The sequence below is a fragment of the Bubalus kerabau genome, chromosome 1 (assembly GCF_029407905.1).
Source record: "Bubalus kerabau isolate K-KA32 ecotype Philippines breed swamp buffalo chromosome 1, PCC_UOA_SB_1v2, whole genome shotgun sequence".
NCBI classification, from domain to species: Eukaryota; Metazoa; Chordata; class Mammalia; order Artiodactyla; family Bovidae; genus Bubalus; species Bubalus kerabau.
The window spans coordinates 234,832,996-234,954,891 of NC_073624.1; the positions used below are offsets into that span (position 1 = coordinate 234,832,996).

Here is a 121,896-nt window from a genome sequence, read left to right on the forward strand (position 1 = left end):
TTCCAGTAGTCATGTATGGATATAAGAGTTGGACCATAAATAAGGCTGAGCACGGAAGAACTGATGTTTTCAAAGTGTGGTGCTGAAGACCTTTGAGAGTCCCTTGGACAGCAAGGAGATCAAACCAGTCAATCCTAAAGGAAATCAACCCTGAATATTTACTGGAAGGATGGATGCTGAAGCTGAAGCTCCAGTACTTTGGCCATTGATGTAAAGAGCTGAGTCATTGGAAAAGACCCTGATGCTGGGAAAGACTGAAGGCAAAAGGCAAAGAGGGTGGCAGAGGATAAGATAGTTATATAGCATCACCGACTCAATGGACATGAATCTGAGCAAACTCCGGGAGACAGTGAAGGACAGGGGAGCCTGGCTTGCTGCAGTCCATGGGGTCCCAGAGAGTTGGACATGACTTAGCGACTGAACACCACCACCAACAATAGGATGCAGTAAACCACACAACTCAATCTATTTTTGCTTCTGCCAAACTTATTGAGCCTGAACCTAATCTGGTCTTTAGAGCTGGCTTCAGTTTAGAAGAATTTCAAACTGGGGATAGAGGAACACCGTTATATAACCCACAGAGAAACAATGACAAGTCCAGAATGTGGGACAGTTTATAAGACAACTGATGAGATCTTAAAAGTCAATGTTGTGAAAACAAAACAAAAGCAAATACACTGGAAGAGGAGTTCTAGATTCCAAGAGACCCTGCTGCTGCTAAGTCGCTTCAGTCGTGTCCAACTCTGTGCGACCCCATAGACGGCAGCTCACCAGGCTCCCCATCCCTGGGATTCTCCAGGCAAGAACACTGGAGTGGGTTGCCATTTCCTTCTCCAATGCATGAAAGTGAAAAGTGAAAGTGAAGTCGCTCAGTCGTGTCCGACTCTTCACGACCCCATGGACTGCAGCCCTCCAGGCGCCTCCATCTATGGGATTTTCCAGGCAAGAGTACTGGAGTGGGGTGCCATTGCCTTCTCCAACCAAGAGACCCTAGAGCCTAGCAAGTACTTGTAAGATGTGATTCTTGACTATATCCTGGTTCTTTTATTTTTTTAAGCTATAAAGACTGTATTTTTGGACAATGGGCGAAATCCGACTATGAACTGGGTGTTAGATGATATAAGGAAATTATTAGTTTTGTGAGGTATGGTAAGTGTATTGTGGTTATGGAGAGTATTTTTTGGAAATGCCTGCTGAGTGTTTAGGGCTGAAGTGTTAGAATATCTCTGAGAAGGCAATGGCACCCCACTCCAGTACTCTTGCCTGGAAAATCCCATGGACAGAGGAGCCATATCTGCAGTTAACTTTAAACTGGTTCAGCCAGAAATTTAACATATGGTAAGATGAAGCAATAGAGAAGGAAATAGCAACCCATTCCAATATTCTTGTCTGGGAAATACCATGGACAGAGGAGCCTGGCAGACTACAATCCATGAAGCTGCACAAGAGTCAGACACGACCGAGCAACTAAACAACAAAAATGAAGTAAATATGGTAAAATGTTGACAGTTGTTGAATTTATGTGATTATGTGTAGGTATTCAGATGATAATTCTTCCTACTTTCCTGTATGTTTCAACATTTTCATAGTAAAAAGTTTTTTTGTTTTTGTCTTTTTGTTTGTTTGTTTGTTTTTTGTTTTTTTGTTTTAAATTTTATTTTATTTTTAAACTTTACATAATTGTATTAGTTTTGCCAAATATCAAAATGAATCCGCCACAGGTATACATGTGTTCCCCATCCTGAACCCTCCTCCCTCCTCCCTCCCCATTCCATCCCTCTGGGTCGTCCCAGTGCACCAGCCCCAAGCATCCAGTATCGTGCATCGAACCTGGACTGGCAACTCGTTTCATACATGATATTTTACATGTTTCAATGCCATTCTCCCAAATCTTCCCACCCTCTCCCTCTCTCTCAGAGTCCTGTTTTTGTCTTTTAAAAATATTCCTTCTCCAGGGCTCCCACAGAAGGTATGGGGCCTTTATTAAAGAACAAATCACAATATATGGGGGTGAGGTATGCCAGTGAGTCCTGCCAATCAGATCATAGGTTACAAACTCTTGGCATCCAAAGTCTGGATTAACAGTATTCCTCAAGCGCCAAGTTCATAATGAATAATAAACATTTGTTGAATGAGGACTTTACTCTTGCTGCAGTGCATGACTCAACAGTAAACTTCATCTTGGGAACCGCTAGAGTGAAAATGATAATGACAGACTTTTGCCAAGAGGTTCCCAGGCGCCAGGCTCGATGCTGAGCCCCTAACGCGCGTCATCTCACGTGATTGTCACAACAGTCGGAAAATTACTGATCCCATTTTTACACATGAATAAACTGATATACAGAAAGGCGAAGAAACTTGCCTCCAAGATCACTCAGTTAAGAATGGCAGAAGCGTGTGGTTCTGATCACCACACACTGTTGCCCTGTCCCTCTGGCACCGTCCTTTTGACACAGGTAATTACATAGGTACCTGTTTTAGCACCGACATCTGCTGAACTCGGAACCCTTCAAAGGCAGAAGAAAGAAAACATGTTCACACAAAAACTTATATACAAATATTAAAAGCAGCATTATTCAGAATAGTCAAAAGAGTGAAAATAGCCCATACGTCCATCAACTTGATAAATAGATAAACAAAATGTGGTCTGAATAGACACTGGAATATTATTCATCCCTAAAAGGGATGAAGTACTGATACCATCTACAACATGCATGAACCTTGAAAACATTTCACTAAGCAAAAGAAGCCCATCTCCAAAGATCACATATTATTTCATTCCACGAAAATGAAATGTCCAGAATAAACAAATGCATAGAAAGTAGATTAGTGGTTGATTAGTGCTAAGGAGGCAGAAGGGGATTGGGAGGTGAAGGTTGCACACTGCTAATATATCAAAAACAATCAAATTTACAGTTTAAATGGGTGAATTGTATTGTGTAAGAATTATATCTCAATAAAGCTGAAAAAAAAGAAGAGGAAGTATCTTATGCACCAATGAATCTGCCAAGCTAGTTGAATGAAAAAAATGAATGAATGGCTGTTTCCCTTGCAGTGGACAAAAATCTACCATATTTATGAAGTCTAAAGTTAATTTTCTTGACAGCCTTACAGAGATGCTCACTCTTAGCTTCCAAGAACCCATTAATAAACTAATAAGAAACCTGATAATTCAATAAATAATTCCTGAGGTTGCCAGTGCTACTCCAGGAAAAAAAAGAGAAATGCACGGATGATTTCTTTCAGATACAAACTGTGGGACTGCAGAGCAAGGAGCCGCCAGGATGTTCTGTCTGAGATGGGCCCCTGGAGATCTTGCTGTGATCTGTTTCCACTTGGCAAACCTTGATTATCTGGGCTCATCTGACTGTTCCTGTGTTTTGTTTTGTTTTGTTTTCCCTCCTAGCCCTGGTCATTCAGAAGGACAGTCGTAAATAAAAGCTCCAGGATAAAATACCTCATGAAGTTCTGTGGAAATGATTGGGAAAGATCCAAACACTTCAGTGGGCGTCAACTGGCAGGGAAGGTGCTTGTTCAAAATGCTGATGCCTGGCCTCATCCTTGGAGATTCAGATTCAGTGTGACCAGGGTGGGGCCATGGAAACTGCATTTTAAATACAGCATCTGCAGTGTCCTTGATACAGGGTATGCTTGGTCATATGAGAAACACTGACCTAATAAAACATAGACAGAGGAAATAAAGTGTGTATATTATCTCAGGCAGAAAAGTGGGTTTGCTTAGGGATCTTAGAGATCATGGGATTTAGACATTTTCATGCTCTGCCCCTGGAACTCCTTAGGATTCCATGGAGCACTTGGAGGGGCTCTTGGGCTGGTGAAGGTACAGAGGCGTAGATGTGTCTACCTCAGCACATGCCCCCTTTAAAAGCTGTATTGAAATTTTTTTTCTAAACTAAGATATTGGGTTCTACAGTTGTGCTCTGTCCCACATATGCAAGTGGAAAAACTGAGGAGTAGAGAGGAAAGCATCTTCCCAGGGAGGTGGAGTGACACCATGCTGATGGCAGAACCGGAGCTGATACCAGGCTTTCGCTTCCCGCCCCGGGCCCTTCTCACTAGGGAATGCCAGTTTGGACACATCCTTTCTTTTCAGGATGGCTTTCCCTCTCTGCCTCCAGCAAATCCCATACAAAGACAGTGGGGCCCAGACTAGGGTAGGAGGAATGAGGCATCCTGCCTCCGGCATACAACTTAGGGTGGTGCCCCAAAAGTCAGAAATCAAGACAAATAACATTTTGCCAAAAAATTCATGATGAACAAAATACCAAAATTTTAAATAAAAGTAGAATCAGTAGTGGAGAAGGAAATGGCAACCCACTCCAGTATTCTTGCCTGGAGAATTCCAGGGACAGAGGAGACTGGTGGGCTGCCATCTATGGGATCTCACAGAGTCGGACACGACTGAATCAGTAGTTCTGATTTTGCCTTTTGCCCCCAAGCTCCAGTATGGCTCTCTACAGCACTATTACTCGTCATGCTTTTATTTAAAATTTTGGTGTCTTGTTCATCATGGATTTTTTTGGCGTTAATTTTTATTTTTAAAATGTTGCATTCAAGTATTATTTATCTAGGTTGCTAAGTTTTTTGGTGCTTCCCTTAACGTGGTGCCTGAGGCAGGTGCCTCACTTGCTTCACCCTAACCTGGGCCCTACAGATCAGGTCTTTTGGCAGATAGCTGAGTAAAGGTCCATTGTCCTCTGGGGATCCCTCCAGATCCTATCACTTTATTTGTCTGATGGAATTGATGTTTGTTCGGTCTCACTGTGACATTGCCCTTGTCACTTAACCTGCAGAGAGGTTTGTAATCTGCAGGGGATATTTGTTTTGCTGACTCAGCAACACCTTCCTCTGCTCTGGCAACAGCAGCTCTTAAGTCCCTGGGTACCTTCCTTCCCCTTCTCTGAAGCTGATTCAGCACACTGGCCTAGAGGTGGGCATGTGACTCAACTCTGCCAATCAGAGCCTTGCACTCCCTGACCCCAATGATTGGTTCAGGAATGATCATGTGATTCAGTTACAGCCAATTAGAATCAATTCTGGGGGTCTGCTCTGAACTTCGGGCAAGGGAGCTGCGAGGTAACTGAGAAGAGAGGATGTAAAGCCCCTCGGGGAACCTCTCTGAGACAATGAAGACTGCAGTGTGGATAGCAGCAGATAGAGACAAGGAAGAAACATCGTGATGATGTTGCTCGAGCTCCTGGACCCAGCTGTGCACAAGGCAGCTCTCCACCCTGGATTTAGGGGAACTGTGGGCCACCTTTCGCCCAAGTCAGTTTGAGTAGTGTCTCTGTCCAGAGTAGTATTTCTGTCACATAGATGATCCACTCCTTCCTCCCTGCAGTCTGACCTGGTTGCCCCGGGAGATGACATAGAGAAGCCCAGCACCAGACTTCCATCCTGAAGATCTTCATCAGGTGGCGGTGTCCTTTATCCAAGGGCAGCCTTAGAAGGCAGAGGATCGGCAGGAACAACAACTCTCCTAACATCACTGAGCACTAGTGATGGTGTCAGGTCCTGTAGTAAGTATTTGCACATCAATATATTCATTTTTTCCTATAACAACTCTATGAAGTCGATTCCATTATTAACTCCAGGTAGAAATCCAGTTCATCCACCCCCAGGGCAAATGTCCCAAATCACTAGCTAGAGGCAAAGGGAAGGCCCCGGTTAACCAGCAGGTGAGCATACTTCCCATCGTTTGTGTTGCTTTTGTAAATGGACAGACATTGTAGGCGACAGACTCTTTGTAAGAACAGCTGAACCTGGACATTAGCAAATCCCTTTCCCCACACTTTCCGGTAATACTGTTGGCATCTTAAACTAAAAAACCTTAGGCTAGCTTCCTTTGACCTGGTAGTGAAGCTCAGTGCCTCAAGCAGCACAGGCCTTGGAAACCAGCAACCCTTATGAGGAAGGATCTAAAGAATGGCTATCAGTTCAGTTCAGTCGCTCAGTCGTGTCCGACTCTTTGCGACCCCATGAATCACAGCACGCCAGGCCTCCCTGTCCATCACCAACTCCCGGAGTTCGCGCAAACTCACCTCCATCGAGTCAGTGATGCCATCCAGCCATCCTATCCTCTGTCGTCCCCTTCTCCCCCTGCCCCCGATCCCTCCCAGCATCAGAGTCTTTTCCAATGAGTCAACTCTTCGAGTGAGGTGGCCAAAGTACTGGAGTTTCAGCTTTAGCATCATTCCTTCCAAAGAAATCCCAGGGCTGATCTCCTTCAGAATGGACTGGTTGGATCTCCTTGCAGTCCAAGGGACTCTCAAGAGTCTTCTCCAACACCACAGTTCAAAAGCATCAATTCTTCGGTGCTCAGCCTTCTTCACAGTCCAACTCTCACATCCGTACATGACCACTGGAAAAACCATAGCCTTGACTAGACAGACCTTTGTTGGCAAAGGAATGTCTCTGCTTTTGAATATGCTATCTAGGTTGGTCATAACTTTTATTCCAAGGAGTAAGCGTCTTTTAATTTCATGGCTGCAGTCACCATCTGTAGTGATTTTGGAGCCCCCAAAAATAAAGTCTGACACTGTTTCCACTGTTTCCCCATCTATTTCCCATGAAGTGATGGGACCAGATGCCATGATCTTCGTTTTCTGAATGTTGAGTTTTAAGTCAACTTTTTCACTGTATAACTGGATCACTTTGCTGTACACCTGGAACTAACACAACATTGTAAATCAACTATACTCCAGTAAAATAAAATAAAAAATTAGCAGGTGGGTCGACTCACTGACTGTGGCCATCTTTGCTCTTTTATTCATTCAACAAAGATTTATTGAGTGCCAGCTCTATGCCAGATCTCATTCTAAGCACAGAGGATACAAGTAGTGAATGAAACTGGGGGAAGTCCCTACCTCCAGGGAGCTGCCAGTCTTATCAGGGAGGCACGTATGAGACAAATAATTGTGCATGCAATTATTACAAGTATGGTAAACACTGAGAAGGAAAAGTTCAGGCTGTTAATGTGAATGTGAAACAGAAGCCTCTTAAATCCGTTAGTAGACTAAGCAATTTTATTCACTGGATAGGTGTTTTGGGACTGACTGCCAGTGATAGGCACCATGTTTGGTACTGAGTGCTGGGAAGGGTGGGCAACAAGGCTCAGCCCACAAGGATCCCGCCATGCACAACAAATACAGCATCTGACCGGCTGTCCCTCCCACCTGCAGACTGTGAGCTGCTGCAGGTTTACAGCTTTGAAAGCCGCTTGAAAGAACAATGCCACTCCTGCTTCCACAGGTAAATATATTTGGCTTGTTCCATTGGCCTCATGTTGGTCTTACCATGTCTTTCTCTGATCCCCTGTGGCTTTTGCTCTCTAGGGTTGGAAAAATCAGGACAGATGGTCATTGAGCTTACTGAGAATGTTTTATTGTGCTTTGTAAATATAGGCTGAAAAACACATGAATTCACTGGGAAAAGAAGGCATCAGGAAAGGGAAAGAACTTGGGGTTGAAATTCGCTGGGCCCCATGGCTCCAGCCTGCTGGAGATAGGAGCTTGGCTTTGAGGACAGGCCTTTGGTGATATTTCTGGCTGTCTGACCCCACGAGTACAAGTGGAGTGTGTCGCCCAGCTCGTCATGGGGAACTTTCTGGATGGCTTTATTATTCAGAGCATATGGTGCTTTGGCTCCAGTCATCGGAGACAGTCTGTGATTCTGCAGAGCTGGGAATGGGGCTCTTAGCAGCAAAGGTGAGTGTGTGGGTGGTTTTAGATATAGGAGTTTTGGCTCAGTCATTCTTACAGTCAGCCTCCCTGCAAAGTAGCCAGAATCACTTGGGTCCCAGGGCCCTGATCCAGGCCTGAAATGTGACAGTGTGGGGAAAAACGGGAAGGGAATGGCCTCTGACTGTATCCCTCCTGGATGAGAGCACTTAGAGGGTGGGGAATGCTGTTGATTTTTTAAAAATTAATTAGCTAATTTAATTTTGGCTTGCTGGGTGTTCATTGTGGTCCGTGGGCTTCTCTAGTTGTGATGTGTGGACTCAGTAGTGGCATGTGGGATCTTAGTTCCTTGACTAGGGATTGAACCCAGGCCCCTGCGTTGGGAGTGCAGAGTTTTATCCATTGCTCCACCAGGGAAGTCCCCACAGTTGATTCTTTTCTGTAGCTCCCAAGTCTCACACCCTGGGAAAGTGTCTTGCATCTCATATACTGAGGGCTTGCTATTTGCTAGGCATTCATTCATTTAATCTTTACCACAACCCCATGAGGTAAGTTCTGTCGTTATTCTCATTTTATAGGTAGCTGAGGCTCGGGGTAGTAGAGCAGGACCCACACAGATGATAGAGCTGTGCTACCCTGTCATGTCTCAGCATGGCCCTCAGAGAGCAGTCAGCAGAGTGAGTGAGTGGTTAGGATTCCCTTACATGTGAGTACTTGGGGAGGGGCCTGAAGTAGGAAGCAGCCAACTCCTGGGACAAGCCTTCAGCTTGGTACAGAGCCTTTACCATCCCAGCATTAACTATTTTGAGAATAACATAGACTGTAGCATTTTGTCCCATTGCTAAGGCTGTACTTTATATCAATAATAATACAAGTACATAACCAATCCATTGAGGTCTTATTTCTTTTCAGTCACTGAGTCAAGGGCTTTTGGTGTATCATTTTATTTAATCATCACATCAATCCATGAATAGGTATTACTATCCTTCTGAGAAAAGAGACATTAAATAAGTTGGGCAAGGTCATAGCTAGTGATTTACAGAGTTATGATTCCACTTAAGGATGTGTGGCTTCGAGATTTTATTTCTTGAGCATCAGAGACCTGGCTCAATTCCTAGTTCCTCCATGAACCAACTGTGTGCCCTTGGCAAGTCGGTTCACTTTTCTGGACCTCAATTTCCACATCTGTGAAATGGGTAGGTTGGGCTAGATGATGTGTTAGGCCCCCTCCAGCTCTGATATCTAGACTTTGAACCCTTTGAGGGATATCACTCCTGAAGCCTGAGCACTTAGCAGAAAGCCTGGCCCAGAGTGGGCCCAGGTCAACATCTGTTGAGCTAAGTCTTTCCTGATGTGCCCCAGCTCCTAGCTCCACAAGTAGTCACCATTCCCAAATCTGTGTATTTCATAGTATTTCATAAAGATGTTTGCAGAAGGGGATTTTGGGCAAGTCAAGTCATTCTTCTTAATCATTTTCTTATCTATTAAAAAAGGGCAGCAGAGATTGACTATACTCTTACCATAGCAGTTTTCTTTCTGTTCTCCAAACACACCTGCTCAGAGCTTTTGCATTTGTAGTTCCCTGTGCCTGGAACACTCTCATCCAGCTCTTACAATGATTGGTTCCTTGTCATTACTCAAGTCTCACCTTTAATATCACCTCCTCAGAGAGAGCCTCTCTGACCACATAATCTACAATAGCCATAGCCATTACTTGGTCATATCAGCTTATTTCCTTTCTTCAGGGGACTGTTACCTATTTGATCTCTTGTTTAGGTCTAGCTCCCCTCTTTCCAGAGTCTAGCTCCCCCCCTTGAACCTAAACAAGTAAACAGATCAAATATGTAACAGTCCCCTGCTTACCTGGTGGCTCAGTGGTAAAGAATCCACCTGCAATGCAGGAGACCTGGGTTCGATCCCTGCATCAAGAAGATCCCCTGGGGTAGTAAATGGTGACCTGCTCCAATATTCTTTGCCTGGGGAAACCCCATGGACAGAGGAGCCTGGAGGGCTACATGGGGTCACAAGAGTTGGACATGACTTAGCAACTAAGCCACCATCACCACCCCACTTTCTAGAATGTGAGCTCAATAGGTGTAGAATCCTTAACTTTCAGGTTTACTGATGTATCCCTAGACCCTGAGACAGGCTGGCAGGCACATATAGCTGCTGAATAGTAATACCTATTGAGTGCGTGAATTCCTGGTAAGTGAACAGATAGCCTAGAGAGTCTCCAAAGTCCTTTTTAGCCCTAAATCCAAGGATATACAACACAGTGAATGTAAACTCACATGCAAGCATGCCTGTACCATTTTACAGATGTGGAAACTGAGGCAGTGAGTGACTTGCCAGCGGTTTCATGGAGAGGACGGTAGGTGGTGTGGTCTAGAGCTGGGGTCCCCAACCTCTGGGATCTAAAGCCTGATGATCTGAGGTGGAGCTGATGTAATAATAATAATAGAAATAAAGTGCACTATATATGTAATGCACTTGAAATATCCCAAAGCCATCCCCTACCTCTATCCTGATTGGTGGAAAAATTGTCTTCCATGAAACTGATCCCTGGTGCCACAAAGGTTGGGGACCATTGGTCTAGAGCACTGTGTGTGTGTGTATGTGTGTTCTCAGTCGCTCAGTTGTGTCCAACTCTTTGCAACCCCATGGAATGTAACTCGGTCCCGCCAGGCCCCTCAGTTCATGGGATTCTCCAGGCAAGAATACTGGAATAGGTTGCCATTCCCTCCTCCAGGGGATCTTTATGACCCAGGGATCAAACTCACAACCATGTGGGAATTCAAAAGCAGGGGATTCAGGTTTGGGTACTCACACCTTCCTACTCTGTCAACCTTCCTTACAAGATCCAGGTGAACTGAACAAGCCATTTACCTCTCCCAGCGCAGTTTTTCTGTCTGAAGGAGAAAGGCGTACTGTTAACTCTGGTCAAGGGTGACTGTGAAATAACGAAGTTTCCTAAACTGAACAGCATTAAGCATTCTGCAGAATGTTGGGCCTCTGTTTACTCCCAGGTTATTCTCAGAGTTGTGGGTGGGAGAGGGGAAGGGAGCCTAGGACCAGGGCTGTGGAGGAGGGGTGAGCTGGCGGGTTGGCACAATTTGTTTACTTCTGGGTCTGCCCCTAGCCTTGCAGCCTTCACCTGCTCAGGTAAAGAGGTAGGGGGAGCCTTGCTCAGCCAATGAACTCCTTTGTTCTCTTAAAGGCACCGAGCAGCTGGCACGAAAACCAGCCCTGCGACCTGAAGAGATCCCGGGGTGGATGCCAGGAAGCAGCTGTGGGGCTGGATGTAGCAAACCCCTCCATGGCGACCCCGTGACCTCATGTCCCGGAGGGTGCTTGCTTCAGGGCGGCCTCCTCCACCTTACCCAGAGCCGGCTTTCCAGGAGGCACCCACGCCTAGCTGCCCTGGCAGGTGCCCAGGGAGGAAAGAGCGTGGCCTTGGCAGCTGCCCGCCAGGAAGGAGCCCACAGGTGCCAGGGAGAAGCCATTTCCTTGCCTCCTTCAGCAGCCCTGGTGAGTCCTGATGCTCTGACCTTCTCGATCCTCAGCACAGAAGGGTATGGTAGAAAGATGCCTCTCCCGTGGGGCAGAAACCGTGGGTGCTAGCCCCAGTCCTGCTGGGTGACCTTGAGTGAGTCACTCCAGCTCTCTGAACCTCACCTGTACCATCTGGGCAAACGCGCTCCCACTCCCACGTCAGCTTGCCCCCTTGATTACTTTCCCCCGTCACACGCCTTGTTTTGAAAGATTTTTGTCTGCCAAGCTGCGCCTGTTATATAATAAGTCGTTAATTGGTTTTTCCCCTTGTGTGTTAATTGGGGCCCTATCACAGCCGATCAGTGTTTTCTGGTCAGCAAGACCAAACCCTGGCAGTGCCACTGAGCTGATGTAAGTTGAACTATGGCAAAGAAATGTGGTGTTTTAGTCTGTCTGTGAGATCTTATCTAGAGCCAATATTGATTTTCATCTGGCCTCTTGAAATAGGAGAAAGAGGGCACGGTGAGTAATTCCAGAGAATGGGGACCCTAGCTGGGGAGCCCCTAAATCTAGCATGCATGGTGTGTGGGGGTACCAGGTAGAAACACTGCCTTCACACCCCAGGCCCAGCTTTGATCCCTGCTATGCTGCCTCCCACATGGAATGCATTCTTGAAAGTGGGATCCTTTGGCCTGAAAACTTCCTGTGTGGGGTTGGGCTGTTCCCAGGTGTCCCCGCACTGGGTTCATTTCCCTGCTCTGACTGAGATTGGACAGCCCTAGGTTAGGGAGCCAAGGTCACCCTCAGGCCTTTGATGGGGGATTGCCAGGGGAATGGTGTTGGGAACAAGTTAGCGTGAGCACTGGGCCTGGAAGCCAGGACAGTATACCATGAACTCAGCTTGTGCTGGGAATCAGACCAGGCTAATCTGCACTGATTGGCTTTGTGACCTCAGGCTAGTTGCCTAACCTTTTTGAACCTCAGTTTTCCCAGTTGTAAGATGGTGATTGTAATCTTGACAATGCTCACCTACCAGGATTAGGGCCAAATAATATTGTGTATTTCACAGAAGCTTAGATTCTAGTCTTTAAAATGCATCCAGAATTCAGAAATTAAAAGAACCACAAACATGCTTTTTAGAATTGATATAACAGGTTATGGATGTTTTGTAAAATGTGACGTCCATGATAAAGAATTGTTTCAATGATGAGGGAATTTTGATTGCTTGCTATTCAAGTCCTTTTTCTTTTGAAAGCACCATTTATTGGGACTTTTTGAAAAGTAGACTCATAAACAGAAAGCAGGGGGAAACAGCTCATTGAGTAATGGTATTTTCTAATGATTCCTGGAACTGAAACCCAGGCCTGGAATGTGGCCCTCACATGGGAAGCAGTGTAATGCGTGGTTAGAGCATGCACTTTGCAGTTAGACAATGTTGGGTTCAAATGCAGACCCAGAGACTTACTGATGACCTTGGGTATAAATCGTTATGCGTTTCTGTGCTTCTATCTCTTCTAAATTCTAAAACAGAGTGGGGGGAATGTCACAAGTCCTGGCTGATGTTGTTCTTGAGGGGGGTTTAATGTAGGACAAGGACTCAGCACCCACATACATGTTCCACTAGACCTGCCCAGATCCAGAGGGCTCCTGATCCTTGGAGATTCAAGTGGACAAGATACACTGATTCAGGGCAAGACACCACAGCCAGATCCCCACCAGGGGCTCTGATCACCCTTGTCACCTTCTGCAGCAGCAGGAGGCTCTGGAGAGATGCTGGATGAGTAAGTGTGTGGAACCAGTGAATTCCCCCGAATGCATGGGGCTGCTGCTGCTACTTGCTCTGGGGGTCCAGCCAAGGTCCTGGCCCCTTCTGTTTGGTTACTGTTCTCCTTGTCCCGAGACTTCCTGCTAAGCAAATCAGTCATAGAGAGTGAAGTTTAGGGGTCATGACAGTGTCTCCCCTCCCAGCGAGGCTGTGGGAGAGTGAGGTGGAGTGAGAGCTGGAACAAAAGCTCTGCAAGAAAGAGAGGGGCAGCCCTTCTTGTTCAGTTGAGCAGGTGGTATGTGAGAGTGTGCACGTGTGTGCACACGAGCTAACACAGTTCAAGTAGAGGGGCTTGCCTGGTGGCTCAGTGGTGGAGATTCCACCTGTCAGTGCAGGAGACATGGGTTCAATCTCTGATCGCGAGGATTCCACATGCCGTAGAGCAACTGACCCTGTGCGCCACAACCATTGAGCCTGTGCTCTAGAGCCGAGGAGCTGAAACTACTGAGCCCAAACACCACAACTACTGAAGCCTGAGCACCCTAGAGCCCGCGCTTCACAAGGACGACCACTGCAGTGAGAAGCCACACACAATGAACCCTAGAGCCCGTGCTTCACAAGAACGACCACTGCAGTGAGAAGCCCACACACAGTGAAGAGTAGCCCCTGCTCACCACAACTAGAGAAAAGCCCACACAGCAGTGAAGACCAAGCATAGCCAAACATAAATAAATAAAATTATTTTTTAAAATTCATGTTGAAAAATTCTGAGTGTGAAGGCCCCCGAGAGGTCATGTCAGCCAGCCCCCTGCTTGGGGCAGGAGTCTCTTCTAACCAACACAAGAGGTTGCAGCTGCACTCCAGGGAAGCCTCCTAAACACCTCTCCTTGGTAACCAGCCATGGCATCTAAAAATCCTCCCCAGGGTGTGCTCGGGCTGTGTGTGTGCATGTTTGAGGGCCTTGGATATCTGAATTAGAGTTCCATGAACACTGAGCACTCAAACCTTGCAGAAAAATAAGTTTGAGGTTGAAGTGACGGGGGTGCAGTGGGGGGTTGAAGTTTTCTGCAGTCACCAGGAAGCTTAGAGGCACTTTGGAAGAGCTACATTTGTGGGGTGCCTATTGTGATCTAACGATTATGCTAGGTGTTTTATTACCACATTTAATCCTTACAGTAGAGTGTTTTATTATTCCCATTTCACAGATGAGAACACTGAGGCTCAGAGAGGTTACAGATCTTGAGTAAGATTGCTCAGCTAACAAGTGGCAGAATTGTGACTCAGATCTTTGTACCACTGCATCAAGAGCCTGGCCTCTTAGCTGTTCTACCAGTAGTTGCAAATCAGGCCAAATACTGAAGTTCCCAGGTACATTTTGTTTGGCTTACACAGTGTTTTGTTGTAACATTTTAAAAATTTAGATGGCAACATTTGAAAATGCAGCTATTTAACGTAAGAATCTAGACTCTGATTTCCCAGAAGGAAGACGTGGCACTGTGTCCACGTTCTCATATGCCAGCAATCAACTAGCCCTGCTTATCAGCCTCTGCCTTTAAACAGGGCCTGTGACTTCTAGTTTGCCACCACTCCCTACTCCTTCCGCTCAGTCCACTGTCTTGTTTCTGACCAGCCCGGCCCTACAGGCCTGTGGAGACCTCGGTTGTGGTCCTAGCACTTGATCTGGCTGTGGCTTTAAGGAAGTAATGGCACCTACCTGGGCTATGGCTGTAATCTGAGCGAGGTAACACTCTGAAATAACATCCTAAGTGGCTTTCTGTGCTGCTCGGGGCAGGGGGGGAAGCCCTAACTCTCTGGCACATCCACATCTTGGTGGCCTGGCTCAGTCTGTGTGCCTTACACCAAGGGTGGCTGGTGTTATTTGCTCTTTGTCACCATCATTCCACTGTACTCTGTCTGATGCTCCTAATAACACAGGACATTTGGAAACAGGTAGGGCCTGGTGGCACCAAGCCCAGTGTGATGCCCATTCCTAATACTTTGATCAAAGGGTCTGACTTCCATGTGCCTGTTTCTCTGTTTTAAGAAGCCAGATTGAGATTTCAAAGTCTGAATATCTTTTTCTGACCTTATTTTTGCTATAGGATGTGCAAGAGAACATCTATAGCCCAGGTGAGAATGTATTCTCTTTTTCTGTTACAACACACAAACAGTCACGTAAAGGTCAAAAATAGCTATGCTTTGTAGGTCTTCGCATCTATCTAGTGTCTTGTTCAGATTTCTCTTTTTAAAAATATTCATTCATTCATTTGGCTATACCCGGTCTTAGTTGCAGCATGAGAACTCTTAGCTGTGGCATGTGGGATATAGTTCCCTGACCAAGGATTGAACATGGGCCCCCTGCATTGGGAGTGTGGAGTCTTCGCCACTGGACCACTAGGGACATTCCTTGCTTGGATTTCTGAGATCAGATCTTTAGAGCTATGGAATAGTAGAGATGGAAATGTGCAGATCATCTAGCCCAGTAATAGCAAATATATTTTACTTCATTGCAAATTCCTATCAATCAGTAGAGCACTTGAAAAGGCTTCTGAAGCTACATATGAGCATGGAATGATCATACACTGAGATCTGTCAGCAGTATCTACTGTGGGCATGCTGAGGGGCTGTCGCAGTACTTATGCCAGAAATCATACAGATATGAAAACTGGGCTGGGAACAGGAGATCAAAGTGTGAAAGCGTTAGTCACTCAGTCATATCCGACTCTTTGTGACACCATGGACGGTAGCCCACCTAGGCTCCTCGGTCCATGAGATTTTCCAGGCAAGAATACTGGATGGGTTGCTATTTGCTTCTCCGGGGGATCTTCCCGACCCAGGGATTGAACCCAGTCTCTTGCATTGCAAGCAGATTCTTTACCATCTGAGCCAACAGGGCAACCCAGGAAGGGGAGATGACGTGCCCAAAATCACTCAGCAAGACAAGACTCAGGTCCAGAAGCAGGATCTTTCTTAGCCTGGAAGCCACCTACTATATTAGCTCAGAGAAGAAACCTGAGAGGAAGGGAAGATGATAGAAGCAAGCCAAGGACCCTGGAGTCCCGGCTCCCCCAAGAAGTCTGGCTGGGGTTGGGGCTAAGGAATTCAGTTCTGCCCCACTAGACTGAGCCCTGCCTGATGACCTGTTGGCTTCTGCTCCACTTCTCAGAGTCCCCTTGCTTATGCCCCAGTTTCCTGTCTCATTTTCCTCTGGCTCAGAGAGTGCACGTTGTCTCCTGGGATCACAGGTCCTACATGCCCTCTTTTGACAATAAGCTCCCCAGCCCCCTCTGTTCTGGTAGAGAAGTCCTAGGACAGGGGTTCTTAACCTTACTGATTCCATGGATTCCTCTGGCAATCTGGTGAAGCCTACAGATCCCTTCTCAGAATGTTTTGAAATGCATAAAGTAAAATACATAGGACTATGAAGGAAGCCAGTCATACTGGAATATAGTTATCAAGATATTTTTGAATTGTTTATGATATAATATGTACTTTATTAATACATTTAAAATGAAACTGAGCATTAGATACAATAACTATTGTAATTTTAGACTAATGATGAGCAGAATTGAAGTTTTGAATGATCTATAACCACTGTAATGTGATACAATAATATCTGTGACTTCTCTTGGTGACACAATCACAGGAACCATCAGTATTCTTGTGGCCATTGCCTACATTCAAATGGACCAAAGTATTTAACTTGAATTAGAGTTTAGTGAAAATAAAGATGGAAGTTTTCCTATCCAAGCTCAGAGACATCTGAATTCCATCTGTGCTCCCAGGCTAAGACTCCTTTGCTCTGTTCTAGGGAGTCTGCTAGTCCCATGGTTTGTACACTGTGGGCCATGGAACCCTGGAGACCCAGGGAATGTCACAGAGGCTGCCACAGCGTAGGGCAAAAGCAGGACCATCGGCCAACCGGACAAAGAACTCTGAATCCACCACCTCTGCCTTGCCTGATCAGATTTCTTATTTGAATTCACTTTGGTGGTTCATATGAGATCCTTTAAAAAAAAAAAAAAGTAGGGGGGATTTATCTGATCCTGTCAGCATGTCACAAACCTTCACTTGGCCCCATCTACCTCTTCTTGTGACAGGAAGCAAAGCCAGGGCCGAGCGCAGTGAAGGGTGCTGGAGGCACACAGCGTCTGGTGGCAGGGCTGGGGCCGTGGAGCCTGAAGGGGTGGAGGGAAGCAGCTGGGCGGGGTGAGCTTCCTGCTACCTCTGCCTGCAAACCACTTCAGAGAAGCAGTCGGCTGTGGCCACGAGTCAGGAGACCTGAATTCAGGGTCCTCTATCTGACACAACCTCGAGTTTCTCGGAGATAGTTATACATTCATTTTGAAAGGACAAAATGAGAAAAAAAATGTTTCAATTAAGTATAGTTGCTGTCCAATGTTATAAATGCTACAGGTGTACAAGATAGTGATTCACAGTTTTTAAAGGTTATACTCTGTTTATAGTTATCGTAAAGTATTGGCTGTATCCCCTGTGTTGTACAGCATATGCATGCTCAGTCATTCAGTTGTGTCTGACTGTTTGCAACCCCCCTAGGCTCCTCTGTCCATGGGATTTCCCAGGCAAGAATACTAGGGAGGGTTGCCATTTCCTCCTCCAAGGGATCGTCCCAACTCAGGGATCAAACCTACGTCTCCTGAGGTTCCTGCATTAGCAGGCCCTCAGCCACTGAGCCACCTGGGAAGCCCCCTGTACAGTGTGTCTTTGTAGCGTATTTTATACCTAAGAGTTTGTACCTCCTACCCATCTACCCATTTCCCTCTCCCCACTGGTACCCGCTGGTTTGTTCTCTATGTCTGAGAGTCTGCTTCTTTTTTGTTATATTCACTAGTTTGTTGTATTTTTCAGATTCCACATATAAGTGGATATCATATAGCATTTGCAAAATGAGAAAGTTTTTGTTATTAATTTTTATTGCAGTATAGTTGCTTTACAATGTTATTTTCTGCTGTACAGCAAAGTGAATCAGCTGTACATATGCATATATCCCCTCTTTTGGGGTTTTCTCCTCACTTAGGTCACCACAGAGCACTGAGCAGTGTATGTATGTCAATCCCAAGTTGTCAGTTCATCCCACCCTCTCTTCCGTCCTTGATATCCAAAGTTTTTTCTCTATGTTTATGTCTCTGTTTCTGCTTTGCAGATAAGTTCATTTGTATAATTTTTCTAGATTCCACATGTAAGTGATATTATATGATAGTTGTTTTTCTCTTTCTGACTTCATTCTGTATGACATTCTCTAGGTCCATCCACGTCTCTGCAAATAGCACAATTTCATTCCTTTTTATGGCTGAGTAATAGTCCAAAAATGTGACCATTTTAAGAACATAAAGAACTATTAAAGAGATTTTAATATATTTATCTCTAAGCCTGAGACCTTTTTTTCAACTCTCCCTTAGGGTCTTTCTCCCAATTCCAACACTCTTTCCCCAAGACAGTACAATCCCAGCCACCTAGTCACCTCATCTGTCAGTTGACTTCTTCAATTCCTCCCTTTGCTGTCCTGTGTCGTGCCCTCTGACCTGCATTTCTGTAACACCCCCTGCCCCACCTCCCCGCCGCAGTCCCTCTCTCTGTTCCAGCTTGCCTTTCACGGAGCCCAGACACGTTCTGACCATACGGTCAGATCTGACCATGTCCTTCTGCTTCAAGGCCTGTGATATCTCTTCACTGCACACAAGGCCAAGTCCTGCCTCCAGAGCATGGCAATCCAGACTCCTCAGGATCTGCCTGCAGCCTCCGTGCATCCTCCCTTTTCCAGCATCCCTACCTCCTCCTGCTGGGGGGGCTGCTGCTCTGTCATTGCGGTCTTCCCTGCCATCTGCATGAGCCCAGATGATAGTGCAATCCCTGGGAGCTGTGGGAATATGAAAGAATTCGGGAAACCAGAGGCTACCATGGTGGGCAGGTACTGCAGAACATGCAGAGGACTCTGGGGCATTCTGCTGGTAGGGGTAGGGGCAGGTGTGGCTCTGTCCAGGAAAACAGGTTATTTCCAGAAAGCAGCCAGCAACGGTGCAGAGAGTTGAGAGCACACTGCCCAGGCAGGGAGAGTCAACCATTCGCTATGCTTATCTGAACCAGAGGCAAGAACCAGGTCACCAGGAACAGAATGCAGCTAAGATTAATAGAGTCTCTGATTCTTAGAAGGTCAGAGCTAGGAGGGACCATGAGGATGTTTCCTCTAGTCTAAGTCCTTTCTGCTTCAAACAGAACGGTTAGCCCTGGAGAAGGGGAATGGCTTGCCCAGGGTCACAAGAGTTTGAGGCAGAGCCCTGACTGGAGCTGCTGTCTGATTTTCTTCCCAGTCTCCATGTCCTGGGCTCTGGCCTCTGAACTCCTACCAGGAGACTGAATAACTGGCCCAGGACTGATTTTCCAACAGTGGCTTAATGTGTCACTTCTAGGCAGTGCGGTGCTGGCTCTTAGCAGGGGTTGTCAACACTTTAACCCAAAGGTCCCCAGAGACAGGTTACCTTATTATACACATTGGCTCACTTTAATCTTGTCAACAGCACTATCTCGAGTATCTCCTATTATTATCATTGCCACTTTACCAGATGAGAAGCCTAAAGCTCCAAAAGTTCATGGAACTTTTCCAAGGCCACACAGTTGGTAAGTGGCTGAGTGGGATTTAAACTCAGGTCTACTTGACCCCCAAGCCCATGAGGCTCTTGACCGTTCTTATTGTAGCCCAATATGGCAGAGTGGGGAAAACTACGTTCTGGTTCTCGATTCAAGCCCCCAGTAGGCCAATGGCTTCTTAATGGACTTTAGTCAGGGAACCCTTGGGCAAGTCTTCTCTGGGCCCAATATCTAGATTTATAGAAAGGAAATTCTGTCTACAGTTGTTTTAAATTTATTTTATTATTATTGACTTCTGGCTGCTCTGGGTCTTTGTTGCTGCACACAGGCTTTCTCTAGTTGTGGTGAGCAGAGGCTTCTTTTTGTTGCAGTGCACGGGCTTCTCACTGCAGTGGCTTCTCTTGCTCTGGAGCACAGGCTTTAGGGTGTGCGGGCTTCAGTACTTGTGGGTCATGGGCTTAGTTGCCCTGTGGCATGTGGAATCTTCCCAGACCAGCGATCAAACCCATGTCCTCTGCCTTGGCAGGCAGATTCTTAACCACTCGACCACCGGGGAAGTCCCTGCCTACAGTTTAAAATTATAATATTGAAAGCAACTTACAAACTGTTATCCATTTATTCAATTAGTGTCTATTAAGAACTTAAAGCAAGTGAGGACTTGGCACTACAGAGAAGAATAAGGCATGCTTCCAACCCACTGAGACCTATAACATAAATGTTGGGTGAACAAGGGTCTTTTATTTCTAATAATTATGGTAGCTTATTGAGGATCCACCCTCCTACTTGGAATGATTAAAATAGCTGAACAAAACAAATATGTGTATGTATGTGTATTTGAAGGCATTAGAGAACTGCCAAAACAAGAATGACCTGAGAGGCAGTGATTCCAAAGGTAAGGGAGATGCCACTATTCAGCTGCCACTTTGCCCTTTACTACGCTGTTTCTCAGGAGATGGCTAAGAATCTGAGTGGAGCATCTGGAATTGTTATGAAGCTGGGGTATATAAACTGGATTTCAGGATCTACCAAGGAGCAATGTCCCTAATAAACACTCCAGGCTTTCAATTGTAACCCCCAAAGGGCAGTGGCCTAAGAGTTGAAGTGAGTTAGAAATTGACCAGCCCCAGCAAAACTGAAGACTAACATCTAATCAATTAAATCCTTTATATGACGGAAGTTTAAATGCCTCCAAGAAACAAAAGTAAAATCTCTCTGAAGGAAGATAATACTATCAAAGACCTCAAATTTTCCTATAATTTTTAAAATATGCAATTTAAGCATTCAATCACAATTTACTTGATGTCTCATCAGACAAGACCAAGTGGCTAAAAACCAAGAAAAAATAACAGACAATCAAAATAGTCCCACAGAAGATCCACATGTTGGCATTATAAGTCATGGACTTTAAAACATGTGATTAATATGTTTAAGACATTATATGACAAGATGGAGAATTTCAGCAGAGAATTAGACTCTATCAAGGAGAATTAAATGGAAATTCTTGTTTTCTTTTTCGCCACACTACGTGTGGGATCTTAGTTCCCTGACCAGGGTTTTAACTTGTGGAAGCACAGTCTTAATCAGTAGTCCACCAGCGAAGTCCTAGAAATGGAAACTCTAAGCCTGAAATACAGTAACTAAAATTAAGAACTTAAAAGATGGATGTGAGTTTACTGTACAGCTAAGTACAGCTAAAGATGAAATTAGTGAACTGAAAAACAGGTCAGTAGAAAATATCCAAACTATAGCACATGTAATACAAAAAAGAGATGTGGAACGTGGTGAGGATGTCTAAATGTGAATAATTGAAGTGCCATAGGGAGGCAGAAGAGGAGGAGGAGAAAGAAGAAAGGGAAGGAAAGAGGAGGGAACTTACCCTCTGAAAGTTGCTGAAAATGTGCCTTCTCAGTCACCAGAAAATCTATTCATAGAGAAATGTCTCACTAGAGACACTTTACTACAAAATCACTTGACAAAGATTCCTGGAGAAGCTGCTGGCTGCTGTGACCTGCAGGAGCCTGATGCAGGAGAAGCTGTCTTCTAGAGGAGCTGAGCATGGGAGACCCACATGCAGTGAAGGAGCCTGATGAGCCTTCACACTGAAACGAGGAAGCAAAAAACCTTTGTTACTTTAATGTCTCTCAAGTTCCCTCTGTTGACAAAATTGAGCACCCTGCCAGCTGGCAAAAGAAAAGGATATTTAAAGGGCCCAGATCCATTTTCCTAGAGCAGACAAAAAGGATGAAAGGCCATTTGGACTATCCCGTGTCCGTCAGTCTCCATGACTACAAGTGCATGAGTGAAATTAGATGAGACTAGCAGCACTATTGAACTGAATCCAGCCCAAATTACTAACTCTTAGAATTATGGCCAGAAAAATGTAGTGGTCTTTAAGCCCCAAGTTGTTTTATTTTTACTTTGTTTATTTACTTATTTATTATTTTCCGCTGTGTTGGGTCTTCATTGCTTTGCTTAGGAATGCTCTAGATGTGGCGAGCGGGAGCGCCCCTTCAGGGTAGTTGCCAGGCTTCTCATTGTGGGGGCTTCTCCTGTTGCAGAGCGCAGGCTCTAGGCACGTGGGCTTCAGTCGCTGCAGCGCACAGGCTTAGTTCCTCTGTAGCATGTGGAATCTTCCCCAACCAGCAGTGGAACCTGTGGCCCCTGCACTGGCAGGCAGATTCTTTTTTTTTACCCTTTAGCCATGGACTTTATTGTTTGAATATTTGCAGCTATTATTCTATACACAAATGTTAATTTCGTACAAAACTCTGTATTCCATATTGCTGGGTCCCTTCACTCTCCATTTTATGCCACATTTCCATCAAGAACTATTTCCCCAAATCACAATCTGCCTGATTGTGTGTTGTTGTTGTTCAGTTGCTAAGTTGTGTCCAACTCTGCGATGCCATAGACTGTAGTCCACCAGGCTCATCTGTCCATGAGATTTCCCAGGCAAGAATACTGGAGTGGGTTGCCATTTCCTTCTCCTGGCAGGCAGATTCTTTTGAGATAGTTTCTTCATGCAAAATACTGTAATTCCAGTGTCACAAACAATCTTGATCGTTTTCCAATTCCCACTCTTGAGTCTTTGTGCTGTTCCCTCTGCCCAAAGTGACATTCTTGGCCCTGTCTGTCTAATGAATGTGTTTTCCTGCAACTACTTAATTAATGTTTTACTGACTTATAGCACATATGTAGACAATTACACAAGTACACAAGTCAGAGATGCACAGTTTGATACATTTTCGCCCAGTGCTTATACTTTATAAACTCTAATCAGATGCCCCCCTATGTTTCCTTACAATCACGAGCTGTGTAAACACTGTTCTATGTCTTATACCAGGGCAAGTTTTTCCCTGGTTTTGACTTTATGTCAATAGATCATACGGCGTGTTCTCTTTTGTGTTTGACTTTTTTTGCTCAACATTATATTTGTGAGATTCACTCACATTGCTTTGTGTAATTATAGTTTATTTTCATCACTGTTTTGTTTTCAATTTTGTGAATATACTACAGTTTATTTATCCATTTTATTGATGGATATTTGGGTTGTTTCCAATTTGGCCTATTACAAATATGTACTGCTGGCATTTGCCTTTTGGTGAACATGTGTATGCATGTGCTTCTTATTTATTTATTTATTTTAGCTGTGTTGGGTCTTAGTTGTGGCATGGAGGACCTTCATTGTGGCGTGCAGGATCTCTGGCAATGCACGGGCTCCTGAGCACGTGGGCTCAGTAGCAGCGGCACGCCTGGCCCTCTAGTTGGTGTGCCGGCTTAGTTGCCCCCTGGCATATGAGATCTTAGTTCCTCAACCAGGAATCAAACCCCTGTCCCCTGCATTAGAAGGCAGATTCTTCACCACTGGACCACTGAGGGAGACTCACGTATGTGCTTCTGGTTTGTTATTCTTAGGAGTAGAATTATTGGGTTATGAAGCATTCTCATACTACATTAAAACTTAAATAAAATCAAAATATAAAATGGCATGCAGGGCTTCCCTGGTTGGTTTGGTGGTAAAGAATCCGCCTACCAATGCAAGAGACACAGGTTTGATCTGTGGTCCAGGAAGATCCCACCTGATACTGAGTAACTAAGTCTACGCGCCGTGACTACTGAGCCCGGCACTAGAGCTGCAGCCACTGAGCCCATGTGCCTCAACTACTGAAACTCCCTCACCTAGAGCCCATGCTTCAAAATGAGAGAAGCTACGGCAATGAGAAGCCCACCCACTGCAACTAGAGAGAAGCCCCCGCCCACCCCAACTAGAGGAAAGGTCCATGCAGCAATGAAGACCCAGCACAGCCAAAAATAAATGAAAAAGTTTTAAATGCCATGCATAGATTAGCAACCATGTGGAAAGAGGAAAAAAGCACCTATGCATAGAGTAAACAGATATCAGAAAAGAAAAATAAAATGTTGACATGGTTTACAAAGGAAATAGGGTGATTTTTTTCCTGTTGACATACCGTCACAGTAATCGTGTAATAACCATGTATTCTTTTACAATCAAAAGAAACATTTAATCGTATTGCTTTCCAAAGTCTGACTGAAATGCCACCTCCTTCTAGGTAGCCTTCCAAGGAGCATAGCCAGGTGACCATAGCCAGCCAATGTCTTGCTTCATGTTTACACTTCTGAGGAAAAACCACACTGCAGCAGGAGCACAACGCCTTACCTAGAGAAGGTTCTCAAAATGTGTGATTCTTTCTCTATAGGCATGTAAATTTCAGCAGCAGCTCGCATTTCTCAAAAAGCATACCCCAGTTTTCCGGTAAGCAAGGCAGGGATATGAACCCAGATTACTATGTCTGTTTTCACCTTAAAAGCACTTGATGCTGAAAGGGTTAAGCAATAGGTCCATTATCATTCAGCAAATCATTGGCAGAGGCATTCTAAACAGGTCATTCAAGAAAGAGAAGTCTAGTGCAAAACATATAATCCACCAAATATATTTTGAGCAGAGCAAAGAGCAGAGGAGGAGATTAGTAAAAAAGCATTTGGAAACCTCAGCTTTGTATTACTAACTGTGTAACTTTGAGCAAGTTAATTTACTTCTCTGAATTTCAGTTCCCTGTCTGCCACACTGGAGGGATGATGGTGGACTAATTTACAGGATGACCAAGGGTTCAACTTTGATTAGGTGGTGGTGGCTGCTGGAATTGCTACGTTGAGAAAGATTCTGAGGACAAAGCCAGGCTTAGTGGGGAAGAATGTTATAACTGATTAATTACTTCTGCCATGAACAGGGGATTTGAAATGAGTATTATGAATATTAGAAATGTGTTTTTCCTGTACCTATTGCTCTTCAAGATCCTTTCTAGCCCTATGTTTGGAGTCCCCAGGCTTAGATCTATTCGTGTGTTTGGTGGGCATAATGTTCATCCCATAAGCAATTCTCTTAATTCCAAAGGGGAAGGAATTTTAATTATCTTCTGAAACTATAGACTTTGTCTCCAGCAATGTATGTGATATATATTTAAATAATCTGTAAGACTCTCAGAGATCCTTAGAGATGAAAATGTCTGGGTACAAGGTGTTAATTATATAATTGTAATCATTCTTTTGAGATAAATCATATTTGGCCACCTTTCCTGTCCACACAGTACCCTCCCCTCTGGTTGAAGTTGGTCCCAGGAATTGAGCGTGTATTTTGATTGGTCGTAGTGGGCAGCGGAGTCAGTTTATAGGTGAAGAAGGGGAATGTCCTGGGTACGATACCAGAGTTCCAGACCAGAGTCTGGCTCATTCATTACTCTGTCTGGACTCAGCTGGAATGTTACATGCTTAGGATTTCTGTAGGGAGCTTGACCTTTGCTTTATCTTTGAAAGAAATATCCTATAACGATTGGGAAAGGTATTGTTTAAACAATTTAAGTAACACAGAAATTATATGTTTGTGGCTGACAAAGGCACTTATAAACTGGACGACAGATAAGCACATCCTGCGGGCCTAGCAGAACAGTCAGGCTGTCAATAACACAGGCTTTGAAATCAGACTGCTGTGAGTCGGAGTGTAGCTCCAACATTTATAAATGAATTTGCACCAGCCACTTAGCCTCTGTTTTCTCATATGTAGAATGGGCTCCATAATAATACCTACTTCAGAGGGTTATTCGGAGAAGGCAATGGCAACCCACTCCAGTACTCTTGCCTGGAGATCCCGTGGATGGAGGAGCCTGGAGGGCTGCAGTCCATGGGGTCGCTGAGGGTCAGACACGACTGAGTGACTTCACTTTTCACTTTCCTGCATTGGAGAAGGAAATGGCAATCCACTCCAGTGTTCTTGCCTGGAGAATCCTAGGGACGGGGGAGCCTGGTGGGCTGCCGTCTGTGGGGTCACACAGAGTCAGACACGACTGAAGTGACTTAGCAGCAGAGGGTTATTGTATGACATAACTCATAAAAAGCAGAAGTGTCTGGCACGGATTAAGCCTGCCCTATACAGGAAGTATTACTATTAATATTATGTTTTAAATTAGGACTTCTTTGGCTATCCAGTGGTTAAGACTCTGGCACTTCCAATGCAGAGGGTGTAGGCTTGATTCCTGGTCGGGTAACTAAGATCCCACATGTGGCATGGTGCAGCAAAAAAAAAAAAAAATTATTAGCAGTGATTTCTAATTAAATATGAAATAAAACTCAAAAATGCAAATTTAGCTTCTATAAGCTTTGTAGACATCAAGACAGGGGCTGGAATGGGGTGGAGTTTTTTTATTGTTGTTTTAATACTAACAGAATGCTCATTAAAGAAAAGTTAGAAAATTATATGGTTGGCCAATTATACAGGTTGGCCAAAAGAACAAATCAGTACTCAGAAATACCCATGATAAATACCCTGTTTATCTTTTGGTGTATATCCTCATGATGGTGATACACATATATTAGAACAAAAAGGACACTTGGCACAGGCAACGTCACACTGAGCAAGCTGTTTAGAGCCAGCTGTTTTTCAGTGAGTAAAGGGAGGTCTATGGGCAAATGTACTGGGTTTTTGTTTGTCTGTTTTTTTTTTTTTTTTTTTCTTACTGCTTAAAAGGCACCTAACATAACATTTTCCACTTCAAAATTATACAGCTCAATAGTGTTAAGTGTATTTACATTGTTGTAAAACAGATCTCTGGAGCTTTTCATCTTGCAAATCTACCCACTAAACAGCTCCCCTTACCCCTTCCCCCAGCCCCTGGCAACACCATTCTGTCTTGTTTCTGGGGTTTGACTGTTTCAGCTGCCCCACATAAGTGGAATCATAGCATATCTGTTGTTTTCTGACTGGCTTATTTCATCTAGCATAAAGTCCTCAAGTTGCATTCATGTTGTAGCATGTGGCAGAGTTCCCTTCCATTTTAAGGCTTGATAATATTCCACTGTATGTTTGTATGAACCGTATTTGTTTATCCTTTTCTTCACTGATTGATTTTGGGGTTGTTTCTACCTCTTGGCTATTAATAACGCTGCTATGAATATGGGTATGGATATAGCTCTTCAAGACCCTGCTTTCCATTGCTTTGGATATATACCCAAAAGTGGAATTGCTGGATCATATAATAGATATATTTTTAATTTTTTGAAGAAGCTACATACTGTTTTCCATAGTATAATAGCTGCACTACTTTCCATTCTCATCCACAGTGTACAAGGGTTCTGATTTCTCCACATCCACTCCAACATTTATTTTCTTTTTCTTTTTCAATAGTAGCTATCCTAAAGGGTACAAGGTGAACATATGTATTATTTTAATACAATTTTAGGCAGAATGTTTAAAATTCTCAAAAGAGCAAATTTTGATACCGAGAAATGTGGAATCTTCATTTTTATGTATAAATGACTAACAACCTTTCTGAAACTTATAGACTCTTATCAGACATACTCTGCTTTGTGGATGGGCTTCCCATCACTCCAAATTTTAGGATGTTTACTTATCAAAGGACAATTACTAGCTCTGTAATGTTGCAGCAGGTCAGCCCTTGGTACTTGTATTCTTCTTCTCAAAAACCAAGCTACTTCCCACTGTCTGTCTCTTTGATCTCCTCCAAGCCTTTAATCTCCTCCTCCTTTTCTGGTTCCCACCCCTGCCCTCTCCTCTTAAATGAGGTGTTCTCCATTGTTCCAACTTCCCAACCTGTTTCAACCCCTTCCCCTCAGCCCTTCCCAGCCAGGCCCTGAAATATCCCCTGCTTCACTCTCACGCTGGTGGGTCCTGGGAACCCTCAGGTCCTTGTCTCTGGCTTTCGACCCTTGGTTAACCTGCTCCAGGAAGCTGCTCAGAGGGGGTCTGTGTGTGTGTGTGTGTGTGTATGTGTATCTAAGGTGAGATACCACAAGCTGCCATTCCCTTGGCAGATGTGGTTCCCACATACGCGTCTCACCACATTGAATGTCACCCTATTGTAGAGACACATTCTTTTTTTTCTCACATCCTGACCCCTACATGCCAGCTAGCATCTAACCTGAACCCTCTGAACAGTCGGTTGTTAAAATGCCCAAAGAAACCGTGCTGACTCCTATGTGCTATTAATACCTTCCTGGGAAAGACTAGAGATCTCTTCAAGAAAATTAGAGATACCAAGGGGATATTTCATGCAAAGATGGGCTCGATAAAGGACAGAAATAGTATGGACCTAACAGAAGCAGAAGATATTAAGAAGAGGTGGCAAGAATACACAGAAGAACTGTACAAAAAAGATCTTCATGACTCAGATAATCACAATGGTGTGATCATTCATCTAGAGCCAGACATCCTGGAATGTGAATTCAAGTGGGCCTTAGAAAGCATCACTATGAACAAAGCTAGTGGAGGTGATGGAATTCCAGTTGAACTATTTCAAATCCTGAAAGATGATGCTGTGAAAGTGCTACACTCAATATGCCAATAAATTTGGAAAACTCAGCAGTGGCCACAGGACTGGAAAAGGTCAGTATTCATTCCAATCCCAAAGAAAGGCAATGCCAAAGAATGTTCAAACTACCGCACAATTGCACTCATCTCCCACGCTAGTAAAGTAATGCTCAAAATTCTCCAAGCCAGGCTTCAGCAATACGTGAACCATGAACTTGCAGATGTTCAAGCTGGTTTTAGAAAAGGCAGAGGAACCAGAGATCAAATTGCCAACATCTGCTGGATCATGGAAAAAGCAAGAGAGTTCCAAAAAGCATCTACTTCTGCTTTATTGACTATGCCAAAGCCTTTGACTGTGTGGATCACAAGAAACTGTGGAAAATTCTGAAAGAGATGGGAATACCAGACCACCTGACCTGCCTCTTGAGAAATCTGTATGCAGGTCAGGAAGCAACAGTTAGAACTGGACATGGAACAGACTGGTTCCAGATAGGAAGGGAGTATGTCAAGGCTGTATATTGTCACCCTGCTTATTTAACTTATATGCAGAGTACATCATGAGAAACACTGGGCTGGAAGAAACTCAAGCTGGAATCAAGATTGCTGGGAGAAATATCAATAACCTGAGATATGCAGATGACACCACCCTTATGGCAGAAAGTGAAGAGGAACTCAAAAGCCTCTTGATGAAAGTGAAAGAGGAGAGTGAAAAAGTTGGCTTAAAGCTCAACATTCAGAAAACGAAGATCATGGCATCTGGTCCCATCACTTCATGGGAAACAGATGGGGAAACAGTGGAAACAGTGTCAGACTTTATTTTTTTGGGCTCCAAAATCACTGCAGATGGTGACTGCAGCCATGAAATTAAAAGACGCTTACTCCTTGGAAGGAAAGTTATGACCAACCTAGATAGCATATTCAAAAGCAGAGACATTACTTTGCCAACAAAGGTTCGTCTAGTCAAGGCTCTGGTTTTTCCTGTGGTCATGTATGGATGTGAGAGTTGGACTGTGAAGAAGGCTGAGCACGGAAGAATTGATGCTTTTGAACTGTGGTGTTGGAGAAGACTCTTGAGAGTCCCTTGGACTGCAAGGAGATCCAACCAGTCCATTCTGAAGGAGATCAGCCCTGGAATTTCTTTCGAGGGAATGATTCTGAAGCTGAAACTCCAGTACTTTGGCCACGTCATGCGAAGAGTTGACTCATTGGAAAAGACTCTGATGCTGGGAGGGATCGGGGGCAGGAGGAGAAGGGGATGACAGAGGATGAGATGGCTGGATGGCATCACTGACTTGATGGACGTGAGTCTGAGTGAACTCCGGGAGTTGGTGATGGACAGGGAGGCCTGGTGTGCTGCGATTCATGGGGTTGTGAAGAATCAGACATGACTGAGCAACTGGACTGAACTGAAGGCTTTTCTTGAGCCCGTTATATTATATATTATTTTTGCCATAAATGCTGATGAAATGGGACCCTGCCATACAATTTTCTTTCTTTTTTTAATTGTGTTAAATTTACAATACGCTGTACAGATTTTTTCTTTTCTTTTTACTGTTCAGATTTTAAACGTATGATTCAATGGCTTTGAGAAACATGAACCCCTGTGAATTACAAGATTCTGATACACAGTCAGCTAATTTAGAGAAATTGCAGGGGTCCACAGAACTGTTGGAAAGAGCGTAGAGTTTGGAGTCAAGAGACCTGGTTTCAAGCCTTTGGCATTAACCAGCTGTGTGACTTTGGGCTGCTGTCCTCGCCTCTCTAGGCCTGGCTTCTCTCCCGTACAACGAGGAGGCTGTCTCTCGGTCCACATGACACAGCAGGTATTGGTCAAAGGTCACAGAAGACTCCTGAGAGTATGCAGAGCTACTGTTTCCTGCTGTTATTTGCAAAGTGAATGCACCTCACCTGGATCCTGCCAGTCAAATTGCTGAAGAAGAGAAAGTGAAGAAATAATAATTATATAATAACAAAAAACAAAGATGGCAGAAATCAGCCAAGCCAATCTCTGCATCTTGTAGGAATGTACCAAGTGCTTGTAAGTAAACCCTTCTCAAATTTGTTTGCTCTGGTACATTAATAAAAGAAGATTCTGAGGGGATTAGTGTCAAATTCACAACAAGTACCCAAAACACACTGTTTGCCAGATAGGCTGAGTTTAGCTCTTTTGAAGCTACGTGCCTTGCTGAAAAAGGAAAGGGCTTCTGACAACTTAAGAGAAGTGCTGTCACTTTTAGATAGCACGTGTCACTTTTCAAAACCTTCTTGTCTATTTCTCATTTGTTCTATATGGGTTCTGTGACAAGAAAGCAGGACAGAGACTATTCCCTCACCTTTCTTCAGATGAGGATCCCGAGGCCCGGAAGGCTGACGTGAAATGTTCTCATAGCCACCAGCAAACACACCCCTCTGATTTCTCAGCCTGTGTCTTTGGGCTGTGCCCCACCGTCTCTTCTGCAGACAAATCAACCAGCCCAGAGAACAGAGTCCAAGAAGAACTAAAAACTCTAATAACAACAAGAAGAACATTCATAGGTGGCAGTTAACAGTTACAGACAATTTATTGCCTTCCCATTAGATATTAACACTTGTGATTTTCCCAACAGCCCATTGAGGGTTCTCTCTGTTTAACAGAAGAGGAGGTGGATGCACCGAGAGGGCTCCTGGTTTGCTCGGGCTCACAAAGCAAGGAGGTTGTGGAGCTGAGACTCTGCCCAGGCTTCCTGGCTCAGAGCCCTAGCCCTTGGCACCTGTGCTATATTGCCTCCTGTTTCACTGTGCTGCTGAGGAAAAAGCTTTCTAAACAGAGCTGTTCATTGACAAGATGCACAGCTCTGAGAGCAGTGAGGCCCCTATTCTGGGCACTTCCAGTGGAATCAAGGTGATGGTGATCATTACTGAGCAGTGTTTACGGCAGGTAGGGTTGAGGCAGAGGACTGGTGGGTTGTCCTGGAAGGTCCCTTCCTACCAGAGAGTGTAGGATTTGATGAAATCTCTCACAGATCCCAGTCTTTCAGTTCATGACATTGACAAGTCCTCCTGGCTCTCGAGCTCTTGGATTGAACATCCTCTCCCAGCCTGTCCTGCCTGCCAACCATCCCCTCCTCGTGGGCACTGGGATCAGTGAGCTGTGAGAACAGGTGGCTATGCGTGGATCATCCTGGAAATTTGACAGCATGGTCTTCAGCTGAGGGACTAGGGAGGAGGGACAGCAGAACAGTAAATTATAGGGTGTCCACCGCCTGATTAAATCAGTGCCTGTGTCTAGCACTATGGAGATGCTGCATGCCAGGCTCCCTCCTGGGCCCAAGGCCCAGATGTCAGTCACAGAACCACAGTCAGAGTGCCAAGCGCTCTCTGCAGTCCCTCATCCAGCCCCTGCATTTCACATGTGGGGATACTGAAGCCCAGAGAGGGGAAGCAACTTGCCAGAGACCACACAGCATTCCTTCAACAAAATACTAAGGGTCTACTATGCCACAGACTGTGCTTGGGAACACTAAGGATGAACAAAATAGCCACCAGCTCCAGGCTCACAGAGTTTACACATTAGTGGAGGAAATGGGAAAAAGCAGGTACACACGTAAAATCAGAGATTGTGATCTGTGTCATGAAGAACATGAAGTACTGCAGCCAAGCTGATCAAAGGCAGTCTCTCTGGGAGAGGGCCATTTCAGCTGAGGCTTGAAGCGTAAGCGCATGCTGTTTGTGTGTCTGTGCGGCGGGGATGTGTTCCCAGCAGTGCCCCCAGGCAGGGATGAGCTCCCCGTGTTGGAGGTGCTGGCACAGGGCAAGGGCAGGGGAGAGGAGCAGAAAGGGGAAGTCTGAGGTGGATGGAGTCTGGAGCACATGGTGTCTTGTGGGCCGAGATGAGAGGCCAGGAGTTCGTTTTCATCGCACTATGAAGCCATGGGAGAGCTTATGCATGACACGCTATAACATTTCCTGCTTTTCCCAATGCGGGGGCTCCCTGGGAGCCCTATCACCCTGGAGGCTTGCAGAAAACCCACCAGGCAATGCTATCAGTGCAAAGTGAACCTGGCTATTCCTTGTCTTTAGTGATCACTACACATTCTATCTGCATTAGGTAATTAGGAAGTAAGTGAAGTGAAGGAAGGAAGTGAAAGTCGCTCAGTCGTGTCTGACTCTTTGCAACCCCATGGACTGTAGTCCATGGAATTCTCCAGGCCAGAATACTGGAGTGGGTATTCTTTCCCTTCTCCAGGGGATCTTCCCAGCCCAGGGATCGAACCCAAGTCTCCTGCATTGGAGGCGGATTCTTTACCAGCTGAGCCACAAGGGAAGCCCAGGTAATTAGGCCACTCACGTTATTTGCAGTTCCCTGTTTTGTTCGTGTGTCACAGATCCAGCGAGTCAGGTGCTACGGGACGTGGTGAGGATCGGCAGACCTCTCTGATGCAGTGAATGTCACTGGGACAGGAAGTTGGGCAGCTTTACTAGTTTACCACAGCCTTTCCCCACCTCATTCCTACAGCTAGCACTCATCTTCTTTGCCATAGAGGTGTGAAATGTTAGAAATTGCTATCAAGACTGCTCAGATGTAAAGAGATTTAGTTCCAGATGGCCATGGTTAGACAGGCAGAGTTCATACTTTGGTGATCACACCTCCTTCCTGTTGCCTTGTGCAGTGTGGAGTCTTTAGGGATGATGACACAGATCAGTAATCCAATCAACAGATGTTGACAGTGTGACCTCCTGAGTCACATGACCTCGTCTGAGATAAAAGGGCACTCATTTCTTCACTCTTCTCAACCAAGGAAAAGGCCTGAGGAAGTCTTGGCAGGAAAACTCATAAACCTCCCTGAAGGTCACAAAATGCCAAATTAATCTGCCTTACCCGCTACCCTCCCTTTTAATCTAGATATTTCCCACATTTCAATTTTAAGTCCTAACTCAAGTACAGCCACCTCCAAGAAGTCTTCCCTGACCACCTTTTCCCTGTGCCTCTGGTCTGTGCTCTTCTCTTCCTCCCCTTGGACTCTTAAACGTGTCTTCACCACGTGCTTAGTGACTGGTGTGGTATCAGCCTGTGTAGGGATCTAAATGCAGGTCATTGGCTGGGAGGAGCAAGCACCAGAGAAGGCTAGGGCCTGAGGCCCACTAGTATGTGTTGGGCCCATCTAATCACAGTTCAACTCAATTAAAAAAAAAAGTACTGTGGAGGCCAAAAAAAACCATGTCTGTGGGCTGAAATTGGCCAGAGGGCTAGCAGCTTCCAGCAGCTAGAATATTATCTGGAGGAGAAGGCATTGCATTTAGAATCTTTAGAAGTCCTGGAGCTGCCCCCAACTAGCAGCCTGAGTCCAGATAAATACCTAATCTTCAGTTTCCTTATCTATACATTAGGGTAACACTGTCTCTGCTTTCTTCATGAGATTTGAAGAATGGTTGCCTTGACTCTATGCCAGTGACCACCATCCTTTTTACAATAATAGTAGACATTTATTCAGCAGTTACATTTGTCAGGTACTGTTCTAAGCACAAGTGTTAACTCACTTAGTCCCCACAGTAACCCTAAGAGGGGGGTGCTGTTATCTCTATTTTACAGATGAGAAAACTGAGGCAAAAACAGGTGAAAGAACATGCAGGTGGGTGCAGAGCTGGGACTATAACACCCTTACACAAATACTGGTTCATTTAATGTTCTCTGAATTTTATGAGGCAAGTATTTCACTTTTCACCATTCTATAGCTGGAGACACTGAAGCTCAGAGAAGTGAAGTAACTTGCCTGGTATCGCACAGCTTGAAAGTGGGCAAACCTGAGCCTGAATGCAACTCTGACCCTTCTGTGCCAGAGGTGAAGGACAGGCAAGTGATCTGTGAAGAGAGCAGTGTGCTGATGTAGTGTTCTGCCCCAGGACAGAAAACATGTATTGCCCTTTCTTGTTTTGACTCCAGTCCCTAGCTCAGGGCCCTTCTGTCCTGGATCATGCTGTCAGAAAAATTGCTTTCTGCCTTCACTGTGACTGCTGGTTTCCACTTGTCCCCATGAACTTGGATGTTTCTTGACCCTGGAGTATTTAAACATAGTTACCTTCCTTTGGCTATGGGAGTTTTGCATTTTTGACATGTGCCATCTCTCTTTCCTGTGGTGTGGTGCATGAGAATGGGATGGGAGAGACTGAAGTTCTGATGTTTATTCTGCTGTCCCAGCATCCTGGAGCAAGTCATTGAACTTCTGTGGAGCTCAGGGGACAATCACATCTGTCCTCTCTCCACGAAAGCCCTTTCAGAAACGCAGTGTGGTACAAATAAGACGGTGGACTGCTGAGAGGTAAGGCATACCAAAGGTGCTCAATAGATGACCCTCACTGACTGTGTGAAGGGGATTTGCAATGATGTGCAGACAATGCTGATAATACAGTGTTAAAAAAAAATAAAGCTGTGGAATGTGCAGTATAGTCTCAGCTATGTAAAAATACAGGAGAAGGCAATGGCACCCCACTCCAGTACTCTTGCCTGGAAAATCCCATGGACGGAGGAGCCTGGAAGGCTGCAGTCCATGGGGTTGCTGAGGGTCAGACACGACTGAGTGACTTCACTTTCACTTTTCACTTTCATGCATTGGAGAAGGAAATGGCAACCCACTCCAGTGTTGTTACCTGGAGAATCCCAGGGATGGGGAAGCCCGGTGGGCTGCCGTCTGTGGGGTCGCACAGTTGGACATGACTGAAGTGACTTAGCAGCAGCAGCATGTAAAATACAAACAGAAAAGAGACTAGAAGAAATATACCAGCTTGCCTGTGATTGCCTCTGGATTATGCGCTTATATGTGGGCTCTGCTTTGCTAGACTTAAATTTTTTTTCTATTTGCAAAAGTTAGCCCATTTTGTATTATATTTTATCATTTAAAAGTATATATGTAATTTATATGTTTTATAAATAATCAATTTATTATATACACTATAAAGTATATATACTAAATAATTTATATATATACTTATGTATAAATAAATATATAAAATTTAGTACCTGGCCCTTGACAATGTTGCTCTAGTTACCAGAACATTGAAGTGATAAGGTGTGATCTTGCATCCATTCATTCATTCATTCCCTTGTCCAGAAAACACACGGAGGGCTTGCTGTGTAAAGGCAGCAGTGATGATTACTATAAACAACACTAAGAAGAATGGGGTATAATCCTTGCCCTCAAGAAATATATTATAATCTAGATAGAGGATAAGGCATATTGATCACTAGCCATAATTGAAGATAGAAAGTACTAAATATTTTACAGAAATTGTCACTAGGTGTTAACAGTGGGGGAGAAATCTATTCTAGCTATGGAGATTAAATTTTTGTAAAGAAGTTGTCATTTTGTGCTGAGCCTTGAAGGACCAGTAGAACTCTGGGTATGTGGAAATGGAAAGGCATCATTGGCAGTAATAAAAATAGTGAAAGGTAATATTTACTTAGCACATACTATGTGCCAGGCATTGTACTTTTAAACTACACACATTCTCCCATTTAAGACTCACAGAAGTTCTATGAAGAAAGTAGTATTATCATCTCCAATTGACAGATGGGGAGACTGAGGCTTAGAGAGATGAAAGTTATTCTCCTGAAGTCATGAGATGGTCAAGCTGGGATTCACACTCAGGACCTCACTGTGAACAGCTTTGTCACAGAGAAGGTACATGAATTGAGGCAGGAAAGCATGGGGCCCACAGGGAATTAGATAGCTTTTTGAAGACATGGATCTTGTGTGTCTTGCTCACCTTTCCGTGTCCAGGGTCTGGACAGTAATTGGCACACTGCAGATGGCTTAGTAAATATTGGTTGAATGAAAGGATAAAAGAAAGTGAGTAGTCGACTGCTGGTGGCATGTAGGCTGTGTGGCTGAAAGCGGTAGGACAGGCAGGCATGTGCACGCCAAGATTTTAAGCAGAGGCAGGGCCCATCGATCAGGGAACCAGAGAATTGGCTCAGGCAGCATGGCAGGCTCCATGGCAGGGAGGAGAACAGTTAGTTGGTGGGGAAGCCCCGCAGGAGACCACTTGAGAAAGTTCAGGAACACCAGGGAGAGGAGTGGGAATGGAGGAAGAAGCTGTGTAGGTAGGATAGATTAGAAAGAGGCCATGGGATGCTGCCTATCTCTTAGCTCAGAGTGGGGAATGCATTAAAAGAAAGACCTTTACAAATCTATTCTCCATCTTTTACTAACCTCATTGGGTGGCCTGGGCAGCCTCTGAGCCTACTTCCTCATCTGTAAAATGGGGGTGATCATACTTACAGAATCCCTGAGGGTTAGCCATGTTATTATGGGAACAGTCGGACTTCCCAGGTGACTCAGTGGCAGAGAATCTGCCTGCAATGCAGGAGATGCAGGTTTGATCCCTAGGTCGGGAAGATCCCTTGGAGGAGGAAATGGGAACCCACTCCAGTATTCTTGCCTGGAGAATTCCATGGTCAGAGGAGCCTGCTGGGCTACAGTCCATGGGGTTGCAAAGAATCAGACACGACTGAGAGACTGAATACGCAGGCATGGGAACAGGGAACAGTCAGTACTTCTGACTTCTCCTTATCCCCCTTACATTGTAACTATTGCTGTTTCCATCTAGTTGACAAGAGGAAATCTAGGCTGAGCCTCCTCTCATGAACTGAAGTAAACTTCTTGGCATATGCCAGAAGGTCCAAGAGTCTTCAGGTTTGGGAAAAAATTCCGTAGCTAATACTGTCTGGCCAATGCCCCTCCCTTGCTAACTCCACCTACTCTTCCATGTTGGTATGAAGAGGCCTCAAGCCTAGGAGTCCCTGGTATCAGAAGAAGATAAGTGATAAAGCCCAAGTTCTTTCAGAAACAAAAGGCCCTCTGGAAAATCAAACTCAAAGAGGAATAAAGTGGAATATCCAAGCCCAGATAAAGGAACCACCTGTCTTTTACCTATGTTCCCCTCCAAAAAATAGTTTCAGGGAACTTGTATCTTTCTTCCTACCCATGAGCCTGATGCAGGTATTATGCTTCCCATTTTGTGAACAGAGAAATGGAAGCCCAGGAAGGCTCAGGAGGCTGCTCCAATTCATTCAGCAAAGCTGGGGATGGGCCCAGGTTATAAACCAAGTCTGCTGTCTCTAGTCCCTGCTTCAGCCTCCCGTCTCTTAGGAAGCTGTCAGCACCAGGAAGCAAACAAGCACATAATTATAAATAGGTATTTGGACCCACTTTATTATTTTAAATTTTTAAAGTTTGATTTTCTCTCTCTGTGTCTGTGCGTTTTAAGACTATGATGTGTTCAAACCATGGGCAAAGCACAAGTTAGTCTGATCCTTATTGCTTTCTGCCTAAAGCATATCTTGTTTAATTTCTTTTTTTTTTTTTTTTTTTGCCTGAGATCACTTATTGCTTAACTACTTGGTTCCTCCAATTAGAGTTTACCTTTTGGAGAGACAGGGTTCAGCTTTTTTTAGTATCTTCCCCAGTCCAATGTATTTGATGAGTGCTCCACAAATAGCCATCAATATGGCAATGGAGAGAAGAGAAGCAGCCTTACAGTGTAGTGCGGGGGATAAAAACAGGCCTGGGGAATTAGCTGCTGCCTGAGACCCTAAGCAGCCAGCTGACTTTCTTTTTCTGAACTTCAATTGCTTCCGTTTGTAAATGAAGATAGTAGCTTCATGACCTAGCCTGGTGCCTGGCACATAGTAGGAACACAGTAGGTATTTGTGGGAAAAGCTAGTATCTAACTCATTAGGTTATTGTGAGGATGAAATGAGATAAAGTATGTCAAGTATTAATATTTCTCATAGAACCTAGCATATAGTAGTTACTTAATAAAAGTAGCTACTCTGAACTATTTGATCAATAGTATTTAAAACTGAATACATGCATATAGAATGCCATAGTAGGTCAGGAATCTAAAAAAACACAAAAACTCCTGAATTCAAATTGCAATTCCATCATTTCCAATAGAAAAAGCTACTGCATTTAGAAGATTCAGGTATGAGACCTGACTCTGCCATGGACTAGCTGTGTGACTTTGGTTAAGTAACCTGACTTCTCTGAACTTCAGTTTCTTGAAAAACAAGGGAACTGACTAATCATTAAGATTCCTTTTTCCAATTTAATAGCCTCAGTGTAAGATGTGGTCTCATGCCAGTTACCTTGTCTTATCTTCCTTTTGTGGTCCCAGTTTGCTCATCTGGAAAATGGCCTATGGGTGTTAGGAGCCCCTCTCTGGGGCAGAGCAGGCCTAGGGGTGCAGATCTCAGTGCTGCTCCAGCCTCCACATAGGGCCTGGTGCTGCTTGTTCAGCTCAGACTGATGCTAGGTAACATGAACAAGTTACTTGTCCACACAGAGCCCTTCTCTCTTCACAAAGCATACCCTCTACCTCCAACTATAGGAATATAGAAAAGAATGACCAACAAGGACCATTATGTCCTCTTTTAAAAAGTTCAGAGAGTCTAATGTGAATCCTCTTCAGAAAATAAATATAATTAATTAAAAAATAAAAAATAGTGCATGCTAGTGACAGTGTACAATAATTTACTTTCTGATTAAGGGTATATATAATGTAACAACAAAGAATCTGTTTTAATTCATCAAGATCCCTTTAATCATTTAATCATTATCTTCTTTGTATCTCTTTTGAAGCACTGGCCTCAGTCTCTATAATTTACATAGCACTTTGACTGACGTTGTCTCACTTGTCTCCTCACAAAAGCTGAGAGGTTAGAAGCAAGTCAAGCATAATTTACCCCCATTTGTCTACCAGGGAAGAGGGGTCCAGTGAAGTGCTGAAAGCTGGCCAAGGTGTGGACACCACGTTATGGAAGAGTTGGGACCACACATCAGATTGCCTGGTTGTCCCCACCAGCACCTCTCCCCAGTGGTCCTGGTTACAGCCCTACAACTAGCCTCACCCCTTGGGGGCAGTTTCAAAAGGCTGATTTTCAATAAGCCTTCTCTGTCCAGCAGGTCATGTGTTCTAATTCTTTTGGAGATGGCTCACACTCTTGGCTGTTATGTCTTGAGCAGGTGATATCATAGCCAGCCAGAGGCCAGGACTCCTCCAAGTGAAGTGTGGGACCACAAGCACCAAAAGGGTTCTTGCTAGACACGCAGTTTCTTGGTCCAATCCCAGACATGCCTGATTCCAAATACTTTGGAATCTGCATTCAAGGTTTTCCCTCATCATACAAACTAAAGTAACTGATCTAGTGACCTATTAACATAGTAGTTACTGTCTTCATAGATATGAGACAAGCTCTTGTTCATAAGTTTGTTTTACTGTCTCTTTCTCCACCTTAGAATGCAAATTCCATGAGGTCCTTGTAAGCCTTTTTTCCAAGCTTTGTTCCTAGAAACCCCGCACAGTAAATATTTAATTGAATATGCACTAAAATTTGAAACCACTGTCTTCATTTTACAATAGGGAAACTGAGACCCAACTAATGCAGAGTTGGTAAGGGGCAGGACCAGGGTCAGGATAAAATCTCAGATCTCCAGAGTTCTAATTCGGCGTTGGTTCGTTTCCGCCCCAAGCAATTCTTATAAAAACTTAAGTCCATTTGAGGGGGTGGGGGGAGACATTTCTCGCCCATAAATACTCGGTTTCAGGGCTTGGCCGGGTTGGGGGCTGTTGGTAATTTCCTGCTCACTTCCTAGATGCCCGATGCCCCCAAGGGTTAAAGACCCGTCTTCTAGGCCAGGTGTCGAACTCAACTCGGGACAGTGACCCGGCCAGGGCTGCCTGGGAGGAGCCGTGCACAGTCCGCGGAGGTGAGGCCGGCTCACCCAAGGTCACCCAGGCGGGGCCTGGAGGGGCCAGGCCTATGGGACGCAAGTGAGGCGACAGCACCCCCACCCCATCATCCTGTAAGCTCAGGATGATATTAATGGTTCTTTCCCCAGATTCTGGAGCACCCAACCTAAAGAGCGCGAGCAGGCCCCGCCGGCCGCGTGGCGCGGTCCCATGTGCTCCACCTGCGGACGCTCTCACGCGCTGGCTCTTTAAGACACTTCCCCCCCTTTATACCACCCGGTCTCTCCTACCGGGCTCGCTGACCGGCCCCCCTTCCGAATTGCATCAGGCACGTGCTCGCCCCCGTCCGGTTTGAGTACCCCTCACCCACCAGCCCCGGAGGTGCGCCGAGGAATTGGAGGCCAGGGGCGGGGCCAGGGGCGGGGCCGCAAGGCCCTGCGCGCGCGCTCCCGCCGCCTTCGCCCGCCCGTCGCCCAGGGCCAGCCCCGGCGGGCGCGCCCCCGTCGCGCCGTCCCCTCCCCTTGCCCGCTGCGTCGCGAGGCGCGCGCCCGCCCGCCGCCTGCCGCGGATCGCGTGGTCAGCTCGGCTCGCCGCGCCTCTCCCCCGTCCGTCCATATTGCTGCAGCCCCCGTGCCGGGAAGCCCGGGCCACCCCGGGGGCGGGGGGGAGGGAGGGACGGGACGAGAAGCCTGCCAGGCTCGGGGTGGGGGTTCCTTGCGAGGAACGGGCGGGGGGGGACGCGCGCCGAGGAGGCCTGGACCGCAGAGTGGGGGGCCTTCCTCCCCCCCCCCCCCGCCCCGCCAGCGGGCCTTGGATCTACGGCGGCTGCATCCGACCGGGAGGGGGGGCCGCGCCTAGCGTGAACCCCGACCCTTCTCCGCCGGGACTGGGGCCCAGCGCCCCGGAGGAGGGCGTCGCGGGCTCTCTGAGAGCCAAGTTCGAGGCGGGGGAGGCAGCCTCGGGCGCGCCCGGCTTCTCCGGGGGGGCGGGCGCGCAGATGGCCACTCAGGTGGAGCCGCTACTGCCGGGGGGCGCCCCGCTCTTGCAGGCCGAAGATCACGGGGGTCTGGTGAGGAAGAAGCCGCTGCCGCCGCCCGAGGGCAAGGGCGAGCCCGGGGCGAACGACGTCGGAGGCGGAGAGCCGGACGGCGGCACCCGAAGACCTCGGCCGCCCTGCGCCAAGCAGCACAGGGAAGGCACCGGGCAGCTGGAGCGCGAGAGCCCGCGGCCGCCGCAGCCGCCCGGCGCCGAGGGCCTGGCCGTCAGCGACGGGGAGGAGGGCGGCGGCGGCGAGCCGGGCGCTGGCGGAGGAGCTGCTGGAGTCGCGGGCGCCGGGCGCCGAGACTTCGTGGAGGCCCCTCCGCCCAAGGTGAACCCGTGGACTAAGAACGCGCTGCCGCCGGTCCTGGCCACCGTGAACGGACAGTCTCCTCCAGGTGGGTTTCTGTTTGGTATTCCGGGACCGGGGGCCTCTTCCGGGGACATAGGCGTCCCCTCCCCCAGCGGCCTCCAGGGCCCGGGGGTCCGCCACTGGTCGTGGTGACTCGGGGTTTTTGTTTTTTTTTTTTTCCATTATCTCCTGGCTAATTCAGGTCGCCGTGCCCTGCCCCCCCCCCCCCCCCCCCCAGCACACTCGGGAACCTGCCCCTGCCGGAGGGCCCGGCCTCCGGGAGGCTACGGCCACCGCCTGGGCCGCAGCGGTTAGTGGGCAACGGCGTGGTCCCGGCCTATCTCGCGGGGAGAGGGGTGGGCGCTGGTTTCGGTGAAAGGGCCGTCTCCCCCACTACCGCGTGTCGGTGTGAGAGACGGTTTCTTGCCTGAACCTTCCTTGGGAAGCCCCCTCCACCCCCCCGCCCCGTGTTCGTTTTGGTAGCGTTGCTATCGTCCCCGTGTTGTAAATGTTTAATGAGTGTATGTCATAGGCAGCAAAACGCCCGGCGATGAGTGCATACCGACCACACGGATTCGGGATTTAAAAGTTAACAAGTTTGTTCTCGAGTAGATGGTGTTAGGCGGTAGAATGGCCGTGGGCGACGGCTCGAGGGGTCGGTTACGGGGAGAATGGGGAGAAGAGGAAACCCAACGTGTCATTGAATTCGGTGCTTTCCCTCGCCTGATCCCGGGGACCTTCCGCCTTGAGAGGGAGCCGGATGGCGAGTGTGCGGGGCGTCCAGTGAGGGGAAATGTGAGGCTAGTAAGGGGGCTTGCAGCGACGCGAGGGGCGTGTGGCGGCGGGGGAGGGAGTGGCCGGGCCAGGCCGGACGGGCGGGTGACAGTTGGGCGCCATGCGCCGCGCCGCCGGCCCGCGGGCTGCTCGCGGCCGCTCGGCCTGGGCGTTCGGCGGTCGCCGCGGCGCTCGGGGCGGAAGGCGGGTGCGGGCGGCGCGGCCGGGAGTGTGCGTGTGCGCGGGTGTGAGTGCGCGTCCCCCCTTCCCGGCATTCCTCCGCAGCCGGGACAACGTGGTGCCTCCCCGCGCGGTTGGCGGCATGTGACCGCCGAGCGGCGCGCCCTCCCTCTCACTCCTCGACTTCTTTGGGTCCTTTCGGACCCGGCCCCTCGGGGGAGGTGGGTGTGCGGGAAGTCCCAGCGGAGCCTTGTTAGTGGGGGAAGGAGGGTAAGGAATATGGAGTCTCCGCTGGGCCTTCCTTTGCCGAAAATAGATCGTCGCCTTTGGTGGGGGGCGCGCCCGCCCTGCTCCCTTTGCCGGGCCGTAGAGACACCCTGGGGCTGGATTCTTGGGTTCAGGATCTTCTTGCAGTGAGCCGGTATTAAAACCCAATTGGAGCTACTACGATGGCCTGTGGCCATAGCCCTACGGCTTTTTCAGAACTCCTCCCCTTCTGCTTGAGACTGACTGGTTTAACCCATCAAAATGGGGAAAGTTGAAAGGGCAGCTTAATGCTTTCATATTCAAGGGAATAGAATCCCTCGTAGTCCCAGGGAAACCAGAACACCGAATTCTGAAAATGGCATGTTGTAATTTTTATTTCTTTTAAAGATTGCTTCATTTGGGGGAGGGGACCTTTGGCGTTTACTAATAGTACCTCAAACCGTGTTCTCTTCCTTTTGCCCTCCTCCCCTTCCCCCCCTTTTCCTTCCAGAACCCTCTTATGCAAAGGGCAGTGCTGAAATCTCCATTTTCTTGCAAATCTCTCCTGATCCACCCACGGAGGGAGGAAAAGCAATTTGAAGATACTCTTTGGTCCTTCCCCCCTCTTTAAACTCAGAGGGGTATAATCATCCGCAGGAGAGAGCACTCCTCAGAAGTTTAAATGGGGCTACTCTCTCTGGCTGCTGCTGCTCTGCTAATGGTGAACCTGCCTTGTGGGTTTTAAATCAGCCATGACATCAGGTGGTGTTGGATGCCTGAGCTGGCATTTTGTGCAAGTCTAGGGGCCCTTGGTAGGGTGCGTCACCGGGGTTATTGATCGTGGGAAGAAGACAGCTTGGCTGGCATCTCGCCTTTACCTCTGAGTAGAAAAGCCAACTTGCTTTAAGTGCCCAAAGCAAAATTCTAAGTCCGGTAGACTTCCTCTGTTCTTGTTAGGCAAGAAAGTGTCTTGTCTGCTCATTAGTTTTGAACCTTCAGAATAGTTGTCGACAGACAAACTCTGAATTAATCCAGTAGCTTCTCTGTTTAAGCCTGTTGTTAGGGCTTGAATGCTTTTTGAAGGAGAATTTTGTGGTCAGGGTAGATAGTGGCCCTTTCTTTGAAATTTACATGGATCACTAGCCCTTTTCCAGCCCTGATTTTATCTGGATAAGTTTAAATGTGACACCAGTGGAGTGGCAGTGTGGTCTTGGGAAATTTTGTGTTCTGTGATGCATATGTTTTTGGTGCCTCCTAAGTAAGCCAAAAGCTTTCCAAAGCTTGCTGCAAACGCCTATTTTTAGCTTCCCTTTTGGCTCAGATGCTAGTATTTTAGTTAAGAGACACACGCAGTAACTAGTAATAAAAATGTTTTGTGATATCCCCCCTTTCTTGCGGGGTTCTCTGTTCTGGTTTAAGTGTCTGTCTTAGTGGTTTTAAGTTTTGGGATTTGCATTTTGGCTTTTTGTATTTCTCTCCCCTAGAATGTTTTGAAAACATTAAAATTTCTTTTCCTTATCCTAGCCACAAATTTTAAGTATGAGAGAGGCAGGATGTCTCATTTACAAGAAGAAATGAGGGACTTCCGTGATGGTTAAGACTCCCCACTCTCAGTGGAGGGGGCCCAGGTTCAATCCCTGGTCAGGGAACTAGATCCCATGCGCTGCAGTGAAGATCCTGTGTGCGGCAACTAAGACCTAGCACAGCCAATTTTTTTTTTTTTTTTTTTTAATGAAGAAGATAGCAAAGGTTCTGCTGTCAAAACTGCTTGGGTTTGAATGCCAGCTGCTTAGCTGTGCTTCATTGGACAAGATAATTTAACCATTCTGTGCCTCAGCCTCCTTATTATATTCTAGAAATAAAATTATTTATCTGCCTCAAGGGAGCATTGTGAGCATTCACTGTGATGGTATTTAGTCAAGTATTTAGTCTGGTGCCTGGCATGTGTTTGCTGTTATACTGTGTCTGGGAGACTGAAACTTTGGGATTTCCTGGGACTTGTTCTGGGTCTCCGTTTTCTCCACCTGTAAAATTGAGGGGGTTGGAGAATGGTGTATTTTCCTTTTGTGGTATTTTATCAGTACTCCCTGAAATATATGGGATCTGTCTCCTTAAAAGTAGACCTTTGCTTCTCCACAGACATGAAGGACATAGTATGGATAATCTTAAAGGTTGATGATTCAAACAATTGCCTACTTTTACTTTGGAATGTGTTACAACGAATGTTTTTAACATACGTTTTAATTTATCTGCCTTTTGTAAAAATTAGCTTTTGGCAGAGTATACATGTGCTCTTTAGGGCTGTGGGCAAAGGCGAGTCTAACTGAACTAAACATTTGCTGTGTTAAAAGCTTTTTAAAAATCGCTGTGACTGGTATACATGTAGTAAGTAGAGACTTGAGAGTGCATTATCCCCACAAACTTCCAGCACCCCTAGCAGGGAATAAGTGGGTGGATTGTGTGATACTTCTAACTTTGTGTGGTAAGAAAATGAACCATTGCTGTGATCTTTTTCTTTATTTCTCTTTAAAGGAGAGTTGGGGTCAGGGTCTGAGACTTGCATGTTTATATTCTGGGTATCATTTTTTTTTTTCCTGTGTCCCTTTGAAGTACAGCTAACTGGTGGCATGAAATAAAAAAGGATTATAATCCCAGCTAACCCATGGCAACCCCAGGAATCTTGTGCCACACTGAACTGGCCCCAAATAAACCTCCACTCCCAGTCTCCATTTCCTTCCTGCGTTTGGGCCCTTTCCCATCTTCTTCACCCACCAGTCCCACAACTGGCGTACTAGGTGGGGCATTGACGGGGATCTAGGGTATCAGTCAGTCTTCACTACATGAAGACCTAATGGTGTCAGAGCAACTTCAGACCCTGGCTCCTTCCTTCCCCACCACTAGAAGTGGACTGGATGGAATTAAACAGTCTGTAATTTTGAATCCCAACTTTGTTCCTAACTTCCTGTGCAGTCTTGGGTAAATAACTCAGCCTCTCTAAGCCATTGTTCCTTCATCCTCAAAATGGGAATAGTTAATAGTAACTGATTCATAAATATTTAGTGTGATATTTAGCTTAATGTCAAGTATAGAGCATCTAATAAGTGCTAGCTGTAATAAATCATCACCATTATTAGGGGTGTTCATTTTACATGTAATTCTGCTTGTGTCCAACTTTGTGGACATTAGCAACCCCCAAACTCTCTCTGAGCTGGTGTTTCTTCATTTGTAAAATAAGGGAATTGGAATAGGTCTAAATGTCTTTAGTATTTTTAGTATCAAAAGCACTTTTTCTCTGATAAACCCCTTCCCCACAAAAGAAACCAAAGTAGAGCTTTTTGATTTGTTTTTAATTGAGATATACTTGGTTTATAATATTTATGTAATTTTCAGGTATATAGCAGTGATTCACAATTTTTACAAAGCAGAGCTTTTTATATGTGTATGTTTATATCTGCCATTGTAGTTAAGATTTTCAGTTTTGAATCCAAGTTCTGTGAAGGCTAGAGAGGCACTTTTCTGGCTTTAGGAACCTAAGCCAGTTGCTTGGAGGTGTATATCAAAGCAGCCTGTGTAGCAGCCAGGCATTAGGTGCCTTACAGTAAATGTGATAACAGAAAGTACACAGTGCTGTATGTAAAAATTGTGTCTGCCAAATAAAAATTGAACCCACATCTAACAGAATCATAGATCTATGAGGATAGAAGAATACATTAATGGGCCATGAGGTAGCAGTTATTCAGTTTTTGAATGTGAAAAACTACAGGACAGATTATTTTGTTAGTAAATAAGTGGCGTTAAAAAAATAGAGCAAGGACTTCCCTGGTGGCGCAGTGGATAAGACTCCCATCTGCCAATGCAGGGGACACGGGTTCAATCACTGGTCCAGGAAGAGTCCACTACCATGGAGCAACTGAGCCCGTGTGCTCCAACTACTGAAGCCTGTGTGTCATAGAGCCTGGGCTCTGCAGCGAGAGACGCCTGCGCACCGCAGCTAGGGAGTAGCCACTGCTCGCCGAGACTAGAGAAAGGCCACTTGGAGCAACGGAGACATAGCACAGCCATAAATAAATAAATGAATAAAACGAAACTAGTGAATGTAACAGAAATGGACTCACAGAGAACAAACTAGTGGTTACCAGTGGGGAGAGGGGAGGAGGGAAGGGCACCGTGGAGATAGGGGATTAAGAGGTACACAGTTAAGAGATACAAACTATTATGTACAAAATAAGCTACAAGGATGTGTTGTACAAACACGGGGTATAGCCAATATTTTATAATAACCATAATGGAGTTGTTTAGTTGTATTGGAGAAGGAAATGGCAACCCACTCCAGTGTTCTTGCCTGGAGAATCCCAGGGACAGAGGAGCCTAGTGGGCTGCCATCTCTGGGGTCGCACAGAGTTGGACACGACTGATGTGACTTAGCAGCAGCAGTTGCTAAGTAGTGTATGACTCTGTGTGACCCCGTGGACTGTAGTCCACTAGACTCCTTCTGGCCATAGGGTTTCCCAGGCAAGAATACTAGAGTGGGTTGCCGTTTCCTTCTCCAGGGGATTTTCCTGAACCAGGGACCAAACCCACGTCTCCTGCATTGGGAAGTGGGTTCTTTCCCACTGAGCCACCAGGGAAGCCATAAATGGAGTATAACTTCTAAAAATCATGACTCACTATATTCTTCACCTACAACGTATATATAATAATATATATATATTATTGTACATCAGCTTCAATTAAAAAGTAAATAAGCATTTTTAAAAGAGGGAACTGTTATGGATGAAGAGTTGAGACATCAGTCAAATGCCTTGTGTGGATCATATTTGAATCCTGATTCAAACAGGTTATATAAGAAGAAATTTTGAAAGTGTAGATATTAGGAAATTTATTTGTCAAGTGTAATAAGGGCATTATGGTTATTTTTATTTGTTTTAAACTCCATAGCTGGTTATATTGTACACCTTTTGGTGAAGGACTGTTATGTTAGCCTTTATAAATGAGGGCCTAAAGCTCTTTTCCTATAGTTCAGACCACTTTCTGCTCTTGTAAAGAAAGCACACAATCAGGACACCCTCTGAAGGGGAGAAGGGAAGGAGGCCTTCCCCAGGAACCTGTCCCTTGTTCTGGGCAGGGTGTTTGAGTTTTACACTCACTGGGAGATAACGCCTGCTGGGGAGGGAGAGATGCTTTGGAGGTGGTTTGGGGCCCTGGGCAGGTAGGGGGTGGTCTCTTTAGTTCTGAACTCTGAACCTCCCTAGGGGGTGGAATCTCTTGGCTGACCCACTGCCTCTCTGCAGTGGGACCTAGGTTAGAGTAAGCATTTTAGAGCTGTTACTCGGCACTCTTTCCCTCCCAGAGGAAGGGAGAAGAGGTGAAGCAGTGGACCCGAAAACACAAAAACCTCTTTAACATGGAGGGCTTGGCAGATGGGACTGCCCCTGTTTGCAAAATCCAAGACAACCTCAAAGCGGGTGATTAGGGTATTGGGGCCTCCAGAGGGCTCCCAAACCTCCCTCGCTGGTCCGGAGTGATCTAAGGGAGTAGCCAGGAGAGGACAGCCTTACTTGCTGCTAAGTCACTTCAGTCGTGTCCGACTCTGTGCGACCCCATAGACGGCAGCCCACCAAGCTCCCCCGTCCCTGGGATTCTCCAGGCAAGAACACTGGTGTGGGTTGCCATTTCCTTCTCCAGTGCATGAAAGTGAAAAGTGAAAGTGAAGTCGCTCAGTCGTGTCCTACCCTCAGTGACCCCATGGACTGCAGCCTTCCAGGCTCCTCCATCCATGGGATTCTCCAGGCAAGAGTACTGGAGTGGGGTGCCATTGCCTTCTCTGGCCTTCCTTGCTAGAGGTTCATAAAAGAAAATAAATTTTGATACCTGGCTAATAGAAGGACAGGAAACAGGGTGAAGGGGCAAAGGGGTAGGTGATGGGATTTCAATCAGATTGTGCTGTTTCTCTTGTTCACAGAACGGGACTAACCCCTATGCTGAGGTGGTTCCAAGGATCAAATTGATACCTCCTTATGGGGTATCCCAGTTCACGACTTGAAATGTCCCATACAGATGTAAGTGGTTTAGATTCCAGAAGATGCATTCCAAAGCCAGGTTCAATTGACCCTTGAACAATATGGGTTCATGCTGCATGGATCCACTTACACGTAGATTTTTTTTGGTAAATACTCTAGTCCTACGGTCTCTGCTGTTGCAGAACCGCAGATGAGAGCAGCAGCAGATACCTGGCACAGCCTATAAACTTATAAGTGGATTTTTCACTGAGCTAGAGGTTGGTGCCCTAACCCCTGCGTTGTTTGGGGATCAACTGAGTATGTGTCAATAGTTTGTGGTAATTACCCATTCTGAGGGGTTATCCATGCCTTTGCTAAATGAAGATTGATAATTTGGAGTTATCCTAGGGTGTCTCCGGAGAAGGCAATGGCACCCCACTCTAGTACTCTTGACTGGAAAATCCTGTGGATGGAGGAACCTGGTGGGCTGCAGTCCATGGGGTTGCGACTGAGCGACGTCACTTTCACTTTTCACTTTCATGCATTGGAGAAGGAAATGGCAATCCACTCCAGTGTTCTTACCTGGAGAATCCAAGGGATGGGGGAGCCTGGTGGGCTGCCATCTGTGGGGTCGCACAGAGTCGGACACTGAAGTGAGTTAGCAGCAGCAGCAGCAGCAGGGTGTCTCCATGAGGGATTTTCCCAGAATCAGAGGTACAGTCTTGATGGGCTCTTTACCTCTGGCTGCATCTTTGGACTGACAAAGTCTTAGGTGTGAAAAGTAAGGAATCTGGGCTTTTATAATGAACTTTGTAAAACTGTCCACATAAATCTGACGTACAGTGAGAAACTTCACCTACTTTAGTTTGAGGTGTTACTGGTAAACCCAGTTGGAGCCTCTGTCTGAGGCCTGGTGTTCAGGGAACTTGGTATAATCCTCCACATTTGATGTGGTAACCACCTTCCCCTCTGGACATACATTCCAGCAACTCCAGATAGCCTTCTCTTTTCCTTGCCTTTAAATGAAGTTCCAAGCGTTTCAGAGGAACTGAATTCAGTCCCATAGTCGCCGGGAGCCATCTCGATACATGGTCCACCTGAACCCTGTATGGTTTTAGTCTCCCTTTGACATACTAGCTTATTGAAACTCTTGATAACCCCAAGATAAGTAATGGTGATATTGCAGTTATCCTTTGTTAATCTTCTCAGCAGACACTTTTTTTTTAACCCTGCTTCACAGATGAGGAAAGTGAGCCTCAGCAGAGGTTAATAAGTAACTGTCCCCATTGCTCAGACTAAAAACCTTGGGGTCATTCTTACCACCTCTTTTTCTGTCGCCTTATATCTAGTTTACCAGGACATCCTTTTGGCTTCTAAAAACTGTGACCAAAGGTAAACAGGTAACTGAAGTGGGGCTAAAAATACCGCCTCCTGAGCAGATGACAGAGGATAATTGCAATATCACTATTACTTACTTTGGGGTTATCAGGAATTTCAGTGAGCTAGTGTATGTGGAGAGGAGACCAGAACAGGTCAACTGTGACCAAAGGTGAACATTTTTACCACCTCCTCGGCTGCCAGCCTGGTCCACGTACCACTGCTTCTCAGCTGGAAGGTTGCGGAGCCTCTACCTGGTGTCGTGTCACTCCTGCTTTAAGTCCTCTCACAGCTTCTATGCTATGCTATGCTATGCTAAGTCACTTCAGTTGTGTCTGACTCTGTGTGACCCCATAGACGGTAGCCCACCAGGCTCCCCCGTCCCTGGGATTCTCCAGGCAAGAACACTGGAGTGGGTTGCCATTTCCTTCTCCAGTGCATGAAAGTGAAAAGTGAAAGTGAGGTTGCTCAGTCGTGCCTGACTCTTAGCGACCCCATGGACTGCAGCCTACCAGGTTCCTCCATCCATGGGATTTTCCAGGCAAGAGTACAGGAGTGGGGTGCCATTGCCTTCTCTGCACGGCTTCTATAGTGGAGTGAAAATTCAGAGTCCTTAGAGTGTCTTCTTAAGCTGACTCCCCAGACTTCCCCTTGCCCCGACCCTGAGCTCTGACTCCATCTTTCACCACTTTCCCCCTCCAACAACGTGACTCTTTGCTTTTCCTGGAGCATGTTGTGCTTCAGGGCTTGTATTCTTCAGTGCTGTTCCCCCAGATAGCCACGTGGACCACGCCCTCAGTTTCTTTCGGTTCCTGTTCCATTCCCTGGGATGGAGAGGCCTACCCCTACCACCCTGTATTAACTGGCAAACTGCATGCACCTTATGCTGTATCTCATCCCTCTTACCCTGCTTCAGTTTTCTTTTTAGTTTTTATCACTGTTGGATAAGGGTCTTTGGTATTTGACCACTGCTTTATTTCCAACACCTAAACATGCCTGGCACAGAGTAGGCAGCTCAGTGAAGGTTTAATTAGTGAATGAATGGATGAATCTCATACTTTTAGCAGCATCATTCATATTTTGAGTCTGGTGCAGAGGATACCATAGTGAATAATAAAAGTTGTGTTGACAGCACACACATTCTCGATGCAGTATGGAAGATACTGTGTGAGACTGTGGGATTCTTTGGGAGTGCAGCAGGGGGCACCCAGTTCAGTCCAGGTCAGAGTAATTGTTCTGGAGGAGGCAGTGGCTAAACTGAAATGGGAAGGACAGGTGAGAGTTATCTGAGAAAAGACCTGAAAAAAGGACTCATTCTTGGTTGAGGAAAGGCCGAGAGGTTCAGGGAACTGAGTAGCTCCTCGTGGCTGTGGTATAAATTCGATTTTAACTGGAGGGCAGTGGAGAGCTTTAGAAGATTTTAAGTGAGGGTCAGATTTTTGTTTTTGAAAGTTTGCTTTGGCCACGTGGGAGAACCTCTTAGGTTAAGAATAGGTGATTTGGGGTTTCCTGTCTCATCCTGTGGGGCAAGGTTCCCAGATTAGAAGGGAGCAGACTTCTGAGACATTGCTGAAGTATAGGTGTAGGACAGTTACCGGTTGTCATCCTTCAAGGATGGGGAGCAACTCCAGCGTATGGGATTTCTCTGACCTTTCAGAAGGCCAGCTTAGTTGGAATGCAGTTGCTGGTGACTGGCCCAGGCTGAGTCCACACTTGAGCCAAGAGCCCTATCTTGCTTGCACTACTGCAGCTGTTTAGGCGGGAAGAGGAGGCGGTGGCCCTGGAAGTAGTGGCGGAGGGACAGGCTTCCATACAGGAGTCCCCACCTCCACCTGGGAAAAGACCTATGTAGGGGACTTCCTAGATTCCACAGCTAGACTGTCTGCCACCAGCCTCTGTGCAGCTTGGCTTGGTGGGCTTTGCCACACATAGCTACGGGCACAAGGTTTTCTTCCCATCAGAGCCACCTCCTTTCAGCTGAATTCGAGCCGTTTTTACACCTGAGCTAACAGTGGGTTTACGTAGGCAATCTGAGTTTCTGAGAACAGTGGGCTTTTGAGAGCCAGGCTTACCCTGACTTGTGGCCAGTTATCAACTCTGTTCCTAATGCTCTGCACAAAGGGGCTTAGATGTCCTTATCTCCCTTTTAGAGGAGGAGTATTTACAGCTGGAAGGGACCCTGGAGGTCCTTGAATCTAACTAAACCATTCGTTTACAGGTTAGGTACTTCCGGCCCAGAAAGGAAATAGAGTTGCTCAAGGTCACAGTCAGTTCAGAGTAGGGCTGAGACTTGAACCCAAGTCTCTTTGCTCCTATTCCGGTTTTGTTTTCACTCCTCTGGAGGAAGAAGTAGAGCGCTGACTTTGTAGTTACCCAGTTTGAGTTAAGCCCAATCACCTACCGAGTGAGTGCCCTCGGATAGATCGGTAACTTCTGGCTTCAGCAAATGGAGTTATAACTGGAGTACCTGCGTCCTAGGATCACAGAGTGTGCACCAGGTGAAGGCGAGTGCTCGGCTGAAGCCTGACAAATAACAAGTGATGACTGCTCTAAGAGTGTTGACGGTTCCTCTTTTGAGGTCTTGAATTTGACCCAGGTCTTCAATTTGCTAACAGAGGTCAAATGCTAAGTCTTCTGTCTTCCTGGGTCCTGTCTCCCCCTCATCCCTGCTGCTTGTCCTGGGGATACACAGGAAGGCAGCCCATATCGCTTAGAGCCAGCCCTTCCTACCTGCCCTAGGCTGGTACACAACTTCATAGTGGAGGGGAATTTAAGGAGTCCCTGGGGGCTATAATCCTGCCATGAGAAGCCCACGTTGTGGCACTTGGGAGTGCCCTAGTGGTAGAGTGTTGGTGAGAGGACAGCTCAGGTGCTTTGCAGTGAAACCCTCCCGCTCCATCTTTGGTATCTTTCTGCAGCTTTGGATTTGTTTGAGGGAGTGGAAGTCTCTTTGCTTTTCCTGTTCTTTATATATCTTTACCGTGATAGTGGCTCAGACGGTAAAGCGTCTGTCTACAGTGTGGGAGACCCGGGTTCAATCCCTGGGTCGGGAAGATCCTCTGGAGAAGGAAACGGCAATCCACTCCAGTACTATTGCCTGGAAAATCCCATGGACAGAGGAGCCTTGTAGGCTACAGTCCATGGGGTCGCAAAGAGTCGGACATAACTGAGCGACTTCACTTACTTACTTACTTACAGTGATATGAGGGAGAGAGGCCAATTATGTGGGTGGAATAACCTAGTTTGGGTTCTGTCCGCAGTGGAGCTGAGTGTAGGGGGCAGAGTTTGGCCCTGGTGAGAGCCCCTTTGGCCATGGTGAGAGCCCTCTGGATGCTACTTCTGGGGAGTGGGAGCGAGACAGGAAATTAGGAACACACGGAGGCGGCTGCTTACTGTGACGCATGCCCCTTACTGTGAAGAGGGGATGGTTGAGAGACTAGGATAGTTTTTCCCAGACCATCAAAGCTTGGGGTGGGTGGCAGTGCGGTTGTTCTAAAGTACAGCATTTGAACAGACCTGCTTCAAGTGGCCCTACAGGTAAAGCTCTGATGGCAGGTGGGAGGTGGAGGGTCAGTAGGTTTTGACTCTGGTCAAGTAGTAACTTTCAGCAGTGCCCTCAATGGATTCAGCTGCTGCTGTAGGTCCTGGGTTCCCTGTCATGGGGATAGAACTTAAAGAGTTTGGATGGCAGTTTGCTGTAGGGTTCTGCAGCTGTAAATTGGCAAAGTACTTTTCTAGATTGATTCATTCTGAAAATTTTTGAGCACTTGTTAGGTGTCAGGCTCCAGAATTCAGGGGTAAACAAGACACAAAAGCCATGATGGGACTTTTGTCTTGAAAGGTAGAAGTTACACGTGTTTATTCACTCTGCTTACCACCTCATATCCAGTTCAGCCTCCTAACAGAGTTTGATTACCCTTCCATTTAAAAACAATTTAAGCATCTGTGTTTTAAAATCAAGAAAATGTATCTGGAAACCTAGAGATTTTTTGGTTTTTCTTTTGAAACTTAAACTCTGAATATACCCCCCCCAAAAAAAAATAAATGAATTGTCTACTTTAAATGAGTCAATAGCATGGAATGTGAATTATATCAATAAAACTGTTAAGGAAAAAAATGAGAAGACCTGGCCACACTGAACCTCTGTTCCTTTATGACGCACACATCCAGCGGCAGGATCTAGCTTCCTTTAGTCTAGGTCACCTGTGTGAGGCCTGTGGGCTCAGACTCTGTGTATTTTATCATACAAGGGAGAGGGGACAGCAGTCTGTCCAACCCACAAGCTGAGGCATATGCTTATTGGAGAATCAGAGAGGAGAGGGAAGAGTTCACAGGCAGGAATTGCAGTCCTGGAGGGGGTCTTCTTATCCACCTTTCTGAGGAAGAGTGGATATGATGGGAGACAGGACACTCTGGGCATTTTGGCCTGAGGGCTCAGGGCAGAAAGAGAAAGCTTTCTGAATGCTGAAGAGTGGGCTTGCCAAGGAAACATGGTTATGTTAGGCCCCGTTGAGACTTCACTCCCTTTCCAGCATCTTTGAAATGGGTGTAGCATCCTTGGTAACATTCTCCAAGGCCCCTTCTAGCTCAGATACTCTTTGGGTATGAGAGCAGCTAAGGCAGATGTTACTGCCTGGCTAGAGGCCTTGTGCCTGCCTATTCATGATCCTACTCTTTGGGCAGTGAAACTAAAGCTCACAGGAGCACTGAATTCACTCTGGGGCAACTGACACTGAAAAGAAGCTTCTCTGCGGCAGTGGTGGGTGTGAGCCCTGTAGGATAGGGCAGGAGAATTGGGGACCAGCTTTCTAGTCCCAGAGGTTTGACTCATGCGCTGAGGCACCTTGGGCAGCTGACTGAACCTCTTTGGACTTCCTTTCCCTTTTCTGTAAATGAAAGCGGTCTAGCCAAAAGACTTTTCAAAGTCCTTTCCCACAGGATTAAGTTCTGTGTATCAAACTGGAGGTTAGGTCTCTGGTTTGAGAAAGATTTTATCTGATGGGGATTGCTTTCCCCCACATGATTGGACCAGCTTTAGAGTGTCATCCCCAAGATCTTGCCCAGGGCTGTGGGATTCTTCTGCTTAGGCATTCATTCTGCCCTAGGCTCTTGGGGAGTTCTGGGCCAGGGGGAGTGCCCCCATCAGTGTGCACACAGTGGTGGCCCATCCTTGGCAGGAATGTTGTTGAGAAGATCCTGACGTCCTGAACCTGGTTAGATGGGGCAGTTGCTAAGACTCCCCTTCTGGCCTTGAGGCTGAGCCTGGTGGAGGCCACAGTGCAAGTATCAACCAGTTCAGTGAGACAGTAAACCAGCCCATCTCCAGAGATTGTCTTTTTTTATTTAGTGTGTATGTGTGCGTGTGTGACACAATTAGCAGACATTTTACGGTAAGCAGGTGTGATTTTGAGAATCACATTAGACTGTGATTTCCTCCCGTAGATATTTGGTAAGTTTTGACTCTCAGATTGTATATGTCTTCCTCACATACAGTGCCATTTCACTGTCATATGCCTGTCCACAACCTTTACTCTGGAATTATGTCCTGGCAGATCAGACAAGCATCATATGCCGCTCATTTGCCACAGAGGGTTTCAGATATCCCGTTTTAATTCGTGGCCCACCCTGGGGGCCTCCGGGCTTTCCTCAGAATATGAGCTCCTGCTCCACTTTCACCTGTTGCTCAGCACTGGGGCACCACTGGCCCCTGAAAAGGGTGGGGGGAATCCCGGAAAGGATACCTGGGAAGGGAGGCCCCTTCCTGGGGGAAGGGAACACCTGGATGCTGTTCCCCCTTTAATTTGGGGAAGTCAGGGGGGCCTGCCAAGGTGCATGGGCTAGAGGGGTGGATAGGGAAAGAGATTGTCTCTTTTTAAAAGAATTTTAAAGAGGTTTATTTGAGCCCAAATTGACACTGTAGCCTGGAACTGTTAACTGTTTTGAGGGGAGGGAGGTTTTGGCAACTAGGCATGCAGGATCTTAGTTCCCTGACCAGGGATTGAACCCATGCCTTCTGCAGTGAAAGCACAGAGACCTAACCACTAGACCACCTGGAAAGTCCCCTCAGGAGAGTCTCTTGAGTATTCAGAGTAGTCATGCTTATCTAGAGAAGCGCTGGGACTTGAGCCTAACCTTTGTTTGTCTGGAAAGAACTAATTTGGCTGCCACCAAAGTGAAAATCACTCATTTAACACATTTATCTCAGGAACCCAAGTGTTAGACCTTGGCAATATTGATGGGAAGAAGACAGAAGAGGCCTGCACTCATAGTTGACATGCTAGTGGAGTGACACCGTAAGCCAGCAGGGTAGTTCTGGTTATCTGTTAATGCCTCACAAATCACCCCAAAGCTTGGTAGCCTAAAAAAACAGCCCTGGAGAGACTTCCCTGGTGGTCCAGTGACTAAGACTCTGCACTCCCATTTTAGGGGACCCAGGTTCAATCCCTGGTCAGGAAACTAGATCCCATATGCTGCAACTGAGAGTTTGCATGCTGCAATTTAAGATTCCACATGCTGCAAGGAAAATCAAGAGATCCTGTGTGCTGCAACCGAGACCCAGCGCACCCAAATAAATAAAAAACAAAACAAAAAACAGCCCTGGATCCTGGTGTGCGTGTGACCTTGTGTGCCTCCTCCAAGAGTGGAGATTCTGTTTCCCCCAGCCTTGTGGAATTTCTGAGCTCAAAGCCTGCTGGCCTTCAAAGCCGGATTCTCTGTGGGCTCCTTCTGTCATTGCTGGACTCCCAGGCTGCGAAACCTGACGTGGGGCTCAGAACTTTCACTCTTGTGACAGAACTTCTGTGGTATAATAATTATCCAGTTTGTGGGTCACCCACCTGGCAGGTATGGGATTTGATTTTATCTCGATCACACCCTTCCTGCCATCTCCTTGTGGCTTCTTTGTCTTTGGATGTAGAGTATCTTGTTTTGGTAGGTTCTAGCAGTGACATTGTACAGGAGACAGGGATCAAGACCATCCGCATGGAAAAGAAATGCAAAAAAGCAAAATGGCTGTCTGAGGAGGCCTTAAAAATAGCTGTGAAAAGAAGAGAAGCGAAAAGCAAAGGTGAAAAGGAAGGATAAAAGCATCTGAATGCAGAGTTCCAAAGAATAGCAAGGAGAGCTAAGAAAGCCTTCCTCAGCGATCAGTGCACGTAAATAGAGGAAAACAACAGAATGGGAAAGACTAGAGATCTCTTCAAGAAAATTAGAGATACCAAGGGAACATTTTATGCAAAGATGGGCTCAATTAAGGACAGAAATGGTATGGACCTAACAGAAGCAGAAGATATTAAGAGGTGGCAAGAATACACAGAAGAACTGTACAAAAAAGATCTTCACAACCCAGATAATCACGATGGTGTGATCACTGACCTAGAGCCAGACATCCTGGAATGTGAAGTCAAGTGGACCTTAGGAAGCATCACTACGAACAAAGCTAGTAGAGGTGATGGAATTCCAGTTGAGCTGTTTCAAATCCTGAAAGAAAATGCTGTGAAAGCGCTGCACTCAATATGTCAGCAAATTTGGAAAACTCAGCAGTGGCCACAGGACTGGAAAAGGTCAGTTTTCATTCCAATCCCAAAGAAAGGCAATGCCAAAGAATGCTCAAACCACCGCACAATTGCACTCATCTCACACGCTAGTAAAGTAATGCTCAAAATTCTCCAAGCCAGGCTTCAGCAATACATGAACCGTGAACTTGCAGATGTTCAATTTGGTTTTAGAAAGGGCAGAGGAACCAGAGATCAAATTGCCAACATCTACTGGATCATGGAAAAAGCAAGAGCGTTCCAGAAAAACATTGATTTCTGCTTTATTGACTTGTGCAAAATTCTGAAAGAGATGGAAATACCAGACCACCTGACCTGCCTCTTGAGAAACCTATATGCAGGTCAGGAAGCAACAGTTAGAACTGGACATGGAACAACAGACTGGTTCCAAATAGAGAAAGGAGTACGTCAAGGCTGTATATTGTCACCCTGCTTATTTAACTTATATGCAGAGTACATCATGAGAAATGCTGGGCTGGAAGAAGCACAAGCTGGAATCACGATTGCCAGGAGAAATATCAATAACCTCAGATATGCAGATGACACCCTTATGGCAGAAAGTGAAGAGGAACTCAAAAGCCTCTTGATGAAAGCTCAACATTCAGAAAACGAAGATCATGGCATCTGGTCCCATCACCTCATGGCAAATAGATGGGGAAACAGTGGAAACAGTGAGAGACCTTATTTTTGGGGGCTCCAAAATTACTGCAGATGGTGATTGCGGCCATGAAATTAAAAGACGCTTACTCCTTGGAAGGAAAGTTATGACCAACCTAGATAGCATATTCAAAAGCAGAGACATTAGTTTGCCAACAAAGGTCTGTCTAGTCAAGGCTGTGGTTTTTCCACTAGTCATGTATGGTTGTGAGAGTTGGACTGTGAAGAAGGCTGAGCGCCGAAGAATTGATGCTTTTGAACTGTGGTGTTGGAGAAGAATCTTGAGAGTCCCTTGGACTGCAAGGAGATCCAACCAGTCCATCCTAAAGGAGATCAGTCCTGGGTGTTCATTGGAAGGAATGATGCTGAAGCTGAAACTCCAGTACTTTCGCTACCTCATGCGAAGAGCTAACTCATTGGAAAAGACTCTGATGCTGGGAGGGATTGGGGGCAGGAGGAGAAGGGGATGACAGAGGATGAGATGGCTGGATGGCATCACCGACTTGATGGACATGAGTTTGGATAAACTCCGGGAGTTGGTGATGGACAGGGAGGCCTGGTGTGCTGCGATTCATGGGGTCACAAAGAGTCGGACATGACTCAGTGACTGAACTGAACTGAACTGAGCAGGTTTTTTGTGTTGTTGATGGTTGTTAAGGATTTGGTTGAGATTTTGGTGTTTTCTAAGAAGATGTCTCCACTGGAAGATTAACTAACCTGTCACACTATTTATTTCTTTGATGGTGGTTGGACTGCACGTCACAGGCCTGCAGGGCCTCTGTTGTCCAGCTTCAAGACCTAAGAAAGAGCCTGGAGTCAGCAACAGTAGTTGGTGGTTTAATGGATGGAGGGAGCTTTCATGTCTGAAGCAAGATCCTGGAGCCACACCTCACCGTGTGGTGGATGACATGGCAGGGCACACGGGCATCTTCACTGGGGTGGGCGGGGGGAATAGGGAAGCTACTAGTTATACCAAGAACAGCCCTTGTATTCAGTGATTTCATGGGATAGGAGTTGAACATGGCTTGCCCAGACGATTCTTCTTTTCTACATGACAGTGATAGAGGTGGCAGGTCCTGGTCTGCAGGGCCCACCGGAGCTTCACTCAACGTGTTTGCAACCTTGACACGGTGATTGGAAGGCTGCGTTCATCTGGAGCTGGAGTGCCTTCAGGTGTCCTCTCCACCACTGTGATTTCCAAGCAGTAGGACTTAGTATCCATACATAGTGGCTTGGGGCTCTCAGAGAGTGTTCCAGGAGACAGGAAGTAGATGCACTCGGTCTTCTAAGGTCCTGGGCCTGAGCACTGATACAGTATCACTGTTGTCATACCGTGTTGGTAGAAGTCACAGATCCTCTGAGAAGGAAGGGGAGGGGACGCGGGCCCTGCTTTTCAATGGGAGGAATGTCCGTTGGCTGCCATCTCTATTGCTACTTGGCAGCTTCTGATAGTGGTGAGTGCTGTTAAAGGAACAGTAACTAAGAAAGAAGGATTTGGGATTGTGTGGGTGAGGGTAGCTTCAATCAAGGTGTCAGCGAATACCTCTAAGGGTGGGCCAAGGTGGGATTGATAAGGACCTGCTGATGAGGAATAGCAGGTGCTAGGTGGGGATGAGTTTAGTGTTCTCCAAGGAACTGACCTGAGAAGCTTTTGGAGGCCAGCTTAGGAAGTTTGGGTGCTGTTCCGAAAGCAAAGAAGGAGGTGGCAGGAGCTGATTTCTCCATTCTGTGGAGAGTGGATTGGGGTTGGGGCAGAAAGGCCAAGTTAGAAGCAGGGAAACCCCTGGAGAAACTGCTGCAGTTATCCAGAAAAGAGATGGAAAGGAAGAGATGATGGCATAGTGCCTTGGGCCATTTGACTCACTTAATGTCCTGTCCTTGCCTCCTCCAGACTAGGTCAGTTTAAGAGCAAGTTTTCTGATTGCTATTTCTTATTTCCTCCTCTTTTCTCATACTGTCCAGGAGTCTCTTGGCCCCAGAGCCAGGAGGAGTGTGAGTGTTTTCCAACTTCCCTGCCCTGTCCCAGGCCTCATCCTTGAGGGGAAGGGGGAGTCGCATGGGCTCAGGCATGGTAAGGCCTGGAGATGGGGAATGAGCTCGATGTGGTCTCTCTTTGTCACAGTTTTTTGTTCCTGACTTGTCGGAAACTAGAGTGGCTTTTTTATTTCAGGTAAGAACTTCAGTTGTGGGGTCAGAGTGAACTGACAGAGCTGAAAGTCTAGAGATTTCTGTTCTGATTTCAGCCTGGCTCTCACATTTCTCCTGGCTGGACCTTCGACTCTCACAACTTGTATGGAGGGATTGGATCCCGTGCTCATGAATGCATTGTCCATCCTTTGCTGATGTGCCTTTGTCTTGCCCTTGGGCTTAGCCGGGGGTCCTCAAACCTACCTCAGGGGTAGCTTGCCTTGTTGAAGACACATGCCCCAGGGAACCAGGCCAGATTGTCCAGAGCTTCCACTTCTCTCGTGATGAACAAAGACCTCACACACATCTTATTCATTGTCTTGGTTAGTATTCACATTCCCGTGGGATCTTCCTACAGTCCTGATCCTGTTTTACAGACCAGAAAACCATGGTTCAGAGAGGTTCAGGAATTTGCTCAAGGCTGCATTGTAGTTTGTTAGTAGTGGGATTCCAGCCCATGGCAGACTGAATCCAGACTTCTGCCTTACTTACCATCTGGGTTTGCATTCTCCTGGACCACAGAAATATACATACTTCACCTGAAAAAAACTTTGTGGGAGAGAGAGGACCCACACAGATCTTCAGAGAGCAGGAATCTCTGCAGGCCCTGGTGGCCCAGCCTGGAGTTCCCAGCTTTGCCCGCCCTGGCCCCCCTCAGTGGGTATGAGCCAGGCCCTGGAACTTCTGATTCTGCTGGGGAGCCCTGGCCCCTCTTCCTTCAAGAGATGTTCTTCTTCAGCTCTGTCAGGCCACGTGCAGCCTGCTGGAAAGAGCCCTGCTGACCTTGTGGTTTCTGGGCATGGCCTCCCAGCCAGTGGGAGGGGTGGGGACCACTCTCTGTGGGCATTGGGAAGCTCTCAGGCTCTGGGTTATCAAAAGGGATGGGAAATACTATTATGTGTTGAGTCTTTTAACTTCTTTTGAAGGGGAAATCTTTTCAGCTTATTCAAGCAGCACCAGTTCATTGTAGGAAGATGTCAAAATGTGTTTCAGCGAAAATAAATCCCTTCATAATCTGTTCCACCAACCGCCATAAATACTACTAAGCAACGATACCTTTTTAGATCAGTTGCTGCCTAATAAATACAGTGTAAGCCATATATGTAACTAAAAACTTTCTAATAACCATATTTTTAAAAAGAAAGATAGGTGAAACCAACTTAATATAACCCAGCCAAGATAATCACAATATTTTCGTTTCAGCATATAATCAGTATAAAAATTATTCTTTATACTGTCTTTGAAATCTGGTATATCTTTTATACTTTTACTTAAAGTGCTTACTTCTCAGTTCAGACTGGCTACAGGTGTTTAGTGTCCACATGTGGCTAATGATTACTGTATTTGACAGCATATTTCTAGATTTTTTCTTGAGTCACACAGTAGTATATTTTGTATGTATTATACATGCACATACCTTTTTAAAAAATAGGGCTATAAAATTTTGTGAGCCAAAATTTTTCCCCAACTTAGAAACAGAGGCTTTCAAAGGCACTTAGGACCCTCAAAGCAGGCTTGGTAAGGAGGGTCACGTCTCTCTAGTGAGGAAGGTTAAGGACCTGGCCAGTACTTCATTACTGCCAGAGCAGGTGCACATGCTCTGGTTCTCTGCTGGAGCCCCTGCTCTCCCACTGCCCCTGCAGGCACCTAGAGTTGATCTGTACCCTGTGTGTGAGTGCATGCACACCACTCTTTTGCTGAGGGAAGCAGGCCCACACAGGGGAAGCTACTGACCAAGGCTGTTGTACAGGGTGCAGCATTTAAAACCCAACACTCCCGATGCCCAGGTCAGTGCTCTTTCCATCACACTCAGCTGGCTTCCAACAGCTTTCTGCTTAGGTTTGCAACTAGCCAGAGCACAAAGCGTGGTCAGAGGTAAGAGGTGGGCAGAGCCCTCCACTTGGGTTTGTCCTGGGATGCCCACGAAGCCCACAGCACATCCCCAGTGGAGGCTGACCAGCAATGGGACAAAAACCAGCAGGGCCAGAGTGAGTGCAGAAGGGAACATGAATGGATTGGCCTGGGTGAGGTCAGGACTTAGAAATCTCTAAATAATTGGTTTGTCGAACAGTGCTGTTGCCCTAGTGCAGGGCCAGTTTCACACCAGACCACTTTTGTGGCAAGAACCTCATTTCTTAGCAGGTCTGAGGTTTGTAGGAGCCTGGCTTCATTTTTTTTTTTTTTCTTCATCCCCCACACCCAAATCTTTGCCTCAGATTTTCAGCCTGTAAAACGGGGCTGCATTCTAGGCATATCACTAGCCTGCTTCTGTCCACCCCTTGCCTCGTCATAGGAGGGCTGGGATGAGCAGCAGCCCGTGGGTTGGGTTTCAGATAAAAGTGGTCAGATTTCTGATGATTGGGGTTTTGAAGGCTAGGTGGATTCAGGATATCCAGTCTTCCTATCCTGTTACTGTAGCACCCAGCAGCCCCGAGCCAGGCCTCCAAAGGCTGGGAGGGGTCTGCTTCAGGTACCAGGAGTTAGCAGGTTTGTACTCCTCTGGGAGCTCTGAGGAGCTGAGGTGGGACACTGTCCAAGGTGGACTGCGAGAGCTGAAGATTCTAAGCCACCATCCTTGATTACTCCTGGGGTGTAGTCTTACTCATCAAGTCCTTGGTTGGAACAGTTGGTACTGCCTTTGGTTAGACCTTAAAACTTTACGAAACACTTTATTCTTATCTCACAGAGCCCTTGAGGTGGGTGGTAATTGGCCCCCTTTTATGGAGAAATTCCTTCTCTATAGGGTCATGGAGATGAAGGGAATTGCCCAGGGTCAGAATTAAAAACTGGCAGAGCTAGTCCTCCCACCCTTTTAAAGCACAACAAATAAGGAAAAAATCCAGGAGAGTAAAAAAAAAGATAAGCATCAGTCTATTATTAAGTAAGATATTGCAAGGGAGATATTTAGCACAGTGACAGTCATACTTAAGGGCTCGATAGTATTATAGCTCCATAACCATTTGTGGAAGGATACTTGACTTTATCGAATTGCCCTGGGCATAGCAGTTTGTCTGCTGAGCAGGAGAAAGGAGTGTGAGGGCAGTCTGGAAATGCTAGACTCCTGGCTGGGAGTGGAGAGGCTGCTGAAGTCCTCTGTTGGCTGCAGTTGGGCTTCCAGTTGCTCTGGCATGTTCTCTGCCATTCCAGGTCTTCCCTGTCCCAGCCCCTGACTTGTTTCATCACTGCCTTTGCCTCTGTGAGGTGGCAGCTCTTTGGAGATCCTAAACTTGAGGAAGGTCAGAGTGCAGTTTGGCTTTGGAAGCCATGCTGAGGTCATCTGTTAACCAAAGTCTCCTGGGTGGCACCAGAGGAATCAGGATGCTTGTGCTGGTTCTGTCTTCTGCCTTGTTTCTTCAAGGGTAGAGACATGCGAGGCCCTTCAAGTGGTTAGTGCTGTCGGAGTGGAGGTTAGAAGAGGACTACACCTGGAAGTATGCTCCCCAAGATGACCTAGTGCAGATGCTCTGACTCGGTCCTCCAGACACAAGCCTTTAGCTTTCTTCCCTACACTGGGCCAGCTGTTAATAGACCCTGAGCCCTGAGAAGGCCAGGGAAAACCTGCCCAAATGGAGGAGGTATTGCTTAGAAATGCTCTCAATTTCCTAAAACCAGCCCCCACCTCCACGCCTGCCCCCCCGCCCCCGCGTGGAAGCCCCACCTTACTCTTCAAGACAGAGCTTAAAACATGGTTCTTGGAGGGATGAGGGGGGCGCTAAGAAACATCTAGTATTAAGTACCTAATAGGCTCACCAGTGGAGAAGGCAATGGCACCCCACTCCAGTACTCTTGCCTGGAAAATCCCATGGATGGAGAAGCCTGGTGGGCTTGTGGTGCATGGGGTCGCTAGGAGTCGGACATGACTGAGCGACTTCACTTTCACTTTTCAGTTTCATGCATTGGAGAAGGAAATGGCAACCCACTCCAGTGTTCTTGCCTGGAGAATCCCAGGGACGGGGGAGCCTGGTGGGCTGTCGTCTATGGGGTTGCACAGAGTTGGACACGACTGAAGTGACTTAGCAGCAGCAGGCTCACCAGTGAGTGAGATGGGGTAGAAAAATTTGTCAGTAGTCTTACCAGAGATACCTAAACTTCCAAATAATAGCTAACACATCACTCCAGCACTCTTGCCTGGAAAATCCCATGGACAGAGGAGCCTGGAAAGCTGTAGTCTATGGGGTCGCTGACGGTCAGACACGACTGAGCGACTTCACTTTTACTTTTCACTTTCCTGCATTGGAGAAGGAAATGGCAACCCACTCCAGTGTTCTTGCCTGGAGAATCCCAGGGATGGTGGAGCCTGGTGGGCTGCCGTCTCTGGGGTCGCACAGAGTCGGACACGACTGAAGCGACTTAGCAGCAGCAGCAACAACGAAGACTTACATGCTTCCCCAAGTACTTAAAAAATAGCAACTCATTTAATCCTCAGAATCCCAGTAGGTTAGAAACTGTTTCCATTTACAGAAATCCAGAGTCACTTAGATGGGAGTGGCAGAGCTGGAACTCGAGCCCAGGCTCATTCTTAACCATTGCACTGTCCCGCTGCTGGAGGGGGGCATCTGGGCTGACCTTGGGGATGGAGCAGCCCAGTGAGCTTTTCCCAGAGGTATCCATTCTGTAATTCTCACTTGTGATTCTGCAGTTTGTTTTTCCTGAGCCTTTAATCTCTGAAAGAGACCAGATCTAAGGGTTGCAGGTCTTAACCTGGGCTGAGGACAGAGTGGTCCCTGGAGGGAAAGTGCATTGACTCCGCCACCACCCATGTCAGCTCTCATGTCAGTCATCAGTTCTTGGGCTGGGTCCTTGTCAGTCTTACCCACTTCTGTATCCACAATATGTAGTATGGGCTGAATGGTGGTTGAGATGAAGAGCATTTTTCACTGGTTACCAAACTGGAATTATAAATACGTTTGTGACTGCTGTCCCTTCTCCTGCTCACAACAGACATTGCTAATTGATCACAGGCTTTTCCTGAGACTGTCTACTAAGGTTCCTCAGTACAGCATCCCAAGCAGTTTAGATCAACCAGTTGCAGGTAGAGTTCAGATTAAGGCTTTATATAAACTGAGCCCTCAGAGGATAGGGACTTGTTTACCGTTACCTCTGTAGTGCCTGGCACACAAAACCCCTCATGTCATTGGTCACGTTTCATAATAGAGTGGCAGGAGCCCAGGGCTGACATCTTTAAAAACAAATTGATGTTCTTGGAACAAACCAGGCAACTCACTGAGTCTCAGTTCTGTCTTATTGTGTCATCTGGGGAGAACCATGTCCACCTTTCCTACCTCAAACTGATATTGTGAGAGTTAGATGCAGTGATGGATGAGGGAGACCTTATGAACCGATTAGTCACGAAGGATACAGAAAGGGTAATTTACCTGAATGGGTAGCTTATGCTTTCTTCAGCTCTCCTCTGTGCCCTGAAGCAGGGTCTACATAAAACCTCTGCTTTTCTACTTCCCTTTCTGTCTCTCTAGTCTGTCTTTTGTCCTGTGGGATCTCTGCAGTTTCCTCCGTCCTCCCCTTTCTCATCTGCTGGAGGAAGCAGAATTCTCCTGGGCTTGGTGTAGCCAGAGTCCAGGCCTTTGGGTTACAGGTCGCCCTAGAGCGTCACCTTCGCAATAAAGAGTGCTCTGATTCCTGGCTTTGCTTTGCCCCTGTCCCCTGTCCTAAATGGCATTATCCTTGCCTGGCAGGTGAGCTAATAGGTTCAGAGAAGTGGATTCTGGTGCTGATGGCTTTAGTCCCTTTAGGGTCTGCTTGAGCTGGAGCCCTTTGGGATCTCAACCAAGTATCTGTCTCTGGCGGTACTGAGAGACCTAGGGTAGCTGGGCTTTCAGTTTCAGATCCTTGGTGTCAGCTCCCTTCTCACTGTGTGACCTTTGGAGCGACCCAGCCTCCAATAAAACTGGAATAGCTTCACCCTTGGGAGGATTAGAAAATGCACAATAGACCTATAGCAGGAGGCCTGAGGTAAATGCTTAGTAAGTGGTAGCCATTATTATTTAATGGATCCAAACCTCAGGACACTGGGTGAGCAAACAGCAAGGTTTAGAGGGAGAATGGAAGCTGTAAGAGAGAGGCAGACAGGTCCCTTCAGAGCCTTCATTTCTCCTTGTAGCACAGCCATAGGTGGGAGCTCATTGTGAAACAACCTTGAGCTCAACCTAAACTGACTTTTGTGAACGCAAGTCTGTCAAGACACTTGGCTCACTTGTGGCTTCTTGGCTTGACCAGTCTTGGTTCCTGATGCTGGAGGTTGGATGGTGGGAAAGAGTGGATGGGTTCCTTGATGCATCTCTCTTCTGACTGCTCTCTGTATGTAATTAAAACTTGCTCCTGCTCTTCTGAGCTGGTTAATTCCTGTCTGCATTTCCAGTCCATAAGTGTGAGACCATGGATTGACACTTGGAGACCAGAGGTCCCTTCCTGCCAGTCTCAATCATTGGCGGCTCAGTTCTCAAATACTAATTGGCATCAGCATTGCACAGGAAACTTGTTAAAAATGCAGATGCCCATGCTTTGCCTTTCTCTGCAAACTGCTTTTTGGAGCTTGGGGGAAGTCAGGAATCTGCGCTTAACCCAGGTCCCCCACATTCTCAGGTGTTCTTAGCTTATGGAAGTGGTGTTTCAGTCCTGCTAGCTCAGGGTCCCTGTTCCCACAGTCATGAGGGTGAGGGGTTTGTATACAGCCTTCTGCTCAGGGACTCCAGAAGAGTGGGACGTCAAGTGGGAAGAAGGAGACTTCAGGTCCATTTCCACCAGAATAGTTCTGCAGTGTATTTTTCTTTTTTAGACATTATTCAATATTTAATACAATATAAAAAGAAAACATTGAATAAGAACCCATGTACCCACTACCTTTCTTAAGAAGCACACCCTGATTCTAAAATGGTGTGGTTTAGTTACTCAATCATATTCGACTCTTTGTGACCCCATGGACTTCATCCTGCCAGGCTTCTTTGTCCATGGGGTTTTCTAGACAAGAATACTGGAGTAGGTTGCCATTTCCTTCTCCAGGAGGTCTTTCCGACCCAGGGATCGAACCCAGGTCTTCTGCATTGCAGGCGGTCTCCTACATTGCAGGCAGATTCTTTACCAACTGAGCCACCAGGGAAGCCCAGTCAGTTCTAAAATACTAATACTAAAAAATCTCCCTGGCCTCGAAAGCAAAAATAAACAAATGGGGCCTAATCAAACTTAAGAGCTTTTTGCACAAGAGGAAATCATAAACAAGACAACCTGTGGAATGGGAGAAAATATTTGTAAACAGTGCAACTTGCAAGGGGTTAATTTCCAAAATATTCAGACAGCTCATACAGCTTAATATCAAAAAAGAAACAACCCAGTCAAAAAAGTGGGCACAAGACCTGAATAGGCATTTGTTCAGAGAAGATACACAGATGGCCAATCGGCACATGAAGAGATGCTCAGCATCACTAATTATTAGAGAAATGCCGATCAAAACTACAATGAGGTATCACGTCACACCAGTTAGAATGGCCATCTTCAAAAAGTCTACAAATAATAAATGCTGGAGACGGTATGGAGGAAAGGGACACCCTCCTACACTGTTGGTGGTAATGTAAACTGGTACAGCCACCACAGGAAAACAATATGAAGGTTCTTAAAAAACTAAAAATAGAGCTACCGTATAATACAATTATCCCACTCTGGGGCACAGAGCTGGACAAAACTATAATTCAAAAAGATACACATTAACCTCCCCCCTTACCCCCCCGCCGCCCAGTGTTCATAGCAGCACTATAATAGCCAAGACATGGAAGCAACCTGAAGTGTCCATTGACAGATGAATGGATAAAGATGGTACATATATACAGTGAAAGAGTAATCAACCATAAAAAATGAAATACTGCCTTTTGTAGCAGCATAGATGGACCTAGAGATTATCATACTAAAGTAAGACAGAAAGACTAGTATTATATCACTTTTGTAAAATCTAAATAAATACAAATGAATTTACTTACAAAACTGAAACAACCTCACAGATACCGAAAGCAAACTTGGGGGAAGGAGAGAGATAAAGTAGGAGTATAAGATTAACACACTGCTATACATAAAATGAGGAGAAGGCAATGGCACCCCACTCCAGTACTCTTGCCTGGAAAATCCCATGGACGGAGGAGCCTGGTAGGCTGCAGTCCATGGGGTCACTAGGAGTTGGACACGACTGAGTGACCTCACTTTCACTTTTCTCTTTGATGCACTGGAGAAGGAAATGGCAGCCCACTCCAGTGTTCTTGCCTGGAGAATCCCAGGGATGGGGGAGCCTGATGGGCTACCGTCTCTGGGGTCGCACAGAGTCAGGCACGACTGAAGCGACTTAGCAGCAGCAGCAGCATACATAAAATGTGATTCCCAAGGTGGCTCAGACAGCGGTTAAGAATCTGCCTGCAATGCAGGAGATCCAGGTTTGATCCCTGGGTCCTGGGTCAGGAAGATCCCCTGGAGAAGGGAATGGCAAACCCACTACAGTATTCTTACCTGGAGAATCCCATGGACAGAGAAGCCTAGTGAGCTACAGTCCATGGGGTCACAGATTCAGACACAACTGAAGTGACTTAGCATGTATGAAATAGGTAAGCAAATAAGAATTACTGTATTGTATAGCATACGGAATTATTTTTGATATCTTGTAATAACATAATGGAAAATAATCTGAAAATATATATATATAACTGAATCACTTTGCTGTACATGTGAAACTTTAACACAGTATTGTAAATCAACTATGCTTCGTAAAAAATTTTTTAAATACTAAATGCAATTTTGTGGTTCTGAGTCAGCCCTGTCAGAGTTAGAAAGTGAAACTCATTTGGTCTATAACTTCAGGTATGTCCAGAGAAAACCTACCTTAGAATTACTAAGCAGATTCCTGGTTCCACTGTTCCTGAGCAAGAATCTCTGGAGAGTGGGACCCAGGATTCTGTATTTTGACAAGCTCCTCGGGAATTAATTTTTTTGCATTCTGAAATCTTACGGCCCAAGTCATTTGTAGCAGTGGTGTCAGGTGGATTGTACCCTTGGAAAACTGGCTTCGTCTAAGGTTGTGGTTAGGGTGATCAGTGAGTGTGAGGATAGAATTAAAAGGTGTCAGGAGTGCAGATGACTGGATCCTCACACCCCAAGCATAGTCCTTAGTAGAGAAACTGAAGCCGCCCAGAGGGGAATTCTCCCAGGCCCTAAGGACAAGGGCTGCAGTGCTGGGGCCAGGGCCGGTCAGTCTCCCGACCACCAGGCCCCTGCCCTGGACACGTGGCTCACTGTTGTGGGGCATGGCAGTGGTTCTTTTCTACTGTGGCCAGATTCCGCTGTTAAAAAGACACGATCTCTAGTTAAATTTGATTTTCAGATAAGCAGCAAATAAGTTTTTTAGTATGCTGCTGCTAAGTCGCTTCAGTCGAGTCTGACTCTGTGCGACCCCAGAGACGGCAGCCCACCAGGCTCCGCTGTCCCTGGGATTCTCCAGGCAAGAACACTGGAGTGGGTTGCCATTTCCTTCTCCAGTGCATGAAAGTGAAAAGTGAAAGTGAAGTTGCTCGGTCGTGTCCAACTCTTAGCGACCCCATGGACTGCAGCCCACCAGGCTCCTCTGTCCATGGGATTTTCCAGGCAAGAGTACTGGAGTGCCATGCCATTGCCTTCTCTGTGTCCCAAATATTGCATGGGACATAATTAATCTAAAAATTTACTGTTATTTACCTGAAATTTGCTAAATCTGGCAAATTGTTATCTTTTTAAAAAGATTTTTATTAAAGCACCAGATTCAGTAATTGACTCATTTTCTTAAATAATTATTTTTAATAATTAAAAAAATGCATTTAAAGATGCATTTATGGTAGTTTTCTGTTTACCTCTGCCCTTATTTTAAGCTGTTAATCCTGTGAGCTGGCAGCCACCATGAACCCCTTTCACCGTTTCAGAAAATGAGAGGTTAAGTCTTACTCTAGGATCTTCCATGCAGGTGCTTTTCTGCTTCCTGAAGAACCTGCCTGCTTGGGTTTCATTCCTCTGTGGCCCTGTTAATGCCTATCAGGTTACAAGCCGCATGAGAAATTGCTCAGATAAGACCATCTCCCCTGGCTTTATGAGTTCCTTATTTTGATGACAGCTGGTGGTTAGAGCATTCTTAGGTTTACGTGGACTCCCAAGTCCGGGATAGCTGCTCTGTCCTGCCTCTTAGCCCAGGGGCCTACTTGGTTGGGTAGATGGATAATGTAGGGGGTCACGTCTCCTCTATATTTGTTGAAGGGGGGAGGGAGTGGAATAGGTCACCAGTCAGCAAGGGTGTGGAGTCTGCTGGTAGGGCAGCCTGTCTCCTTATCCACAGTGTCCCAGTTGGGGTTTCTTATGTATGACGAGGCCTCCAAGGCTGGCCCAGACTCAGCAGCAGAAACAGATCAACTACTTTTGTGGGGAGCAAGGCCAGTCTGGCTAAATTGGGTTAGGGGAATTAGTCTTTATCCAAGCACTTCAATTCCCCTTGTGCTTCTGGAACGATTGGCAAGTCTCTACTATTCCTGCTGAAGTTTTCCTGTTACCAAATGTCCCCAACCTGCAGGACTGGAGCTGTTGGGATCTGAGCATTTCAGGGAGCAGGAACCTGAGGATCAGTGAGGATGCCCAGCCTGCCTCACTGGGTAGATGGCTGGTCAGGCCTTTGGGGCCCGCCTGCCGCACATCTTCCAGAGGGGCCGAGAGCCTCCCCTGGAGAAGTCAGGTCGCTGGTGAAAGTGGGACCCTACACTCCCAGATCCACTTCAGCCAGAGTACCCCTCCTTTTCTGTCAAGTAGTCCAATTCCATGTGAAAAGCTGTTCTTAAAAACGGGGACTTCTGGGTCTATTATAGGCATCATCAGTGGGTGTAGGGAGCAGTACCTGGAATGTTTGGGCCCCTGAGGCCCTGCCCCCCAGTCTGCGAATTAATGTAGTTGTGTTGTTGAGTGGCCTCCCGACCTGTGGGAAAAACTCTGAACCACAAGGCATCAACTTGAGGTCCAGTGCTAGCTTCACAGCAATTCCCTGGGCGCGGGCACAGCCTGGTTCCTCCTGGGCCTCGGTCTTCCTGGCCGTACAATGGCATGAGTTCTCAAGTCCCTTCCAGCCTTTCTGTCCAGTAACAGGGATAATCCAGAGCAGTTTCTTGGGGATTCAGAAGCCTCTTGCAGCAAAGAATGCCTTAGACTTAGGACAGTTAAAATGAGTTTGTGTTAGGTGGTAGGTGACCACAGGCACAAGGAAAAAGGAGCTTTGATGTCAGCAGCCTCCTGCATAAAGGACGATGGTGTCAGTGGGGCAGCAGAGCATTGCAGCCTGCCTGAGGATTGGCTCTGAAATCCAGGGCCTGGCTGCTGGATGATGGGCCTGCCCCTCAGGGCTTAGGAGAGCAATACAGGAGCCTACAGGCTGGATATGGCTTGGAAAAGTTTTGTTTTTTTAATGTGAATTCATTGATTGTATTTAGAAAGCAGAAAATTACTCTTCCACACCAAGTTTATTTTTCTGTATTTTTTAAAAACTCAGATGCTCTGGCAACATAAGCTTGCATTCCTGTGTGGTGTGGCGACTGCCTTTGAGTGGGTGCTGCCCTCTGCGCTGGTGTCTGTGCTTCCCCGCTTGCCACGCCGCCAGCCAGCTCTGTGATTTGTGATGTAGCCCAGGGCCTGGGGGCTTACGCCTGAAGTCGGGGACCGCCGGGGAGTTTCAGGGCTGTTTTGTTTGCTGCTCACACTCTGTTCTGTTTTCCACAGCTGATGTCTGGTGTTTGGGTTGAAGCACACTGCTTCCAACTTGAAGGAGAACAGGGCATAGGTCTAGACTCAAAGGTTTGCAGCTGCTAGGCTGCACAGCTGTGCTGTTCAGACATAATGCAAAGGGGTAATTAACCTCTCTACCCAGGGAAGAATGCTCTGGAAGTTCTTTGAGAGGCACCCATACCGATGTAAAATTCTTCATTCAGCAAATACTTCCTGTGGGCCAGCCATGAACAGGCTGCAGTCCTGGGTTCCAGGGGCCAGTGAGCAATGCAGAAAGATCCCTACCCTTGTGGAAATCCCAGTCATTGCCTATATAGGGCATGTTGCTGGCTGGTGAAGCCCAAGGTGGAGTCAAGCTGTACCTGGGTTTTAGTCTACCTAAGGCAGGTGGCCTCTCTGAGCCTCAGTTTCCTCATCTATAAACCGGGAGTCATCATCACCTTACCTGTCTCCTAGCGTGGTTGTGAAAAGTAAATGAGCCACTGCGTGTGAGCAATTGGTGTGGATAGTGTATGGACTTAGTAATTGATTAGTCTGGTGCGGTTGAGATGCACACAAATGCAAACATTTCAGGGGCTCATGAGTGCTCTGAAGACCCCACATGATAGACTGAATTAGAACTTGATCCAGAGTTGCTAGTTGGGCAATTAAGAAAGGCCTTGAGAAGAATTTATGCTGAGATCTGTGAATAATGTCACACAGTATATATACTCTATGACCCTGGGCAAGTCTCTTCCCTGAGTTTCATTTTCCAAGCAACTGGAATGTCTTTTTGAGGCAGTTTCATGAAATAGCACAAAGCAACTTAGAGCAGTTATTGGTGCCTACTCAGCACTTAGTAAAAGGTGGTTATTAGAATTACTGTTCTAACTAGAACCAAATGTGCTCTTCAGAAAGGCTGGGTCAGGGAGCTGGCCCTTGAAGGCCAGAGGCTTCTCTGGCTGCTGGTATATTTCAGCTGTGATGATCATTAATTAGCTTTGGGGCAGGACTTCAGGGATTGGTACTGGTAGTGGGCGTGACCACAGCCACCCCAGGGTGGCTTACTTGGGCAGGGAGAGTCACCGCAGGCTAAAGGGTCACCGCCAGCTAAAGATAGTTGACTGGGGCTGGGCCGGACCAGGCAGCGTCATGTGACCAGAGCCTGCCGCCTGCGCTCCTCCTCCCAGGCCCAAGGGGCGCAGACTCTTCAGGAGCTTGCTTTGAGCGGAGTCCCATGAGCTGGACTTCTGAAGGTTTCCTCTCTCCTCTTACTCCTTTTCATAACGGCACCCTTCAGCCCCCTCCTGTGTTTCCTCTGCACGTCTGGGGGAAATCAGGGTGGGAAAGCTGGTCAGAGAGAGCTGTCTGAAAAGTGGTGGCAACAGTAGGAATCAGTGAAGGTGAGGATGGTTAACAAAGCTTTTTTTTTTTTTACTCTTTAGATGAGTGTTCATGGAGGGGGTAGGGTTGGTGTTGGGATCAGTGGGAATGGGATGAAAAGTCGGTGGTCCCCAAACTCCTCCTCTAAAGACCCCACCGCACCCCCGGGCTGGATGACAGCTGAGAATACACCAAACTTTTCTGACTGTGCCCCCAGGCTGGCCTGGGAGGGACGGGCACAGGTGGGTGATACAATCTAGACTCCTGTTGGCATTGCACTCTGCCTTAATGGTTTCTCTGCCTTCCGCAGTGAGGGTCCTGGGCTCCAGCTCTCAGGCAGTGGTTGGGGCAGAATCTGTGTCAGCTGGATGCCTGTCCCTGCCCCCCACCCTCATTGGGGCAGAGGTAGGAATGGGGGAACTGGAGGGTGGGCCTAGAGGGGACGCCTCTTCCCTCACAGGACTGTGGGGTGCCAGATAGGTGTGTTTGGGGTCCGTTTCCCTTGGCTTCTCTCTGGGTGGGGAAGAAGGGGATTGTCAAGTTGCCAGTTGTTCAATCCTAGGAATGTCACTTGTCTTGCTCCATGACCTTAGATTTCCCTGTAGTGGGCCTTGGTTTTCTCCAGTGTGTAGGGCGATTTGAGGGTCTGCCCTGTTGACCACAATGAGGAGGTAAATTGGACCCTCCTGCTAGTGGTTGAAAGCACAGGATTTAGAGTCAGATTGCTTGACTTCAAATCCTGTTCTGTTGCTTGCAGGCTGTGATCTTGGTAAATAACCTTTCCACCGTGTTCCTTCATTTCCTCAGTTGTAAAATGAGACCAGTTAGAGGAGCTAACTCAGTGTTAGAACAGTGCATGGCATTTCATAAGTGCTCACTGTTAACATTATGGCCACAGCTTGGTGCTAGCATCTCTTCTGCTCTGATGAGAAGTCTCATTGCTTGCCATCTTACCTTCTCTTCCTTCTCCCTCTAGATAGGAATATCCTGTGTTCAGTTGAGGAAGGTGAGGGAAGCCCAGGGAGGGTGGCTGGTAGGGAGTGTCTCCAAGATTATACAATTGATGAGTATTGGAGTCTAGACTAGGTTCCGCTGGGACCCAGCAGTGCCTGTGAACACTTGTTTCTCTGCCTGGGGGAAGGCTCCAGCTAAAATAAAGGCTGAGGATTGAGGCCATAGACTCAGGAACTAGCACTTGGAACAGCAAAGCTCAGCTGTATTGCCAGGTCCTGAGCTAGATGCCAGAATCACTGCTATGAAAGCAGCCTGGTACCTGCTGTCAAGGGGGGTGGGGTCGGGTTGAGAATAGATAAGTAACCAGGCAGCTGACACAGTACAGTGAGAGCACAGAGCCAGGGTAGTTCACCTGGGATGTGGTTGTCTCTTCAAGAAGTTGACCTAATGGCCATAGGAATAGGTCAGCAGACGGGTACGAACGCCACTAATGCAGCCCCTAACAAATGACCTTGTTCCCCAAGGCAGAAGTTCTTTGCACTCAGGGTAAATTCAGCCTTTTTAGATACTTCGCTAATCTCCAAGAGATGATGCCAGCCCCAAAATAAATGTTTGGCCTTCCCCTGTCCTCCTGGCACTAAGGCATGAAACCTAGTAGTTCCTCTGGCCAGCCCCATCCTTCAGGCCTTCTCCCATCTAGCCCGGCCCCATCTCACTTTTCACCCACACTCATCCCTCAGTTTCATTTCCAGCTTTTCCCTTCCTGTTACCAGTCTTCATTTATTTAGCTGTACCAGATCTTAGTTATGGCACTCAGAGTCTTCAATCTTCTTTGGAGAGTGGGAATCTAGTTCCCTGACCAGGGATCGAACCCAGGCTCAAACCCTGGATTAAGAGTGCAGAGTTTTAGTCACTGGACTCCAGGGAAGTCCCCCTCTTATCAGTTCTTTTTTCTGTAACCTGATGAGTTTGACTCATATCCGCATACCTTCCCCCCCAAAATCCTTCCCTAGTTTCTTGCTAGTTTACCAAGTCCTTGCTCCTTAAGACCTACATCTGGCCCTTCTAGGTAGCTTCCCCCTGTGCCCTCCCCAAAAGGGTCAGCAGCTTTAGGATCCTTCTGGAAGCAAGCAGTGTAGAAAATACAGTTGGGACCTCCCTGATTGCACAGTGGATAAGAATCCACCTACCAAATGTAGGGGGCAGGGGTTTGATCCCCAATCCAGGAGGATCCCACAGGCGGCAGAGCAACAGAGCCTGTGAGCCAGAACTATTGGTCCATGCTCTAGGGCCCGAGAGCCACAACTACTGAAGCCCACACACTCTAGAGCCTGTGCTCTGCAGCAAGAGAAGCTACTTCAGCGCAACTGGAGAGAAGTCCCTGCTTGCCACACACAGCAGTGAAGATCCAGTGCAACCAAAAGTAAACAAATGAAAAATAATTTTTTTTAAATGGGCTTGACCTTTGAACAATACAGGTTTGAACTGTGTGGGTCCATTAATATGTGGCTATTCTCGATGTAAAAGCAGTACTGCCTGATGTTAAGTTGGATTTTTTGACCGTGTTGGAGGTGAGTGCTCCTAACCCCTGTGTTATTCAAGGGTCACCCATACTTTGTGTTTTTACCTGGGTTTACACCAGGTGTGTTTGGGCTTAGGTCTGTTTGTAGGCTGACAGAGACTCCTTGAGGCCAGACTCTCTTCCTCTTCTGTGCTGAGAAAAAGGTGGAGTGGCTGAATTTCTTCAACTGAAAGGAACTTCAGGCCTTCCCTCTGCTCTTCCTTCCTCTGGTGTGGCAGGGGTTTATACCACAGCCTCCCTGGGGACTGAGGCAAATTTCCCGCCCCCCCCCCCCCTTCCTTCTTTCCTCTCTCCTGGGGAGACCTGCCCTGGAGCCAGCCCCTTTCTTGGGGGGGAGGTGGGGCGCAGAGTGTGGAAAAAGAACCAGGCTCCAGGAGAGGAGGGTATTGGTTTAGCTCCCCTTCTCTTCACCAGTCACAGTCTTAAGTGAAAATAGTGAGTCTGCTGATCAGATAGAGCTTCATGAAAAATCTCCTGGTCTCCCTGTTCCCTCCCAAACCCCACCTCCACTGCACAGAGATTCTGGTGTGCTTCATTTAATACACGAATGAGTGTGTGTTTGTAGAAAGCCCCTTGACACCGCCCCCACCCCCCCGCCCCCGCTCCCCGGAACAACATTCAGTACTGGCTCCTAGCAGACTCCATTTTCGCCTCTTCCATATCCCGGCTAACCTCTGCTTGTTTTGATGGAGAAGGGAGACACTCACAGAGCCTCTGCCTGCCATCCTCCTCCCCCTGAGTGCTGGGCTCACCTCGGGCCACCTCACCACACCTCTGCCTGGGAACCTCTCCCCGACACCAGTGACTCTTCACCAGGAGATGGCGGGACGGTGCTCTGAGATTATACCAGGAAAGCTTTTTGACCCATTTTCCCACCAGTGGACATGGGGAATCTCTGGTGAGCTGGAAGGAGCACTGGACAGAGGGAGCTGAGGCTTCTAGTGCCCATCCCGGCTCTTCCCTAGGGAAGCCCCTTATTAGCCTTTGGGAGCCTCAGTTGCCTGTCTGAATGGAAGAAATCAGAACCACGGGCCTTTTTTGCTGCTCTCATGTCCTACAGCTGTTTTCTTGGGCACATGCGAGGTGGTGAGTGTAGTGTGTCCCGAGCTGGGCTTGGGTCAGTGGTGGCTGTTAGTGGTGCTGGACATAAGGACTGGCCTCTTGCACAAAAGATTGGTTTCCATTGGGAGCCATTTTAGATGCTAGGCCCTGTATATTGTGGAGCTGTGCTGTGTGTGCCCACGTTTGTACACACGTGCATGCGCCTGGTGAAGGTGGATAGTTGGGAGGGGACCCAGAAAAGGATGTGTAATTGAAGTTAGAAAACCTAGTCTTTTTTCCAGCCTGCCCCCAGGGCCTGACAATAGCTCATCTGAGCCTTCCTGCATTCCCCTAGGCCCTGCGGGATTTTTTAACAGAGCTAGGGATTTTGCTTAAAGGTAGCAGTGGTTCTCTCTCCCTTAAGTATTTCTCTGTCTCTCTGGGGAATTTTATTCTTCCTTAGAGCAGGGGCAGCTCGAGGCCCTACCTGAGAGCAGAGTAGGAACCAGGGTACTGAGGGTCCTTGGGATAGAGGGAGGCTAACTAGGGATGGGGCCTTTTCAGCAAACTTCTCAAAGGGCTGACTGATTGGTTTTTGGGTGTGCCCAGAGAGCCACATTCCCCTGGTCAGCTTGGGATTGGTGGGGGAGTAGGGAATCCGTGGGGTCTTTTAGTGGAAGCAGGGCACTCCCATTAAGGAGAGCCTGAACTTTTAGCGGTACTTTACCATTTGTGATCTTGAACAAGGTGTTAGGCAGGGTAATTACAGGATTTGATTCTTCCCAATTTTGAAAGAGTTTTTGTTAGAGGAAATAAGACGGTGACCTGACAAAACTTTGCCTTAAACCTTTTTAGGTAGTCTTCAAGAGCACTTTGCCCTCTGAATCTGATTTCCCATTCCACTTTCATGATAATGACGTTGATGGTGCTGGCCTTTTGGCCTGCTCTTGTCCTGGTAGCATGCAGGGAGTGTTTTTGGGGTCTATAGGCTGGGTCCCTGGAGAAGTAATTACTGCCACAGCTCATGTGTAATCGAGGGAGTTGATCTTCTAACAGCTGCCTCTGCTGGTCCTAGTCAGGGAGCTGCGTGGTATTAGGCTGCTCTGGGCCAAACTGGAGTTAGCAAGAGAATCAGTGTGGAGTACGGAGTTCCCTGGGCTTACAGGCTCCATCCTCTTGGAACTGAAAGAGATTTTCTGGTTCTCCACTGCCCAGCACTGGGAATAGGGGATGCTGTGGTTTGGGTTATAGAGCCCCAGCTCTCCTTTAGCATGTGGAATGTCTTGAGGCAGTGGCTCCAGTATGGGGTGGAAGCCAAGAATTCAGTGGCCTCCCAGTTAGGAATCAGGCAAGGACTCTCTTCTCATTAAGGGAACATGCGTCTGATCAAGAAGTGGAACATTCCTTTTGAGACCAGCTGGACAAATTCTCTGCTCAGAGACTGGGGGCAGCTCTTGTCCTGGCATAGCTGGCCAACAATGGAGGCAAAGGGATGGGTGAGCAGAGTCCCGGGTTGTATCTTATCCTGTGGGTCTCTGGGAAGGAAGGGTTCAGAAACTCCTGGTCTTCAGAACCAACTTGGAAAAACAAGTATAGGTGTAGAAAGGACCAGACTTATTAGAGCCACTTCCTTATAAAAAAAATTTTTTTTTCCCCAAAAGCCCCTGGATTTTCCTGGCTTGCCAGTGGTTAAGACTCTGCACTTCTATTGCAGGGGCTGCAGGTGCAATTCCTGGTCAGGGAGCTATGACCCTGGGTGATGCGCAGTACAGCCAAAAAATAAAATTAAAAGTAATAAAAATAGAAAGCTCTTCTCTGCTCTGGTCGAAACTACTGGAGAATCCCAAACAAAATTAAATCACTGTAAACATACTACTTAAGTGAAAGTGAAATCGCTCAGTCGTGTCCAACTCTTTGCAACCCCGTGGACGGTAACCTACCAGGCTCCACGGTCCATGGGATTTTCCAGGCAAGAATACTGGAGTGGGCTGCCCTTTTCTTATCCAGGAAATCTTCCCAACCCAGGGATCGAACCCGGGTCTCCTGCGTTGCAGACAGACGCTTTACCGTCTGAGCCACCAGGGAAGCCCAAAGATACTACTTAGGTCCTGGTAATATTTGGTTATATGTCTTCCAGAGTTCCTACTATGTGTATTTGTATGTATACCTTTTCAATTTATTTTACAAAAATAGGATTATAATTTTTTTTCATTACTGTGTTTATGTTTTCATATCAGTAGAGATCATTATCATTTAAGAACACTCTGGAAGTTGCTCAACTTTTATTTAGCCAGTTCCCTACTGTTAGACATTATTTTCAGTGTTTTTGAAATTATGAATAGCTCTTTCAACATCTTTGCACATAAGCCTAAACGTTTGTCTAATTTGTATCATTAGGATAAATTCCTGAAGGTGGAACCATTGAGTCAAATGTAGGGGGTGATGGTCTTACTTTTCCTCTGGAAACTTGGAAGACAGGCACATCTTCCTGTTGGTGACCACAGATCACTGAGGACAGAGCTGGCTCTGATGCACATGCCTTAGAAGAGGTCTTGGACTTCTTGGTTGCCCACTTAGGGTTTTTGTCTTGCCTTCCTAAGTCTACTCACACGAAGACTTCTAGAACGTTTGAGCTAGAGAGAGCCTTTCAGATTCCTTTATGGGATCTGCTGTGATTCAGGAGCCCTGGATTATAGAGCAAATCCTGCCATGGACCTAGGGTCTCCAGGCCTCAGTCCCCCTTACACAAGAGGGTAAGAGCTGTGAGAGACCAGTGTTGAATTCCTGGGGTTTGGGCTGTCTGCTTCTTCCATGATCTCACTTTACGTAATTTCTTCAGAAAGCAGGGTTTGAGCACGTGTCCCTCTTCTGTCCACCACGTCTTCTGTCTGGGAACCTACAGGTTGCTTGGTGGCATGGGGCAGTGATGAGGGTGAGGAGCTGGTCAGGGCCCTCTCTGAGGGGTGCTGTATAACCACGTCTCCTTTCTTTCTTCCACAGAACATTCTGCCCCGGCAAAGGTGGTGAGGGCAGCAGTTCCTAAACCACGCAAAGGTGGCAAGGTAAGAAATATGAGTTGGCAACCCAGGGGTGGGGGTGGGCTTCCTGGATGGAAGTGGTAGCCTCTTTTCTGTTGTAGTGAGTGCTTCTGGGCTGCAGGGGATTTCTGAATAGCAGAGGCACTTTTTCTGGGTCTTTGTTGTGGATAGTTCTCGTGGACAGACTGGTTTTGGCTTATGATCTCTTGGTGGAGCTGTATTTTGGATGAGGGCCTGAATGGTGGAGGCAGGGTTACCCTGGAACCCTCACAGAATGTGCCTTGTAGGTTGGTGACTTTGGAGATGCAATCAACTGGCCAACACCTGGAGAGATAGCCCATAAGAGTGTGCAGGTGAGTCTGTGGGGAGGGATGGGCGGGTTTGAACTCCATCTACATGTTCACATTTGGCCTCAAGCTTTCAGTGCCTCGGGTGTTAATTTTCTGTTTTTTAGAACGAGTGGTTGGAAAATATGGGCAACATTGAAATAGCTAAGAATCATCCTTTGAGCCCTTGCTGTGTGACACAGACTGCCAAGTGCCATTTATCCACCATTTCACCTAATCCTCGGTGACTCCTAGATAGGCCCTTCAGTAATTCCCATTTTACAGATGAGGCCACTGAGGCCGGGAGGGGAGGTTAATCACTAGTCCTTGATGGCCAGGCGGGGATTGAAAATCAGTGTGTCATGTTCTAAAACCTGTGTTCTCCACTTGGATTGCCTGTGAGTGCAGCAGAATGGTCATTAGGGCAGGTACCCACCTCTAGACCGCAGGTTATGGGGAAGCTGACGTAGCTTTCCTAAGCCCCAGCAGAAGGTGGACCCCTGGTCAGTCCTTTCCCCACCAGCATCTTTTTTCCTGGGCTGACAGCAAGATCTCTCATTGGCTTGGGCCAGTGGGCTTTGTTCACAGACAGGATTGGTGTGGACAGACCAGAGGCCAGTGTCTCCTCCATCCCACTGGTGATTCAGACCATATGGTTCTGTTGTAGGGAGTAAACAGCTAGCCTTTGCAGGCCACAGCCCACGTCGACGGGTTGTCTCTCTCATTTAGACTTAAGGGACCTGGAGAGGCGGGTTGTCCTCTGCCTCTCGCCTGTTTGACCACTCTTCCCAGCAAAGGCATGTCAGGCGTGAAAACAGGGCTACAGGATACATCCACCCCAACCTGCATCACGTGCTCCGGTGACAGGGAGCTCCCTTCCTTCCCATCCTGAGTGGCTTTCAGATGCACATCACCTCCCTGTTCCTCTGCTTCCTGCTGCAGCCACAGGCCCACAAGTCTCAGCCTACCCGCAAGCTACCACCCAAAAAGGACATGAAGGAACAGGAGAAAGGAGAGGGGAGCGATAGTAAGGAGAGCCCGAAAACCAAATCCGATGAATCAGGGGAGGAGAAGAATGGGGACGAGGACTGCCAGCGAGGGGGACAGAAGAAGAAAGGTGAGTGACTTGGAGCAGAACTTGGGAGAAGGTAGCAGGCAGAATCAGGAAATGTGAGAACTCGAGGGCTGCTGGAGCAATTTCAGGAGCCCCCCAGAAGTGCTTGAGAGTCTGATGGGTGTAGGCTGCTGGGCCATCAAGCTTCCTTCTAACTATCTGTCCATCAGTTCTTTTCCTATAACCAGCATTTGGAAAGCCCTGTCCTCAGCACTGGGGTTCAAGCAGTGCAGAAGACAGGCGGTCCCTCCCTCAGCGCGTTCTTGGTGTCTGTTGACGTATTGCTGCCTTGTGTTAGATTTCATTTAAATACAGGCGATCCCATTGCTTGGGCTGAGATGGCTAGGATACAGGTTTGGCTGCTGTCATATGTATCTAGAGGGAACAGTGGTTCAGCCAATATGGAAGATTGTTTCTTTCACTTGAGAGCTTGGTAGAAGTAGGCCAGGCCTATAATGGCAGCTCTTTGATTCCTTTGTCTTGCTGCGTGTTGGCTCTTCTCATCCCAGGTGACTCACTCTACTTAGCAGGATGGGGAAAGGGGAGAATAGCTCCTTGCTTTTTAGGGATGCACCCTAGAATTGACTGCTTCCACTCAGCTCTCCTTGGCATGTATCTAGGGGAGCCTGGAGGTGCAGTCTTGATTCCAGGCTGCCATGTGTCTGGCTGTAGATGGTGTGCTCTGGAGAAATCGGTGTTGGGAGTCAACCAAGAGTGTCCATCACATTGAAGTCCACCGCCTTCTTATTTCAGGGATGAAAATGAGGTCCAGTGAGGGAAAGGAGTTTGCCCGAGGTGACCAGGGGGCAGTAAAAGCCCTGCCAGGGACAGAGGATTGGGGGTAGAGGTGGGCAGGAGGGGCCTCTCCTTCAAGCCTTTCCTGTGCCCACGCTATCCTCCAGGGAACAAACACAAGTGGGTTCCGTTGCAAATAGACATGAAGCCTGAAGTGCCCAGAGAGAAACTGGTCTCACGCCCTACTCGTCCTCCAGAGCCACGACACACCCCCACCAACCGCGGGGAGATCAAAGGTATGCGCTCCCACTATGGAGGGCCTGGGCCTGGGGGTCACCCTCAGGCCTGACCTGATGCCCTCTCTCCCCATAGGGTCTGAGCCTGTCACCTACGTGCCCGTGGCCCCCCCCACTCCAGCCTGGCAACCAGAGACCAAATCGGAGCCTGCCTGGCATGACCAGGATGAGACATCGAGTGTGAAGAGTGATGGGGCTGGTGGGGCGCGGGCTTCCTTCCGTGGCCGTGGACGGGGGCGTGGTCGCGGACGGGGACGCGGACGGGGTGGCACTCGAAGTACGTGAGGCCCCTTTGGGCTCCGGGATGTCTGAGGGAGTTCAGTGGGGGCGGTGGGTGGGGATTTCCTCTCTCTCATGGTGCTTGTTCCTCCCATAGCGCATTTTGACTACCAGTTTGGCTACCGAAAGTTTGATGGTGCGGAGGGGCCTCGCACCCCCAAGTACATGAACAACATCACCTACTATTTTGACAATGTCAGCAGCGCTGAGCTTTACAGCGTGGACCAGGAGTTGCTTAAAGACTACATCAAACGCCAGATGTGAGTGGACAGGCGTCTTCCTTCTGGAGACATGGGTGGGGTTGGGGGGTGCCTGAGGACGGAATAAGGCTGTATAGGCCCTTCTGGGGGATTACAGTGGTTGCTGCCTCTGGCTGGAGATGAAAAAGATAACTTGAGAGAACTGTACTTCTGTTTTAAAAATGAATCAGTTAATGTTTTTAAAAGGAACGAAAATGTCTAGATTCTGTTCCCTTGGGCCTCTATTTGTAATGGCAGCATTGTCAGAATGCAAATAGACATTTACTGAGTCCTCATTGATGAGGCTCAGTGCTCAGCTTTATAGGCATTCTCTTAGTTACAGAGTTACCTATTTTTATGAGCTGGGTTTTATCCCCTTTTTATTGATAAGCAAGCAGGCCCAATGACTGCCCAACTAATAAGTGACAAGGCACAGATTTCAGTCTGTTTCTGTCTGACTTGCAAAACCTTAACTCCTAACCTCTCTAGTGAACTGTCTCCCAGTCCAGTGGGGGGGCCATACAAGGAAAGAGATCATTGCAATGGAGTGTGATAAGCAGTTTAGGAGCAGAAGAGAAAGTGACCAACAGTATTGGGACTGGGTTTTAGAGGATGAGGAGCTTGTCAGGTGTACCAAGAGGCTGAAGGGCAGAGAGAGACAGTTTGACCCAAGGTTAGGGAGCCATGAGAGGATAACATCATCTCTTTCCAGCCTGTAAGATTGTAAATACAGAGGGACAGGGTTGGTCAGAGACTGTGTGAGGTTCCTGGAATGTACAGAACAAAGAAGGCATGTTCACACATGATGGAGCAATCACACTTCTCCCCTCCACCTAGTGAATACTACTTCAGCGTGGACAATTTAGAGCGAGACTTCTTCCTGCGAAGAAAAATGGATGCTGACGGTTTCCTTCCCATGACACTTATTGCGTCCTTCCACCGAGTGCAGGCCCTTACCACTGACATTTCACTCATCTTTGCGGTATGTCTCCCTCCCTGGGGCTGGGGCAGAGGGGAAAGATAGATCCTTACTTAAGGAGCTGGAGTTTGTGTCAAGCCCAAGAACCCCAGAAGAGTCCTCATCTCATTACTTGTGCTAAGGTTCCAAGGTTTGGCCAGCCTCTCTCCCTCCCTCTCCTTGTTCCCTTCCCTTCTCTATCTCACCTTCCTCCCCGTCTCTCCCTCACCCCTTTATCATGGAAGACATCAGACATGGAAATTTTACAAAAGTCAATACAGTGGTGTAATGAGCCCATTACCCAGTCTCAGCAGCTATCAATTCATGGCCAGTCTTAATTCCATCTGTCTCCTCATCTGTTTCCTTTCCCAGATTACTTTGAAGAAAATCTCCAGTTATCTGACATTTTATCCATGTTTCAGTTAATCTGTCTCTAAAAAATAAAGGCCTGTTAAAGAAAAGTACTCACTGTAGCACTATTACATGTAAAAACATTAACAATTCTTTAATATCACCAAATATTTGTTCAGTTGCCAATTCACCCCGTTTCAGAAGTTTTCTTTCAGTAATTTGTGAATCAGGATCCAGATGAGAGCAATACATTGTCTTATGATATCTCCTCCCTTCTCTCTTCCCTTGCAGTTTTTTGTTGGAATGCTAGATTATACAGCTTGTAGAATTTTCCGTAGGACACTGGTACCATTTTACATGTTCCGTACTCCAAATTTTTTGTAAATTAGTGATTGAGAGGCCTGATCAGATTCAGGTCTTTTCCTTCCTGTCTCCCTCCTTGTCAAGAATACTTTATAGATAGTGATATGTTTTCTCAGGTGGTACTTAATGAATGCTTCATCTTGTTCTCTTTTTTGTCATATAAGCTGTAAATTACCTGTTACTTCATTAGAAACTATAAAATGTGTATGTTCTGTCTGTCTGTCTATTTGTTTTCTGGAATAACTCTTTAAGGAGGTACTTTGCCTTATCAGCTATTTGGTTACCAAGAAGCGTGTAGTTTGTACAGGAAGGGCAGTTAAGTGCTTTATCTTTTCCTTTGTTAACCAGTTCTCAGAATTATGAGCTGATCCCTAATAACCTTCAAAGGTAACTGGTAAGGTTTCAGTTTGTTTTTTTTGTTTGTTTTTGTATCATTACAGACTAGTAGATTCAAGCATTTTGTTTCATTTATTGTAGTTATTATGCTAAATCAAATTGTTGCCAGTGGGACCCTGGCTCATCTTGTACTTTTGTTGCCTCAGATCTGGAATGGCCTTTTTTTTTTTTCTTTAAGACACTCTAGGTCCTTTATTTTGGAGAAATGGTAGTTCTGATATTTAGATATCACAGCCTGAGTTGTAGGGTGATTGTTGCTACGATTGGTTGGTTTTTTTTTTTAATATATCATGAGATTACACTGATATTTTCTGTTAATATTTCTCCAGTGTCTTTACTTAACCCAAGGATCTTTTATGTTACTCTGCCATGCCAAAAATCCTGATTCCAAACAACATCAGAGTAACTATTCATTTGTTTTACTGTACACATTATGCTTACAGTATCTCTCCTACTCCTAGATTTTTTTCTCCATTTATACAGTCAGTGACTATTTTCTTAAGTTGAAATACTTTTTGTGTGGTTGTGTACATATTAGTTTTAGTAATTTTGCTTTGCTCTCACATTTTTGGGAATGCTTTCTTACGCCTAATTTCTTACTTGTTTTACATTTATATAAAATATTTCTGTGGTTCCAAAGGCAAATGGTATGTTGAGAGTCCAACTTAAAAGATTTTCTTAATACTTTTTTCCCTTTTACTATAAACAAACTTTTTTGAATCCTTCCATTAAAAAAAATAAGTAAATGCCTCTCTGTGTATTATATACTCACCCTTTCTTAGATGAATGGTAACATAGCACATGTATTTCTTCACCATTTTTTGCTTTCACTTAATGTATCTGGGAGCTGAGCACTTAGTAGTGGTAGTGGTAATAGAGAGATACTCCTCGTTCCTATTTACAGTTGTGTATATATATATCTTTTCACAGTTTAGCCAGTGTGTCTTTGTTGTAGGAGTGGGATGGTTGAACTGAAGGGCAATGCGTATATAATTTTGCTAGCTGTTACCTGATTCCCTTTCTAGTGGGTATACTTTCTGCAATCTCACCAGCAGTGTATGAGAATGCCTCTTTCCCCAGCCTCACCAACAGAGTATGTTATCACATGTTGAAATGTTTTTCTTTTCCATTTAAAAGATTTTAAAAAGAAAATTCTTCTCTACTCTCCATTACTTCACCCCCTTTCCCCCAAGATAGATACCTGTAGCCCTTTACCTGTGAATCCTAGAAAAATTTGTGTGCATTTGCATGTTTTTACTTAAGAATTCCAACACCAGTGGGATCTTAAACTCATTGATCTAGACCTGGTTTTTGTGACTGTTAACCACCTCAACACATTTGAAGCTGACTTTTAAGCCTGAGTAGTGTTGGGTTCGGAGAAGGCAATGTCACCCCACTCCAGTACTCTTGCCTGGAAAATCCCATGGACGGAGGAGCCTGGTAGACTACAGTCCATGGGGTTGCTAAGAGTCGGGCATGACTGAGCGACACTTTTCACTTTCATGCAATGGAGAAGGAAATGGCAACCCACTCCAGTGTTCTTGCCTGGAGAATCCCAGGGACAGAGGAGCCTGTTGGGCTGCCGTCTGTGGGGTCGCACAGAGTCAGATATGACTGACGCGACTTAGCAGCAGCAGTGTTGGATTGAATGGCTGTGCCATAACTGGTTTAAATTGCCTATGTAGTGGCAAGTTTAGGTAGTTCCCAGTTTTTTCCTTTTACAGGCAGTGTTGCTGTGAATGGCCTTTTGTCCATATCTTATACATGTTGTCACCTGTTGATACAAGTATTTCCCCGGATTGATTCTTGGAAGTAGAATGGCAGGGTCAAAGGGCAAGTGTGTTTTGCATGTTGTTACCTCTTACAAGTTTGAACATCTCACTCATCTGCTGGTTGTGGAAGATGGGGCCAGTTTTCTTATACTCCTGCCAACTCTGGACTTTTGCGCTGAGCTCATGGGGCTCAGTCATGCCCCAGCTTCCAAGATCTTGGTCTGTCCGCGTCTTCCCTCTGCATCTTCTCCCTCCTTCTCCCCTGCAGGCCCTAAAGGACAGCAAAGTGGTAGAGATTGTTGAGGAAAAAGTACGCAGGAGGGAGGAGCCCGAGAAATGGCCTCTTCCTGGTCCCCCGATAGTGGATTATTCCCAGACTGATTTCTCCCAGCTTCTCAACTGCCCAGAGTTTGTGCCCCGCCAGCACTACCAGAAAGAGACAGGTAGGTACCCTGCTGGCATGTGGATGCCTCCTTGTTGCCCTTGTCTTCCGGCCAGCAGTCCTGCTCGGGGCTGGCATGAAAAGGAGGACTGGAGGGATGAGGACCTCCCCTTTCTACCCTTCAGAGTCAGCGCCTGGCTCTCCCCGTGCGGTCACCCCAGTGCCAACCAAAACAGAGGAGGTCAGCAACCTAAAGACGCTGCCCAAGGGCCTGTCCGCCAGCCTCCCTGACCTGGATTCTGAGAACTGGATTGAAGTGAAGAAAAGGCCTCGGCCCTCTCCAGCGCGACCCAAGGTGGGTGAGGCCTGTCCCCTATCCTGGATTCTAGGGGCTTGGGCTGGAGAGTGCGGAACGGGTATCACATAGGCACAGAGCTCTGTGTTCTAAGGGGATAGCAGTCAGGCCAGGTAGTTCAGGGTTATGATGTAAGCCACAGGTCACCAGTGAGTGCAGGAAGGCTGATATGGCCTGTTTCCATTTCCAGTGGATCACCCCCCAGGATAGCCCTATCTCTGTAGTTCCTGAGTGGCATTTTTCATAGGAGGAGATCATGTAGCCTCTGGCAGCAGTCTCACTGAAAGTTAAGTGTTTCTTAATACTTGGCTGGGTTTTTTTGTTTGATTTTTTTGGGTTTGTTTGGGGCCTTATTTGGCCAGTCTGTGTAGCATGTGGGCTGTTAGTTCCCTGACCAGGGATCAGACTTGTGCCCCCTGCAGTGGAAACACAGTCTTAGCCACTGGGCCACCAGGGAAGCCCCTTGGCTGTTCTTTTTGCCTCATCTAAGTCCTTGTGGCTGCGTTATTTAGTGCCGTCCCCCTGAATTTGTCCTCACTGTCTCATATATAACTCCATCAAATCCTTTGAAAAGGGAAGGGAGAAGGCACAGACCCATGGCCTGGAGAGTTAAGAGTCTAGACTGGAACCCAGGTCTTCTGTCATTGTTGGCTGGTGACCTTGGGAAACTTCTTTAATATCTGAAGGCCTCACTTTATCTTAGGTTGAAAGGAAGGAGGGGTTAGATTGCTCTAGAAATAGTAGACCAATATATGAGTAGCTCACACATAGTCTTCTGTTAGAGAAGTGTTTCAATCTGAAACTAAAATTTGAGGAGCAAACTTCTCCATTCACCTGCCCACTGCCATCCCTTCTTTGGATACCTTGGTCTAGGCCTTGAGAGGAGACCTGATAGATGACCTTGTATGGAATTCTGTGCCCCCTTTTCCATTGTACCACTGTGATCGATTCCCTCATTTCCTTCCTGCCCCCACAGCCCCAACCCTGTCTGTTCTGGTTATTCAAGAAGTATCAGATAGGCTAGAATGTGAAGAGAAGGTAGTAAGTGACAAGGACCTGACAAAGTTCAGTTCCGTCCTTAAGACTGCAGAGGCTTTGGAAAGGCCTTTCCAAAGACACCTAGCCCCCAGTCCAGAATTAGAGCCCTCCACTTCCACCTGGCCTATCCTGACCCTTGCAAAAGAGAATAGTTTAAGATTTATACAGAAAGCTTTTTTTTGGCACAGCAGGGAATTAATGTTTAAATATGTTCTGTGAGGTAAACATGTTTTACCTCAAAAACTTGCAGATAATTCAGCGTATCAACACTCTGAAATACTTTGTTTTGGCTGAAAGGAGTCTTGTTTTTTCTCCTGCCTTTGGGACATGCTGTGTTTTTGGTTTTTTGTCTGTTTTGCCTCTTACAGTCTTTGTCCCTGCCTTCATCTGGCTTACCTAAACAGGTCCTTTCATAATCACTTCTACACAGAAGCCTTCCTTGAGTGTCCCCAGTCCCGCCCCCAGTTGCTTAAGTGCCCCTCCCTAAGTACTCCCACGAGGCCTATTTATAGTCTTGACCATCACATTGCAGTTGGCTGGTTGGTTGGTTGACTTTTTCTCCTGCTAAACTGTGAGCTCCATAAGTTCAAGGACCTGGTCACAGGGCCTGGTACCAGTGGGTTCTTACCATTTAGCAAATAGTTGAACATGGGTTGTTGTTCGGTCCCAATCTAAGTTCTGAGGGTGCGATGGAAGGCAAGGCAGCTGTGGTTCTTGCCTGGTAAAGCTTCCAGCTTATTGGGCGGAGTTGGGGATGGGGAAAAGGATGAAGCAGCCTGTTGAACTTCTTCATGTATGTGCTCGGAGGCCAGGTGCTGTGGAGGGGTGTGTATTTAGGTAAATGAGAGTGCAGTCTGTACACACAGGGAGCTTGTCGTCTCAGTGTTTGTGAAGGACTGATGTGAACTGTGAGTGGAGGAACCCAGAGTCGTACGGGACATCCTTTTTTCGCGAGTGACTCCAGTGCTGACAGCCTGACTGGGTGTCGTTATCAGGGCTGCAGATGTAGCAGTGCCGTGTTGAGGGGTCAGGGCTTCTCTCGGGACGGTGACAGCCTGGCCTAAGGACTTCCTGGTGATTCTCTCTCTCTTTGGTCTCCCCCCATTTTAGAAGTCAGAGGAACCCAGGTTTGTTCACTCGACCACTCTGCCTCAGCATCTGCCCTCTCAGCAGCTAATGTCCAAGGATCAAGATGAGCAAGAGGAACTGGATTTCCTGTTTGATGAGGAAATGGAGCAGATGGATGGACGGAAGAATACCTTTACCGCCTGGTCTGATGAGGACTCTGACTATGAGATTGATGACCGGGATGTCAACAAAATCCTCATTGTCACTCAGACACCACCTTACATGCGCCGGCACCCAGGGGGCGACCGCACTGGCAACCACACCTCGCGTGCCAAGATGAGTGCTGAGCTGGCCAAGGTCATTAATGATGGCCTCTTCTACTATGAGCAGGACCTGTGGACTGAGAAGTTCGAACCTGAGTATTCCCAGATCAAGGTGAGCCTTGGGCATAGTGGTGGTGGGGGCCTAGGGTGCTGTGACGTGAGGCAGAGGAAAGCTGACGAGCGCATGGCCTTGGGCACAGAAGCTCAGCGTCCTCATCTAATAAAAGGGAGTGACGATTGACACTCCTTGTGGGGGATATTAAGAATGAGAAGAGGTGTATAAACACTGTAAATTGCCCATGTGAGAGGGGATCATCCTGCTTCTTGATCATCCGTGTTTAATTTCAGAGGTTGGCTAGACACTTTTGTGAAGAATAAGATTGGATTTTCATTTCTGTTCTTAAATATTTAGGCATGTATTAAAGTTTAAAGGCCTTTTGAGGAACTTGCTTTTGAGTGTGGAATATGGAGAAAAGATAGATCTTTTAGAAACTCACTGCTGCCTAGAAACAGTCAGAACTGGAGGAGTAGGCATTTTACAGAGTGGATGTGTCTGGTGGTCAGTCGGCTTCTGGTGAGCCTCTCTAGTGAGTGGTACTAGTAATGTGTTTCGAAATGAGAGAATTGCAGGAAGAGAGTTAGGGAGGGGAGGCTATAGCAGGTTCCTGGGGGGCTGGAGTTCTGACCTCAGTGCTGCTGCAGGGAGGGCTGGGCAAGTCTTCAGCCCTGCTGGGTGAGCACACTCAACCCCTGGGCACCTGGGGTTGAGGCATGGTGATGGGCAGCTGAGAGCCCGGGGACCAGAATTCCACATATGTGGACATTGGAACTGCCCTCTTCAACTTCCTGTCTGTCTTGATTCCTCAAACAGGCTAGGGCAGTCCTCTTACCAGCCTCTTTTCCCCACCCATCTCGTGTCCTCTGTAGCAAGAAGTCGAGAACTTCAAGAAAGTCAATATGATCAGTCGGGAGCAGTTTGACACACTAACCCCTGAGCCCCCTGTGGATCCCAACCAGGAGGTCCCTCCTGGACCACCTCGCTTCCAGCAAGGTGAGAGATGACCCCTGCCACCCTGGCCTGAGTGGGAGAGTCTGGAGCTGTCTGACGGGGCTTCTGGGGACAGGCAGTCACCGGCCCACCTCTGCTCACTGTCACCGCTCTGCTTCTGCAGTTCCCACTGATGCCCTGGCCAACAAGCTGTTTGGTGCTCCCGAACCTTCCGCCATCGCCCGCTCTCTACCAACCACTGTCCCAGAGTCGCCAAACTACCGCAATGCCAGGACCCCCCGCACACCCCGGACACCGCAGCTCAAAGATTCAAGCCAGACATCGCGGTTTTATCCAGTGGTGAAGGAAGGTCGAACACTGGATGCTAAGGTGAGGCGTTGATGCTAAGCCACTAAGTCTTGGGCTCACTTGACTGCCTTCCAGGGCTCTGCTTCTCTCCCTTGTCATGAGCTAAGAAAGTACCACATACCCCCACCCCACGCCCACCTGCTCCGTATTCTTAGGCTACTGGGCCCACTGGGATTGAGTGACCCCATCTGCAGTGTGGAATGGGGGCTGGGAGTGGTGGCCCAAGCAGCCATGATAAGATCTAAGGAGAACTGACAGGTCCTTGAGCAGATCACATCACCCACAAGCCTCAATTTTGTCACCTGTCAAGTAGGTGTGCCAGCTCTTCCTTACAGCTGTGGACATCACGTGAGACTAGATATGAAAATGCTTTGTAAATTGTGAGATAACTCAGACTTTAGGAGGGTATCGTAATCTTACAAATACTTGATGCTCCTCAGATTCACATGAGTATGACTGTATATTAACAAATCCCACACTGACCTTTGCAGACGCCTCGGAAAAGGAAGACAAGACACAGCTCGAACCCACCTTTGGAGAGTCACGTGGGCTGGGTGATGGATTCCCGCGAGCACAGGCCCCGGACTGCTTCCATCAGGTGTGGGCCGTGGGAGAGGGGGTCAGGCTGACTGCAGGGAGGGCAGCAGAGCCATGACAGTGATGAGACCAAGACAAGAATACCTCTTTGGTCTGCAAATGAAGGAAAATTTAAGGAAGGGGCCCTCATCCAAATCCAAAAAACCAGGAGTAGTCTAGAGAGCTTAATCCAGATCCTGGGGAGAGGAAGGCTGCTTTCTGAAGTGTGGTGGCTACATGGCATTCTCATGGGAGGTCAGTTCAGTTGATTTCAGACATGCCTATCTGCTGCCTCCCTCTGGATAGCTCAGGAGTTGAATAAAAGTACAGCTGTGTCTGCTGGACACAGCTTCTCGGGGTAGGGCCTGGATTCCTTTTTATTTATTCTCAGGAAAATGACCCCAGTGTTCTGAATTCCAGAGCAGGTCTGGGAGCCACTGACCTATGCACTCTTATTTATTTCCTGCAAAGGTAGATGGTGGTTTTACAAAAAATATGGATGGGTTAACCCATTACAGCTCGTTAAGGAAAGTTAAATGTTAACATGGGATAAATACACAGCTAAAAGCTCAGGTTTGGGCATTGTACAGATCTGAGATGTTAAATATTAGCTCTGTGACAGGGCAAGACTCCCAGTCTCTGTGAGCCCCAATGTCCTCACTGTTAAAAAAACATCCAAAGGTTGGTTGAGTAAGTGAGACCCATGGATAAAAGTGAGATCCATGCATATAGTTAACTAAGGGTCTAGTACAGTAGCTGGGCTTCTTTGTTACACTGAGAGGCTGAATGTTGAAGGCTGGAAGGAACCAGAGGGACCCTCCTATCTGATAGTTGGCTGCTCTGGGGAACCTGGTGACACTCTGTTTCATGGTCTCTGCAGCTCCAGTCCCTCAGAAGGCACGCCTGCAGTTGGCAGCTATGGCTGTACCCCTCAGTCGCTGCCCAAGTTCCAGCATCCTTCCCACGAGCTGCTCAAGGAAAACGGCTTCACACAACACGTCTACCACAAGTATCGTAGGCGCTGCCTTAATGGTAAGAAGCACAGAGGGAGAGGATGGAGCTTCCTGGCCCACTACTGAGATCCAGAGTAAGGGCTGGTGGAGCAGGTGACTATTCTCTCTAGCCTCAGAGCAAGAAGTGGCATAACATTATAGCAGGAAGGACTGAAGTTAGTTATAGAATATAGGAGGCAAAGAGGATCTGGTGCTTAGAATATTCCTGTTCCTTGATTTTTATCTATTGATATTAAAAAAAAACCAGGATTTTTCTTTCCTGTTTCTGGTGAAACCATCAATGTTACAAACAAATATGCATGATACAGCATATATTCTCCAGAAAGACCTGTGGACCAAATCCAGCCAGCAACCTGTCTTTGTACTGCCCTAGAGCTAAGAACAGTTTTTGTTTTAACATTTTTAAGTAGGGGTGGGGAGGGTGAGACTTTATGACAGAGACCATATGTGACCTGCAAAGCCTAAAATATTTACTCTCTAGCTCCTTACAGAAAAAAAGATGGCTAACCCCTACTCTAGATGAGAATGTAAGGAGAGAACCTCTCTAGACACTCGAGTGTTTTCCTTTTATCACAAAAGGAGATAACCTTTTAACTGTAGGTTTCTCTTGGGTTGTCTCTAAAGATGCTCAGAGCCATGCTCACTTAGAGTTACTGGTCACTCAGCCCCCTTTTATTCATCAAAACATGGCTGCTCAATGCTTGATTCGCCCACCTTACTTCCCTCTTCATGTGTATGTGTGTGTAATAACAGCTTTAGTGAAATACAGTTCACACACTGTATGATTCACCTACAGACTCAGTGGCTTTTAATATATTTGAGTTGTGTATCCATCACCAGATCCATTTTAGAACACTTTCGTTACCTTAGAAGTAAGCCCTGTGCCCCTTACTGGTCATTCCCCCTCCCTGCCCCTCCCCAACTCCTCCCAGACCTATACAACCACCATCTGCTCTGTCTCTATGGATTTGACTTCATAAACGTGGGCTCATGTAACACGTGATCCTTTATGACTGGCTTCTTTCCTTTCGCATATAATTTCAAGGTTCCTTTATGTTGTACCGTGTATCAGTACTTAATGCCTTTTTATTATCAAACAACATTCCACTGTGGATGATACTACCTTTTGTTTATCCATTCATCAGTTGATGGACAAAATTTCTGCTTTGTCTTTTCATAAGTAGTGCTACTTTGAACATTCCTGTACATGTTTTTGTGTGGACATAGGTTTTCATTTATCTTGAGTGGAACAGTGTAACTCCCAGGTCATATAATAGGGTAGTTTTGTGTAACCTTTTGAGGAACTGCTGCAAGACTGTTTACTTCAGTAGCGGCATCATCTTATATCGCTCACAGCAGTGTATGAGTGTTCTGGTTTCTCCATATCCTCCTGACGCTATCATCTTCCTTTTGAGTATAGCCGTCCTAGTGGGTGTGTGATGATATCCTGTCATGGTTTTGATTTTATTTGATATGGTTTTGATAGCTAATAATGTTGAGCATTTTTTCATATGCTTAATGGCCATTTGTGTATCTTCTTGGGAGAAATATCCATTCATATCCTTTGTCTGTATTTTAACTGAATTACTTGTCTTTGTTATTAAGTTGTAATAAGTTTTTCTAAGTCCCTTATCAGATAACATAATTTGCAAATATTTTTCCCATCCTGTGGGTTGTCTTTTCACCTTGTTTGTTGATCATGTCCTTTGAAGTACAAAGGTTCTTAATTTTTAAATGATACCAGATTTAAAAAAATTTTATCTGTTGTTTCTTGTTCTTTGGTGTTGTGTGTGTGTATATATATTTAAAATTTTTTAATTGGAAGATAATTGCTTTATAATATTGTGTTGGTTTCTGCCATACATCAACATGAATCAGCCATAGGTATATATATGTCTCCTCCCTCTTGAACCGCCCTCGCACGTACCATTTTTACTTAATATTGTAGGACTCCTAAAATAATCAGTAACAATGATATGATGAATATAATTTGTTGAGTGCATGGATTACTTATTTGTGCTCTTCCTGGTTCTAACTACACTGAGAGCAGTGATATTTGAGGGCCTGCTGCAGAATAGTTAGTCCTCAGTGAATACTTCCCCGGAGACTTAACATGATGAGCAAAGGAATTGGGAAGAGAAAGGACCAATGTCTTTGAGCCACAGGATCATTTGTCCCCCACAGCACAGGCAGCCTGGCTCTAAATCACATCTTTCCTCTTTCCTCCTTCAGAGCGAAAACGCTTGGGCATTGGCCAGTCTCAGGAGATGAACACTCTCTTCCGCTTCTGGTCCTTCTTCCTCCGAGATCACTTCAACAAAAAGATGTATGAGGAATTCAAGCAGTTGGCTCTGGAGGATGCCAAAGAAGGCTACAGGTGAGTGAGATTGGGGTGAAGACTCTGGTGCTTGAGAGATGGTGAGAGGGTATCTTTGTTGGGTCTGCTTCCAGAACTGTGATAGGAAATCCATTGTGTATATATTTCATGTACTTTATTAAAAAAAACTAGTACTTTTGAATAAGTAATATATTCAAAATTCAAAGAAGCCGTCAGGTTATATATAGTGAGAAGTCTTCCTCATTCTAGTTTTCTGGCCATCTAGTTCCTTTCCCCACAGACAGCCAGTATTGTTAGAATCTTGTGAGTTCTTTCTAAAAATACTTTGCTTATGTAAGCAAGGACAGACCTGTGTAGTCTCTCCCTCTGACATGCACACCTCTTTGGGTTTTTTTTTTTTTTTTTTTTAATTGCTTATGTGGTCTTACTGTATAGATGTACAGTATAATTTATTTCAATAGTCTCCTATTAATAGATACTTCAGTTACTTTTAATGTTTTGCTATTTAAAAAAAAAACTAGAGGGACACTTTTCCCAAGTAAAATCTTTTCTCTGTGAACAATTTGAAAAGGACAAATGTTTAAAGAAGCTGGGGGAAAACATCCTTCAGTCCAGAGACAATCAGTGTTAATGTTCTGCCATATTTATGAATTCAGGTCATAAAGGAATGCTTTTTTTAATACGTTCTTCATCATTTATAAGCATGAGCATATTTCTCCATGTTGTTAAAATTCTTAACCTTTTTGCCATCTTAAAAAAGTTTTATGCTTTTGGCTGAAAGTTTAGAAAATAGAGATAAGATCATTTGAAAATTCTACCTCCCAAAGATAACCCATGTCAGTGTATTTAACATCATATTCTGTGCCCTTCCAGACTTCGTGTGCATGTGTAGATTTAAAATTTACTTGTTTACAAAATATGTTTGTCTACCTATAATACTTTGAAACATATCTTTTCTACTTTATAATGTATTGTTATTATCTCCTTAAGTATCCATCAGTGTATACTTAAATTATAATTTTAAATAGATTGTATTATTCTGTTGTACAGTTACCACGATTTTTCTTAATCACTTTTCTAAGACTTAAGTTTTTCAAAAGAATGCTGCTATGAACAATTTTGGTACATCTATAAAATCTAAATCTATATTTTTGGTCATTTCCCTGTATACGTTGCTAGAATTGAAATTTCTGAGTCCAGTGAGTGAATAGATGATCTGACTGCCATGGTCCAATGGCTTTGCAGAGAGCTTATGCTGGTGATTGACAAAATTTGCTTAGGGAACAGACAACAAATAGCTTATGTTTGTGGAATATAAAGTCTCTGTTACAACTGCTCTCTGCTCTAGCAGCAGAAAGTAACCAGTGATACTTCATAGGCAAATAGGTGTGGGCAAAAGGCTGTTGTTCATTTGGCCCAAGTCTGCTGACCCTTGGCGAACCTTTAATGCTGGACTCATTTAGACTAGCATTAACTGCCAGCCTTCTCAGAGAACCCTTAGCATTTTCTCAGTAATCCATGTATTTTAAATGGTTTCATAGTTCATCTATCATCCAGATGCATTTCCTATTTACAAATAAAGAAACTGTTCTGATTTCACTGACTTGTGTTCTCCTACAGATATGGTTTGGAGTGCCTTTTTCGATACTACAGTTATGGCCTGGAAAAGAAGTTCCGGCTGGACATATTTAAGGACTTTCAGGAGGAAACCGTGAAGGACTACGAAGCAGGTAAGAGTCAGAGTTGGGACTCTGTGAGCCCTGGTCATCTGTCTTCTCGGCCCCTGGGCTTGTCTGTATCACATCATATCCCCTTCTCCGGAGCCTCTCTATTAACTTCTCAGCAGCCAAGCTTCTTTCTACCTGTCTTCCCCTGCAGGTCAGCTGTATGGGCTAGAAAAGTTCTGGGCCTTCTTGAAATATTCCAAAGCCAAAAATTTGGACATCGACCCCAAACTTCAAGAATACCTCGGCAAATTCCGACGTCTCGAAGACTTCCGAGTGGATGTGAGTGGATGTCTCTCATCTTTCCCGCCCTAATTGTCTTAGAAAGAAAACTGAACCAGAGATCTGGATACCTGGGTTTTGATCCCAGCTGGGCCACTAGCCCAGGGATCCTTCTTGTCCCTTTTGGGCCTTAAGTTTCTTAAACAGAAGGTGTGGGAAGTGGGCAGTGAAGGCTCATTGGAGGGTTTGTGATCACTTCCCACTCCCTTTCCCATAGTGGATGTGGCTAAACCATCATAATGCCCTTTCTGTCTTATCTCCATCCCTCTTTGCTGCTATGCCCTATTTAGAGGTGATCAGGATGAGTACCCTAGGTAAATGTTCTTATTCTTTCTGGGAGAGGTCCGTTCCAACCCCAGAACTTGATAAAGTATGTCTAGTTCTTCCCTGCTCCTCCCACTTCTTGGCACAGTGACTCAACAGTGACATCCAGTGGTGGGTCAGAGTTATGACTGCGGGTTCTTCTGTCCTGAGTGTATCAGGGATTCCAGAGATAAGTAAAACTTTTTCCTTCAAAGTGTTTATAATGTAGTAGGGATATGCCAGTTGTCTTACTCCCTTGAAACCTTTTAGCAAAAGAGCAAACAGAAGTAAGTAATAGTCTTCACATACATTAAACATTTTGACTTGATTGTGTGTCAGACACTGCTTTGACCTTTTTAACGCTTTATAAAGTGCAGCAGGCAGGGTTCTTGTTGCCATCGCCGCAGCAGCGGGTGACCAGGAGCCCACGGCTAGCCAGTGAGATAGTGGCGGCACTGCTCAGGGGTCCCGACAGAAAGATAGGTCCGTTCTCTTCCATCCTTAAGGACTTCCTCCTTTGGGGGCTGGAGGTGGGTGGAGGGGTGCATGTGCAGAGAATAGGGAGACCTGTTGGGAGCAGAGCAAAAAGGGCTCAGCTTTGGCTCCCAGAAAGGGGCGAGGTGACCTTGGGGTTACAGGACCTCTGGCAGTGGTGAGGCTAGACTGGATCCCAGTCTGACTCTTAAGATCAGTGTCCTTTTTAGAGCCATGAAGCAGTCCCCGGGAGTCTCTTGGCCTTCTGAATGGAGGCATGTCAGTGTATTGCATGCCACGTTCCATGTACCATCTCCTGAGCAGCCCCCACTTCCCAGAAGGGGAGTGGAAAGATGTATGGATAAAGGCCTGGGCTTCAGTGCTGGATAGGCCTGTTTCAGATTTTGTCCTTACCAGTTAAAAGTTCTGGACCCCTTGGCAGCAAATTATTTTTCTGTGCTTCGCTGTCCTCATCTGTGAAATTAGATGGTCATGTCTACATCAAAGGGTGGTATAGACCCCATGAGTAAATGTGCGTAAATCAGCACAAGGTTTGGCATCTTGGCATGGAGATGTGCTTAATAAAACTAGTGACTAGTTTTTAGGGTTATAAACCTATTTATCATCTACACTGGGAGGTAGGAAGTAGGGGGTCTCTGAATAGCTCTGGCAAGGGAGGTGGTGTGGGTAGTGCTCCCTAATCACCTGTGACTCCCTCCTTGTTACAGCCCCCCATGGGTGAGGAGGGCAACCACAAGCGACACCCAGCGGCAGCAGGAGGTGGCAGCGGCGAGGGCAGGAAACGGTGCCCCTCCCAGTCTTCCAGCAGACCCACCACCAGCCAGCCCCCCACACCACCCACTGGCCAGCCCGTCCGGGAAGATGCCAAATGGACAAGCCAGCACTCGGATGCACAGACTTTGGGAAAGTGAAAAGCCCTTTAGCCCTGGGGTTTGGGGGGGAGAAGGGATGGAGGGAGTAGGTGAGCGTCTATGGGGGTGCCCAGTCCCAGGAGAGGGGACAGAGAAGGGACAGGTCTGTAGTCATTAGGATGGGCCTTCGTGCTGAGTAGCAATGTGTATACCATTTGGGCTATCAGAGGTACCCCTGGGCAGGAGCCTCCAAACACCCCCTTCCCTCTTCTCTCTCCATGACTCTTCTTCACATCCTAGCTTCTTCTAAGAGGGGGAGGGTAAGGGGGAAATTTTTATATATATATATCTATATATATATATATATATATATATCAAGTTTTAAATTATTGATAGTTCGTCTGGATTACCAAAATCACTCTGCAGCCCTGCCCGCGGCTGGTAGGCCGCAACCCTGGTCCCCATCCACAGCTGCCTCCTGCTCTCCCTCAAGCCAACTATGCAGCCCATGAAAAGGCCCTGTGGGCCCCATTGCCCAGCACTGTTTCATAGAAGGCTCTGGCAGCGTCCCTGGGCCCTACAAGCACCAGCCCCTGATTATCTGGGGCTTTGCCATCGCCATGTTCTCTCCCTGCTGTCCCCATTACACCCTTCTGCCATCTTCTGGGAGGAGGAAACCAAAGGATCTAGAAGTGGGGTGAGGGAAGGTTTCAGCCTCTCTCCATCCCCCTCTCCCCATGCCCCTTACTCCAGCCCAGAGAGACGCTGCTCATACCAGAAAAGACTATTGAAAGATGATTTATTTTATTTTTCTCTGACCTTTCCATCCTTGGGAAAATGAAAAGAAAAAAAAAGACAAAATCGACCATAAAAGACCAAAAAAAAACCATCAGAAAACCCCCACCTAATTCACAGAAAGTGATGTCTTTCCCCTACTCTTGGAATTTTTTTGTTTTGTTCTTGGAAATAGTATTTTTTTAAAAGTTGCCTTATTGTGGAGTGGGAATCTGAAATACCCAAATGCCTGTTTTCCTCCGTGGAGTCAACTTGAAGAGCTCCCACCTTCTCTGGATGTGCCTGGGCTGGATTGGTTAGAATCTGTCTCTTGACTGAGTTGCATGTACAGCACCTCCTGCCTCTAGGCAAGAGAGTTGGGAGTGGCTCAGATCAGAGCCATGCCCAATATATCCCCGCTGTTGCGTCATTTGAAGCTGACACCCTGTGTCCACACGCTGCTGCCACTGTCGTGTCGTCGCTCTGCTTGCTGTTCCTCTCACCAGGCTCCGTCCTGTCGTGACGCCCTTCATCCTACCTTGGAACCCCAAGGCCAAGTTTGCTTCAGATTGTTGGAGGACAGCACTGGCCTGGGTCTGGGACGCACTCTCCTCAGCTTGACCGTCTCCCCACCTCAGAGGGGAAAGGTGAACACTTGGCAGCCGAGGCTTGGAAACATTGCTTGCGTTCCCTCGATCAATCTCTGAGACCTCCAGGAGGCTTTGTCTCTTAAAAGGTGGAGAAAGATGCTGTTTTCTTCCCGTGGGCTGGGTGGGTTTCTCCATCTTGCATCACCCCTCTGCAAGCCATCCCTGCCCACCTTCCAGTTGACCCTGCCTAGGAACAAGTGATGAGGAGGCTTGAGGGCATGGGGAATCCTGCCAGTTGGAGAAGCCCCATGGCCGGAAGGTATATGTGGACATAGAGTATGCCTGTCTTCACTTCTCCAGCCACTGACTGCTTGTCTTGGGCTGTGGATGATTAGTGCAATGGCCGGTCTCCTGGCAGCTGCAGCTGGGGACGGTGACCCGTGACTGGCCTTCACAGACTGGGCTGGGGGCTGGGCGTGGGCATGACGACACACACCCTGGGGTGGTGTTGGTCATGCGCTCACACTCTCAGCCCTTTTCAACTGCTTCCTCCGTTGGGCCCTAAATTTGGGAGTAGGGGCCAGTATCTCAGGCTGGCAAGGGCTTGTCTTCTGTCTTGGGCACCTCATTGCTGTGTGACCCCCGCCCACCCCCAGTCTCTACCCTCCCAGTATGGGGAAGCCCATCTCCATTCCTGTGAGCCGGTTGTCTCGAAAGCTGAGATGAGTGTCTGGTCTGTGCTCTGACAGTGGAGTCTGAGGCCTCTCCCTGCCCAGCCCGGTGCCTGCCCCATGATGTACCACACACCGGACACCTGGACCCCCTCCTTCCCTTGACCGCCCCTTTCCTTCGGGTTACTCGGCCCTGTACTGTCTACAGCACCATAGTAACCTCAGTGTTTGTCCTCTGCTGGGTTTGGGGTCACAAGGAAGCCTTGGGGGTATGGGCTGTTCTCTAGAGTTTACTCCCAGGCCAGGGGCTGCCATCCTCTCCCTGATCCTCCCCACAGACACCCCAGAAAGAAGAAGCCCCTTTGGGGTGGGAGGTGAGGACTTCATCTCAATACAGGCTGGGGATGGGGGGGTGCTTTTTTTCTTCCTTTTTTTTTTTTTTTTTTTTTTTGTGACATGTTTGGAGTTAATGTTGCAAAGAGTAGTTTACATCTTCACTTTCTGAAGACACTTGAATTTAGGACCGATGTATCTGTGACAAGCATGCCAGGAGTGGCAAAGGACATCAGGGCTTGCCACTTCACACCCACCATCCTCCATGGGGATCCAAGATCTGAGACAGAAGCAACAGCCTGCCCCAATCCTTCCATTCATCCTGTACCTTTCCGAGATGGGTCCACGCCAACATGACCTTTGGGCCTCAAACATCAGAGGTCTGTGTACCTCAGCTCTGCTCAGGGGCAGGTTTCTCCAGCTGTCTCCTGAACCTGGGAGGAAAGGCACTCCGGGTAGAGAGGGGCTGCCCGACGCTGCCGCAGCCTGGACCCCTTGGGCTCAGAGCCCAGCGAGGAGCCCCCATGTCAAAGTTGTTAAGTTTTTGTTCTGTTCTATTGTAGTTCTTCTCTCCCCTTTCCTGGTGATTGATTTTACGAAAGAAAGCTGCTCAGAAAGCCCTGGCAGTGGGAGGAGGGGTAAAGAAGACAACTAGTTAGGGAGGGGGGCTGGTTTTTTGCCAAAAGCTTGGGTAGAGTGGTCTGGATCACCCTCCCGAATGGGACCCCCAAGTATCTCGTGTGTGAGGGTCCCAGGATTTGCCCCAGCCCCACCCTCTCCTTCAGCCACATTGATGGCAAAGGCAGAGAAGATCAGAACATACAGCCCATTCTGACTGGAGAGGAAAACTTGTCATCTGGCTTTGCGGAGAAGGTTCCACCTTATGCTCATAGTACATTATCTTTACCATGTGCTAGGATATCACATTTACAAGGAAAAAAAAATGTAAAATACTTGAATGAGCTTGTATTATAACATTAATATTATTAAGAGTATCTGCTTTTCAGGCTGAAGTGATTCATTCATTATTCTAGTCCTGCTTTAGTCGTTTGTAATTTGTGGTAATTATGCTTTTCTTTTTAATACAAAAAAAATGTATAAAAATAAAAACTTGAAAAGGCAAAAAAAAAGGCAGCCTGGCTGGTCTCCCATGAAGGGGTACGGCTATTGGATGTGTTGCGTAGAGCCTGGTTCACGTTCTGACCTCAAATCTGTGGGAACCTGCCCTCGCATGTGCACATGGAACCTCTCCAGGGCACTTTCCTGACAGTGTCTGAGGCTCCTGGCGTGCTCAGGTGCTTCCTCATTGGTCTGGAGAACTATGTATCTTGAGCTCATGTCTCTGCCTTGTGTCTGAGGGCAGGGGACCTATAGTCAGTGCCACAGACAAGAGTATTCCCCAGTCCAGTAGCTGGATTCCAGGATTTCATGCACTGGCTGTGGCTTGGCATTGTATCAGGACACAGCCAGGAACATAGAAGTTGCTGTGGTTCCTCGCTGAGCACACTTCCCTATGGACTGGAGAGGAGGAGCAGCACTCTGGCCCAACCGAATCCAGATCAGCCCCGGATAACGCCTGGGAAGGAAAGACGAGCACCCCCACGACGACTGGCCCCTAGGCTGCTGACCCATGAGGCTGGGCACCAGCAGTAGTGACCAGATGCCAGTCTGGCTGTAGTGTGTACTGACAAAACTAAAACTGGGCCTTATTCACTAATAGCTGTGAAGTGTCCTGGGCCTGGCACGTCAGCATCCCTTCACAAATGGTTTCCCAGACAGTTCACCTTGTGTCGGGAGAGCAGGGACTTTAACACCACCGATGGCCTGCAGGGGGCAGAGGAGTCCAGGAGACACCAGCCAGGGCTTCTGCAAGCCTCTCTGGAAGAGGAACCGCACTTCTGTCGCCTGCTGGGAACACAAGGAGGTTGGGGGGCTGGGAGGGCGGAGTGTTCCTTGTGCTGCTGTGACTCCCACGCCATGAGGTCATGATGCCAGAACAACTCAGAACAGAAGTATCCACTGCAGGTCAAAGGAGACCAGTTTATTTCTCATGCTTTCCTTTCACATTTTCTGGTGGGAAGGTTGAGACTTAAGCCTTTGATGGAACCTGTTTGGTAACCAGTCTGAGGGCCAGCCCAAACACCTGCCCAAGAAACAGGGTGAGATGTGAGGCCCTTCATCCCTCTGCGGCCTGACACTACCTCCAGGCTACAGACCTGAAAGGGAGGAAGACCTCCATTCTTCCTTTTTCTACACACTCCTCACTCTGGACCCTCGCTAAGTTCACTGAAAATGGGCTGTTCTCCAGTTGTCTATTTGTAGGATGGTTTGTGGGTGTGGGCCAGCAGCCGTGAGCACGCACAGCGCCGATGCTCCAGAAGCTGTATACCACCAGATAAAGGTGCCCGGTCCCAGGGAGGAGTTGGGGCCCAATCAGGCCCCAGGGGGTCGCTGCCTGGTAAGTTGGTTGGCCTCCTGGGCGGGTCCTCTGGGTCTGGCCCATAGAAAGAGGTCCTCTTTGATAGTCCTGCCTGAAGAGGCCTTCTCAGACATGGAAGTATTTCATAAAACTACAGCAGGTGGTTATTCTAGAGAGAGGAGAACTGAAAGTTCAGGAAAATACTGGACTTTGGGAACTGATAATGGTGGCCTTTCAAGTAGGAGTGGTCTTCACCTTGATCTTGGGAGCCACGGGGTTCTGGACAATGACTGCCCTGGGAACCCAGGGTGGTGGTGGCTTCCACCTGGGCAGCTCTGTGGTTTCATTGTAGACAGGTCTTATCAGAAAAGGCATTGCTGCTAAAATTATCCTGTGAAAAGGGTGCTGAAACAACTGGTTCATCATTTGGGTGGAAATGAGGATTTTATCCACTGTTCATATGTGTACTTGCTACCTTATTGGAGGAAGAGAGTGCTAGCCTTTTTGGTCCTTTATACAGGGGATACTAGGGTACCTCAGTTGGGTGTCCTCCAAGGTTAGCACTCTGACCCTTCCTTCTGTGCAGGGCCACAGGCTTTGGCCTTTGAGTCTGTGAGTGCTTGAAGGTATTAGGGTAACCTCTGAACCTCTTTATATTTCAGTTATCCTGGGAGAAGCTATGTGACTTTGTTTTTCTTTTCAGAGGAGTCTGAGGTCCAGTTGCAGTGGGCTGAGTTGAATAGGGCGTTTGTGTGTGTGTAATGGGATTGATTCCAGAACTGTTGCCAGGGTGTCCTAACCCTGTCCTGAGTAGGGTATGAGAGAGGCTTTAGGGGACAGGAAGGGACAAAGCAGCATCTGGTTCCCTCATCCCCTGGTGCCAGGAGCAAGGATGGCTGCAGGCACACAGCTCCCTGCCACCTTGTCATTCTGTATCCTGCCAGGGCCACCAAGGGATCATCTGGGGTGCCTGTCCCCTTCCATTGGAGAGGACCATTGGACTCCCCAGGAACCTTCTCCAGTAGCTTCTTCCCTCTGGCTGGCCTGCATTCCGGGAAGATGTATTTTTTCCTTCTGTGAATGCTTGGACCCATTGTGGATAACAGGAGCAGTTGGGGGAGCCCTAGTCTCTGTGGCTCTGCTTTTCCAGGAAGCTGATCTTCCCCTGCCCTCGTAGGGTCATCATCAGAGTGTGTGGCTGAAGGAGCAAGCTGTTAGATGTGAGTAGGAGTCCTCGGGCATAGCAGAGGACTGTCTGCTGAGGGGATGACCAGTGTGGAACTACAGCTGTTTCTTAGTCCATCATCTTCAGAGGATCAGGGATGCTCTCAGAGACTGGGGTGAAGCCCAGCAGGATCATGTGTCTCTTGTAGGCCTTGGTCTGCTTAAACACAGTGTCAGTCCCATGGAGGTAGTCCAGCATCCCCAGAGCCGCATAGCACTGGTCGACCCTGGAGGAGACAAGAGGGTGCTGCAGGCTGGTGTGCTCATGTCCATTTCACCTGTGCCCACCTGAGCCTTCCTGCCCCACACCTGTCCCCACCGTGCCCACCACCTGCTTCTGAGTCACCCGAGTGGGTGTGCACAGATTGCTAGGCCCCTCCAGAGTGAAAATCGATGCTTTTCCTTTGAAAAGCTCTCTGATTTGATGCACACAAGTCAGAACCTGGAGCAGAGCCTGCTTGTTGAGGTAGGTTCTAGAATCCATCAGATTCCCCTAGAACACTTACTAAATGCAGTTGCCAGGCCCTATTTCCCCAGAGGCTTTGATTCTGTGTATCTGAAGTGGAACCCCAGAGCCTGCATTTGAAAAAAGCATCTCAGGTGATTTCTGATGCAGGAGGGTCCTAGACCATACTGCTGAGACTGGAGGCTTTCAGAAAGCACACAGCTCCCCTTGAATTACCTGCAGGAATTGTATGCATACATGCATTTTTCTGGTAGTGCCCATAGCTTACGCTATACACTCAAAGGGGGCCAGGTGTAAATGGAGCTTAAACAGTGGCAAGGAAGACCCAGTGTCAGAACCAAAATGGCAAGGTGATCTGGGTCCCACGGGGGTGGTTATTGCGCTGACCTCAGATGCCTCTCCCTCCACTAGACCCACATTTACACTGAGACACCAGTGTCTGCTGTCAGGAGCTCCAGGAATAAAGGTGAGTGTTAACTGCCCAGAGACCCAAAGTGGGGAGAGGTGCCTTACTTTTGATGGTAGTCATGGAATTCAGGTGAAGGCAGGAAAGGTAGGTGGTAGCCACAGTGGGAGATCATGGTGAAGATGAAGGCCAAGGAAATCCACATGGTGATGGAGGACAAGTGGGAGCCCATTACTATTGGACCCAGTATTGCCAGCAGCATGTTGATGTGCAAGGAGAGAGCTGTCTGAAGTGGGGCCTGAGGGGAGGAAGGGAACCAAGGTGGATGTCCCCTTCCCCCAGAGTGGTACCAGGAAGACTTGCTGACTCAGATCTGGGGAAGATGAATGAATTTCTGGACCTTAATTTACTGTAGTCCTTCAGCTTTCCTGGTGCCTCAGACCATAAAGAATCCGCCTGCAAAGCAGGAGACCTAGGGTTGATGCCTGGGTTGGGAAGATCTGGAGAAGGGAATTCCATGGACAAAGGAGCCTGGCAGGCTACAATCCATGGGGTCGCAAAGAGCTGGACACAACTGAGCGAATTTCAAGCAACTTTCAAGTTTTTTAGCTTGAAACCTAGGACAAGGTATTAACTGCTTGAACCTCAACTTCCTCATTATCAGAATGGTTGTTTCTAAATGCTTGTAGGGAGGACTAAATGAGATAACTCACATTAGGCATCTGGCTTTTCCTTGGATATGCCAGCATAAATGGTAGCTGTGGAAGGGGCAGAAGAAAGAAACTCCCAGTGCGGTCCCATTTTGTGCAGGAGACCTTAGCTTAAGGAAGGGGATTGGGGCCCTCTGCCCTCTCCTCTGGGGAAGCCAAGCTCTACTCACCACATGTTCAATAGGGTGGACAGATAGGTTGGAGCAATGGGTACTGTCCACTCATGTTTCTTATGGATTTTCTTATAGAGTTTTGGGTGGTGAAGGAGTCTAGAAAGATAGTTACCAGTTCATAATTTGCCAGCCTCCCTCTCCCCATCCCTGATCAGAACTTGAGAAAGCAAAGGTAAAAACGGGTTACATACAAGGAGCAAAGTTGAAAACACACTGAATTGGCACCCAGACAGACCTGCCTTTGAGTTTTTGTGGTGCATAATTTGGGGAGGGTGACGTAGCCTGTCTCTGCCTCAGTTGTATGAGCTGCAAAGTGGGTGATGGCCAGAAAAGATTCCATAGGGGAGTGAATGGGAAACTGCCCTGCCACAGGCATAAATGGGAGTTCCAGACACTCCTGGGTTGTCGTGGGTTGTCAGCTATGGAGCACAGAGTGGTCTTCCTGTTACCTAGATAACAAGAGGCTTTCCAGACCAGGTGGTGATGTCCCATCCCCACAACTCCAAGGAGGCCTTGTTTCCTGGGTGCTAGGAGTAATGTCTGGCTGGAGCTGGCAGCCCCCGAGTGCGGACCAGCTCAGGGGGGAGCCACCTGGTCATGCCCTGCTTTTGGAAAGTCCCCTCCCCCAGCCTGAGTATCTGTCTGAACTTGCCTGCTGCTTCCTCCTTCTACAACTTCCACCACTGTCCTCCCCATTTCTCTCCCAGGCCCAACCCCATGTATTCACACAGGCACCTTGGGGAGCGTGGAGAAGGCGGTCAGCCTGACTCCTTCTTCAGCCTTTTGGCCCCTGGTCATCCAGGGAGGCTTGACCAAGGTCAGGTGCAGAGATCGAGGTGATGGGCCTCCTCATGTGGTCTAGCCTCGCTTCACCAGGCCCAAGTGAAGAAGGATTTGAGTCAGAGAGCTGCAATCTGGCCTCTTGACCAACTTGTGTAAGTGGGTCTTCCTGGTGTTCAGGGTGGTAGTCACCCTCAGTGACAGGATGTCACCCTCAGTGACCTCGGCTCAGGATGGGGGCCTGCCTGAGCGTTCTCCCAGGTCACTGTGGAGAGCTGGCCCCACATGCTCACACCCCATTGGGCCTCCATGCTGCAGCCAATCTTTCCTTGGGGACCAGTCACCCCCTTTCCTTTCATGCAATCTAGTCTCACTGCCTCAGGCTCCAGTAAAGGAGCCAGGGAGCTGCTATCTGGCCTCTTGACCAACTTGTTGGTCAAGGAATGGCCAGGGAATGGCCCCATGACCACAGGTCACTTGCTGGTCCTAATGAACTGGTTTGGAGGTGTCAGAAAGGATTTCTTTTTGAGAAATTTCTGCAATCTGGAGGTGTATTGCCCCAAGGCAAGGCCAGGTTCAGTGTGGTCCTTATACTTCAGGCCTGGCTCTCTGGCTTCTCCAAGCTCTGTGTGTATTGAGGGACCAGAATTCAGTCTCTAAACCTTCAGTTCATCCCATGGCAAAGCCAAGTCTGGCCAGACTCATTTCAGACTACCTATAGAGGAAGTAAAACACCTCTTCTGGCAACCTCGACCAAAAGGAGAGTGTGATGTATGATCACTCATTCATTCAAATGATATTTATTGAGTACTTTCTACGTTCCTGGCAGTGTTTTGTGTGCTGGGAAGAAAACAGTGAACAAAACAAATTCCTGCCCTCACTCAACTTATATGCTTACCATTTTAAATAGAATGATCAGGGTAAACTTCATTGATGGTGAGATTTGAACAAATGATGAAGAGGAAACGTTTATGGAGGGGGAGTGTGTTCGGGTAAAGGGAAGAGCTGGTAGAAGGCTCTAAGGCGGCACACTCCTGGCATCTTTGGCTGGACAGGAGTGAGCAGTGGGTTGAGGAGTGTGGAAGGTGAGGTCAAGAGGTGGAGGGGAGCCAGTGCATAAGGGCCCCTGAAGCCACACTAAGGACTTGGACTTTTACTCCAAGAGAAGTAGATGTCATCCTGAGGTTGTGAGCCGAGAAGTGACAGCATGTACAGAGTTACTCTGGCTGCTGTGTTGGGAATAGACAGTAGAAGACCAAGAACAGAAATGGGGAGGCTAATTAGAATTGCAAAAATATACACATGAGAGGACGGTGGTGCAGACCAGGGAGGTGGCAATGGAGGTGGTGAGAAGTGGTTGGATTCTGGAGGTTTCCTGATAGACTGGATGTGGAGTGTGAGGGAAAGAACATTCTCAAGAGTGACTCCAAGGCTTTGGGTGTGAGAAGCTGCCCAACTCAGATAGGGGAGGCTGTAGGGAGCAAAGACTTTGGAGGGAGCAGAAGTTCAGAAATGATCTGTAGATCATGTGGGATTGGAGATGTCTATGAGGCAGGTGGATATTTGATCCTGGATCAGGAGAGAGTCTGGGTTTGAGAGATAAATGTGTGTGAGCTGTCAGAGTTTAGGTGCTATTTAAAATCATGACACTGAAGAGATGAGGACAGAGAAGGAGAGCAAGGCTGAGCCCTGGGTGTCAACATTAAGAGGCTGGGCAGATTAGGCTGAGGTGGAACCAGAAAGCAGACTGAGAAGGGGTTAGCTATGAGGCTGGAGGACAGAGCAGGGCCTTGGGAGCCAGTATAAGAAGCTGCAACAGGGTGGCAACGAGCAACTGTGGAAACAGTCCTATTAGGGCTAATGAGACAAGCCTGTGACAGGGACACTGGCCACCTGTACATTTCTGAAGGAGCCATGGAGGTTAAGGCCTGATGGGAGGAAGTTTCTGGCTAGAGTAGGTGAGACAATAGTTTTGTGTTTATTTGTACGAGGTACAGGCTGAAGGATTTAGAGTTTTATGATGTCTTACTTTCAAACCAAAAAATTACAGATACATAGATATTTATATTTTTATATATAGCAAAAGCACACATTTTAAACTGTTTAAGATTGGTGAATCTAGGTGGTGGGTAAATGAGTGATCAGGGTACTACCTTTTCACCTTCTGTATATGTGTTTTCCATTCTTCATAGTGTGAAATGATGGGGAATAAGAGTAGACAGAGGAACTGGAAACTGTAGAGACAACTCTGCAAAGAGGACCAAAAATATGAGTGGGAGTGTGTATGGGAGAGGGAGGTAAAAGTTTTGAGTTTGGTTTGGTTTTTAAGCTGGGATAAATTATAGCAGGTTTGTGATAAAGCAGAGAGTAAGAGAGCATACGCTAATAAAGTAATGCTCAAAATTCTCCAAGCCAGCAATACGTGATCTGTGAACTTCCAGATGTTCAAACTGGTTTTACAAAAGGCAGAGGAACCAGAGATCAAATTGCCAACATCTGCTGGATCGTCGAAAAAGCAAGAGAGTTCCAGAAAAACATCTATTTCTGCTTTATTGACTATGCCAAAGGCTTTGACTGTGTGGATCACAAGAAACTGTGGAAAATTCTGAAAGAGATGGGAATACCAGACCACCTGACCTGCCTCTTGAGAAATCTGTATGCAAGTCAGGAAGCAACAGTTAGAACTGGACATGGAACAACAGACTGGTTCCAAATAGGAAAAGGAGTACGTCAAGGCTGTGTATTGTCACCCTGCTTATTTAACTTCTATGCAGAGTACATCATGAGAAATGCTGGGCTGGATGAACCACAGCTGGAATCAAGATTGTTGGGAGAAATATCAATAACCTCAGATATGCAGATGACACCACCCTTATGGCAGAAAGTGAAGAACTAAAGAGCCTCTTGATGAAAGTGAAAGAGGAGAGTGAAAAAGTTGGCTTAAAGCTCAACATTCAGAAAACGAAGATCATGGCATCCGGTCTCATCACTTCATGGCAAATAGATGGGGAGACAGTAGTTGGCTTTATTTTTCTGGGCTCCAAAATCACTGCAGATGGTGATTGCAGCCATGAAATTAAAAGACGCTTACTCCTTGGAAAGTTACAACCAACCTAGACAGCATATTAAAAAGCAGAGACAGTAGTTTGCCTACAAAGGTCCGTCAAGTCAAGGCTATGGTTTTTTCAGTAGTCATGTATGGATGTGAGAGTTGGACTATAAAGAAAGCTGAGTCCTGAAGAATTGATGCTTTTGAACTGTGGTGTTGGAGAAGACTCTTGAGAGTCCCTTGGACTGCAAGGAGATCCAATCAGTCCATCCTAAAGGAGATCAGTCCTGGATGTTCATTGGAAGGACTGATGCTGAAGCTGAAACTCCAGTACTTTGGCCACCTGATGCAAAGAGCTGACTCACTTGAAAAGACCCTGATGCTGGGAAAGATTGAGGGCAGGAGAAGAAGGGGACGACAGAGGATGAGATGGTTGGATGGCATCACCGACTGAATGGACATGAGTTTGGGTAAACTCTGGGGGTTGGTGATGGACAGGGAAGCCTGGCCTGCTGCAGCTCATGGGGTCGCAAAGAGTCGGACATGACTGAGCAACTAAACTGAATTGAACTGAAGAGAGCAGGAGAGGAAAAATTAAAAGAATGCAAGAAAGAGAAAGAAGAATTGCTGGAGTAAACAAGAGGTGGTGGCTGCAGTGTGCAGATGGTAGAGGAACAGCTGGAGGAGGAACAAGGAGAGACTACATGCTGCCTCAGGTGGACAGGGAGAGCTCGCGTGCAGTTGCTCCCCGCAGGCTACAGTGGTGCGAGGCTGTGAAGGGTCTCTTCTACTTGAAGGCAAAGCCATAATCTGGGAGGATGTGTTGAGGATTTGAAGGAGGAGGAGAAGCATTAACTAGCTATCCTGTCCAGAAGAGAGGGAGGGTAAGCAGAGCATGGACTGGTCTTATAAAATCTGGTAGCTCTGTTCAATTGGTTGAATGAAATAATCGGGAAGGAGTCCCTGCTTAAAAAACAACCACCACGCACACAGACAGAATTAATGATGGTGGGGTTATCCATTGTTTCAGCAGCTGTGTCCTTCCCAAACAAGGCCAACTGATATCTGTCAGTGTCGGCCATTGCTGTCCCTGATCCTGTGGGTAAGGGGAGACCTGACTGACTTCTTTGGGGCTTGGTCAGTGCTGGGCTGAGACAGTCATTTCTGTTCCTAAAATGCTGACCCAGGTGTCAAGGGCCAGAACAGGCAGGTGGAGAGCCAAGTCTAGGGGTCAGGAGACCAGACATGAGTCTTGACTGGCTGGCTCTGAGATTTGAGACATATTATGTACTCCCTTTAAGCTTCTAATCTGGGGGAGCCTTTTACATAAGCGCTGGGCTCGCACTGTCCATGCTCTGTCCAGGGCTGGCTAGCAGAGTTTGGAGGTCGCAGCTTCAGCCCCTGCTCTCTGTGCTCCAGCCTGCAGAAGCTGCAGCAACACCTAACACAGTCATTGCTGTCGATATGAATTCGGTAGCGGGAGATGAAGTTAGGCTTTCCAGTCACGTCCACCACCAGGAGAAGTCCACTGAAGGTCCGGTAGACCAGAAGAGGCACTTGGGTGACACCTAAAGTTAGGAAGCAGAAGGAAAACATAGGGCAACTTCAGGAACTGGCAGGGTAAGTATTCCCTGAACGCACGCTTGGTGGTTTCTGAGGTTACACTGTGGGCAGGCCCAGGGCTGGGGCCCTGCTTTTAGTCTTCAGGGGACAAGCCTGCTCTGGAAACTGGCATGGGTCACTTAAGGAGTGTCTCTATTTCTTTCCTTAGCTGTAGTACGGGGGCAATAGACTTCGTGGTGGTTTGAGACAGAACAGCAAAATATTATAAGATGTGTGATGCACTCCACATAGAAATGACTTTAGGTTGACTTTTGGCTATCTGCCCTCTGAGCCTGAAGAATAGCCGAGGAAGGGAGGAGCAGGGGGAGACCAGTTCAGCTCATGACGGGCAGTCAGGTCACCCAGTCCTCATGAGCCTATGATGCCATGAGCAGAGGGAGCTCAGGTGTCCAGTGGGTGTTTCCCAAAGTGGAAAACCCACCTCTGAGGGGCTCCTTGGTTAAACAATCTTCACACCCTGCCCTCTTAAAGAGTCAGGGTCCAGACCAGTGTGGTAACAGCTCTGATAATTCCTGTTTGACTTTCTTAAACTCAGCCTTTCCCAGGCTTTTCTGTATCCAGTACTGTTTTCTCAGATAGCTCAGAAGAGGATGGCCATATGTCCCTGTCTGCCCAGAACAGTTTCAATTTACATCTATGATTCCAGCATCATTCTTAATAACCCCTCCTTCACTCTCACACATGGCCCATTTGGATGATACCTGGTATGGTCTCCCCCCAACCTCATTAACCTCCTACAGAAATGCTGTTGTCCTGCAGGATGTTTTAGAAAACGCCGATCAACACAAATTTAGATAGAGTTCTTGGTCCGCATCCCACTTTTCCATGAAGTCACTCCAAATACCTCTGATCTCCTCCAGCGAACAAATTAGCACTTTATCCACCCCAAGTGGCAGTTATCCAGGTGACATCACAGTGTTACCTAACTCTTGTGCTATTAACTGTATTTTTCCTTGATTTGCTGCCTCCTCTACTTTCAGTATCCCAAGGAGCAAGGGTGTTTTTCTCTGTTCTCTGTCTCTTCCTTCCATCCTCCTTTAGTAGCCTTGTTGCTCCATCAGGCACCATGGCTTGTGCCAGTTGATACCTGGAAAGTATTTGGCTAACACAATGGGGAAATGTGACTGGCATAAAGGTCCTCAGGGCAGTTTGGCCCTTAGGCCTAGTGGGCCGTCCATTGAGGTGCCTGCCTACCTGTTCATCCAAGGGCTCCTTGAGGAATACAGAGTGAAAATCGCAAGAGGTGTCTTGAGCATTTTTTTCAGCTCTAACTTGTCAAATTGCAAATATTTTTTCTGTCTTGTATTTGCTTATCACTACCTATCACAGATGATAGGTAGTTTCCCCATCATTGTAACAGAAACATAAAATGTTTTCCCACCACTCTCCCCATGTACATTTGAAATTTGCGTTGTTTTTTTCAGTGAGTCCTTAAGATTCCGTTAACCCATCATGTTTAATATTTAGCCCATTTTCAGTTTTCTTTCTGAAGAAAACAGTCTTCAGAAACATGAAACATTTTATTTATCTCTACATTTGCTTTGTGAAACTGACACATTTTTATCTCCCCTTCTAGGCTGTGACATAGTTTTGGTTGAGGTTTGTTTTGTAGTCCTTTTCTTCCAGTCAGACTGTGACATGATTTGAATCGGGTAGCTAGAGTATGTTAATACTTAATCTTAAATTTCTCTATATCCTACTTATGAGTTTGGCACCAAGTCACTTAATAAGTACTGTTTGATTGAATGCATGTATAATTGAGGACAGTCACTATTGTAGGTAATGCTTTATAGATATCTATCTTAAAATAGCTTTTTCTTCTACTCTGTTTCCCTAGGACTCTTTAGAGCCACTGGCACTGTCAGTAAGTATTTGCTGATTGAACACATGCTGTCAGGCCCCAAGAGCTAGGTTGCATCAGCCCCAAGGACATAGCCTCACATGAGACACAGCAGCCCTCTGTACTTGTGAACCTGACGTCTGGAAGCTGGAGTACTGCTCTCACATGCTTTTGTTTACACATAAACTTTTTTTTAAAATTTTTCTATTTTTGTGCATGTGGGAGATGTCTCAAGATCTTTTTTTTTGTAATTTATTTTTAATTGAAGGATAATTGCTTTACAGTATTGTGTTGTTTTCTGCCAAACATCACCATGAATCAGTCAGAGGTTTACCTATGTTCCTTCCTTCCTGAACCTCCCTCCTCCCCTCCTCCCCATCCCGCACCTCTTGCAAGTTACAGAGCTGTGGTTTGAGTTCCCTGAGTAATACAGCAAATTCCCATTGGTATCTATTTCACAAATGGTAATGTATGTTCACATGTTACTCACTCCATACATCCTACCCTCTCCTTCCTGCCCACTTTCATGTGCGTAAGTCTGTGCTCTTTGTTTTTGTGTCCTCTGCTACCCTGCAAATAATTTATTTCATCAGTACCATCTTTCCGGATCCCATATATATGCATTAGTATACAATATTTATTTTTCTCTTTCTGACTTACTTCACTCTGTATAATAGGCTCTAGGATCATCCACTTCACTAGAACTGACTCAAATGTGTTCCTTATTATGGCTGAGTAAATAGATGGGGCGGAGAAGGCGATGGCACCCCACTCCAGTACTCTTGCCTGGAAAATCTCATGGACGGAGGAGCCTGGTAGGCTGCAGTCCATGGGGTCGCTAAGAGTCGGACACAACTGAGCGACTTCACTTTCACTTTTCACTTTCATGCATTGGAGAAGGAAATGGCAACCCACTCCAGTGTTCTTGCCTGGAGAATCCCGGGGACGGCAGAGCCTGGTGGGCTGCCGTCTATGGGGTCACACACAGTCGGACACGACTGAAGTGACTCAGCAGCAAATAGATGGGGAAACAGTGGAAATGGTGTCAGACTTTATTTTTTGGGGCTCCAAAATCACTGCAGATGGTGACTGCAGCCATGAAATTAAAAGAAGCTTACTCCTTGGAAGGAAAGTTATGTCCAACCTAGATAGCATATTCAAAAGCAGAGACATTACTTTGCCAACAAAGGTCCGTCTAGTCAAGGCTATGGTTTTTCCTGTGGTCATGTATGGATGTGAGAGTTGGACTGTGAAGAAGAATTGATGCTTTTGAACTGTGGTGTTGGAGAAGACTCTTGAGAGTCCCTTGGACTGCAAGGAGACCCAACCAGTCCATTCTGAAGGAGATCGGCCCTGGGATTTCTTTGGAAGGAATGATGCTAAAGCTGAAACTCCAGTACTTTGGCCACCTCATGCGAAGAGTTGACTCATTGGAAAAGACTCTGATGCTGGGAGGGATTGGGGGCAGGAGGAGAAGGGGACGACAGAGGATGAGATGACTGGATGGCATCACTGACTCAATGGACGTGAGTTTGAGTGAACTCCGGGAGTTTGTGATGGACAGGGAGGCCTGGCGTGCTGCGATTCATGGGGTCGCAAAGAGTCGGACACAACTGAGCAACTGAACTGAATTGAACATCCCATTGTATATAATCACCACACCTTCCTTATCCATTCATCTGTCAATGGACACTAGATTGCTTCCATGTTATAGGTATTATAAACAGTGGTGCAATGAACATTGGTGTACATGTGTCTTTTAAGTTTTCGTCTCCTCAGGGTATATGCCTAGTAGTGGGATTGCTGGGTCATATGGATGGTTTTATTCCTACTGTTTTAAGGAATCTTCATACTGTTTTCCATAGTGGCTGTATCAATTTACATTTCCACCAACAGTACAAGAGGGTTCCCTTTTCTCCACACCTTCTCCAGCGTTTATTATTTGTAGATTTTTTTAAGGTCCATAATTTTTTATTTTTTTATATTTTCATTCATCTTCCCTCTTTATTGAATTTTGATCATCTTTTTTTTTGGATGATGATGGTCATTCTGACCAGTGTGAGGTGATATCTCACTGTGGTTTTGATTTGCAGTTCCCTAATAATAAGCAATGTTGAGCGTCTTTTCCTGTGTTTGTTAGCCATCTGCATGTCTTCTTGGGGAAATGTCTGTTTAGGTCTGTTGTCCACTTTTTGACTGGGTTGTTTGTCTTTCTGGTATTGACTTGTATGAGCTGCCTGTATATTTTGGAAATTAATCTTTTGTCAGTTGTTTCATTTACTATTATTTTCTCCCATTCTGAGGGTTGTCTTTTCACCTTGTTTATAGTTTCCTTTGCTATGCAAAAGCTTTTAAATTTAATTAGGCCCCACTTGTTTATTTTTGTTTTTATTTCCATTACTCTAGGAGGTGGGTCATAGAGGATTTTGCTGTGATTTATGTCATAGGGTGTTCTGCCTATGCTTTCCTCTAAGAGTTTTATAGTTTCTGGTCTTACAGTTAGGTCTTTAATCCATTTTTAATTTATCTTTGTGTATGGTGTCATTCTTTTACACATAGCTGTCTAGTTTTTCTAGCAGCACTTATTAAAGAGACTATCTTTGCCCCATTGTATATTCTTGCTTCCTTTGTCAAAAATAAGCTACCTGTAGGTGCATGGGTTTATTTCTGGATATATTTATTTCATGGGTATATTTATTTATATCCTGTTCCATTGGCCTATATTTCTGTTTTTGTGCCAGTACCATACTATCTCAATGACTGTAGTTTCGTAGTATAGTCTGAAGTCAGGAAGGTTGATTTCACCAGCTCCATTCTTCTTTCTCAAAATTGCTTTGGCTATTCAGGGTCTTTTGTTTTCATATGAATTGTGAGACTTTTTTATTCTAGTTTTGTGGAAAATGCCATTGGTAATTTGATAGGGATCACATAGAATCTGTAAATTACATTTGGTAGTAGAGTCATTTTCACAATATTGATTCTTCCTACCTAGGAACATGGAATATCTCTTCATATGTTTATATTGTCTTTGGTTTCTTTCATCAGTGTCTTATAGTTTTCTGAATACAGCTCTTTTGTCTTTTTGTGTGGGGTTCCCTGGTGGCTCAGAAGGTAAAGAATCTGCCTGCAAAGCAGGAGACCTGGATTCAATCCTTGGGGTTGGAAGATCCCCTGGAGAAGGAAATGGCAACCCACTCCAGTAATGCCTGGAGAATTCCATGGACAGAGGAGCCTGGTAGGCTACAGTCCATGTGATCATAAAGAGTCAGACACGACTGAACGACTTAGGTAGGTTGATTCCTAGGTATTTTTTATTCTTTTCGTTGCAGTGTGAATGGGATTGATTCCTTAATTTCTCTTTCTGATTTTTCATTGTTAATATATACGAATACAAGAGATTTCTGAGTATTGATTTTTATATCCTGCAACTTTGCTAAATTCACTGATTAGCTCTAGTAATTTTCTGATAGAATCTTTAGGGTTTTCTGTGTATAGTATCATGTCATCTGCAAACAATGAGAGTTTTACTTTTTTCCAATCTGGATTCCTTTTATTTCTTTTTAAATTGTTTTTTATTCCTTTTATTTCTTTTTCCTCTCTGTTTGACATAGCTAGGGGGATGTCTCAAGTTCTTTTTTTTCAAGTTCCTTAAACATCCACTCAAGATTGCCCACAAATTTAGTACTCTTTGGGATTACCACTGTCTTTAGGTCCTCTTTCCTTAGAGTAATAAACTGAGAGGTCTCAGAGTAGAGAACAAAACAAACAGAATTAAGCTATAACCCGTACCCAAACCCTAAGGGCTGGTGTCTGGGAATCTTACCTAGAATGTAGAGGAGCCACTCCTTCCCTTCAAATGTAGACAGCAGCCTCTCCCACTGGGCTTGCCAAAAGTAGCAGGAAGCACCCCAAAATCTCTGAAGATACCTTGAAAGAAAACTCATTCATGTTTCTGCTTGAAGACTGGTGGGTGGACAGCTCCTGAATCCATGCTTTGCCCGCAGACCTCCACCACAAGGCCCCCAGATCCTGAATTAGAGCCGGCCGAGCAGACTTACCCTATGATGCAGTTCTAGTGGACCATCAACAAGAGAAGGCTGGAGCCCAGGATGAAAGCCGTCCCCCTCATGGAGCCCCAGATGTGTCCCTCCTAGGGGACGACAAGAAAATGTCAGGCCCTAACCAGACTCCTGCCTTCCCAGGCGGCTCACTGCTGAAGCCTGGCAGGAGTGATGGGCCATCAAGTTCTCAGTCATGCCAGCATGGCACGTCTGCTGACCTTTCCCAGCTTCCACAGGAGACTCTTCCTTGTCAAGAGCTCTCAGGCTTGTGCGGAGGTGAGCATGAAAGTTAGAGCTTAAGGGTGGAGGGAAGGAAGAGTGCACACCTGCCCCAGAGAATCTAGCAGGCAGTTTTGTCACCTAGATAATGACAGATGAGCCTTCCAAGAGCCATGGGATTTCATGACCAGTCCTCATGTTGAACAGAGATGCAGATTTTCTATACATGGCAATCACCTGGGAGCTTTTAAAAAATCTCAATATGCAGTCTCCTTCCCAGATCAGTTACATAAGAGTCTCTGGGGTGGAGCATGGGCTGCCCTGTTTTTAAAGCTCCCCATTGAAATCCAGAGGGCAGCAAGGCTGGGACGGCCATCACAGAGGGATCTGCAGGATCTTTGATGAGGCAATGGGGACTTCACTGTGTTCCCCAGCCAGGCCTGCTTTCCAGTGCCCATCACTCTTTTGTCCTTGAAGAAAAGAGTAAACAAACACATTTTCTGACTTGTAAGAAGTCCTCTGCCTCCCATAGACATAAGCCTGGGCTGCCAGCTTATGTCTGAGGCTGATAAGAGGCTCCCTGGGGAAAGAATAGGCACTGGCCATCACTGGGTGGTCCTGACATGTTCTCCAGAAGCCTAAAACATCAAAGGTAGCAACCCTGATGGTAAAACAGGAAGGTCCAGTCTTGTAGAAGGAAATCCCTGGTGTGTCACCAGTTTCCACAGTACATTGCACAGGGATGACAGATGTCCATTACAGTTTATGTATATAAGCCTGGATGGAGTCTGCTCATGTTCCTTCAAGGGAGAGAACGAGAAGTGGTGGTCCCTACAGGTGTGTGCAGTTAGTGAACATCCTTGTACTGGAAGCTGATCTAATAGGATGCCATGTCTTAACCCAGACTTTGGAGATTTGGAGGAGTGTTTCTTTTTTTTTTTTTTTTAATACTTATTTATTTGGCTGCTTTGTGGAATGCAGGATCTTACTCTTAGTTGTGGCGTGTGATCTCTTAGTTGCAACATGTGGGATCTAGTTCTCTGACCAGGGAAGGAACTTGGGCCCCCTGCATGGCAAGTGTGGAGTCTTGGCCAACTGGACCACCAGGGATGTCCCCTAGTAGACTGTTTTGATGGACCCATTCAGAGCAACCTGAATCTGCATTGACTCTTCTTCTCTGATTATCCCTTCACACTTTCAATCAGAAGAAGTTTGTAAGTCATTTTCTAGGGCCAGTGAAATGTTTTTCAATGCCTACTACTCTTTGGGGTCCTGAGTTATGAAAAATGACCTCCTTTTCTTCTTTCTTTCTTGATCTCTCTCTCTCTTTTTCTGTCTCTGCCATTATGGGTTGGATCACCAGGACCACAGAAACTTGTTCTTTTACATAGGCTGTTTAAAGGTCACCCCCAAACTTGCCAGTCAGTTCATCTTGGGCTTTTGCAATTACTCCATTTTTAGGATTCAAAGGACCCTTTTCATGAGCTTTTCCAGATGGCCTAAGAATCTTCCCTTTGAGTTTAGTCAAATTTAAAACCTCATTTTCATGAGTAAGACTAGCTGTGTTTTCATGGATCATGGTGTTTTCTGTCTCTTGAAGCCCAAAGTGCCAGGAACATATACAGGACAAAGGTCTCTGTGAAGGGCAGGTGCATACAGATCAGACATTATTGGGATCTGCTGCAGCTTGTTCCCCAACACCCCCCGCCCCAGACCAGAGTGGACCTCCCTCGTCCCCAGAGCAGATGTAGAAGGGGTGGTTCCAAAAGCCTGAGCCTGGGGCATTCTAAGGGCCAGGAGACCTTGGTGGGACAGCTGTGGGGCTCTTCAGTGCCCTACATGCAGGCAAAGGGGCTTGAGTGATAAGGAGGCAGCTTGGAGTCCAGTGATTCTGCTCAGCTACTGAGGGGAGCACTTCACTAACATGTCAGCTACCCCAGCATCCTGTCGGTTACGCTACAAGCACAGGCATGGACAGGAGCACTGGCTGCATGCTTACCACTTTTATGGGTTAAAGTGAAGTGAAGCCGCTTAGTTGTGTCTGACTCTTTGCGACCCATGGACTGTAGCCTGCTGGGATCCTCTGTCCATGGATTTCTCCAGGCAAGAATACTGGAGTAGGTAGCCATTCCCATCTCCAAAGGATCTACCTGATCCAGGGACTGAACCTGGGTCTCTTGCATTGCAGGGAGATTCTTTACCATCTGAACATTCAGGAAAGCTCAGTTTGGTGGGTAGAGGACTCATATTTACCTGGTTTGAATTCTCATTGTGTAGCGTACGTCCAGCCTCTTCTTTCATCTGGAATAAGAAAGTGCAGGTGAGCCTAGGTGTCATCTTCACATGCAACCAGCTAAGTAAGTAATAGCGAATGTCATGGTGAATGGCCAGCAATGATTTTTTATGCTGGCTACTCATTAGAATCACTCAAGAGTTACCAAAAAAAAAAAAAAAAAAAAAACCCCAAAAAACAAATCACACCAAATCTCCCCTGGGATGAGACAAAATGATTCTAAAATTTACATGGAGATCTTTAAGTGCAAACTCAATTGGGCCTTAGGAAGCATCACTATGAACAAAGCTAGTGAACTATTTCAAATCCTAAAAGATGCTGCTGTTAAAATGCTGAACTCAATATGCCAGCAAGGTTGGAAAATCAGCAGTGGCCACAGGACTGGAAAAGATCAGTTTTCATTCGAATCCCAAGGAAAGGCAGTGCCAAAGAATGCTCAAACTACCTCACAATTGCACTCATTTCACATGCTAGCAAAGTAATGCTCAAAATACTCCAAGCTAGGCTTCAACAGTATGTGAACCGAGAACTTCCAGATGTTTAACCTGGATTTAGAAAAGGCAAAGGAATCACAGATCAAATTGCCAAATATCTGCTGGATCATAGGAAAAGCAAGAGAATTCTAGAAAAGCACCTACTTCTGCCTCATTGACTATGTTAAAGCCTTTGACTATGTGGATCACAACTGTGGAAAATTCTTAAAGAGATGGGAATACCAGACCACATTAATTGTCACCTGAGAAATCTGTATGCGGGTCTAGAAGCAACGGTTAGAACTGGACATGGAACAACAGACTTGTTCCAAACTGGGAAAGGAGTATGTCAAGGCTGTATATTGTCACCCTGCTTATTTAACTTCTATGCAGAGTACATCATGAGAAATGCTGGGCTGGATGAAGCACAAGCTGGAATCAAGATTGCCAGGAGAAATATCAATAACCTCAGATATGCAGATGACACTACCCTTATGGCAGAAAGTGAAGGAGAACTAAAGAGCCTCTTGATGAAAGTGAAAGAGGAGAGTTAAAAAGTTGGCTTAAAGCTCAACATTGAAAAAACTAAGATCATGGCATCTGGTCCCATCACT

The 121,896-nt window shown here is 46.7% G+C and overlaps 2 protein-coding genes and 1 long non-coding RNA gene across 11 annotated transcripts; 1 reads left to right on the forward strand and 2 right to left on the reverse strand.

Moving 5' to 3' along the window:
- Nucleotides 1-29,566: 29,566 nt before the first annotated feature.
- Nucleotides 29,567-40,544, reverse strand: LOC129636329 (uncharacterized). Of its 3 annotated transcripts, XR_008706884.1 has the most exons (5): nucleotides 40,420-40,501; nucleotides 35,397-35,506; nucleotides 35,027-35,102; nucleotides 30,736-30,909; nucleotides 29,567-30,332 (listed from the first exon to the last, which is right to left on the reverse strand). It is a non-coding gene; the product is annotated as an uncharacterized LOC129636329 (long non-coding RNA). The 3 variants fall into 3 exon arrangements; XR_008706885.1 differs by lacking the exon at nucleotides 35,027-35,102 and having other exon boundaries at nucleotides 29,569-30,332; XR_008706881.1 differs by lacking the exons at nucleotides 35,027-35,102; nucleotides 35,397-35,506 and having other exon boundaries at nucleotides 29,574-30,332; nucleotides 40,420-40,544.
- A 293-nt stretch (nucleotides 40,545-40,837) lies between these two features.
- LARP1 (La ribonucleoprotein 1, translational regulator) lies at nucleotides 40,838-102,676 on the forward strand. Of its 7 annotated transcripts, XM_055559739.1 has the most exons (20): nucleotides 70,277-73,649; nucleotides 73,940-74,034; nucleotides 80,207-80,268; nucleotides 80,532-80,597; nucleotides 81,513-81,687; nucleotides 82,587-82,715; nucleotides 82,792-82,992; nucleotides 83,092-83,254; nucleotides 84,071-84,215; nucleotides 87,342-87,516; nucleotides 87,641-87,810; nucleotides 89,959-90,351; nucleotides 91,167-91,290; nucleotides 91,412-91,617; nucleotides 92,088-92,194; nucleotides 93,053-93,204; nucleotides 95,418-95,562; nucleotides 97,144-97,253; nucleotides 97,402-97,529; nucleotides 99,035-102,676. In XM_055559739.1, the coding sequence occupies exons 2-20, from the start codon at nucleotides 73,998-74,000 to the stop codon at nucleotides 99,236-99,238; spliced, it is 2,892 nt and encodes a 963-aa protein (XP_055415714.1). In that variant the 5' UTR covers nucleotides 70,277-73,649; nucleotides 73,940-73,997; the 3' UTR covers nucleotides 99,239-102,676. The 7 variants fall into 7 exon arrangements, with proteins under 7 accessions (XP_055415710.1, XP_055415704.1, XP_055415714.1 ...); XM_055559735.1 differs by lacking the exons at nucleotides 70,277-73,649; nucleotides 73,940-74,034 and adding an exon at nucleotides 40,838-41,565 and having other exon boundaries at nucleotides 82,620-82,715; XM_055559729.1 differs by lacking the exons at nucleotides 70,277-73,649; nucleotides 73,940-74,034 and adding an exon at nucleotides 40,840-41,565.
- A 2,583-nt stretch (nucleotides 102,677-105,259) lies between these two features.
- FAXDC2 (fatty acid hydroxylase domain containing 2) lies at nucleotides 105,260-120,817 on the reverse strand. Its single transcript, XM_055552215.1, is given in 8 exon segments — nucleotides 105,260-105,416; nucleotides 106,169-106,343; nucleotides 106,938-106,973; nucleotides 106,976-107,040; nucleotides 112,215-112,341; nucleotides 118,060-118,163; nucleotides 118,295-118,386; nucleotides 120,770-120,817. Coding segments are annotated over 8 exon segments (804 nt in total).
- Between the last annotated feature and the right edge of the window lie 1,079 nt (nucleotides 120,818-121,896).

Excerpts from the sequence above, each read along its gene's own strand:
- LARP1 (XM_055559729.1), top strand. The coding sequence starts at position 41,127 with ATGGCCACTCAGGTGGAGCCGCTACTGCCGGGGGGCGCCCCGCTCTTG. Across the intron at positions 41,566-80,206 it reads GAACGGACAGTCTCCTCCAG|AACATTCTGCCCCGGCAAAG; the intron begins GTGGGTTTCTGT and ends TTTCTTCCACAG. Across the intron at positions 91,618-92,087 it reads GTCGAACACTGGATGCTAAG|ACGCCTCGGAAAAGGAAGAC; the intron begins GTGAGGCGTTGA and ends TGACCTTTGCAG.